Source organism: Phalaenopsis equestris, unplaced genomic scaffold, assembly GCF_001263595.1.
Source record: "Phalaenopsis equestris unplaced genomic scaffold, ASM126359v1 Scaffold000600, whole genome shotgun sequence".
NCBI lineage: Eukaryota > Viridiplantae > Streptophyta > Magnoliopsida > Asparagales > Orchidaceae > Phalaenopsis > Phalaenopsis equestris.
Window position 1 is genome coordinate 2,284,222 of NW_018165040.1, and position 129,802 is coordinate 2,414,023.

At 34.7% G+C, this 129,802-nt stretch overlaps 5 protein-coding genes and 1 pseudogene across 6 annotated transcripts in view; 3 read left to right on the plus strand and 3 right to left on the minus strand.

Annotated features, from left to right (window-relative positions):
* The window catches only part of LOC110029704, a 30,858-nt pseudogene extending 11,192 nt beyond the window's left edge, over positions 1 to 19,666 (plus strand).
* Positions 19,667 to 20,755: 1,089 nt separating this feature from the next.
* Positions 20,756 to 27,235, minus strand: LOC110029769 (DNA repair RAD52-like protein 2, chloroplastic). Its single transcript, XM_020732199.1, has 4 exons — positions 26,734 to 27,235; positions 24,791 to 24,828; positions 23,888 to 23,979; positions 20,756 to 21,086 (listed from the first exon to the last, which is right to left on the minus strand). The coding sequence occupies exons 1-4, from the start codon at positions 27,045 to 27,047 to the stop codon at positions 20,940 to 20,942; spliced, it is 591 nt and encodes a 196-aa protein (XP_020587858.1). The 5' UTR covers positions 27,048 to 27,235; the 3' UTR covers positions 20,756 to 20,939.
* An 8,040-nt stretch (positions 27,236 to 35,275) lies between these two features.
* Positions 35,276 to 40,175, minus strand: LOC110029773 (protein FRIGIDA-like). Its single transcript, XM_020732202.1, has 3 exons — positions 39,139 to 40,175; positions 37,497 to 37,672; positions 35,276 to 35,919 (listed from the first exon to the last, which is right to left on the minus strand). Exons 1-3 carry the CDS (start codon positions 40,127 to 40,129, stop codon positions 35,329 to 35,331), a joined length of 1,758 nt encoding a protein of 585 aa, XP_020587861.1. The 5' UTR covers positions 40,130 to 40,175; the 3' UTR covers positions 35,276 to 35,328.
* A 10,638-nt stretch (positions 40,176 to 50,813) lies between these two features.
* Positions 50,814 to 74,678, plus strand: LOC110029767 (U2 small nuclear ribonucleoprotein A'). 2 transcript variants are annotated; one of them, XM_020732196.1, is made up of 8 exons: positions 50,814 to 51,041; positions 51,129 to 51,169; positions 61,128 to 61,257; positions 61,352 to 61,557; positions 63,455 to 63,628; positions 73,386 to 73,436; positions 73,544 to 73,690; positions 74,479 to 74,678. In XM_020732196.1, exons 1-8 carry the CDS (start codon positions 50,960 to 50,962, stop codon positions 74,482 to 74,484), a joined length of 837 nt encoding a protein of 278 aa, XP_020587855.1. In that variant the 5' UTR covers positions 50,814 to 50,959; the 3' UTR covers positions 74,485 to 74,678. The 2 variants fall into 2 exon arrangements, with proteins under 2 accessions (XP_020587855.1, XP_020587856.1); XM_020732197.1 differs by lacking the exon at positions 50,814 to 51,041 and adding an exon at positions 60,397 to 60,505 and having other exon boundaries at positions 51,150 to 51,169.
* A 1,066-nt stretch (positions 74,679 to 75,744) lies between these two features.
* LOC110029635 lies at positions 75,745 to 107,987 on the minus strand. The gene is made up of 6 exons (XM_020732013.1): positions 107,600 to 107,987; positions 82,408 to 82,565; positions 79,623 to 79,681; positions 78,392 to 78,417; positions 77,670 to 78,057; positions 75,745 to 76,580 (listed from the first exon to the last, which is right to left on the minus strand). The coding sequence occupies exons 1-6, from the start codon at positions 107,763 to 107,765 to the stop codon at positions 76,121 to 76,123; spliced, it is 1,257 nt and encodes a 418-aa protein (XP_020587672.1). The 5' UTR covers positions 107,766 to 107,987; the 3' UTR covers positions 75,745 to 76,120.
* Positions 107,988 to 122,435: 14,448 nt separating this feature from the next.
* Positions 122,436 to 129,802, plus strand: part of LOC110029750 (elongation factor Tu, mitochondrial) — a 25,657-nt gene continuing 18,290 nt past the window's right edge. Inside the window, exon 1 of the mRNA XM_020732177.1 lies at positions 122,436 to 122,872. Within this exon, the coding sequence (XP_020587836.1) occupies positions 122,676 to 122,872 (197 nt within the window). The 5' untranslated portion in view covers positions 122,436 to 122,675. The remainder of the gene's footprint in view (positions 122,873 to 129,802) is intronic.

The window sequence follows — 129,802 nt, forward strand, 5'->3', positions numbered from 1 at the left end:
GGGTCTCATTTCTAAGGTTCTAAGATAGTCGAAGGGAGATTCCTAAGGCTAGATCCTAAACCCTAAGCGGAAGACTAGACCTCACGAAAATTGAGGTCAACAGGGTGGTGATCTGAAAGAGTGGACATGTCGTGGATGTAGCGACTCGAAAAATGGGTGTGTCGTGGAAGGATGAACGTGTAGTGAAGGCAGTGACTCGAAGGATGTGTGTCATGAAGGCAGTTACCCGAAAGGGCGGGCATGCCATGGAAGTAACACCGAAAGAGCGGGCATGCCATAGAAGTAACACCCCAAAGGGCACTTAGGACATGCCAAAAATGGTTAATACCCAGATTTTTCATAATCCCAAGGAGATCTCCCCAAGTCCAAGGAGGGCCTGAAAATTTGGCTCCAGGTTGCACACCTCCCTAGGGCCGCCAGAACAAATTTTGAAACTTGGGCAAGTCGGCATGGTCAGATCAACTCCCTGGCGTAATTACGCCGGGTTCACTGTCACGCTGAAGGCAGTCTTTGCGCAATTGCTGGGAGGTTTAGCGTGGCCACGCCGTAATTACCCCATGGGCTTTGTCTTGTGGCGCAACACGCCTCATTCGGGCGTGACTATGCTGAAGAGAGCCCCCTCAACCCTCATGTGGAGGTGTTAGACGTGGTCACGCTAGACCCTTATGGGTTATTTTTTGCTCCGGGAATGCGTTAAGCGCATTTCGTGACCTAGAAACTCTGAATGATTGGAACGGACACAGGTCTCAGAATGATAGTTCAGCTTGCCCCTAGAACGGGGAAATTGTCACAGATCAATGGTGGTTGCTATCGGGCATGACTAGGGCGGGCAAATCCTAGTCCTGAAACGGGGTGCTCTGGTAATGTCCCAACAGACTCCTCGAGCTACGGAAGGGCACGCTTGAGCGCCGCAAGCTCCCACAGGGGCGTCCGGTATTTGTGACGTCAAAAATCGATGTACACATAGTGACAACTATTTTAGATAATGTTTGAAAATTGGTTGCAATTGTTTTTTTATCCATACAAAAAAAATGTAGAAAATACATCCATTAGACGGGTATTAAATTAGTGTTGAAGGATTACTGTTCAAAATCATTTTTCATGATAGCTTAAAACCAATTTTCTAAATAAATCACAAATAATTGAGCAAATATACATAAGTTCTTCTCTAAGGGGTTGTCTGGTAACATAATTAAATGGGATTTAACTTAAATTTGCCAGACAACAAAAATGGCACTTTTAAATCCGGGATTCCATAAATCTATTTTTTTCTTAGTTTTCTTCTCAGTTTTACCTTAATTCCTGTTTAACAGCAGCATTTAGTAAATACAGATTACAAGATTTACAAGTAGCTAAAGCCGTTAACAAACAACCCCCAAGTATGATATAATTTGTCAAAGGTAAAAGCAGCAGCCCAATGGTATCAAGGTTTGAGTTTTACTGTGATCCTGTTAGCATCCAAGCTAGAGAGAAATGATCTTCTTGCTTGCAAGAACAATGAACTTGCCAACATTTAAAAGATTTAAATAGATCCTTGTATGGATGTGCTCTGTGTAGAGATCCATGGAAACTATGATAAATTTTGGGGAAATTGGGCATTCTTTGTAATAATATGTTTTTTTTTTCTTGTGCATTATTCCAAAACTAACTGGTGACATAGAAAAGTTAGGATTAGTTTTCTTTTTTTGGCCAGTTAAAATATACAATCTGTCTTTGACCAAATTTTTATCTTCATAATTTGTTTATATTTAGGGTGCATGGGTCCTCAGACCAAAACATGGAAGACCAACCTCAATTATTCATTTTGTTGGGGGTGTATTTGTTGGTGCTGCACCTCAGCTTACTTATCGGCTATTTCTAGAGCGACTCTCTGACAAGTAAGCTTCTTCTAGTTAAATTGTATGTTTTTTTCCTCTAGACATTTCTCGAGCTCCGATTCACATAACTTTTATTATTAATATTCGGTATAAATGTATTTTTTTTTCTGGCAATATAGTCCAATCTTTACAAAATCCGGCACACCTGATTGCTCTGTGATAAATTCACGTGCGTATGGCATGCTACCATCATTTAGGGTTTGTTTGTTTGAAGGAATTGTGTGGATATAAATTCATTTTACCTCACAATTTAACTTTTTTTGTTGGTTTTCAATGTAATTTATAAATAATTGGATTTACCTATGAAATGATCACACATACACTTTTTCAATTTCCTTCCCTGTCGTAGTGAAAATGAGAAGAAAGATTTGATGGATCATCATTGCAGAGTACATATCCTCTCATAATAAGAAACAAGCACACAACATCTCATCAACAAACAAGATAAAAAAAAGAAAATCATGCAATTCCTCCCAACCAAGCGAATTGGTGAAAGCTAATTTCAACTCACTTTTCCATTTTATTTCCACTTTTAGTTCGTTTAAACCGCTACATAGCGTTAATAAACATTCTTCAATTAAGTAATTATTTTTGTAGGTTTTGTTGTTATGTCTTCTGTATACAATTTAGGCCGCTTAAAGAATTTTTTTAGCCTATTGATACATTTAACTAAACTAATTGTTTTATTTTTTTTAAGGGTCCTTTCTTCTTCTGGTTTCTTTTTTTTTTCCTAAATTCTTTATGTTTAATATTTAAAACCTCTCCTAAAAACAGAAAAGGGCCTTGTAGCATCCAATATTACTTGATGAAATTATGTTTTCTATATGCGTTTTAGACTAAACTATAGTTTTTTATTTCTTGAATTTATGAAGCCAATTTGTTATTAGCTTTTTCCTATTGATTCCAGAACTTTTTTTTTTTTTTTTGGTGTGCTTCAGGGGAGCTTTGGTGGTGGTGTGCTTCAGGGGAGCTTTTGGTGGTGGCAACACCTTTTTCTAGCGGTTTTGACCACTTCTTTATAGCGGATGAAGTACAGTTCAAATATGATACATGCATTCGATCTTTCAATGGCATAGTGAGTAAGTTTTAGTGAAATTGGTGTATTGCTAACCTTCCGAAATTTGACGCTTAATTCTTTTTTCTCACAGGAAAATGATCTTCCAACGTTTGGTATTGGCCATTCCTTAGGATCTGTAATTCACCTTCTGATTGGTATTGATCAATTATGTTCATTTATTCGCCATATTTTAAATAAAGAATGCCTATTTCAATTATCTATTGTTATTTTCCACATCAGGGTCGAGATATGCAGTGCAAAGAAATGGCAATATTTTGATGGCTTTTAACAATAAGGTAATCGGTTTCTCGTCTTTAAGCCACTTTCTTAGTACATATTGCACATTTGTATGAATCTTTTCCAACTGTCCTCACTCTTGTAATTTTTTTTTTTTAAAATTTTTAGGAGTATTAAAAGTGCCTTTGGGAGCTCCTTTCTTCATCACTAAATTTTAGAAAAGAAAAAATATTTGTTATTTTCATGGATGTGCCCATCAAGGATGAATAAGATGAATGCACAAAGTAATGAAAATTGATATCATGCCACAGAAGTGGACAACAAGATTTACATAACTCAGCTAATATGATGGCTTATGTCCCTAAGAGATGAGAGGTTTTCTAGTCCGTCACAGATAAGGCACACATGCATACAAAATAAATTATATACTTTGGGCTCCAAAAATTCATGTTGGCCTTCCTCGAAGATGAATGATGAGAGAATGAGTTGTACTTTTAGGCTTCGTGTCAAATTTTCAAAAGAGAGATGAGAAGATAATTAAGCACAACTTTGATATTTTTCCCTCATTTTGCGAGGACTTTAAAATTTGAAGTTTGAGGTTTCCCATAGATGTAAGCCTTATGGTTTTTTAACCTTCCCAATAATGGGAGATCACTTTTATTAAGGAGAGTTATTTGGGAGTTTATCATTCAACATATAATAGCAACCAATTTAGTATTTAAAATTGTAAAAAATTGTCATTGTGAAGCTTACGGCTGATAATAGAAGAAATGATAATGAACTCGATCAAGACTTCATAATTTTGTTATCATGGGCTGTCATGATCCCTAATTTACTTAGTAAGATAGGTGACCCAACTTGATATAATGATCTTTGTTGGCGGTCGTAGGTTATTTCGTCTTAAGGGAATCTTGCATACTTAGGATGGATTTTGACAAATCTAAGTTGACATCAACTTATAGAGGACTTTATGCTATATCAAGCATATAATACAACGTGCAGTGATGCATATGCTAATCACTCAAGTATATGTATCGATAAAATAGTATTCAAATTCTGAGTTTGAGTTATAGATCTCACAAGATAATTGTTATTTTTCAAAAGTAATTTAATTAATTATCTACTAATTTTAAATGTAGTGAAAAAGGATTTTGATTTTGAGTTTTGGAAAGAGTCTAAAAATTTGGTTTTGAGTGAAAAGTTAAGTTAAAGTGAATGTGTTTTCTACTTGTTTGAAATCTTCCTTGAATTGATTTAATCAAAATCTAAGTTCCTCAAAATGTTTCTTCCACTATTGTTGACAATCAGAGCCTAATATTTCTTATTCTCTTCCGAGATATAACGAACATTGAATTATCATATTATGTTTAAGTTTTCTTAACCGTACAAACTCTTAGGAATTCACATTCTCTAATAAGATTTCAAAATTTTAATGACAATATTCATATTCCACTAAACACATGTGCTTTAACTTAGTTATGATTCTAGTTTTCTTTTGATAGTTCTAGATTACAACAGAGTTCAACAATTCAAATGACCAATTTGAATCTAACTTATGTATGGAAGGTTAAAACATAAACATAATATTCACATGCTCAAGTATCTAACATGTATTCACCTAGATTTGAAAAACCAAATCTAAAGAAGTAAGATATCAAAGTACTATGCATGATTGAATACATAAGCATGGATTTCATTTGAAATTAAACCAAGCACTACAAGGAAAATGAAATAGAAAAACTTGGGGGTGAATTATTGCTCTCAGGTATTTGATCTCCTTGCTTGATTTTCTCCTTCGCTTGTTTCACACTCCCAATCACTCTTATCACTATGAAATTAAAAGCCTACGCTGTAGAAAATACAACTTTAAAAATTCTCCCCATTCTCTGAAAACATCATTTTTTATACAAAATTTGGCCAAATCATCGTCAAACCTCCCAAAATGACCTATGTCGGTGGGGTGCACCAAGGCACCGTTTGGTAGTGTCGTGGCTCTACTATCGGGGGCGAAAGCATTGGAATTGAGCGCCACCTTTCGTGAAGTCTGAACTTGGAATTATGACTTCGGATGTTGTGGGCGTCAGAGCACTGTTGTATGGGCCCTGGAATGCAGGCTTCTGGCGTCGCAGTGTTTTGCTCTCGGGTTTTTGACTTCAAAGGAGCCTCCTCGTGTGATGAGGCATCACATATATTGCGTTGCAACACTATAATGATCGCTCTTGGGCACTACATTTCGAGTGCTGGGGCGCTAGGCTTTAAGTTGAAAATGTCCTCCATATTTATGTTTTACCTGTATACTGCACATATAGACACAAATGTACCACGAAAAAAAAATATAAAAATGACAATGAAAGAGTAACACCTCATAAAACACAACTTTACATATTTATCAGTATACCCTATGATTTAGATTTATTTTTAAAATTATCTAATTTGATTTGAAGGAGGTTAATTTTAAATAAAATTGCTTTAAAAAATTATATATTTTTAATAAATTTAAATTTTTTTCTTAAAATTATCCAATTTGATTCTTGTTCATATCTCCAAAAAATATTGAAATAAACAAATCTGGACACTAAGTACATAAAAATTGCAAATTTTGATGTTTGAATTTATTTCATGGGTTATAAATGTTGGGAAATAGGCGAAACCTAATTCAATCACCAGGAGAAAACATGAAAAAAATAGAAAAAAAAGAGATCAACACTCAAAAAGACATACATCTTTGTGTACAAATTCACACAATTAATGGTTGCTCTGTTTTTATCGCTGCAGTGATGTGTGGCTAGGTGGCCGAACCAGTTGGTTCAACAAGGATTAGGCCGGCCCTAGGGTTGGGTTAAGGTTGTCGCCCAAGGGAAGGGGCCTCCATCTCTTATTTGTCTACTAAGATATGTGTAGGTTTTCTGTGTTTTCTGTCAGGACAACTATCGGCGTCCCTAGTTTTCCCTCTTAGGGTTGTATCTGAGGACGAGTAGTGCTCCGACTTTATCTCGATATGAGGTGATGATTATCTTCGACTTCTCCACATCCTTCATAACCTTGCCTCCACTGTTTATGCGTTGTAGTCGTCACCGCTGCGGCCATCCACCTCACAAAGGATAACAATCTTGTTCTCTCCAGCAACCCCTAAACCCTCCTGCCATCCCATTCGCAAACCCCTTATATTAACTCAACCAGGAGCCTCCTCTCACCCTTTCCTTCCTATTTCTGCTGCCTCCCGACCCTCCGAAGTTCAACCCTTTCATCCTTGCTCTAGAGAGCCGTTTGTGTTGTGTGTTGTTTTATTCTTGTTTTAAGAGTCTTCATTCTGGTCCCCTTTGAAATTCAACAATAACATCGTGTTTTTGTGTTAACTTCAGTATCATTTGGTATCAAAGCTAACATAACTCTAGTCCTATCCTAATACCCATACATACCCAAGCCACCTCCACCAAAGTTTTTCTTTCCTGCCATCAAATACCCCTTCCATTCTCACAAATCCCAACTCATAACCATGCCACCGAGATGTAGGCCCGAGCTTACCTGGGAAGAGATACAACGAGAGTTTCGTCGGCAAAGACTTGCGGAGATTGTTGATGGAACTCAGGGGGAGATTTCCCTTGATCGTGATATAGAGTGTCAAAGGGGAGAAATGGACGAGGTTCTGAGTCCCGTCCATTGGGATGACTTTTGTGATGAGGAAGACAGAACTCGACGCTGTAAGTTTCATTATCAAAGGAGGCTAAGAGACGAGGCGACATATGGAGGACTCATATTTCAGAATAAAAGTGGATTTACCAGAGTTTGGAGGTATGGATCTATAGAAAATTTCATCAAATGACTACAATTAGTTGAGTGAATTTTCAATAACAAAGAGGTGTCAGGAGACAAAAGGGTAAAGCCTGCAGTCATCACATTGAGAAATATGGAGGACATATGGATTTCATTATCATAGGAGGCTTAGAGAGGAGGTGGCATATGGAGGACTCAGAGATTTCTGAATAAAAGTGGATTTACCAGAGTTTGGAGGTATGGATCTATAGACAATTTCATCAAATGACTACAATTAGTTGAGGGAATCTTCAATTACAAAGAGGTGTTAGGAGACAAAAGGGTGAAGCATGCAACCACCAAATTAAGAAAGTGAAGGCAATGACAAGATTATTAAGTGGGAGAAGATAAGGAAAGAGATGCCAAGAAAATACCTACCCCCTCATTACTGCCATAATATGTTTCTGAGACTCCACCACGTACAACAGAGAGATCTATTAGCAGAGGAGTTCACGATGTAGTTTGACCAGTTATAGATGAAGTGTGCGTTGGTTGAGCCAGAAGAACATACCATAGGTTGTTATTTGGAGGGCTTGAAGCCCACTATCGACAACTTGGTGCAATTGCATCTCTATTGGTCAATGAGAGCTGTTCAGACCTTAGCCCTGAAGGCGGAGAGACAACATAAACAGAGCAAACAACTACCATCATTCAGACAACCTCTCTCAGTTGGAGATATCAGCAAGAGCATGCCTCAAGGAATTAAGAAAACTAATTTGGATAGGGACATAGCCACGCCGAGTGAGAAAAACCCTGAGAATAGTAGCACGTCTACTACAATACCTATCCGAATATGCTTCAAATGCCATGGATTTGGGCACATCGCTTCCAACTGCTCGACGAATTGAGGAGTCTTATATCAGCAAAGTGCAATGGAGGAGGTTAGCAACGAGGAGGCAGTTGAAGAACAGTGTGAGGTGTATTATCTTCCACCGGATGAGGGCAAGATGTTTGTGGTTCGTTGTGTCTTACAAACTGAGGATGTGAGGGATCTATAGTGGTTTCGCCACAATGTATTCTACACCCATTGCACTGTGAACATAAATGTATGTAGTCTCATCATATAGAGGGAGCATAAAAAACGCGCCTTCTACACAGAATGTGGAGAAATTGGGTCTCATGATTCAGAGACATTTCTAGTCATATTCTCTGATGTGGCTGAAGAAGGAAAACATGATCAACAATAACCGGAGGTGCTTAGTGAAGTTTTCAATAAGAAGCCAGTTGCAAGATTAGGCATGGCACGACGGATTCAAAAAGACCTACTCCTTCACCAGAGATGGTAAGCGCATTGTATGTAAGTATGCTGGCATGCATGCATATCCACGCTTTCATCTGCTGTCATATCCTTAAGCCTCCTGTCACCCTTTCCTTCATTTTTCTGCTGTTGCCCAAACCTCCTGCACCCCCACCTGCTGCCGCCAGCCCCTTCCAGCAACCTTACCTGCTGCCGCCAACCCTTCCAGCACCCAATATGCTGCTGACCAACTCTTCCACATCCCCACCTTCTGCTGCCAATCCCTCTCGCACCCCCAACTACTGTCACTAGCCCCTTCTGCACCCCCACGTTGTTTTATTCCTGTTTTAAGAGTTTTTGTTGTGACCCCCTTTGAAATTCAGCAATAACATTTGTGTTTCCGTGTTTTGGATTAACTCTGGCATCATGCAAATTTTATTATAGTTGTTTTTGTTGTAATTGAAACATAAAGAAGACACCTTCCATTTTATTAAGAAAAAAAAGGTAGCCAATAATACAATAAATTATCAAAAATGTATTTAATAAAATAAGCCGCAAATATTGTATGTATTTAGGGCTCCGCCGCTGGACCACACAAAAAGTGGCTCTCCAACCCCAACATCTACCTTACCTCAAAGGTTGACCTGCGGCCAAGTCTTCGTGCCCTTCACTTTTTTATATTGAGTAAATCGCAGGCTCCCTAAGCTAACAATTAAAACAAAGAAGACTAAATGTTGCTATGATAATTTTATTGCTATGATAAATATTAATTGGTATTTAATATTGCTTGCTGGGAATATTTTTGGGGTGGCTGTGGAGATCATTATTGAATAATTTGGAACTTTGAATCTACTTTTTCTGCATGCCGAACATCATGTCGATTCACATTTTCAAACTCTTTTTGCAATTGTGAGAATGACGATTAATCTTTTGGGCCATTTACATACATACCACCCAATTCCTATGTATTTACATATCTGACCCCTATGCTTTACTTTTTACATTTATTCCACCCAAATCTTTCATAACAAATAAAAAAATACCACTATTTTAACTTTAAAAAATTTTAATACCCCTTTTCCTGCATAAAAAAGGTGGAATATATGTAAAATTTACGTGTCTGAAATGTAAATACATAGGAATTGAGTGGTATGTACTTAAATCTTCCTAATTTTTTCTCTGAAGTCGTCTTGTCTGTTCTATGTCTGCTCATAATAGGATAAAGAGTGGAAGTTGGCGACTTGTTTTTTCTCTCATTGATTGCATTTGTAATATAATGTAATAAATGTTTATCAGGAGATATCCAGTTTTTATAGCTTCTGTTGGCGTTATCTACATAATACATTGATTATTGGTTTGGATATTCATGTTAGCGCTTGGTAGAATGTATTTTACGGGAACAAAATGATGCCAGATTTGTGGTTGACCTATGCTCATAGTTCTTACTTTTCTAAAATATGGTGAAAGTTGGGTGATTAAAAAAAAAAAAAAGCCATTTTGGATACTTTTAGCCATTTTGGATACTTTTATTCTTTTATTTGTACTGCAGGAGGCAAGCTTAGCTGTACCATTGTTTTCTCCGGTTATTGCACCAATGGCTCAGAGTTTTGGTCCACTGTTAAACCAGCTCACATCATCTTCAAATATTATTCAAGGGGTGAGGATAAGCCATCTTTATTTCCTTGCTTTTAGCATGTTAAATTTTAAGGGCATTTACATACATGTCACACAAATCGTATGTACTTACATATCTAACCTTTAAAGATTCATATTTACATGCATACCACTCAAATCTTTAACATCACATTAAAAGCACCACCATCAATATCTTTTTAAAAGTGAAATATACATTTTCATGCATAGATTTATGAAAACAAGGTGTTTAGAGTTTTGTTGCGTCTTTTTGAGCTTTTGAAGCAACAACAACAACAACAGGCTTTTATCCCACTAAGTGAGGTCGGCTACTCAAATCCTTTTTCTCCATTGCGTCCTATTGAGTTTCATATTTTCATTTTATTTTAAGAAATTAAGATCATTTTTTATACAATACGCCCAAGTCTTTCTAGGTGTACTCCTGCCTTTCTTAACTAACCGAATCTAAAACATCTATTCTCCTAACCGAATCATGAGACGACCGACATTTAATGTGACCAAACCATCTAAAGACGACTCTCTAATTTTTTCTACAACTGGAGCTACACTAACCCTATCACAAATATATTCATTTCACATTTTGTCTCTAAGTGTATAGCCACAGCCACTCATCCACCTCATCCACCTAAGCATTCTCATCTCAGCAACATAACTTAATTTTATGGTTCTCTTTTAAAAGCCAACATTCTGCATCATAGAGCATTGCAGGTCTCACCACCATCTTATAAAATTTTCCTTTGAGTCAAAGCAGTATTTTTCTGTCACACAATATACAATAAACCCAAAGCATTCCTCCACTTCAACCTACCAACTTGAATTCTACTAATAACATCCCCATCTATGTCACCTTCACTTCGAACAATAGACCTGAGATATCCAAAGCATTCACCCATAGTTACAACTCTGTCACTAGAGCTACTACTACTAATACATTCTATGTATTCAATTTTAGTTCTACTCAAATGAAGACCTTTAGACTCCAAAGTAGACCTCGATAATTCAAGTTTTTCCTGGGCTCTTTCTCGTTTTATCCACAAGAAGGATATCATCAGCGAAAAGCATACACCAAGGTACATCCTCTTATAAATGTCCAATAAGAGCATCCATATTTAAAACAAAAAAGATATGGGCTTTAATGCCGATCCCTGATATAATCCAACTAAAATAGGAAAATATTTGGTCAATCCTCTTTCTGTTTGAACACAAGTAACAACTATAATATATATATCTTGAATGACTTGAATTTAAGTCATGACAACACATTTCTTCTCTAGAACTCTCCAAAGGATATCTCTTGGAACCTTATCGTAAGCTTTTTGTAAATCAACAAAAATCATATGTAAATTTGTTTATTCTCTCTGTACTTTTCCATCAAATCTCTAAATAAATGTATAGCTTCCATAGTATACTTGCCCGACATAAATTCAAACTGATTATAAGAAATATTTGTAATACGTCTTAACCTATATTCAATTACCCTCTCCCACAATTTTAAAGTATGACACATCAACTTATCTCTATAATTTGTACAATCTTGTGTATCCCCTTTTTTCTTAAAAATGGGAACTAAAATACTCTTCCCCCACTCCTCAAACATCTTTTTAGTTTTTAAAATAATATTAAAGAGTTTAGTGAGCCAAGAAATTTACAAATCTCATAAATATTTCCACATTTCAATTGGGATATCATCAGGTCCTACGGACTTTTCACAATTTATTTTCTTTAAAGCCTTTCCAACTTCTTTTTTACTAATGTGACAGTAAAAATAAAAAAATATTATTATTATTATTATTAATGATATTAAGATCACTAAGGTCGATAATGTTTTTAGAAATTTCATTGAAAAGTTTAACAAAATAGCTCACCCACCTATGTTGAATATTTTTTTATAAGACAATCATTTTTTGATTTTCATCTTTAATACACTTTACTTGAGCTAAATCTTTACTTTTCTTTTTTCTTTGTTTGGTTAGTTTGTATATATATTTTTCACCCTCCTTAGTATCTAATCTATCATAATAATCACTAAAAACAGAATTTTTAGCTTCAAGACTCTCTATGGGTCATTTTATATTTTTCTCAGTTTTCTAAGCTTTTACATTTAAATCAATTTTTATAACATAACTTCATATATTTTATCTTTTATATATTTTATCTTTAACTTCATATATTTTATCTTTTCTTGCACATTATTATTCCACCACAAACTATTTTTATTTATAGAATTTATTTTTTTTATTTTTCAAGTATATATTTTGCTACTTGTCTAATAGTTTTTGTAACTTCATCTCATATAGAATTTGCTTCTTCATGAACTTCCCTATTATTAAAATCTTGAAGTTTACTTATAAAAATACTTTTATTAATGTCTTTTAGGTGCCCTCATCTAATTCTATGACAATGATTCCTCATATTCTTTAGTTTGCAACTTTTTATCTTAAAATCCAGAACTAATAATCAATGTTGATTGCATAAATTCTCACTTGGAATGACCTTAATATCTTTACATTCTCGACGACCACTTCTTCTCATAAGAAAATTATCAATTTGTGTTTAATTAGATCCATTCTTATAAGTAATAATATGCTTGTCTCTTTTCTTGAATAAAGTCTTAACAATAATAAATCATATGCTATAGCAAAATACGATGTTGAAGATTTTGTTGTAATGAAAATAATCAGATGGTAGTTTTTGTAAATATATGACATTTGAGTATTACATAAGAAATCAATCCTGTTTTTGCATTTGTTAAATATCTGACGAATGCTTTATTTCAGGCAGAAATAGCCATGAAGCAGTTAGAATCCCTTAGTCCACCAATTATGAGGCAAGTTCTTCCATTGTTGGAGCAACTTCCACCTCTGTACATGGATCTAGTTAACGGAAGAGAAGAATTTATCCCTAAACCAGAGGAAACTAGAAAACTGGTATGGCAATACAGTAAATACTGTGCAGGAGATTGATATCTATGTGGTTGATTAACTAGTTTCTAGTTCATTTTTATCATGCTTAGTAATTTTATAATGGCATGAATGCATTAATGCATATATTTTTCTAATTTTATTAAAGAGAAAGTGTTAAAATAGTCATCTAACTCTTTACAAGGAGCCATTTTAGGCTCTTTAAAAAAAACCAATTTACTCCCTAAACTCTTCTAAAAGGGCTAAAATAATCCTTCACACTACTGTTTCAGCCCATATTAAAAGAGTATGAGGACTAATTTGGCACTTTCATAGACTCTAGGACTAAAATGACCCCATGTAAATAGTCAGGGGACTATTTTGGCACTTCACTCTTTTGTTAAGAAGCATTTAGATACATACCATTCAATTCCTATGTATTTACATGTCTAACTCCTAATTACACTTTGTTTTTTTACAGTTATAGCACCCGAACTTTTGATGTCACATGAAAAATATCATTATTTTAATCTTCAGAAATTGAAATGCACTTTTTCATGCATAGGTAAGGTGGTGTGTATCTAAAAATTGAAGTTTAGGTGTTAGGTATGTAAATACATAGAAATTGAGTGGTATGTATGTACTTCCTTTCATTAAACTTACATGCAGAGTAACTTCATTTTATCAATAAATGCACATCTATTTTTTCTAATGCTGTTTGCTATATCAAAGAAACCGTGCTTAGGTTTTGTTAAGCTTTTTTTGACTTTGCACAATGCTAGATCTAAAATTAGTATTATCGAATGGGAACAGTATGGTATTTTTGTTGAACAATAGGGTTGTGCGTAAACCTAATAAAACAGTCCATTTTGATGGTTTATGCCTATTCTAAAAATTAAGCTTTTGTGTCATTTTTGACGTCTTAGGTTCTAAGATTTTTAAATATAGTTGTATGAGGTGCATAAAATACAATAATTTATTACTTGCTATGAACACTAAAATATAAAAAAATTAAATGCAAATAGCAATTTAATAGTTTAATACAAAGAAATATTGAGTCTTTAAAACCATGAATAGTTAAATTGAATAAAATTAATAATATTGTTCATGGCCAAGAATATTTGATAAAATATTTGACTTCCACACGTAAAAGGGAAATCACTTCCAATTACAATATTGTTCATTGCCAAGAATAGATGAGTTTTGCAGAAGCCAAAGACATCTTATTTATTAAAAAATTGGGAAATTACATACATACCACACAATCCTATGTATACCTGACACCTAAAATTTGATATTTATATTTATAATACTTTAGTGTTATAAACTTATGTGTGAAAAAATGTATTTTACGTTTATAAAGTTAGTAAGAGTGGAGTGATATTTTTGATTTGATGTTAAAAAATTGAGTGTTATGTATTGAATTTCGGAACTATTGATTACTATTTAGTTGCAATAATCATTGAAATCCAATAATAAGGGATGACGACACGAGTTATTGAACTAGGCGCATATATTACATGAGGTTAGCTGTAAATATCACAACTAAGCGTATTAATGCGCAAATGTGGCAAGGTTTACCCTCAAAGAAGCTTGTTGAAACTGCTGGTTGTTGAAATCCTGCAATAGAAGTTGCTAAATCTTGTCGGAAGAGGATAAGCTTAGACTTAGCAGATTTTTTTCACTGCCAGTGAAACCTATTGAATATTTGTAGCAGAAGAGCTTCACATTAATCTACCCGACTTAAGAAAAACTGGGCATTTACATGCATACCGCACAATTCTCATGTATTTATATACATATCTAAGTATCTAACACCTAAACATTCATATTTACATTCATATCGCTCAAATCTATATCATCACGCCCAAAATACCACCATCACAATTTAAAAGTGAAATACACTTTTTCATGCATAGGCTTTTGACACAAAGATTTCCTAAGTGTAAATATCAAACTTTTGGTGTTAGATATGCAAATAAATAAGAATCGTGTGATATGTTAAGTAAATTTCCCTACAAAATGGGATATTTACTTGCATACTATTTTCTATGAATTTACATATCTATTGCCTAAACTTCATTTTTTACACGGGACTTTACCCATACATGAAAAGGTGTATTTCAGTTCTTAAAAGTTGAAATGGTGGTATTTTTTATGTGATATGAAAGATTTGGCTGGTATAAATGTCAAAAGCAAAGTTTAGGTTGATACCAGAGTTACGCAAATTGCAACGGAATGATAATATTATTGTAAAAATTCAATGGGGTGTTTCTAACATAAACACTCAAAAATAGAAAACGACGACACAAACACAAAGACCCCCTAGGGTGCGGTTTGAAGGTGGTGGACTGCGTGTCGAGATAGTGGAGACGGAGAGCTGCTGAGGGTTGTTAAGGGCGGCAGCAAGCGGTGAGTGGATTGGTAGGGGCGGCAGCATGCAACTAGGCTGTTGGAGGGTGTGGGAGCAAGCGGTAAAGTGGATTGGCAGGGGTGGCAGCAAGCAGCAGGCTGTTGGAGGGTGCGGCAGCTTGTAGGGAAGCGGGAGAGGTAGGAATACTAGAGATAATCTCCACTTTGGAGCAGGAAACAGTCGGAGCACCACATGTTCTCAGATACAACCCTAAAAGAGAGAAAGACGCCGACGGCATAGGAAAAACTGACCCAAAATACAGCAAATAGCATATATGTAGACCTTGTGTAAAGAGGAGTGGGCCCCACTCCAAATAGGAGGGAACCATGCACAAGGAAGAACCGCTCCCTACCTGGACCGAGCTGGCTTAGGTGCGCCATTTGCCGCACCCACGCAGGCAGATGTGCTCCTGCATCATAGGTGTTAGATAGGTAAATACATGAGAATTGGTTTCAACAAAGACTGACTAATTATTTATTGGATGTTTGTTAGGCAGATTGGATTTGTTTCTAAAGTATTGTATTTATCGTAAGAAAAATTTATGTATCATCACTGGTAAGTTTGTCTCTCTATAGCAGAAGATACTGATGATATCCATCATCAATTATGGATATGATTTCATCTCTAAATGCAGTTTCAAAAACAAAATTGAAGTAACTTTTTGGAAATTCTTCAGATTATGCATTGCATGTGCAGTTAGGGAAAAAAAAGAATATAATGCATTTTTTTATGGCTTGTTATAAAAATAAGTTTGATGCATTAAAAATTGAATTAATACTAAATATATTTACATATTTTTTTAGTTATATGAATTTTTATAAAATTTAGATCATTTATTATTATATCATCCAATTTGGAGTCTATATATCTCCTATTTGCATTTACATTATACTTTTAATGATCATAATAAGCAGCAAAATTTTTTTGTGTGAATATTTTGGTGTAGAACATGAATATGACTAATGAAGAATGTAATAGGATATAATGTGAAACTATTTGTGTGTTTTCTGATGAGTAAGCTTTAATAAATTTCAAGAAGAAGGGAAGGAAATTTAATATTTAGCAAGTTTTATAATCTTTTTCCTATAATTGGCAAAACACAAATTTGGCGGGTTTGTTATTGGTTTGGCAATGTATTTAGGGGCATTTACATGCATACCACATAATTCTTTTATTTACATATGTAACACCCAAACTTTAATATTTACATGCATAACACTAAAATCTTGAATATCACATAAAAAAAATATCACTATCATCCACTTTTTAGAAGTGAAATATTTCTTTTCATGCATGAGTTTATCATACCAAAGTATCATAAATATAAGTATGGAAGTTTAAGTATTAGATACGTAAATGCATAAGAATTGTGTGGTATTCATGTAAATTCTCAATATTATAATTATATACGCCTACATTGTGTCCTACAAAGAACCATCTTACATAAACTTGACCATGGATCGACTTTGTGTCAAGGTCGCTGTTTGGGTTGATATTTGTGAGCTGTTCATTTTGAATGTTATGAAATTTCACCGTCTATTTCAGCTGTCATGCTTTTTTTGCATCTTAAAATGGGGCTCCGTGTATATTTGACAGATTAGAATTGTTAAATTTCATAATTGTTATCATAGTAAAATCTACAATCGTGGCAACAAAATGTTGTTTTCATCTGTTTGAAGTTTTCTTAATGTGCTATGTGCGCACTTTCATTTTTTTTTTTGGAAGAATGCGAGCTTAAATTGTGAAGATAGAGTATGATGTTCGGGTTATGTTCAGGGTGGATAATTTCCCCTCCAGAATTTATTTTTTTTCTACATAAATAGTAAAATTTAATATATATTTTTTTATGTAGTTTAGGAATATTTGATTGAAGTGAAATTTTGTGTTTGAGAGTTTAATTGAAGTGGAATCTTGAGGCTGAAAATCTGATTGCTGAAGTGGAATTTTGAGAAGTTTGATTGAAATAGAATCCTGAGCCTGAAAGTTTGGTTGAAGTAGAATTTTAAAGTCGAGAGTATGATTGAAGTAGAACCCCAGACTAAGGGAGAAGATATGCTAGAAGGATTTATAAATGGAAGTGCAAATATAACCATGAAATAAACATAGACTCTATAAAGAAGTTAAATGGATAGACTAAACTAAAAATAATTAGACATTTGGTGATTTTCACTTCCTAAAAAATAATGTTGGCTCTGCTGCCTGTAGCTCAAACCTACAATCATTGTTGGAACATTGATTCTTTTGTTGCGATTATATTCTTTCTATTGTCTTTATTTTTGATAATTTGAATTGGATTTTGCGTAATTGTTCGCATAATTTTGCATTTTTTTAATTTCTCCCCGCAGATAAAATCTTATTATGGAATATCAAGAAATCTGCTGATACAGTTTAAGGATGATACGATTGATGAAACTCCAATTCTGTCCAACTTATTAAGCAGCGAATCTGCCATAAGTTCTCAGCTGGACCTCTCAATTCGATCATTGCCTGGAGACCATGTTCTTCCGCTGCAGCAGGTAATTTTCATTTTCTATGATTAATTTTTAAATGGAGCCAATTATTAATGTTCTTACATATCTAGACAAAACTATTAAAATAGTCCCGTGATTATTTTCAAGGAGACTTTTAAGTTCCAAAATGTGCTGAATTAGTCCCCAAACTTTTTTGACTATGTGAAAAAAGTCTGACGACTAATTTGGCACTTTTATATATTTTGGGACTTGAGAACTGTTTTAGGAAAAACTTGAAATTTGGTGGTCTACATTAGAATCTGAAGGCCTTCGTTTAAGTAGATCTAAAACTAAATACATAAATATAATTTTAATAGTAGTAGCTCTAGTGATAAAGTTGTAATTATGGGTGATCAAATTATTAAAAGGTATGAACATTTTAGATATCTCGGTTCTATTCTTTACAGTGATGGTGATGTAGATGAGAATGTTATTAGTAGAATTTAGGTTGGTTGGTTGAAGTGGAGGAATGCATCAGACCTTTTGTGTGATAGACTTTTGTGTGATAGAAAATGTGTGATAGAAAAATTACTGCTCCGACTTTTAATTTAAAAAAAGTGTACCCCTTTTCGTGCATAGATAAGGTGGTATGCATGTAAAAAATTGGAGTTTAGGTGTTAGGTATTTAAATACATAGGAATTGACTGGTATGTATGTAAATCTTCCAATTGTTTGCCGTTATTAGATTTATTTTAAAATGAGCATAATGTATGATAATTTAATCAAAATTTTTATTTTTCTCGTCCTAAAAAAAATTTAATGAGTAAAATAAAAATTTAAATGATACTTGAGATTTCTTGACGCAATTTATTTTAGTATTTATGAAGAGTCTTTTTGTCTGTTTTTTTTACATTCAATTTGTAAAAAAATTTGAAAATTGTTCACAATGATTGAACTAAAATTTCTCTTCAAATTTCAATAAAAAAAAGGGATAATTACATACAAACCACCCCCGAAACATTGATTTTTTCTTTTTTTTTTTTTAACTATCGAATCGGTGTATTTATGTTTGCCACGATTAAACTATTGAGAATTTAATAAAAATGAAAAATATGGGTTGGGCTTTATCATGAATTTTGATATGTGAGTGAGAATTTGAACAATGGATGAAAGAGGGTGGTTGATTTGTAAATAGCAAGTTTCAGGTGGTCTGTATGTAATTTGACCCAATAAAAAAATATATCCATTAATATTTTCAGATAAATTTAATTTCTTATTAGCTATAGCAAAATCAAATACCGAATATATAATTATAAAATAATTTTTTTTTCTGTTTTATTTTTGAGATTTACATTCTTAATGCCACTTGATTCTTATAAATTTACACACCTAACGCCTGAAACTTAATATTTATGTTTATAACACTTGATATTCATGATAAAGTTATATATGCAGTAAAAAAGACTTTTTTATGCAAAATTAAAGATTTCAGGGGCGTGCATGTAAATATGAAAGTTTAGGTATTAGATATATAATTTCATAAAAATTATGTGGTTTTTCTGTAAAAGCCTCTTTCTTTTTTTTTTTTTTTTTTTTTTTTTTTTTTTTGTGTTGAGGCTTTTGCTATATTTTTAGGCGTTTCCTGATGTTCCACCTGCAATGGCTGATGTTGTGAACCGTGGAGGAGAGCTGCTGGCAAATCTAACGGCTGGGACGCCATGGGAATCAGTGGCAAAAGATGTTGGTATCAACATGGGTGGTCCAGATTCAACGATCATTCGAGCACGAAATTCAAAGCAAGTTGATGTTCTAGTAGATGTTATTTCATCATGGATCACCTCCCATTCAAATCCAAAAGTACTTTAGAAGAAATAAGAAGAAATTTTAGCCTGGATATTCCTGGTCCTACTAATTTGAAAGATTTACATTCATTCCCCTCAATTCCTATGTATTTACATATCTACCCTTCTGAACTTTAAGATGTATGTATATGCTATTTTGCTTATGTATGAAAACATGTATTTTTATTTTGCACAAGTTAAAATGACGGTAATTTCCATGTGATATAAAAGACTTGGATGGTATGTATGTAAATGGCCCTTATAGATTTTATAGTTATTAAATTTATTTTAAGATGAGTATAAGATAAATTTTAATTATTTATATATATATTATACTAATTTTAAAATAAATTGAATAATGTTATAAAAAAATTTATTTTTATTAAAATCTAGATTTTCTAAAATATGAAAGAGCAACAAAGGCAACTAGCATATTCAAGGCTTTCAAAAATATTAATCATTTACATAAAAGTTAAGAGTGGATATATATTTATACATCTTTTACTGTAAAGTTCAGATATTATTTAAAGAATTGTGTTAGGAGCATGTCATCACGAATCTCGAGAAGAACTGATGAACTAGAAGACTGAAAAATACATCTGAAAATGGTCTACTTGTGAAAGACCAAATCAGGGCTAGAGGCTGATTAAATGTAGGCCACCTGAACTGATGGCTAAGGTCAATCAAGTTGATCATAAGCATTGATCTACCTATTTTAGCAACCCAATTTAAGGGAAAAATTCAATATTGCCAACACTCGCAAACACCTTTGAGATTTATGATCAAGGTCCAAGGGTTGGCAATATCATCATCCACGAATATCTTGAAGGATCTATCAGATAATGATGATTCACCCTCTATTTAATAGAATGTTCTAGTTTTATCGATAGGAGCTTTTCATCCAAACATCAAAAATAGATAGCCAATTTATAATAGCCGACCGTCAAAATTAATTGAACCGAGTCTTGCCGACCTAAAGACCATCAAAGTTATTTACATATTTAAATATTTATACTTCAATTTTTACATATATGTCACTTTACTTGTATATGAAAAAAATTATATTTTATTTTTTGAAAGTTAAAATAATGATATTTTTTATGTGAGATCAACTATTTGGTTGGCATAAGCATAAAAAAAGCAAAGTTTAGGTTTTAGACATATAACCACATAAGAAATGGTTGGTACAAATGTAAATCCCCCCTTAATTTTTTGTAAAGCTAAATTAACTCCTTGTAATAAAGCTTCCCCTCAAATATTTTTCAAATCTGCCAAAATTAACTTAAAAAATACAGCTCAAGAAAAGTAATTTAATTTATTACAGTACAATAATATTCCCATACTTCAAAACAAAACATAAGTTAGCAATACCATACAACTATCTCTCATCTTTTGGAACAAAATATCATCAGAAATAGGATCTGATGGCTCTCAAACAGATTATCATTATTCTAATATAGCTCAAGCAGCTTCATCTTCATGATAGAGATACAAACCAAAACCAAATCGAGCACAAGCTCTGCAAAATGCAATTTCTTCTGCAGCAGCTACCGGGTCTTCATATCGATTATCGGTCGAAGATGCCGTTCCGGCCGATTCACGGTGAGCCTGCATTAAAATTTTAAAAAATGAAATATATTATATTTTATATATTTACATATTTAAAACCTAAAAATTCATATTTACATGCAGATCACTAAAATCTTTAACATCACATTAAAAATAATACTGCTAACAATCTTTTTAAAAGTGAAATATATATTTTCATGCATAGGACTATTAGTGTAAATATCAAACTTTGGGTGTCAGAGAAGTACATGCATAAGATTTGTATGGTATGTATGTAAATTTCCCATATATATGTATATATATTATGTGTGTGTAATGTAAAAGAGTATTCATATAATAAAACTTCAAACATTTCATCTGGTCAAAATATTATAATGAAATTATATGGTAACAATTTTTTCTATGCCTGTCAAAATTTTATAATGAATTGCGCGGTTTCTCACACAATTCTTATATATTGACATATCTAACACCTAAACCTTGATATATACATGCACACTGCTCAAATCTTTAACATCACATTAAAAATATCACTATTATTAGCTTTTCAAAAGCGAAATACACATTTCATGCATAGATTTGTAATAATAAATTGTTAAAAATGTAAATACCAAACTCTAATTAAGGGCCCGTTTGGGGCAGCTTATTTTGGTGCGGCGGCGTTTTCAAGCGGCGTTTTGAAAACGCCACCGGCTGTTTGGTTAGAACGTTCGGCATTGCGTTAAAACATTATGAGGGTGTTTTCTAAACTCCGTTCCCACCTTTCACTACGGATTGCATGCGAGGTCCCTGTGCGTTCGGCGTTCGCGAGGCTCGAATTCCTCTCGTGCCCCTGCGAGATCTCTCTCGCGCTCTCCCTCGCCATCTCCTTTCCCGATCTTTGCCCTTCTCCTCTCCGATCTCTCTCGTGCCCTTCTGCTCGGCCTCGCCCTTCTTCCCATTTTTCTTCTCGTCCTTCACCTTTTGCTGAGATCGACACGAAGCAGTCAGACATTACGGGACGAAGCTTTTCCTTTGCGGCATTTTTTCCATTGAGTTGACAGAGGAGGAAGACGAATTGATAAAACCTCTCCTTCTCCCTTCACATTTCCAATTTTTAGTTTCCTCTATTTTGCTGTAGATGAAGAAGAAATTGGAGCGCTAAGCTTCAAACTTGGATGAAAATCGGATTTTTTTTTTTTACTTTGGTTTTTTTTTCCTTTGCGGCATTTCTGTTCGAAGGTAGCAGATCGTTGCTTGATCAAAATGCTTTCGATTCTTCATAAAACCGAAAGCATGGATTCCTACACAGCTCTTTCCTACTGATCGATCTCCACACAGAGTTCTCTTCTTCCATTCGGTTCGCAGAAGAGCTCCTTTCTTCCATTTGAATCGCACAGAGGAATTCTTTCCTTCCGATCGATTCGCTCGCGAGAATCTTCAACCAAGCAAGTAGAAACTCTTCTTCCTTTCTTGGTGGTTTCCACTCTTTATTATTTTTCACTGAAATTAGCTAATTAATTGATTCTTTTTTAACGGTGTAAGACAGTTGCCAATCAAGAGCTACTTCTTGAATGTATTTTAATTTTTGTAACTCAATTGTATTAGTTTGAGACTTTTGTTTTATCTACTATTTTCTCCATTTAGTTCTGTTGCAAACAGCAGGGGCAGAATGGTCATTTATCCAACAACAGCTCCCAGTAAACTGTCTTGAATAAGTTGTCTCAAACAACAAGACAACTTATTCTGATAATCTACAGATTATCAGATTATCAGAATAATCTGCTTATCAGCAGATTATAAATAATCAACAACTGTCCCAAACAGACCCTAAGTGTTAGACATGTAAATACATAATAATTGTGGTACGTAAGTAAATTTCCCTATCATTAGATTCATGATACAAGTCCAAAATGGAGTCTTTTAGGTGCAATGTATTGTTTTTCATTCTTCAAAGATCAGTGACTAACATTCAACCCTTGCAAAGAGAAGATCAACTACTTAAATTCAAGTATGATTCAACATAAACTAAATTTAATCCCTAAATATTAAAATAATAATTTCTAATAAATTAAAGGGAAATCAACACCTATAGTTTGATACTTGCATCTTAACACCATGGTATTAAAAGCCTGTGCATAGAAAGATACATTTAACTTTCAAAAAGTTAGTTATAGTGTTGAATATTGATGTGAAGTCGGAATTGAGTGTTATGTAAATATGATAGTATCGGTCATTGATATGTAAATAAATAGGAATTGTGTGGTATGTATGTAAATGCCCCTAAATTAAAATAATACCGAAAATAAACATAAATCTAATTTCTTATGTTGATTCAATTCCATTAGGGATTAGAAGATTCTTTAGCCTAAAGAGTTGTGGAAAGATATAATCTTACATCCTATGAAGATTTACATATATACCACCCAATTCTCCTGTATTCAAATAGCTAACACCAAAACTCTACTTTTTACATTTATACCAACTAAATCTTTTACATCACATAAAAAATAACACTATTTTAAATTTAAAAAAGTGAGATGCACCTTAACATGCATAAGTACGGTGGCATGTATATAATACCACCCAATCTCATGTATTTACATATCTAACACCTAAACTTTACTTTTTACATCAATACCACCCAAATATTTCATATCACATAAAAATAACACTATTTTAACTTTTAAAAGTGAAATACACCTTTTCATGCATGAGTAAGGCGGCAGGCATGCAATCATTAAAGTTTAGGCGTGAGATATGTAAATACATTGGAATTGAGTGGTATGTATGTAAAACTTCCAATATAAATTCTGCAAAATATTTGTAGTTTTAAAATGATAAGAAAGATTCAACTTTACCTCTCCATCCGAGCCACGAATAGTAACCCGATAAACTACCGTCACTCTACCATTGTCTGAGAAGATAACATCACGCACTTCTCCACACCAGCCTTGCAAAAAAGTAATAAAGAAAATTTAATTTACATTCATCTGTATGATTAAAAATCTCACAACCAACCCAAAATAGTGGCTTGAACAAAATTCAATGATGGACAAGATTGCCAAATTAATAAGAAAGCTGTTTTTCTATTAAAAAAAGGTCTATTTAAATGAAAACCACTCAATTCTTATGTTTTTACGTATCTAACTTCTAAACTTCAACTTTTTATATTTATACCATCCAAAACTTTCATATCATATAAAAATATCACTACTTGAACTTTTAAAAAATGAAATACACCTTTTCATGCAAAAGGAAAGTGACATATATATATGTAAAAATTGAAATTTAAGTATTAGATATGTAAATAAATAAGCATTGTGTGGTATGTAAGTAAATCTTCCATTATGTTTTAATTAAAAATGTTAGTTGAGCAATCATCGGCCAGCCGTTAAAGAGCAAATAAAATAAATAATTACAAATTAAATAAAATTTATAAGCAATTTTGAGTGTTGATCTACTACTGAATCCAAGATACTGAAAAAAAAAAAATCAAATATTCAAATATGCATGTTCTTAGTTTTTAGTTTTGCAAGGGGTCATTTTAATATAAGAGTGTAAATTTAGTCCCCAAACTTTTTAATATAAGTTGAAATAGCTTTTAAGAAAGTTTATTTTAGCCATTATTAAATGAGTCTGGAAATTAATTTGATATTTTCATAAACTCGGAGATTGAAATGACCTGTGTAAATAGTCTAGGGATTATTTTAGCATTTTATTCTATTAGCTCCATATATATATATTTAGGATGACAATTTTACCTGGGGCATAGAAGCTCAACATTCTGTTCGCATGATACCTATAGACAAAAAATTGGTATAAGTAATGTCAAATTGTAACTGAAACTATACTTTCACCACGAGAAACTAATATTAGGTCGTATATGACCAGCCATTCCAAATGAACAATGAAATAATCACTTGCCTTAGGATAAAAGTGTAAATGACTCAAGTCGAGCTTAAGCTATCCTCGACTTGAGTTTGATAGCTTGAGCTTGGCCGGCTTATTTATTATGAAAGAGAGAAAATAATATTAATTAAAGCTAGTGTTATAATAAAACAACACATAAAATGAGTAATTAGGAGATAAATAATGAGAAATAACTGATATAAAGTGTAAAATATATTTTTGTTAATATTTTAAATAATTTAAAGATAAAATATTAAATTTTAATATTTTTTTAGTATATTTTATATTAAACTTTTTTTAAAGGGGCCGGCTAATGAGCCAAGTTGGGGCTGGTTCGAGCTTTGCTTGTTAGCTCGTCAAGCTTAGTTCAGGAGCCAAGCCGTGACCGAGCTGGTTCACGAGTCGGCTTAGTGCCGTTACATCCCTGACTTAGAAGGCTAGAAATATTAGACAAATAGCATTGTATCTTGTGAGAATTGTTATAACATTGGAAAAAAATCATCAACAGCCGAGAAACTCCACAATAATCCCTATATAGCAAAAATATGTAGATATATATCATTTTCACTCTTAAACTTTCTAGCATCTATTGTGAATTTGATGCTCACAATTATAACAACAATAACATAGCAGACACATCAAATATGCCAAATCTTCTACATATCACAGCATTTTAGAGTTAATTTAAGCTGAATTCTGCCAAAAAACATAAAATTTCAAACAAAGATGAGAGTAAAGAAATGCAAATTTGAAAAGGAATAACTCTCATTTCCCCAATTGAAGTAAGGCAGGTAAAAGCATAAGAAAGGAAGCCTGCAAGAAGAAACAAAATAGATATCCATGTTAACTCTTTTTGTAATTTATTAAGTTTATAAGGTTATTGAAACAAAAGATTTCTAGTGAAAGCAACTTGTAGAGAGAAATTGAAGCCATGAATTAGATAAAATTTGATCATCTTACACAAAAAGCAAACAATTCATGTTTTTTTGGTTTAATATTTGGGTAAAACCTTTTTTGAAAAGTAAAATCACATTTAAATCAGGCCAAATATCCAAGAACATAAGATTAGCTCCATAATGCCATCTATAAGAACAGTAATCTTAGAAGGAGCATATCATGAAAACTGGCCTTCCTTCATGTCCTAATCTTATGATCCCTTGATGATTCTCCAACATTCACATGTCCTAATGTTCTAAAGAAGCTTCAATGCTTAAATTCATTTCATCCCAATTCAACTAATGGCTGCTGCAGCATCAAATGGAGAAACCAGGCTACAAAATCTCAACAAAATTTATATCTTGGTCTGCCATTACTCTTACCTACTACACAAATGTTACCCTGCACAAATGTTCCGCAATAACTACAGACTTTTCTCCAAAAATTTCTACAACCTTCTTTCACCATCAGGATTTTCACGTCGCCCCCTCAAATATTCAACTCTGCTTGCGCCACATTTAGACAAAAAGTACCTCTGCAGAAGCATGCAGGCGTTACAACCAAGATAGAACAGTTCAAAAACCAGTGACCACATCCGCTTCCTCATCTGACCCGCAAAGTAAAAGTAAAATTTCAATCCCGCTGCCCACTAGCATTTTGCAATTTCTTCAGATTCCTCAATCCTCCCAGTTCAAAGCAGGATAACACTACAAAAAACTTCAATAATCCTCTATCCATTGAAATAAATTCATCTACAAATCACTGATTCGCCCGATCCGCAAGCGATCAAGCCCAACACAAAAAACACAGAAGCCGATCGACGAAATAAGCAGAAAACCGCGAATTCAAAAAAGCGTACCAGGGAATGGAGTTGTCCTCTGGATTGATGATCTTGTCTGGAACCCTCTTATTCAGGTCACGCAAGATCTCGTTAAGAGGCCGAGTTAAACCCGCCGCCGACATGTCGAGCGGCACAACGTAGTTGGAGTTAGGCACGCTAACCTTCTTCCCATTACTTCCGCCTCCAGTTCCCGAACTCTTTTCGATCGAAGCCGTCACCATCCCTTTCCTCCGGCAGCCTCCGAATCCGATCCTCCGCCGCCGAAGAGAAACTCGCGATGCCGCCGGGAGAGCAAAGTTGCCCCTAAAACATACAGCGCTCGCCGTCTCCATGATAAGAAGAAGGAGATATGAGAGAGGTGTTAGCTGAGCTGAAGCTCTGATTTAGCTGATACTTCGTCTCCCTCGCTCTCTCTCCCTCCCTCGCATTTGTGGAATTTTCTTCGCTCAGTAAAGCATTCTCCAACCACCAACCTAAACAAACCTAACCTTACTGTGTAAGAGAAAATATTAGGAGAAAATATTTTATGTCAGAACTGCAATAACAGTCAATGGTAAAGTGATGGGCATTATTTTCACATCTTTAAAAAATATTTAAAATACACCATTCCTCACGACTTGGCCTAAAAGACTGTCTGAATATCTTTTAAAAAAAAAACTTAAGTTGTTCAAACCTAGCTCTAATCATAACTGCCACATAACCTGACACTGTTTATTTTCTTTTTCTGGGGTAGGGTATTTTCCTTCCACTCGGGTTTAGGTAATATTCTTCTGTTACTTTCGAAGAGCACTACATCATAATAGCTTTGAAGATGAATTAAAAAGATTTTAGTGATAACAACGGAATAGATGAGAGTTTCACTGTTTTTAAAATGGTAACAATCTTTTGGATTTGCTCGATCTATTTCAGTTAATAATTTGTTTGTAGTTCACTTAATGCGACTTAATGCAACTTCTGATATAATTTTTTACTGTTCTACCTAAACCTAATTGTTTTAAGCTTTAATTTGTTTCTTTAACGAGATGAGCGATATTTGGTTCATTTATGAGAAAAAAAATATAGATAAAAGATAAATTATGACCATGATACAACAAAAAAGCTATCAGAATAATAGATAAATTATGACGGCGATACCATAGAAATACCATCAGAATATCACATTAATATCATCATAATATACCACAATAATATCACAATAACCACAATAATATAATCAAAATATCACTAGAATACCAAAATGACACTACATAGATTCCACAAAAATAGCATCAGAATAGAACCAGAATACCATTAGAATATCAGTATAATACAACAATAATATCAATATAATGCCACAAGGATATCACTAGAACATCACATAAATAACACAAGAATACAACTAGAGCTACACCAGAATACCACCATAATACCACAATAATTATCAATATAATACTACAATAATATCACTATAATATCGCATAAATACCATCAGAATTACACACGAATACCACTAGAATACCACAACAAGAATACCATTATAATACTATGAGAATATTTAGGTGGCGTTTTGGTGGTATTATAGTGATATTATTGTTGTATTATTGAGATATTATGTTGATATTCTGATATTATTCTTGTAGTATTCTAATTGTATTTTTGTGAAATTTAGGCAGTATTCTGATGGTATTCTTGTGGCATTATGTTTGTATTATTGTGGTATTCTGGTTGTATTATTGTGATATTATGGTGTTATTCAAATTGTTTTCTAATGGTATTATTGTGGTACTCGTGTGATATTTTGGTGATATTCTGATGTTATTCTAGTGTTGTTCTCGTTATATTTTGATTGGTATTATTGAGGTATTTTGGTGTTATAATTGTGGTATTTTGGTTGTTTATTTGTTGTATTTTTTTTGTTTATGGTGTTTTTTTAGTGATATTCGATTTGTTTATTGGTGGTTGTTTGTGCTTATAGTGGTGTTTATTGTTTTATGTTTACGGGTGGTATTGTATGCTTGTTGTTGCTCTTATATTAATTTATGCCTTTTTGATAAAACTTTCTTGAACAATATGTACATATGTTGACCCTCACATATGCTTCATGATTTGAGTCAGTTACATGTGAGGCACATGGTGAATGATAAATGGGAAATTGCAAGATTAAATAAGAAATGTCTTGACGTCAGTTAAAATTGATCCAAACAATGCCCGACGGATCAAAATTATTTATGAAGGGGTCTTCAATGATCGAAACAGATGAGCATGATGAAAACGACCAATCGCCAACGTGACAAATGTTACGTAGGCTAATTTCATCTCGAACATCATTGAAATTTCTTAGAACGACATCCGATCGTAAAACAGATTGTGACATTGCGTCCGGAACGCCTGATTTACCTAGTAGGGACTCCTATATTGATTGGTCTTCGTGCACGAATAATCAACATGTAAATTGAAACATGTAAATTAAAAATAAAATAAACTAAAAAAAATTTTAAACCCTTCAGCACCTTCTCTTGCAAGTCACCACCTAACTCACATTCATGCCCATGCTTCCTACCTTTTTCTCCTCCAATGAGAGCTTTCCACGTCATCTAAAATAGTAAGAAAATAAAACAAAATAAAATTTATAACCTAATATTTAATATCCCATGAAAAATTATTCAATCTGGATAACGCATGTAAAGCTACGTGCAGAAGTCAATTCAAATATATCATGTGTTTTTTTTTTTATCATTATTTTGTTCTAAAGAATTCATAATAAACGATATAAATAACGGCGTGGCCTGACTCGGCCCGTCGTAGGGTATTGGCGCATCATTATAACTTAGAAATAGAAAGCGTCAAAATTTTGAAAGCAAAATAAGAATATTGGATCTTTCAATTTTTAGGGTGTAGGTACAAAAGATTTTTTCTTTGCAGAATATCAGAAAGAAATCGTTATCATTGTCGAAACTCGAGAAGAACCTTGAGGATAGAATACAACAAGATGATGATTGGCTAACTTATAGCTACTTGTACAATCATGGTGTTTTGGTTGTACTGATTTATCTCGGTATAATCAATACAACACGGTTGTATCGAAGGAAACGATCCATTGTTTTTTTTTTTGTATTGGTTTATTTTATCCTGAATTGGCATGACATTATGCCAGAACTTGCAAGTGATGATGTTAATCATAGAAATTATAAACGACAACAACAACAACAACAACAAAGCCTTAATCCCACTACGTGGGGTCGGCTGCATGAATCTTTTTTTCTCCATTGTGTTCTATTTAGTGTCATGTTTTCTTTTAGTTCTAATAAATTAAGATCATTCTTATACAATAAGCCCAAGTCTTCCTAGGTCTACCACTATTTTTTTAACATAAGTTGAATCTAAAACATCTACTCTCCTAATCAGATTATCAGATGGTCGACGCCTAATGTGACCAAACCATCTAAGACGACTCTCTTATTTTGTCTGTCATTGGGACTACACCAACCCTATCACAGATATATTCATTTCACATTTTTGTCTCTAAGTGTAAAGCCAAGCAACCACCTAATCATTCTCATCTCAACAACACTTAACTTAGTATTATGCTTCTCTTTTTAAAGACCAACATACAACGTCATAAATCATTGCAAGTCTCACCACCGTTTTATAAAATTTTCCTTTTAGTCTAAGCAGTACTTTTCTATCACACGAAAGGCCTGAAGCATTCCTCCATGAAGCATTCCTCTTCCTCCACTTCAACCAACCAATTTGAATTCTACTATTAAAATCCTCATCTATATCATCATTGCTTTGAACAACATACCCGAGATATCTAAATCGTTCACTCCTTTTAATAATTTGATCACCTAAAGTTTCACTTCTGTCACTAGAGCTAATACAACTAAAATTATATTCCATGTATTATGTTTTAGTTCTACGCAAATGAAGGCCTTTAGACTCCAATTTGGACCTCCATAATTCAAGTTTTTTTCCTGGACTTTTTCTCTTGTCTTATCCACGAGAAGGATATCATCAGCAAAAAGCATGCACCAAGGTACATCCTCCTGTAAATGTCCAGTGAGACCATCCATAACTAAAGCAAAAAGATATGGGCTTAAAGCCGATCCCTATTGTAATCCAACATAAATATGAAAATATTTTGTCAAGCCTCCGAACGCAAGTAACTTATACATATCTTTAATGACTTGAATAGAAGTCATATCAACACCTTTCTTCTCAAGAACTCTCCAAAGGATATCTCTTGGAACTTTATAATAAGCTTTTTCTAAATCAAGAAAAATCAAATGTAAATTCTCTTTATTATCTCTGAACTTTTCCATTAAACCTTTCAATAAATGTATAGCTTACATAATAGACCTGTCTGGCATAAATTCAAATTGATTATGAGAAATCTTTGTAATACGTCTTAAATTATGTTCAATTACCCTTTCCCATGATTTTAAAGTATGACACATCAACTTAATTCCTTTATATTTTGCACACTCTTGTGTGTCCCCTTTATTCTTAAAAATGAGGTCTAAAATACTTTTCCTCCACTTGTCAGGCATCTTTTTTGTTTTTAAAATAATATTAAAAAGTTTAGTAAGCTGAGAAACTCTAAAATCTCCTAAACATTTCTATACTTTAATTGTGATATCATCAGATTCTACATACTTTCCACCCTTGATTTTTTTAAAGCCTCCTCAACTTCTTTTTTATTAATGTGATGATAAAAAATGAAACGTTTTATTATTATTAACGATATTATGATCACTAAGTTTGATCGTATTTTCAGAAACTTCATTAAAAAGTTTATCAATAAAAATTTCAGAAACTTCATTAAAAAGTTTATCAAAATAACTCACCCACTTATGTTGAATATCTTTTTCTAAAAAAAGCAATTTTTTATTTTCATCTTTAATACACTTTACTTAATTTACTCTTCTTTTCTCTTTGTTTGGCTAGGTTATACATATATTTTTCACCCTCAGTATCTATTCTATTGAAAAGATCATTAAAAGCATAGTTTTTAGCGTCACAGATTGTTTTTTTAGACTTCATTTTCTGCTGGCTATTTGATATTTTTCTCACTTTTCTAAGCTTTTGAATTTAAATCAATTTTTATAACATAACTTCTTATATTTTATCTTTTCTTGCATATTATTATTCAACCACCAACTTTTTATGTAATGAAATTTCTTCTTTTGATTCTCCAAGTACATATTTTGCTACTTATTTAATAGTGTGTTACTTTATCTCACATAGCATTTGTTTCATCGTGAACATCCCAAATTTTAAGATCTTGAATTTTACTCATAAAAATAATTTTATTTGTGTCTTTTAGGTTTTTCCCATCTAATTCTGCGATGATGAGTCCTAGTATTCTTTATTTTACAACTCTTAATCTTAAAATCTATAACGAATAAATGATGTTGGGTACTTAAATCTTCACTTGGAATGACCTTAAAATCTTTACAATCTCGACAATCTCTTCTTCTCATAAGAAAATAATCAATTTTTGTTTTATTAGGTCCATTATTATAAGTAATATGATGCTCATCTATTTTTATGAATAAAGTATTAGTAATAACAAAATCATACACTAAAGCAAAATTTAAAATAACTCTACATTCTTCATTAGTCACTAAAAAGCCATAGCCACCATAAATATATGTTTGAATTATGATGGTATTTTGGTTCTCTTATGGTATTATTGTGGTTCTCTTATGGTGAAATTGAGGTTGTAGTGTGTTAATATTAAAGTTATATTATGGTGTTAATATAACAACATTATGGTGTTTCATGATGGTATAGAGCGGTACTTATAAATAATTTTTACCTTCAGTGTTCTCTGAAGGCTAAGCAAGGATATTTTATGTTTTTCAAATACATTGAATGGTACCAAAATAAAATATATTCATTCAATATTATAAATTCAACAATACATATGATTGTAATGAGTTACTTACAAATGCTACATTGAACAGATAAGCCAAAAAATGTTTTACATTGAACATATGAGTCTGGAAAAAATATTGCATCAAGCTAAATTTTACATTTAATAGATGACCACAAGTGAAAAGCTACACTTCTCGGTTCAATAAAAGATAGATCCTAATCCCCGAATAAATAAAGTCAAATTATTTTCACTGTTTACCTCCTTGGTTTCTTCTTTTCCTCTTTTTTTATTTTTTTCCTCCATTACATCCATTACAGCTAACCTAGAAACCTAAGCATTGTATGTTGAACAAAAAAATTAGTTTAGAAGATTTTACAACCAAAAGTAGTTAGAAACATATTGAAACCTTGTTGGGCGGAATCCTCAGTCCCGGTGTCGAAGTGGTTGTGTTGAAGTGGCGGTGTCGAAATGCCGGTGTCGATGTCAAAATGCTAGTGACGAAGACGTCAGCTTGAAAGTTCAGCGGCGAAGAAGCTAAAAGCACAGCCGCACTAAAACCAGTCTAATTTCAAAAATCCTAAACACTCGGGGTCACTACGAGCAATGAGAGCAAGAGAACCCTAAACCTCAGAAATGCAGATGATAACCCGTAAAAAATAAATATGAATTGACAACGCGTGTTTTTGTTCAAGGTATTTGGGCAGTCTTCGGGTCGGGTTGTGCAGAGAAGCACATTTTTTAAAAATGCGAAAATGGGGCCCGCCACTTTACAGTTGGCCCATTCTTATTGGAGACCGGACGCAAAACTGGCCCGGACTCCGGAAGCAACATTTTCTCCCAATGCAGATGGCTGGCATACGATCTCTTTTTAATATGTGATGAACATTTAAGTGTTTTAATGATATTTGAATTATCTCTACTTATTGGATTCGTCCTATCTTGATGTTAGATCTGACTATACTATTATAAGATTTGGAATGCTTTAACATTCCAATTAACCCACTCATAACTTTTAAAAATAGTTTAGCGGCTTGATCTAATATACAATTGTCTCATAAAAATTAATATAAAGATTTATATTTTACATTTATAAATAACTAAGAATTTAGTGATAAATTGTGTTTAGTAAGAAAATAAGGTACAAAAAAATTAAATTAAGTTTGCTCTTTTTTTGCTCAAACTCGGCGGCTTATAAACTTGTTAAACTTATGAAAGCACCCTTATATATCACATAGTTTTGAAAAATTTATTTGCATACCACACAACTCTCATGTAATTACATATCTCACACCAAAAAATTTATGTTTACGTTTATAACCTTTTAGTGTTCTATAACTTCACTTCTTAAAAATCGAGGAGTGGTATTTTCTTATGTTTAAGGAGTTGAGGGGCACGATCTAAACACCAAATTTTAGATGTTAGGTATGTAAATTTATAAGAATTGTGTGGTATGTATGTAAATGGCTCTATAGTTTTTTCTATACTTACATATAAATCACTTAGATTTTAATATTTATTTATGTAATACTCGAATCTGCCATCTCATATAAAAACATAATATTAATTTAAGAAAAGCATTTTTAATACATATATTTTAACACCATTGTGCTACAAAAATATTGTATAAGAATATTAAATTTTAAATGCTAATTATATAAATTTATAATAGATTAATTAGCACGTGTGCATTCATGGTAATTAAAAAAACAAATTAGAATCAAGGCAATCAGATACTCTAATTATCATGATAATTACAAAAAATAAATTCCTTAAAATTCATTTGACTAATTTTTTTAGATGAGTGATTTTTTTTTATTATTTGATATTTTGTAGAAAATAATTTATTTTTTAAAGGAAAACTTCTGAAAATATTATTTCCAAATTTTCAACTAATTAGAAATGAACGGGCCGCTAACCTGGATAAAAAAGAGGTTAGGTGTGAATCTTGTTGATATAAAGATTTGGGCATGAAATATGTAATATGATTATTTTGAGTTCTATGCACGTAAAAACCTCGAAATATTATATTCAATTCATTATATGCAACCAAAAGAGAATTTAATAAGTTAAATCCAAAACAAAAGCTTGCATGTCATGGAAATGAAAAATTATTATGTTCAAATATTCAGATATACCAAAAATCACCACAACAATTTTATATATATATATTGAAAGATTGATCGCTGATCACCCCAAAGTGACCGAGGGTAGAACTCCTTCCAGACAGGTGTATAAATATATCCTACGTGAGGATCGAACCCCCCGACCCGAGGAGCTTACATTAAAGGCCGCAACCAATGAGCCAGGCAAAAACACATTGTGTTGTTAGTAAGTAATAATATATATATATATATATATATACAAAATAATAAATAATAAAAACTTTTCAATAAAAATATAAACAACACTGATAAAAAAAATAAATAATACCAAACTTTTCAACACAGGAAGTAGACAGACAGCACTACAGATTAAAAAAAAAAAAACTTGATTTGTTTTCCTACTCATAATAAAAAAAATAATCGAATAAAAAAAAATTTACATATTAATCATCCAAAACATTTAATATAACATTTTAACCATTCAAAATCTTCACTCAAAAAACCTTCTTGAGTGGAGGTAAAATAGTGATTTTGATTTATAGAAAAAAAAATTAAAATATAATATTTAATAATTTAGATGATTTATATGCAAAAACCCCTCAAATAAAAGAACCTATAAATCAGACTCACAACAATAGCAACCCGGTTGAATCAGTAGAGACCCAACCCAGCACCACCTGGAGAACTATTACTGCTTCTATAGGATTTACTACGCCGTTCTTCACGTTCAATAAAATTATCAACAAACTGATACACATTTCGACCCGAAATCCCTTTGCCATTTTCATACACAGAAGAAGCCTGTGACTGATAGAACAGTGGAGCTCGAAAATAATTCATGGCCGACGACTCGTAACCCGCCGGCAGGATGGGATATCTTCTTCCCCAATCATAAGAATACTCTCTGCTGTTACTAACTGCTGCTGAAAGCAGTGGATTTTCAGAGTTTGAACCAGGAAATGGAGGCAGCGAAGGAGTTCTACGGGGAGTTCTTGAAGCAGGAGGAGGATGGGATTCTCTGAACCGAGTTTCGGGTTTCTCGTCGGCGATAGAATGCGGAGATTTTCGCTTTAGGATCCTTTTTTCTCTGGATCTCTTTTCATCCTCCTCAATGTACTTTTCTAACTTCGCGATTTCTTTATGAATGTTGACGGAGGAGAGATCATGCGCGTCCAACTTGTGCTCCTCCAGAAACTCAACAACTGATTTCAGGGTTTTTAATTCTCTGGTATTGGCTTCTTTCTGTGAAAGAATAAATGAAGATGTGTTAAAAAACTAGCTTTTTGTTGCATGCATAGCATAAAATTCTAATGAATTTATATATCTCGCACATACCGCTCAAATTTTTAATACCACATTAGAAATAGCACTATTATCATTTTTTTTAAAATGAAATATACATTTTTATGCATAGGTTTAGAGCACCAAAATGCTATGTATTTGAATATTAAATTTTAGGAGTGAGATATTTAGATACAAAGGAAAGATGTGGTGCGTATGTAAATTTCCCAACTTTTTATATGTATCACATAGTTCTTATGGATTTATATATATAGTGCCTAGAGTTTGATATTTACATGTATATCAATTTAGTGTCATAATCACATTAAAGTTCATGCGTAAAAATGTGTATTTTACTTTTAAAAAAGTTCGTGAAAGTAAAATTTTTGATGTGATGTTAATGATTCAAGTTTTAAGAAATAAATATATTTAAGTGTTAAGTCATGTAAATGTATAAGAATTGTGTGGTGTGCATGTAAATCCCCCAATTAGAATTTAGGGCATTTATATACATGCTACATAATTCTTATGGATTTACATATCTAAGACCTAAACATTCATATTTACATGCATACATCACATAAAAAATGTCACCTTTTTTGAAGTAAAACTCACCATTCATTGCATGGACTCGTGACATGAAGATGTTACTAAGTGAATGTAAAAAAGACTGGATGTTCGACATGTAAATAGCTAAGAATTGTGTAGTATGTATGTAAATTTCAATTATAATTTTCAAGCGTAATAACAGATGAAGGAGCAAACTCTGATCTGCACTTAATTCCCTGCTTGCCCGGTTAAGTCAGGGGAAGTATGAAATTAACATTTATGCATAAATTGCTCAAAATTTTTCATTCAAATTTTCATTTTAATAATCAACCGTTTCTACAATGCAATGAGAAATATTATTTAAGATGGTATAAATATCAATATTTTGCGTTACTGCACTTCAAGATGATTGGGTGAACATAATAAGGAATATGAAATTCGTGATATGTTATGTCAACTTATGCAAACTGATAAAAATGCAACGATATTTCATAATTACACACTATAAATTTGATTTGAGCTCGAGCCACCATTGGCTTAGTTTGACCTCTAGTTTAACTCTACAAAGTCGAACCGGCTCACAAGTAGGCTTTTTTATTATGGAAGAAAGAACAATTTTATTTCAAGCTGGTGTTGTAATAAAGTAGCAAATAGATTGATCCATTAAAAGATGAATAATAAGAAAGCGCTCCACATAAACTATTAAACATCAAGCACTTTTAATAATTTAAAGATAAAGACTTCAATTTTAATATATTTTGAGAATATTTCGTATTAATATTTTTTTTTAATCGAGCCGGCTCACGAGCTAACGATACGAGTCAGGGCTACTTTGAGCTTTGACTCGTTAGTTTATCGAGTTCAGCTCCAGAGTCACTTATCGAGCCGAGCCTGGGTCTTGGCTCAATTGTTCCCCTAAATACAATAACAAAATTTGAGAGTATTTTAAATTCGGTGAGTTGGGGATAAAAGAAGATAATGAATCATACCGCTGAGAACGCCGAATCTTGTGATCTTTTTCGCTCAAAGTTTCCAGTATGAATGACTTTTGCCGCGAAGGATGAGAGCAAAGGCAGAGGGGAGAATGTTTCAGTTAGCCCAAAATAACAGGAAAGTTCAGCAACTTCAAAATACATTCTTGCTTTGATTAAATCGTCTAAAACACCTGCAATACATAAAAATCAGCTACATCCACTTGAAAAAAGTTCAATAATATGTGTGTGTGTGTGTGTATAAATATATATATATGGAAGGAAGTTGTTGATGTGGAGATTGTTTCCTCCCAATGTTTCCTTACAAACAGGGGCCATTAAAAAAAAGAGATTGACATGCACACCACTCAATTCTTATTTCTTTACATATCTATAACAATTAGACTGCAATTTTTACATATATGACATCTTATCCATGCATGAGGTGTATTTCACTTTTTAAAGGTTAACATAGGGGTTATTTATGGTGTGATGTGAAAGATTTGGGTGGTATAGAAGTAAAAAAAGAAAAGCTTAGGCAGTAGGTACATAAATACATAAAAATTTGGTGGTATGTATGTAAATGCCCCACAAAAAACATTGAGTTGCAAGAAGTTCAGGCCATCTAGCCTCAATTGTAGAACCCTAAATAGCGATTCATGCCTGCTTATAACTAACTGGAAGCGATAATCCTACTTTACCAAAATCATTTAGAACAACAATTACAGTAGATTTAGACAACTTAGTTTTATTATGGTGGAAAGCTCGAAACATAAGGTAAGGAAGGAAGTAGGGGAAAGAGGGAGGGGAAGAGGAGGACATGTGAAGAGAACAGGCAAGACAATATTTCATTCATTAAAATCTTTTAATACTTTCTCAATCAAGTGCATTCATGCAAAAAATTGAAAAAAAAAGATTATCATGCAAAAAATTGAAAAAAAAGATTATAAGTGTAACTACCAAATTTTGGGTAGTAGATAAGCAAATACATATGAATTGAGTGATAAGTATGTAAATTTACCTATAATATAATGGTCATGGAGGCCGTTGACGATCATTATGAAGGACTGATGGGGTTATCATTGACTACACAATTCGTGAAAATTTTGGAGAATTTGGAGTTGGGCGTTGATACACTTCATAAAATATATTTTTTCAAGTTTAAAAACATTTTTTATGAAAGAAAAAAGGATTTGAAACAAACCCCGACTAATTTAAACAGTCCAATGTTAACTGATCTTAATGATTTCTCTTCAGTTTTATCCATCAATTAGTTTTTTCCATCTTCACTGTCATTTCTAGTTAGCCATCCTACCCCACTTCACCAATAACCTATCGTCACTTAAAAACAGATCCAATCATATGGCCCATTATTTTGTAAAAATGCAATATTGAACTCCCTTCATAGGCCTACTCTCAATCAGCATAAACTTAGATGATATGTAGGAGTTCAACAGATTATTATAATTGTGATTGCAATGTTGTCTACTGGAATATAAAATCTACTTTGCAATAATAGGCATTTGCAATGTTAAATTCTTCATGGCTCTCAATTTACCAAATTGGTGTCATGAACAATCCGGATTTTATATTTCAAACAAAAATATCTATAGGTGGAGAGAGAGAGAGAGAGAGAGAGAGAGAGGATGCCAATGTATACCCGGGATCCTCGCGACTAGGATGTTTGATCTGCGGAAAACATCGATATTCTTCTTCAGATTACTCTTCTTGAAAAGGATGCAGAGATCTTCGGAATCAAAGTTCTTTGGAATGCCAAAGCATGCTAAGTAGAGAACGAGGCCACAGGAATCCTCTGCGGTTGCAGAGTCGATTTTTTCACTAACCAGCCGCTTCCACCAGAGAAGGGCTCCATCCATTGCCTTCTCCTTCACCGAAGAATCTCCGGTGGGGCGGCCTGAGAGGACTAAGAACTCCAACAAAAGAATGCCAGCGCGGCGAATAGAAATAAGTTGCGAGCCGTAATTGTAAGCCCTTCTTCCCTGCGTGTAGAACTTTCCTACGGCAACAAAAACGAGCTCTTCTGGGTTTGGGATGCGGCGAAGCGCCTCAGGTACCTCATCGCGAAGCAGATCAATATCCGATAAATTGGATTCGACGTATCTCCGAAGTGATTTCCCGTCCATATCGTCGCAAATAATCTCGATCCTGCTGCGCTCATCCTTCTCCTTCGCCAGCTCGCTGCGCTCATCCTTCTCCTTCGCCTGCTCGCTGCGCTCATCCTTCTCCTTCGCCTGCTCGCTGCGCTCATCCTTCTCCTTCGCCAGCTCGCTGCGTTCATCCGTCTCCTTCGCCTGCTCGCTGCGCTCATCCTTCTCCTGCTCGGGCGAAAGGGCATCCTGCTGGAAGGATGCGTGTGCATCGATGGCGACATTGATCGACTCAATGGAACCTTTAAGATATTTCCATTCGCGCAGAAATTTAGACAGGGCGCCATGCAGCTTCTCCAGATCGCTCACCGATTGGAGCAAAGAATGAAAATCTGGGGGCGGGGGGAGCGCATCTCCTTCCGATTCTGATTGCTGCTTGGAATTAGCCAATTTCTCTTCCCCCATTACTGGTTCTTGAACAAATTCTTCTTCATCTACTTTGTCTACATTCTGAACATTGACCGCTTCTTCCTTCTGGTTCATCTCCTCCTCCTCCTCCTCCTCTTCCTTCTGGTTCTTCTCCTCCTCCTCCTCCTCCTCCTCCTTCTTGCTCATCTCCTTCTCCTCCTCCTCTTCAAAATATTCCTCATAATCTTCAAACTCTGAGTCATCCTCAACCTCCACTTCATCATATTCCTCGTACTCTTCCTCTTCAACTTCGCAGGAGTTACCCGTTCTCTCTATGAACGCCATCACCGGCTTATCAAAGAGGAAGACAGAACCCTAGGCCGGCCTTCCAAGCTTTCCGATATTTATAATAATTTTCCGGGTTCTAACTGTCGCCGCATAAAATAGAAACATGGCGATTTTTTAGGGTTTTCTTTCGTGGGTTTGACTTAAGATAAATTATGTGGTGGAAGTTAAAAAGGAAAGTTACATACATACCATTTAAGTACTATGTATTTATTCAACTAATATCTGAATTTAAATATCTATTTTTATAACACTTAATTTTTAAATTCACGCCAAAATATCACAAATATTAATTTTCTTAAAAGTAAAATATATCTTTTATGTATTTATTTTGATGTGATTAAAATATTAAGGTTGTGTAAAAGTATTTTTTTAGAGTTTAAATGTTGGGTATGTAAATATATAGCAACTATGTGGAACTTGTATAAATTTCTCATTTATTTACTTTCTTTAGACTATTATTGTGTATTAAGAGTTTGCATTACTTTAATAAAAAAAATAATAATTTCAATATGGCAAGTTTATCCTAATACAATTTATATTGGGATATTTTGAAATAAGTTTTTTCTCTTTTATTATTTTAAATTATTAAAAAATTTGGATATTTTAAAATAGCTATGATTTTCCAAAAAAACAAATAATAACAATTTTAATAATTTATACATATATATATAGATATATATACATATATATATACATATATACATATATATATACATATATACATATATATATACATATACATATATTATATATATATATACTATGATCAAAATCATCAATATTCTTATGATAATATATTGTTTCATATTCATTTTCTTATGATGATATTTCTATGTTCGTTATTTATAAGCATAGAGAAATAAAATTGGAGATATTTTTAACTCTAATTATAATTTAAATAAATATTTATTTCTGGAAGAAATTAAGAAAAATCAAAATTCGATATATCTTATCATTTTTACAATAATTTGTTAACAACAACAAATTATATTTATCCTTGGTTGAGCATGCATGAATATGATAAATTATATTTTTATTAGCTTGTAATATGTATAAGGAAAGTTTCTAAATTTATGTTCTTATGATTGGAGATATTTGGTTTGTGCGAGCATGGCTAATTTCATAAATTTATCTTCCTTGAATGCTAATCAAATTCTGTTCAAATCTTCATTGGATTTAATTTCCGCCTAAATTGAGCGTTGTTCATTATTGGTTCAAATTTTATTTTTATTTCAAAAAAATATTTGAATAATATATAAAGGAGATTTAAATGTGGTACAAATACTGTTGGTATATTGCTTGAATAAAGTTGAAACGCTTTCTGATCAAATTTCAAATAAGGTTTGATTGAAATTCATATAAGGTGCATGAAATGTTTGGTCATTGCTCAAATCTTGCTATTTTTTTTTTGCCCGTTATCTTTTTAAAATTGGCTCTTTGAGTTGTATTATATATGCTAATCTCAATTAAAAGCATATTTATGGAGAGGTATTACACGGCTCAAGTCACTTCGGAGCTTGTGGGGTGTTGAAGATTAAAATTTTATTTTTTTTTAAATAACATTATAACAAAAAAAATATTTGAATATTTCATACTTTATGAGCTAAGTTATATATACATATATATCATGATTAAAGTGTCACACCCGCCAAAATCCCCCCCTTCCCACACAAAGGTCAAAATATACTTAAAAAAATGAACTTTTTGAGGATGGTCGATCGAGCTAAACGATAGGGCTAAGCCGACTAGTCATAAGATGACCAGAGGATGATTAGTTTCTCGAAGATCTTTTAAGGCACCCCGATACGAACCCCACTTACATAGGGGGCAAAAATGTCATAATGTTATCATGACATATTTTCTATAAATATGGAAATCATTTATTGTAAAGGGGACAATTTTTTTACTGGAGATTGACAATGATATGGAGTGCGCATTGGAGTATGTAGCCCAACAAATCTAAGATGTGATGAATTTAATGTTATAAATGATTTGAGGCACGCTGACTAAGGAGAGAGATTAGTTATTTCGATATGGTGCCCAAGTGCTAAATGACAAAGGAGTCCTCGGGCCCATGAAAAGAGAGGAAGAAACCCAATACACTGACAATGATGGGTTGACGTCAACCAATCACAACCAATTTAAGAGTATTGAAGCACCACGTGCCTAGAAAATGCTATGTCTCGGCAAATTTCCGAGTTGAACCCCATAATGATTCAATATTTCGACACTATAATCTTGCAGGGGACGATTAGACTTGGTTGATAATATCACTTATTTTGAGTTGGTTGTATACTTTGTCGAAATCAATGATGTGCTAAAGTGTCAACTCTTTTTCACAACGCTATGAGATTTAACCCTCAGGTAATTCAATGGATTATTATTGAGAGTAATGGTGTTGTTTGCATATTTCAGATGAAAGTTCGTCGCGTAGTTCGTCAACACGCAAAAGCCTAAGAAAAGTTTGCAGGCTCTCTTACAGTTTCACCGAGAGCAAAGTGAGAACCTGAGTGCCTTCATCACCCACTTTTAAAATGAGATGTTGGAAGTTTGGGAGTTAGAACCTACGATTGCCCATACAACCCTCCCTTATGGACTAAAAGAATGACATTATTGTTATGTGTTGTGTTTACAACATTCGAAGATGCTATCCAAGTCATTGGAACTTGCCTGCAATCATATATCGACAGAAGAATATAATCCCACCCCCTCATTTAGAACACAACAAACCAACCGTCACTTACCGAAGATAATCACCCATTGAGAAGGATGAAACCAAGAAACAATGCTCACCATCCGACCCAAACTCGTCTTGAAGACTCACAATCACCCTCAAATAGCCAAACAATTGAAAAAAACTCATTATCAAATAAATCAGGCCTAGTCCCCCGAAAAGGGACTAAACTAATATATGGAGCGACTTTCACCGACCCGTGAGAACCCTAAACTGACTCATTTGAGAGTCATAATTGATGAAATTGTGGAAGTCATTCAATATAAAGACTACTTCAAGAAGGTTATCTTCATGAAAGTCAAAGCTTATCTCTGATATTCAAAGAATAATATGGGTACCACCGCAATCACAGTTACGACAGAAGGAGCGTCGACACCTCCATCACTTGATCAAATATTTGATCATGCCCAAAATTTGAAGGAATTTGTAGCTCTCGAAGCAACCTCCCAAAGACAAGAAAAAGCTCTCGTCGAATAAATTAAATGTGAGTCAGCCTGAGCTCATGCAATCTACACAACAGTCGTAGATCCTGCCATCTTCAAAGAGGATGGAGGAGATTCAACTCACTAAGTCAACCTGAAGAGGCTTTGATCGTCAAAACTATATGCATCCTTTCTACCACCAAGATGCAACTTCCCACTTTTTTTACTTAATAAAAACTTTCCTCCTAAAGGTAACTCATGTAATGATGTTATTGTTTTAACTGTTTTGGTTGTCTATTTCTAGGTCGATAGTACAATTATTGGCACTGGGAGCTTGAGAATTTTGATCTTTAAATTTGTGCATGACAAGAAAAATCTAGGCACCTCGCATCTTCTAGCCATGCATGGGCTACTCCATATGTTCTTTGTCGAGAGGAAAGAAGCCATAAGAATCCTTACTTTGCCAATCCATGGAGAGAAAGTCAAAATCAATTCATCGTCATAGCATATTTCATTGTGGTTGACTCACCACCCACTTATAATGTCATCTTTGATCGCTCTTTATGTAATTCTTTCTAACCCATCCAACTATCAAGTAATAGTGATGCTCCCACGCAACAGAAAGGTAATCCCCCTTTAGGGTAATCTAGCATAATCTCGTGTCTGCTACCTTTGCGCAGTCGATGACATTTGTTAGAAAGCTCTCAAGCTCGACATCCAACGAGAAGGTCTCGAGACCAACGGGACTACCCAAAAGTCCTTGCGATCGAGAACAACACAGGTAAATTTTTCTCATCGAGTGAAGCTTTTGATGCATATTATTGGGATAGACAGATACTTGCTCTCAAAGATCATTAAGACATATTTGTTTGACCAATTGTTGAGATGCATGGAGTACCAATTAGTGTTGTCTGTCATCTAATAAACATCAACAAACTGGCTCATCCCATAAAACAGAAGATGAGGACATCTGAAGTCACACTAGCCAAGCCAATTCGAGAAAAAGCGCAAAATTTGTTGAAGACTCGTTACATTTGGGATGTTCAATGCCAGGAATATAACCAATGTGGTTACGGTCTAAAAATAAATGATAAATGATTAATGTGTTGATTTCACTAACTTGAATGTTTCTTGTCTGAAATATAGTTACCCCTATCAAAGATTGATGTGATCGTGGGTGCAGTGGTTGGTCGCTTAGTCATGAGATTTCCTGTGCTTTATCTGGCTACCATCAAATCAAGATGTACTAAGTCAACTCAAAAGAATAATATGTTTATCATAAATGAGAGAATGTATTGTTATAATATAATGCCCTTTAGACTTTAAAATACTCATGTAACCTATCAACGTGTAATGGATGTAATTGTTGTTAAAAAATAAATAAAAAATATTGAAGTGTATGTTGATGATATATTAGTAAAAAGAAAAGCACCCTGATAACACATAAAATAGACTTTTGAGATCTCAAGAATATTTAACATGCAACTCAATCTACTTAAGTGCTCATTTAGCAAGTCAACATGAAAGTCTTTAGGAAACCTCCCAACCCCCTAATGAATAAAATCCAACCCAAAAATATGAGAGCTAGTTGACATGTCATTTTTTCCAAAACATGAAGGAAATCTAAAGGTTGATGAGCTGAATCAATGGATTATTGTTCGGAGTAATTACATCATTTGCATTTTTTTAATAAATGTTTGTTGTGCAGTTCATCAACACACAAAAACCTAAGAAGAGTTTTCAAGCACTCTCACAGCTTCGCCAAGAGTAAGGTGAGAACCAAAGTCTCTTCATCACCCTCTTTTAAAAGGAGATATTAGATGTTCAAGAGTTAGATCCTATGATTCCCATGCAACACTCACATAGAGTCTAAAATAAGGACATTTTTGCTATGTGTTAGTTTACAGCGTTCAAATATGCTAGCCAAGTTATTTGAGTTTGCCAACAATCACATATCGACAAAGAGAATATTACTCCCCCATCCCCCGTCTCATTCAGACATAATAAACCATTCCTCACCTGCCAAAGAAAATTGTCCACAGTGAAGGATGGAAACCAAGACACAAAGCTCGCTCTTCAACACTAACTCTCCTTGAAGACTCAAAACCTCCCCCCCAAGTAATCGTAAGACAGAAAAAAAACTCATCATAAAATAAATCAAGCACGGTACTCCGAATAGTTTCTTAATTGATACATGGAGCAACTATAAACTACGATGAGAACCCCAAATTAACTCCTTTAAGAGTTTTAATGAATGAAATTGTGGAAGTCATTCAATATAGAGACTAGTTCAAGAAGGAAATCTTGATGAAAACCGAAGCTTATCTCTGAGATTTAAAGAAGTAATATGTGTACCATTGGGATCTCGACGACGATAGGATGACATGTTAACACCTTCATAACTTGATCGAATATTTGATCAAGTCTATAAAATTGAAGGAATTTCTAACCCTTGATGCAACCACCCAACAACAAGGAAAAGCTTCTGCTAGAGAAATAACAAGTGAGCCAGACTGTGCTCATGTAATCTACATGATAGTTGTAGCTTCTGCCAACATCATAGGGATGAAGAAGATTCAACATGCTAAACCAGCTTGAAGAGGCTTTGATAAAAAAAACTATGCGCATCCATCCTACCACTACGATGCAACTTGCACCCCCTTTTTTTACTTATGCAGACTTGCCTCCTAAAGGTAACTTGTACAATGACATTACTGTTGTAACTACTTTGGTTGACAATTTTTAGGTCAATAGCATACTTATCAACATTGGAAGCTTGGTAAACATATTGTTTAAATTGGTGTTCACAAGATAGACCTAGGCATCTCACATCTTTCATGCCCACCTTAGCCGCCCTATAGGTTATTTGGCGAGAGGAAAGAAGCCATAAGAATATTCACTTTGCCAGTCATATGAGGAGAAAATGAGAAGTAATTCATCGTCATAACATATTTAATCATGGCTAGCTCACCATCAACTTATAACATCATCTTTGGCCACCCTATACAAAATTATTTCTAAGTTGTCATTTCTACGTAACATGTAGCAGTGGCTTTCCCATGTGATAGATAGGTGATCGCCCTTTGGAGCAATCTAGTGCAATTGTTCCTGCTACCCTTGCTCAATTGACAACATTCTTTAGGAACCTCTCGAGCTTGACACCCAATGAGGAGATCTTGAGACCAATAAGACTGCCAAAAAAAAAGAGATCAACACCAAGTTCTAAGAAGTAAGTTCTAAGAAGTAAGTCAATTAGAGAAGAGGTACATAAGGTGTTGAAAACTTGTTACATTTGGGAGGTATAATACTCAAAATGGGTAGCCAATGCAGTCAAGTTCTAAGAAGTAAGTGATAAATAACGAATGTGTGTTGATTTCACCAACTTAAATGGTATTTATCCTAAACATAGTTACCCTTGCAAAAGATTGATGCACTCATGGATGTAGTGGTTGATCGATCAACCACGGCTTCCTCTACGCTTTCTTTAGATACCACCAACTCAAGATGCATTGTTTATTACAGGCGAGATAATGTACTATTACAATATAATGATCTTTAGACTTAAAACTACTTGCACAGCTAATGGATGTGATTTTTTATAAATAGAAAGAGAAGATTATTGAAGTTTATCTTAATGATATTTAGTAAAAAGTAAAACACCATAACAATACATAAAAAAGACTTAAGAGAAACTTTTCAAATCGTAAGGAAAACACACAATTCAATCAACTTAAGTGCACATTTTGCATGTTAAAAATAAAAGTTTTTTGAATACCTCCAAACCCCTAATGGAATAAAATCCAACCCAAAAAAGGTCTGGGAATGTACGCCATCACCTTGAAACATGAATGAAATCTAAAGGCTGACAAATAGAATTGCAAGGATAAGCTGTTTCATTTCTCGGTTAGGTGATAAATGCACAGCTTTCTTCAAGTCATTTGACATGCCTTAAAATTAGCTATTTTATATATACATTTCATGCTTATTTTTTATGACATTTTGTTTTAGTGAAAATTATTTTGCATGTTTGTTGTTTCAGGTACAAGAAATGTAGTTTATAAGAAAATTAGTGAAAATTGATGCAAAATGGAGCCATGAAGCTGTGACGCCTAAGCGTCAGATTCCATACGAGATTGGGGCCTAGACGCCACGATTTGGCGCCAGAAACAATTACCCCTTTTATTCTATGACTTTAGACGAATTCTGAAGAGGTGTCTGAAGCAATCCTTTACGATTTTCAAAGCTTTACATATAGGGATGAATTTTAAACAAAATAGAGGAGTGTGAAGTCGTTTTAGAGTGGATTTGACCCTCATTAGAGTAGGCCACCATAGCGAGAAAGCGTTGAGTCTTTGTGATTGTTGAAGTTTTGTAAGTCTTGTAAGAGTCTATTAGAGTCAAGAAAGTCAGCCAACTTCAGAGAATTGCTTTAAGAAGAGTTTGAGATAAGTATTTGTACTTTTGTTTATATTTTGTTTTGTTAACTTGAGTTTTAATATAAATGATGTTTTGTTTTGTTATCCCCATGAATTCTGAGAAGTTTTCCTTTTCTTTCTCTTTGTAATAAGAAGTAATAATGTGAAGGATTTGATTTGTTTAGAACTTCTTTTATTTCCAAAATTATGATAGTATGTTCACCAGTTCTTCATTTACTTTGCAAATTGGTCACTTGTAATGTTAAAATTTGTTGTGAAACATAATGACCCGAGAGAGTTATGATTTCACCCAACTAGTGAGTACCACACTAACCTTACGAAAAGGGCGACCAAAATCTAAGGAGAGTGCAAATAGACAGAGAGATAAGTTTTGATGGGCGTAAAATTGGTGTTTCTAGGGTGACAAATTTGATTCTTTACCAATTTTGTCTAGAGTCGGAACCTGAGTTCCTGGTAGGTCCTATAGAGAGGGTACAATGGGCAATCTGAAAGTGAGATGCTAGAATCTACTCAGCACTACCATACAATCTGAAACTTACTTTAGATTAGCTAATGTTCTTTATGCACTTGAGAGAAGATAAAAAATATGTATGCTCCTATTTATCACAATATATCATTTAAACATTTTGATTCCTACACAAATTATGAACTCATTGCAAGGGAAAATATTCTTTTCATAATTGGAACTTTCTTTTACATTTAGCATAATTTAGAATTTATACATTTACATTTAGTTTTAAACAGAACTTGTAGAAATTTAGTAGTTTTAATTTACACTTGAATTTGGTATTATATTTTCTAGATTAATTTCTACAGTTTAACTAAAAGTTTCACTAAAAGTTTATACAAAGAGTTATCGCATTCCCGTGGGAACGATAATGGAGTTTTTATAGAAAATTCTATATTATTTGAAACGATACATATAGTTGTGTAATATTCATAATGTGAAAACTATTATTCAAAACTTTATAACATTTCATTTTTTCACATTAGTTGCTAAATATAAATTAGGTCAAGTTTTTGCCTATCTTTTGAAATATAAAAATCAGCATAATTGCGAGTTGGATCAACATTGTGGTGGGTGAAGCACTTCACTTGGTCGGATGAATGTGAGTAAACATTCTAGAAGCTAAAGGCTTTATTAACATCATCATCGCCACTCCATAGCCTCAAAGCCAAATGAAAAACTTTCCTTTTACTTTGGGGTTGGACCCATGCATGCCCTCACACGCCCGTTCGCCGTGCTTGCTCCCACACACGATTTGGCTCGTCCCCATGCTTGACATCCCGTCCCGACTTACACTTGTGTTTGCTTATGGAGCCCATAGTCTTTTTAATGCCCAATTCTTTTTTTTTTTTTATATACGAGCACACAAGTGCACTTGCACATTGATGTCCGCACATTCATGCGCCTAACATTACCCTTTAGGCACTACTACCATTGGAGTAACCTTGCCCGGTCGACATCATTGCTTTTAGACTATAGCTATTACCTTCACCCATCAAAACAATGACAAGTTCATCTAAGCTTCACAAAATATAGAGGCTAACCATAAACACTTTAAAGTACAAATTGTTGGATTGTTTATTTTCGGACGATACAAATAATTTTTTTTCAAAAATAGAGAGGCAACTAATGTGTTATCATTGAATTTTTATTAACTTGAATGAATTCTAGACATTTGACGTAGATTTTAATACATCTTTTGAGTGAATTTCGTTCATCATCTACAGGTCTGATTTAACAAATTTACCATTAAAATGATTGCCTCGATGAGACAAACCAAAATATACAAAAATTGAGATAATCTAAATCAAATCAAGCAATTAAACCATACTTGAAGACTTTTGATAGTCGATTGAAGGGTCAGATAAACTGAAATCTTGACATGATAGTCAAATCAATCGCCTCTATAAAAAGGAATCCAATGAGCTTAAGCTATTTTAATTCTAAGGTCATTAAGGCCATTTGATCATAAGAAAAACTTATATGATCAAGTGGAATCAATATGAGTTATTTGATCGGCGATTATGGTTGTTCTTAGTCAAATGACTATAATACCTTCAACAAGGCCTATAAATAGCACCCGCTCTTCACTTGAGTTGGAGGGAAAAAGAAGAAATAATTAGTCAATTTCTAGTGTTGTTCTAGACCGAAGACCTGATAATAACTCTCGGCTTCTATAGCCGTTGACCACCGCTCACCGACTGACATCAACCACCGTTGATCGCCCCCCTGGTTGTCGTAGTTGGTGGACACTATTAATTAGTGAAATATACAAAATACTATGAAATAACGTACATCGAATACGGTGTATTAAATGACTAACAATAACTTCAAGTGACATCCGTTATCAAATATTACATTCACAACATAACAAATCTTTCAGTATACGGTGTACAAACAAGTATTGTACTTGGTGTATCATTGTGATATTTCTTTAGTTGTGGGATAAGAATCTATTTTGTGCTTACAACCTTGCAGTGAATCATTTTGAAAAAATGATGCATCGTGATTTTTTTTTTACTGGTTCTCCACATAAACATTCACGGTGCCTCCTCCTATCCATTTTCTTTATCTAGGTCTATTGTGAGTCTCGCAGACATTAAATTATTATTTAATCAAAGTAATTTTTCTAGCTCCCAAAATAAATAAAATTATTTTTATTGTAGTTCAACTTATGTATTGTGCGGGGGCATCTTCTTCAGGTAATCAATCATGCATGGTTGCATATAATTTTTTGTTATAAAATTATAGATCAAACTAATTTAAAATATTGATATAGAAAATCAAATTGAGTTATATGAGCAATAAAATTAGAATTTAAGCCAAAATTTTGAATGAGTATTTATTTATTTGCGAAGCTGCATATCTTTCAAACCAAATACACAGAAAGCGCACCCTATTCCTCTGGTCTCCACGCGCTGCCTATTCCCTTAGGGTTCTGAAAACGGAGAAGAGTGGCGGGAGAAGGAAGAAGAAGACGCCTCTTCTCGTTCTTCTGCTAGGAGTGCCCAGAGAGCCATGGTCAGGCTGACTGCCGATCTCATTTGGAAGAGCCCCCACTTCTTCAACGCCATTAAAGAGCGTGAGCTCGACCTTCGAGGTTTATTTTCTCCTCCGTTGTTCCCCTGCAGCCTTTATCTGATCATATTCCTCGCGCTCATACTCTGCATCTTGTCGGATTTCTTAGGGAACAAGATCGCGGTGATAGAGAATATTGGGGCAACTGAGGTGAGTTCAGTCATGCTGCTACGTTTGTTTTGTTTTTCTTTGGAGTTTTTTCTCAACTTATTTTTCATCGTCATTTTTTGAGCTTGAAGAGTTGAAGCCATTGGTTCGTTTGCTAGTTGTGCTTTGCATTAGGTTGTCGTTTCACAATGGGGTGGACATGTGGACCCGTATTGGGTGGAGCCAATAGCATGATTTAGTTTTCCCCGTGAACTTAGCTCAACCTTTGAGAAGCCAAATTTCTGTGTTCTTTCAAGTGGTTTTAGTATATTATTGATTGTCAGGGAATCTTCAACATGTTTTCAAACTGCATGGTACCTCCCAGTCATCTTTCTTTCATTTTTAATTTGAAGGGAGGGAGAGGGGGGCTTGTAGACTTATCTTATGCCCCAAAACTTATGATAGGTTTTATTTATTTTTGTTAAAATTTAAAAAATATATATGCTACATCTGAATACTTAATGCTTTGCTATTTCTACGAATGCATCCCTCCTAATTTATCTTTCCAAAAACCACCGTGATGATTGTGTTTATTAATAATTCTATCAATATATGCCAATATTCATGTTTGAAGGCTGAGTGAAACCCACATGCAAAAGTTTAAGTACCCTGGTTTTATTATACTAAAAATCAAATGTGTAGATTATTACATAATTTTTGAAGTTGTAGCTGTGTGGTTAAAGTGGCTCAGGCGTATGATGAGAAAAGTCAATATGATAGAATCAAGATGGTAAATTTTACTAAATTGCAACGGAACCATCCATGCTTCATGCATCTAAGTTCTTGTAGCAATGAAGCCATTAAAAGCTTAGGAGAACACAAGTAGGATTTTAGGTTCTTAAACTAAAATCCTACTTGATTATCTAAACTTATTTTACATGCAAGGAATTAGAGAGAGAGAGAGAGAGGGGGGGGGGGGGGGGAGATAATGAGAGAATGATTTTAGTTTAAGAGAACACAAGTAGGATTTTAGGCTATTTTGGAATAGTGAAGTGAGAGAATTGACTATTTAAAATTAGAAGTTTCGAGTTATAATATATTGTCTTATATGTAAAATACATTTTTAATAGCCTTTTATTTGTTAATATTAGGAGCCTTAATTAATCCTCTTAAATTAAGTTACTATTAAAATTAAAATAAAGCAGAGTTTAGATAATCAAGGAGAAAATGGAGTAACAACGATTTATTGTGCTCACTTGTTCTCTTGCATGGATGTCAATTTTGTATTATTTTATTATAAAATTCAAAACAAAATAATAAATTGACAATTGGTCCCCATTTTGATGCCTTGAAGATGTTGTCCTAATTTAATATTGGGTCTACTGGGGGCTTTTGCAGATTTTGATTTGGTAGTTATGAAGATGTTGTGGGTTAAATAACTTCTTTGAAAGATACTATGAGTATAATAAATATTTTTTCAGGCATAAATCAGTTTTCTCATAGCTGCCATAATTTAGCAGTTTTTATAAAATACAGCTTCTTATCGTAGAGAATCTTTAAAAACTGCAAGAGATTAGTAACCATGCAGAAGTGTTGTCATGATTTGAAAAATAAAACTATGAAAAGTTATTCTTAATAGATCTTTATATTTAATTTGGGCTAATTATAGTGAATCAACATCTAACAATCATTTCAACCAGTTTATGCACGTTGCAATATCTGAACAACTTGAATCATGAATCTTCTATTTGGCTAATTTGTTCTTGCAAATAGCATTAATATTAAGAAATAGATATTGTAGTCAACTCATGATAGGCCTACTCAACCTAGACGATGTTATAGTTGATCCTGCTTATGGTTTGGTCGACTCCTGTGAGATAATTAATCTATGCGGCACACCCAACCAAAGCATTTCATTATTGTTGTTGGATTTGACCTATTGATAATAGTAGACAACTTTGCCGTTGGAATGGACAAAATGTAGCTTATTGCACTCAATCTAATTGTGGGGTTGGCCCAATGCGTTCGATCGATGAGGTTTGGCTAGCCCAAGTTGGCAGTGATGATGTATCTATTTCTGCTTGACTACTTGGGTATTTTCGATCTTACATCAACCTTTTTTTGGGTTCTTTAGTGTACACAAAAATTGATATTGGAAAATATTTTTGGTCTCAACCTTAGTAAGCTCTCATAATATGTGTGATGTAAGTTCAGGGATCAAGGATTTTTTATTGTGGAGCATTCTTATCATGTGGAGCATTCTTATCATTTTAATTTTAAAATCGGAGTTTACATTGTTTAGGTTTAATGATGAAAGCATTTTGGATGTGAATAATATCCATACTTTAATCTTTTCTTTTGGAGCATTCTTATCATTATAATTTTAAAATCGGAGCATACACTGTTTAGGTTTGATGGTGAAAGCATAATGGATGTGTATAATATCCATACTTTATGTGTTTTGAAGAATTGAATTGGATGGTGATCTGTGCATCAATATCCAAGGTTTAATGCAATTTGGTACGCTCAAAAGAACTCCAATCATGAAATAACTTGGCAAAGATGATTCTATTTTTTTTTTAATATTCAAGGCAGTACTATTATTGCATATTTATGCATGGAGTTAAGCTACATTAGGAAGGATTTGACCTTCAATCATTCCTACAATTTTGAATATTCTAGATTTGGAGATACTTATAGATATGAGAAATAAATGTAGAAGAAATCTCCACAAGGGCCTCATTTTCATGGCTGGACCATTTAATTTTGGAGAATTTTATTCACTTTTGCTTGAGAAGAGTTTTATTGGTTCAACTCATTAAGTGATGAGTCGGTTGTGTAAATTTTCTTTGGAGTGCAACATTTGTACCTCATTTTCATGGTTGGACCAATTAATTTTTGGGGAATATCATTCACTTTTGCTTGAGAAAAGTTGTACTGGCTTACCTCATTAAATGATGATTCAGCTGTGTTGATTCTCTTGGGGAGCACAGCATTAGTCCGAATACTTACATAATTAGGACATTCCATATTTAGCTACTCTATGAAAGGTAAAGTTTTATATATAGATTTTGGATTTTCAGCTCCCTGTCATGTTGATGAAGAAATGTTTTCCATTCTTCGCTTGTGTAATTTCTTGAAGCCTTGAAGCAGGGAATTGCTTAGTTATGCCATCTATTGGCTAGTTATTTGATGGTATTTAAGGAGCACTGGACAAGCCTCCGTCCAATTTTTTCTTTCTGTAGTATTGTATACTTCAATGTGTTTGATTTGTTCATGTAGTATAAGATTATGTGAAATATTGATGGTAGATTTACCATTACAGTAGAGTTTTGTAATGCTTTCAGCGCCTTTCACTTATATTTTAAGCTCAATGATTATCTTCATGCAAAGATGTTCACAAAATCCATGAGCCATGGCTCTAAAGTGCACTTGATCTTAAAATCATGTCTTTCTTATTACTTCTTCATGTTTGAAAATTTCCTCTAAAGAAGCTATAATAATATAATGTGGATTTTTTTTTTATAATCAGGCCAACATAATCTTATTTTGTACTAGTCTCAAGGTCAAGCTCTTTTTTTTTTCTAAATAAGACCCCTTTTCTTGGTGCGGCCTTGAGATAGAGTAGACTTCCTTGGATGGTTTACAAGTGTTATTCTTAGCATCATGAATGAAGTGGTTCATTACACTAACAAAATAAGCTAGGATAAGTATGCCGGCCTTCCATTTTATCTATGATATAGACCTGTATAGTGTACCATCATTTTTTTCTTCACCTAATTTATTTTAAGGTTTGATCGGTGTTTGTTTGTTTCTCTCTTACAATATCTAGGCTATTTTTTAAGTTAGAAATAAATTTCTTGAGCCTTCCAAGTCCTTTGATCTTAAGAACTTTGGTAAGCTCATCAGTGAAGTAACAAATTTAGTGCCATGCTCATATTCTTTGATTTGCATATCTTGGAATGGGAGTTCTTTTTCTTGAATATATTTGAAGTGGAGTAGTGCAACTCAGTCCACGTGTACTTTATATTTCAACAGTGAATTTTTGTCCAACTAGGTATTTTAAGAGTAGGTTCACGTTTAGCGTAGATTGTATTATATATGATGCAATTTCTTTGAGGAAGCTCTATCTATTGTAGAGAAGATTTTAATGTGAAAGAATTTCTTATTATCCTTTGATGCCCTATTTTCTTGAATTGAATGACTTTATAAGAAGGGTCCATTTTTAAGGTATGTGACATTCATGGAAGTCAACATTTGTCGGGCAATTACATGATAACACTAACAATCTTTTTGACGGTTGACTGTCCTACAAATATGCTTTTTAGTGCAATTAGATCAAATTTACGAATATTGTGAGCTCAAATATGCACGAAAGATAGTACCAAATACTTTGGGTAATATTTTGCCAGCCCATTAAAATCAGGATGAAAATGAATTAATGAAAAAAAGGAAGTTGTTTTACTTTGGTAATTTGACACTCTAGATTCAATCATATTTATCATGTTTGCGGATGTTATGACAACTTTTTTGAATATGTACTTTAGAACATTATTTTGAGACAATTGAGCATGGGCAAAATTGAGGCGTTGTCTATTTTTCCCACTACAGTTCTGATCTATCGAAGCTTGTCAACACATGATTATTCATAGATGACCCCTTGCTTGAAGCGAATGAAAGGGTCTGATTGAAATACTCTTATAATGTTGGACCTAATAATTTTAGTGAAAAATTCAAAAATTGTTCTTATCATTTTTTTATAGAGGACATACGTTTTATTGTAATCATCAATAAGTGTTGTAAACTTGCTTTAAATTTAAGAATTTTAGACTGGCCACATATGTTAGTATCTATCAAGACAGGGCTTTAAAGGACATTTTATTTTTGGATAGGTTGCACTATATTGTTTGGTATGTTTGTAAGTTTCACAATGGAAACTGCTAATATCATTAGTCGTAATCTATAAAGGAAAATTATATTTAAGCAAATTAAATGGTTGATGTTCAGGGGGTTGATGATGATTGTTAAATCTTTATTGTATTTGGGGAATGATTTTACGATGAACGAGAAAGGGGCAGCATTTTCTCTTTATGTGTACTTACTTTCTCAATCAAGACAGTGGAGCCTATCTTTTTTGGAGAAGAGCCGATCTCTATTTAGCAGATACAATCGTTATCCTTGTAACTTGATCCTCAAAAACATGTGTATGAAAGAAAGTTATTCAGCAATTTAAGTTTTGTTGACTTGGTCATTGATGTAAGATTGGTAGATACCTCTGGAACATCTAAAAAATTCTTGGAAGAAACAGAGGGAGGCAGGATTTTTTTTTTTTGGTCCAACAACTTTTATCCATTCAAACAGAGGGAGGCAGGATTTTTTTTTTTTGTCCAACAACTTTTATCCATTCATTTACAATAATGATTTATTTCTAGGATTTGTTATAAGCATCGAATTTGATTGAATCGTATGTCATATATTTAGTAACACTAGAATTTCTGATTAACGATTTGGAGAATCCAAGACACTGAAAACGTACAGACTATTGTTTTTATCTCATTGAGCTAATGAAAATGTACAACAGGATGTATTATTAAATTATTTTGAAATTTCTATGTTTTTCAAATTGTACCATCTTGACTTCTCCGCTTTCACTGATGCTGAGCTTTTGCTTGAGAGATCTTGCTGGCGTAGTTTTTGAATCTTTTTATCTTCATTTTGGTACGTGTGCTTTCCCATGGAGTTTAACGTAGTTTTCTTTTGTGTGACACAACTGCTTTCAATAAGTTTACCATATGCCTTCTGATTTAAATGGCTTGTTATTCTCAGGTTGTATTTTCCTGGAAAAAAGTTTCCCCTCTAGATCATCCGAGTGACTCGTAGATATCATGGATCTTCTATAGCTTGAGGTTTTAGCATAATTGATCTCCAATTTTACTCAAAGCAAAGTATTGAGGAAGTGTCATTAGGGGATGTAGTGTCTTTTCTCAGCATTGTCTTATCAAACTTTGCATTGAAATTTTTCAATGAATTAGCAACTTCTCTTTCTTTTTTTGTAAGTTTTTTCTGTGTTGCAACATCATCACCGCACTTCATTTTTATATTTTAGTAATGATCCACTTTTAATTAAAAAAAAATTAATATTTTACTAAATTATGGTATTCTGAGTTTAAAACCGTACTGTGCTTAGTTGATGAGATTTAAGTATTGCTTTTGTACATCAGAGCAACATATTGCATCTTGTAGCAGGGTTTACACATTACTCTGCAAATATCTCGAGTGGTGGCTATGAGCATGCAATTTTCATTGATTTTTAACTGTATTGAATTCCAAAGCTAGGAAATAATGGAATGACTTAGCTCAATTGACTTTGCTTTCCTCCTCATTTAGAAGAGTTTTATCAATGTGTAACCGCTGTAGATTACCTTAGAGGCTGATACTCTATATTTCCCAAATTATGGATTCAAAGGCCAAAGTGATCGTACTATATTGATTCTCAGAATTTTTTTACCATTTCAAAAAAGGAAGTAAGGATTCGAAGATGAAAAAGCAGATAATTTACAGCATAAGTCTGTCAGGTTGAACTACTTACTAGTATTGACCAATGAAGGCAGTAGAAGATCAACAATGAGGGCTAAAAGGCTCTGTAGGATTGAACTATGAAGACTGTATTTGTTCAACAATGCAGGCTACTATTCTTGGGGGAAATAATTACATAGATTTGCAATGACTGCCAATAATATTATGGAAAAACAATGAATGGAGAATTCCTTTAGGATTTAGCAGAAAGAATGATGCATACCTGCTCTAACGTTAGATGGGAAAAGATGATTCATTTTTTTATTTTCATATTTAGGACAGCAATAACATCACATATTTATAAATAAAATTGAGCTATATTAAGAAGGATTTGACCCTAAGACTCATAGACAATAATCTCATGCATACCCTATCCCTAGGCCTATTATGGTCTATTTATATTAAATAATAATAAATAACAAAAAAAAAATTGCCCTTAGGCAGGCATCGGCGTAACAACTCCCCTCCCAAAATACACCTTGTCCTTAACATGGGAAAAATTGTCGTTGGATCAAGTTGTTTGGTTCTCATAATTCTTTATCATCTAGCAATCATTTCGATTTAATCAGAAATTAATGGTGACCCTTACGAATTCGAAATGTCATATTGTGCGATTTTTTCAACCGCATACAAATCTGATGGTGTCCTGACTTCGAGTCAATCTTATAGAACATTGCAGTGTCAAACAACTCATCTAATAGCTCATCAATCACCAGAATCTCTATTAACTCCGTATCATGCATCTTTTTCATCATTGTCTTCAATTTTGTTTGCTTCCTTTTGTTCAAGTTCGAATTTGGTCTTTTTGGTTGTTGTTGCTTGTGTCCAATCTCGATGTCGTCGCTCGATCCCGTTGCGGGCGGAGGCATTTAATGTATGAAACACAATGCTTTTCTTGATCTTTTTTTCGAGGGCCGTGAATCTCCACTCGAACTGCCCCTCCATGGACACTTATCCATTATAGAAAAACATTCTTTTATTTTCGATCTGATATGGCTTATGTCCTTCTTTGGTTTCACCTTCAAAGCGTCTACTTTTTTCATTGCCATCGCTCCTTGTACGGTTTCAAAACTTGCGATCTTGTGGTTGGCTTCCCAGCTAGCTTGAACCCCGACATGAGTGCTGCAATTCCGTTGTCGGCTTCCCAGATCATGAGAGGTTTCGTCATTTGGCTACGCCTGATTTGGTTGCTGACTTTTGTGATCTTGGATTACGATTGGACACCGCGATCCCACTACTACATCGTGAGGATTGAGCAAAAGGAGGAAGATCGTCGTTTTGGGTCTTTGTATGCCACAATTCTCACGTGGCCATCTTAGCTAGCTCTAGTTATCGCCAAGACGATGCTGGAATACGAGAAAAATGGAAGTTTTGGGTCTTAGTATGCTGCCAAAGAAGGAAGTTTTGTGTCTCTGTTTGCCGCGAAATAGGTCACAAAGTCGTGCGTCTCTTATCTTGACACTATCGAGATTGGCGATTCCCAGCTAGCAATTGACGACTTCCTCGACTAGCAATCAAGCAATCGACTACTTCCAAGCTAGATTTATTAGATTTCGTCACCTTCCGACTGTTTAGCGACTTGAGGGAGGTTGTAAGTCTACGATCCCAATGCGACCGAAACACTTTAAGGCGGTGATTCCTTCTTTCTGTATCGAAAGCTTTGATGCCAATTGATACATTTTGAGATAGGTTTTCCCACAGAATTTAGGGCAAATACATTTTATTGGAAAAGTATCAAACATGCACTAAAAATACAAAGATAAACACCTACAATTTGAGAGATAGGCGATTTCTCCCAATTCTTACAATTCGAGAAGTAGGAAATCTCTCACAAACCTTAACCCTTAGATTCATAGGGAAATAACTTGTGCATACCCTAACTTTAAGCCTATTATGATCTATTTATACTAAAGAATAATAAACAAGAAAAGACAAAATTGTCTTTAAGCTATGCACCGGCATAACAACTTACTTCCGCGAAGATAATATTGAATCCACATTTGCATTGCAGATTATAAATTCCTTACTTTGCTTGGCTTTTGTTATACTCTTGGTTTCCCTCATTTGATCAAATCTTTTCTTCTCTTTTCTATTCTGTTCTCTCTCATCTCTTTTATTTTATTCTTTAGTCTCTCAATTAGCTTGCATGAGAGAGAATTTTCTACTGTTTGAGTCAGAGAATGCAGTCAGATAAAGAGATAAATGGCATAGGAGAGAATATATGATGAGAGAGAACAGGAGAATTTGATTTTTTCCTAGATTTTATGCCATTAGCATTGTTATGTATTCAAACTTGTGAATGAGTGCTGCGGAAGGTAGAGAGAAAATTCAAATTTTAAAATACATTATAATGGCCTATTTATAAATTATAGGAGTCTTAGCTATTTTACTTAAATCAAGGATTTATGTAAATTAAAAAAATAATAAAAATATCGTTTCTTGATGATCAAGATGCTGATTGAGGCGGGGATTAAGGGAGTGGTTAAGGAGGGATAATGATTTTTTCTGTTCTACTCTTCTTTGGATCTGCATTGTTTTTTTTATTGTTTTAATAATAAAATTATAATTTAGCAAATAATGGCTCCATTTTGATGCCTTGGGTTTTGCATTGATTACGAAGTTTTCTTGTTTCGATGTCTTTTAACCTGATATGATTTTAGATTATCCCAAAATGTGATAAACCAACGTCTGATCAACCAAGTATCTTGGACTAGGTTTATCCCAATACAATGTATGAAGAGTCTCCTAGATCAACAAGAGTGAATGGAGAAGTCAAATTCATTAATCCAACCCCATATCATTGGGATAAGGCTAATTATGGAGGTGAAGTATGCTTTTGCTTGAATGCATGGCTGATTTATGATTGTATTATTGTAGATTTCACATTGTCAAAAATGTTGTTTTAATATATAATTTAGATTCTGGTTGCACCATAGAAAATAATTTTCTTTTAGGACATTTACATACATACCACCCAATTCATATGTATTTTGATATCTAGCACCTAATCTTTATTTTTACATTTATACCACGCAAATGTTTCATATCAATTGAAAATACCACCATTTATCTTTGAAAAATAAAATACACCTTTTCATGCATAGGTAAAGTGGCACACATGTATAAATTGAAGTTATGGTGTTATTTATGTAAATGCATAGGAATTGAGTGGTATGTATGTCAATCCTCCTTTCTTTTAATGTTTTATATGATCTTCAATGTTCATTAGATTGATTTTTTCAAGCGACTTAAGCGGCTGTTATTTTGGTTTTATATTTCATATTTATTTTTTAAATTGTTTCACACCCCCCTTATTACCACACCAAGCAATACGACAGTCTTCTGCTTGCCTTCTCAACAAGCTCTCTGAAGATGCTTTGAAAATTGTAGAACCATCTTCTGATACTAAGTTTATTTCATTTATCCTTCTTTTACTCCTTTGCAGGATCAATTTGACACATTAGATCTCTCTGATAATGAGATTGTTAAGCTTGAAAACTTCCCTTATTTAAATCGGCTCAGCACTTTGCTAATTAATAATAACAGAATCACTCGTATTAATCCTGAAATTGGAGGTAAGATATTTGGTAAATTTTTCTAGATTTTTGTGCATAGATTTAATGCTTCTAAGATTGTCTTTGCTTATATTGATATTTCTTCTATTTACAGAATTCTTGCCAAAGTTACACACTTTGATTCTTACAAATAACCGGCTTGTAAATCTGGTGGAGATCGATCCCCTAGCATCCCTTCCAAAGTTGCAAACTCTTAGTTTACTGGACAATAACATCACAAAGAAACCAAATTACCGCCTTTATGTGATCTTCAAGCTGAAGAAGCTAAGGTTGCTAGATTTCAGGAAAGTTAAACAAAAGGTATATTTCTGTGTAGCATCAGTTTCACCACCAGGGCATTTTCCATGCACCGCTTGATTTCTGATAGTTTACTCTTAAGCACCAAACTGATTTTTTTGTGATAGCACCTTAAGTAAGTCATTTTTTGCACTATGGTATTTTATACAATAGCCTAATGCCTATGGATTTCTTCATAGCACTTACATTACCAGCCCTTATTTTATGGTAACAGAATTAAAGTAATAAAAAAGTTTCTGTGCATTCTGTTTCTTTCAATTTTTTAATGCTGTATACTAAGAGGAGCTACAATCGTTGACGTTGAACTCTGGTTATGGTTAATCAACCATGCAATCACAAACAACCTAACATAATAAAATAATAAGCACACTCGGTAAGTCTATAGGAGATGGAATGTGGCGGTGTAAATCCAAATTTCCCCCGCTTTACCTGACAACAAATAATACAAAGTATTAACATATTGCATAACTTTTGTTTTTATCGAAAGTTGTTTCAATGCAAATTCCTCAGACCATGTAATTTGTTTCCTTGGGATTGTATAATTCAATATTAGTTTTTTTTTATTCCAAGCAAGGTGTCTTTTTTTAACCAATTTAATCTTGATGGCTTGCTTAAATCTTAGATCATCTATCAACAATTTTTTAATTTAGAAGTTACTCATCTTAAAAATGCCACTTGCTAAATGATTGTTTGGTTTTTTACAAGTACAGACAATTTTAGTGACTTAGTCCCTCTTCTTTGAATAGAATCAACAAGCAAACGTGCATACTTCCTAATATTTTAAAAGGACATTTCCATACATACCACCTAATTCCGATATATTTACATATCTGACACCTATTACTCTATATTTTACATTTATACTACCCAACTCTTTCATATCACATAAAAAATATTACCAATTAACTTTTAAAAAGTGAAATACACATTTCATGCACTGGTAAGGGGGTATGTATATGCAAATTGAAATTTCCGTGTTAGATATGTAACTACATAAGAATTGAGTGATTTGTAAAGAAATCTTCTTATTTTAAAATAATGCAATTCTGAAAACATGAAAAATTGAGGGCTTGTATCCTTGACATATGCAGCTTTCTTAAAGGAAAATCATATGCATAAGAGAGTTGAGTATTGAGGGCAAGACATGTATCATGAACTCATATTTTTTAAATTTGTATTACACCATGTATCTTTACTGGACGAAGAAGCCATTATATAAGGTTGAGAAGAGTTCTTTAGGCTCCCTTTGAACTCTTTATCTCTGTAGAGGCTTTTCTTTTCTCCTGCAAATCGATTCTACGCTGCTCACCTTATAGTACCACCTTCCTGAATTGAGATCTTCTTGGTGCTCCAAAAAATCTCTTGACTATCATCGTAAATATCAACCTCAAATTCATAACCATTTTGATCTTCATTCATTTTCCTTAATTCTGCTTTAACTTTGCAGTAAGTTTTTTCAACGATCCTTAGACACTTTTGTTACAAGCAATAGCATTTTCTTTTGTTTAGTAAATTGTTGATCCTCTCCTAAATTGAGTATGCCCTAGCCCAAAAATTAAAAACTCTATTTTTGAGCTTTATAAAATGACAGCTTTTATTTGGAAGCTTTACATACATGCCACTTAATTCCTATGTATTTGCATTTCTAACACCTAAACTTCATTATTTACATAAATGCCACCATAAGATGTATTTCACTTTTTAGAATTTAGAATAATGATATTTTTTTATGTGATATGAAAGATTTGGATGGTCTAACTGTAAAAATTAAATTTTAGGTGCTAAATATGTAATTATATAAGAATTGGTTGGTATGTATGTAAATGCCCCTTTTATTTTTATCTTTACATTCTCTTGATGAGCTATCTGACATTGATTCTGTTGATTTCTTTGATGATAGGAGAGGATTGAAGCTGAAGGGCTTTATGCTTCAAAGGAAGCAGAAGAGGAGGCCAAAAAGATACCTGCTAAGACATTTACTCCTGGCGAGGCTACAAATGCTACTGATTCCTTGAAGGAAGAACAAATTCCTAAAGTTGTTGCCCCTACACCAGAGCAAATTATAGCCATTAAGGTAACTTTCAGAATAAAAATTCTATCTGGAATCATACTTCTTTGCATTGTTGAAGGTTTAACAAAATCCTTTAGATGGATCTTTTAAATCCGTGGAGTGCATTTCATGTTGTTGAACCTTTTTGTTTCTTACATCTGAATTATGTTGCGAGTGTGTGATTCGGAGATATTTATTTTATCTCAATCCTACGAAGCCAAACTGTTTATCTTTATTCTTTACTGCAATGGGTTGTATTCTAGTGTCCACTTACGAATCTATTCATGTATAAAACATGATTGAGTTTGAATCATATGCTAACCATGATTTTTATTCTTTTTAGTAGTAAATTCATGCTTATTGAGTCATTAATCACTCAACTTGCAGCGGTCAATACCATATCATTAAAGATTTAATTCACCTATGGGGTGATTATACTAACGAGATAGAGGTTTGACCAAGTGAAATGGTTTGCCTCCAACGTGACGTAGAATTCAAGGATTCAAATAACTGAAACAACCTCTATATAATTTAGGAGTAAAATTATGCATCAACTCATTCTCATATATCATTGGAAGCTTCATGCATTGTTCATGCTCTTATTTTTGTTGATTAGATGAATATTAAATTGATATATTTTCCCTGTTTGGTTATTTTGCATTACAATCTATGTTAAATTATGCTGTGAACGGGCTATTTAATTCCGTATATTCCCCCTGTGCTAGCTAGAATAACTGTTGCAAGTATTTATAGGTTCATCTCTATTGTTGAGATTTGAAACAGACCAACACAATTTTATTGATGGGAGTGATATTTAAACCCAATTATAAGATACATAATAATGGAAAACAATACAAATAGAATAAAATAATAAGGAAAGAAAATAAAACAGAAGAAATCAAAAGTGAAAAAAATATAACCAGTGAATAAAATCAAATAATAAGTAATAACTATGGAGGGATAGCCATTATAGTCTAATACTCCCCCTCAAGTTAAAACATAAATGTCAGTCATATTCAACTTGGACTTGAAGTCATCGAATAAAGGGCGAGACAGATTCTTGGTGAGGTTGTCCGCTAGTTGATCGCTAGATGACATATATGGAATGCAATTCTTCCTGGACTCAAATCTTTTCTTTAATAAAGTGTCTGTCGATCTTCACATGTTTAGTACGATTATGTCAGACTGGATTGTGAGCAGTGTTGATTGTAGTCTTATTATCACATAATAGATGCAGTGGGATGGGGATTGACATATAGAGTTAACGAAACATGGTGCTTAGCCAGAGAGCTTCACAACTTTTTAAGGTCATAAATCAGAATTCAGTTTCAGCACTGTTTCGGGCAACCGTAGACAGTTTCTTGCTTTTCCAAGTGACAAGATTGCCCCATACAAATGGGCAATATCCCGATGTGGAACGTCGATCATGAACTAATCCGACCCAATCAGCTTTTGTATACACCGCAATAGATTGAGAGATGTGACGGGAGAAAAACAAACCCGAGTTCGGTGTATCTTTTAAATAATGGGGAATTCAATAGATAGCTTAGAGATGGTGCTCATAGGGGTCATGCATGAATTGACTCACTATTCAAACTGCGTGACATATGTCGAGGTGAGTATTTGTGATGTAGATGAGTTTTTCACAAGATACTGGCAACGAGTCTTGTTGACAGACACAATATTGTGAATGTCAGATAATTTTATATTTGGATCCATAGGGACAACAACGCGTTTGTACAAAAGAAGTTTGTGCTCTGTCAAGAGATCAATTACATATTTGTGACGAGATAGACAAATACCCCGAGATGATTGAGCTATTTCTATGCCTACGAAGTATCTGAGGAATTAACAAGAATTTCTTTCAAGGACTCCAATGCTGGGAGATCGTTATTTGTAAGAACAATATCGTCAACATAAACAATAAAGATAGTTGTCTGGCTATTGGAAGAATGCCGAAAAAGAAAGTGATCTGATTGAGCCTGAGTAAAATCATGACCCACAACCACCTTTTTGGATTTGTCGAACCAGGCTCTTTGGGACTGCTTTAGCCCATAGAGGAATTTTCGCAACCTACACACTTGCCCTCTAGAGACAGTAGAGTCAAAGCCAAGAAGGAGAGACATATATACCTTTTCTATAAGCTATCCATTTAAGAATACATTCTTGATATCTAGCTGGAATAAAGGTCAATACAGATTCACCGTAAGGGACAACAGGACTCAAATAGTGTTTAACTTAGCTACTAGAGCAAATTTCTCATCATAATCAACTCCGTAGGTCTTTGAGTATCTTTTTTGTGACCAATCATGCCTTTTTGCGTTCAAATGATCCATTAGAGCCAAACTTGGTGTTGAAAATCCATCGCATCCCACAGTTTTCTTACCCCGAGGAAGATCAATGACGTCTCATGTATGGTTCCGCTGAAAGTCATTCATATCCTCAATTACTGTTGTTTTTCAAGCTAGATCAACAAGAGTAACCTCAATAGTAGCTAAGATCTGGTGGTTCGCCAGGGCAGTAGCAAATGCTCTGTAGGTCGGTGATAATTGCGGAAAGAGATGTATTTTGCTGTAGAATAGAGTGAGCATGTCTGATTGCATACCTTACTCGGAGAACTCACCTCATTCGAAGAAGTGGTCGTGCTGAGGATGTCTCCCAAAGTGGAATCAGGGTATTGTAAGGAGGAAGCTGGCTCTAGAGTAGGAGCATTGGAATGAGTGCGCTGTGTGTAGACCTGGATAGTGGGAGGAGGAGATTGTGCACTCACTGAATAGGGGACTTACCGGATGATGTACTCATCGAAACAGGGGACTCCTTAGTGGCAGGAGCAATGGAGGGAACATTCATAGGAGTAGGATAAGAGACAATGTCTATGAACTCAAGCTGCCTTTTACTTGAGGTTGAGCTAGGAAAATAGAGAACTCTTTCAAAGAAAGAGACATTATCACTCACATAAATTTTGTTAGTGGTAGAATCAAGGCACCGATATCCTTTTTAAGTGGAGTATCCAAGGAAGGTACATTTTATGGATCTGGGATCAAGTTTACCCGGACTGGGGGCAATGTTCCGAACAAAAGTAGTGCACCCAAAATTCTTGAGGTTTAAGGCGGAGAAGACCCGATTGATTGGGAAGCAAGACATCAGGACTGTCAGAGGGGTTCGAAACTTGTGAATTTTAGAAGGGATTCTATCTATGAGATAGGTGGCAGTGAGAATGACATCGTTTCAAAACCGTTTTGGGACATTTGATTGAAACATTTTTCCTCTCGACTACCCCATTTTATTAAGGAGAGTCCGTACAAGACTTATGATGGAGGATGCTCTTGCTCACAAAAAAATTACCTAAAATAGAGTTGAAAAACTCACTACCATTGTTGGTCTGAAGGACCTGAATAGGAGTTTTAAATTGAATTAAAATGAAAGTTTAAAAGTTTTGGAAGGTGCAACAACATCTAATTTGTTTTTTAAAATATAAACTCATTTCATTCGAGTGTGATCATCAATCATAGTCAGGAACCACCACTTATTGATGCAGCTGAGAGTGCGAGATGGTCCCCAAATGTCTTTGTTAATGAGAGAGAAATGAGTGGAAGGTGTTTAAGTGTGGGGTGGGTGATGAACTCGATCATGTTTGGTTAATTGACATGTCTCACAAATAAAATTAGAAAAGTATTTATTAGAAAACATTCAAGGGTATAAATTTTTTAAATATTGGAAACTATGATGACATAAACAACAACACAACAACATAATGAGACATTCAATGACTCGAGATATGCTATAACTCTTGAGAGGTGTGTCCTCACTCTCCATGCTCTTCTCTTGGAAGTAGTAGTCTGACTACACTCTTAGCAGTATCATTCATCCTCCCCGAACGACGATCCTGAAAAACTCAACAATCATAAGAGAAATTAGTTACACAATTAATATCATTCGTCAACTTACTAATAGATAACCGATTACATTGCAACTGTGAAACATGTAAAACAGTCTCCAAAATTAGATCGAACAATCGATGAAATTATAGGAGTCATCGACAATTATGACGGTATCCTTCCCCGAGCACAAATAGTAAGTCGAGAAAACGTGTGAGCATCACAGTCATGTGATCCGTGACACCTGAATCAATAATCCATGGATTAGAGGCAGAATAAACCATGGAAGCCATTGGAAGAGTAGCTTGTTGAATGTGGGGGGTCGACGAACTCGTAAAGACTTGATGGACTCCAAGTAACTTGATCAATTGCTCCATCTGTTTTTTTAGGGATTAAGAGGATTCCGGGATGTTCCAGGTAGGAGTTAGTTGAACCGTGGTAGATTCGGATGTTGCCGTGATGCCCTTGGTAGCAGAGGATTTGGTCGAAGATTTGTATGCTGGTTTACCATAAAGTTTCCAACACTTGTCCTGAGTGTGGTTGAGAGTCCGAGACATAGATGGATTTGTAAGTCACTGGCTGACGGATAACTGGAGGAAAGCTTCAAGAATGTTGTAGGAAAGATGCCGGAACGCTGAAGGCTGTAGGGAGGTTGCAAGAAAGCAGCAGGAAAGATGGTAATCAGACTGCAGGAAAGATGGGAGCCGGACTGCTGGATACCAGGTAATCTGTAGGAAATCTACAAAAAATCTGGGTGGCAGGCGAAAAAGTGATATGGATGCCTTTTATGTTGCTGTGGAGACGTTGAAGAATCCATCTTCGCAGGGAAAGCCTATAGCTGTTGGTGGATTGTCCATGATATCCACTGCAAGTTATGAGGCTCGTAATTTGTTGTTCATGCAGTGATGCTCGGCTTTATTGCTTCTAAATTATATCTAGACCTCAATATAACCTGCAGGAATTACTCTGGTAGCTGCTGAAATCTGTAGGAAGAGTGAACAATTGCAGACAGGAAGAAGCCTGTTATTCGCAGAAACCCGTTGTCTTTCTTTGAACGCAAACTTCTGTAATTCCTTCTGTTCCTAGAGAAACAAGAGCAAACAGGAAGACGACTCCTGGAATTCCTGCTTGTTCGCTGGACTCGACAAGGAGGTTGTCGGCTAGGATGTGGAGGCGGCGACTGCTGAAACTGGTTGAGGAGGCTAGAGACTGTTGGATCTAGGGCTAGGCTCTAATAACACGTTGAGATTTGGAATAGACCAACACAATTTTATTGATAGGAGTGGTATTTAAACCCAATTACAATAGGTATAATAATGGAAAGCAATAAAAACATAATAAAATAATATAAAAAGAAAATAAAATAGAATAAAATAAAAGAGGAAAAATATAATCTGTGAATAAAATCAAATAATAAGTAATAACGGCATAGGGATAGCCGTTATAATCTAATATCTATCATCTCAACTTTAGCTAATTTTTGTATATTTAATATTTACATTAAATTATATTTTATTTGTTTTCTTTAGAAACCTATTTTATTTATGTATCATCTTGGTTCTTCTAACCAAAATGTTATGGAGGTTGAATGTAATTGAAATGTTAAATCTTTAGTGTGTCAGTTTTATAAAGTTTCAATTTTCATTTATTCTTTTTTAGTGCTATTGAAGGTGCAAGTTATTCTTTACAAATCATTTTGAACAACTACTAACTATGTTAACTTTGGCTTGTCTCTTTTCATTTATACTAATTCTATTTACCCTTCTACTCTTTGTTGTAGACATCCAAATCATATTTTAATTCTCTTATCTACAATCTTTCACTCCATTCTTCCTTTAATAAAATAATGGGAGATTTAGGAGCATTCCATTGATTACTTTTCCGATTTATCATTCTTGATTTCTATACATATTCATTTAGTCTCATTTTCAACATGCTCAATTTAACTATTAATGACTTTTTGTTTACCAAACACTTGGATTCATATAAAGTGCCACCGTAATTATAATTTTATAAAATTTGAATGTAAATCTCTGTGACGTTCTCTTGGAGGACATTTTTGCATTTTTAGTCACATATTCTTAACTATAGATCTTATAATTTGTTTATATTTAATTTTTCTGTATAATAGATTCAAGATACTTAAACCTATTACACAGTATAATTTGATCTGTTGGCTATATGGATTGATAGTTATTATTATCTCGCCCACTAGAATCACAAATCATATAAAACTGCCCTTGTTACTCAGATTTAGGAATCGTGTAATTGTGTTATTTTATAGAAGATTTTTTAGACTTATTTCGTGGAAAGTAGATTTTTGGAAAATGTTCTTGAGTATTAAAAACTTTTTTCCTTTAAGAAAAATGGATAATTTTCTTATAATTATCACACAATAATAAATTTGATTATAACAAGTTATTTCAATCACATAAATTTATGAAAGGCAACATGAAAGTTGTGGGGAAAAAGAATTATGGTTGTCTAAAAGCAAATACGAGACAGCTGCCCAAATTGTGTTTTTAATTATTTTCTAAAATAATATTTTCAGCTTTCATAAATGTCTCCATCATTAAAATATGTAATCACCTCATCATTAGCCTTATTCCAACTATGAATTTATGATTTTTATTTGCTCCAAAAGGGTGACATTTTCGGTGTTAAATCTATGCTTCATAAATTATTTTGAAGAACTTGTACTCATATAACTTTAGATAGTCTTCTTTTTCTTCCTAAACTAACACTAATTCTATCATTTATTGTGTATTTCTAAGTCACTTAAGTTTGTTTCGGCCACCTTATTTTCATTAGATGTCTCTCCAATTTTTTTATTTCATTGTAATAATTCTTTAGGTTACTTCTTCAGTTTTGTCATACTTTTATCTGAACATTTTTCAATTTTATTGCACTTAAATTAGATATCAATGACTTTTTAATAACTTAATTTATATATCAATACAATATCATTAACTTAATTATAGTTTTATAAAGTTTACTTTCAATCTTCATGATTTTCTCTTATCACATAAAATTATCGAGGACTTTCTTCAATTTACCTATCCAACCTTGACTCTTGAAGTTATATTCTCATTTATATCTTTATTTCTTATAGCAGGTCAAATAAACTTAAACCTACCAAACATTAGCATCATTTATCTTTTAATAATATTGTATGGTGATTGTTAGTATCATGTGTACTAAAATTATATTTTATATACTAAACATTCTTTATACTAATTTTAAGGGTTGTGCCTTCTAAAAATTTAATTCATTGTTCTAATAATTTAAATTTTTTTCAGCAGATGTATCGCCTATTAAAATGTCACCATCGCATTCATATTAAAATTATCAACCTAATGTTGAATCTTGATGTAAATTTACGATAATTAAAAGCTTTTTGGGTAATCATAAACATTATCTTTTATGCATATTTTTAAGAATTAACTTTACAGTATTTTTTTGGATTAATCTATAATATAACTCATAGTATTGTTCTTGTTTGTTCATTGTCCTCTTCCAAAATAATTTCACACACACACCCAACCCAGTATTTGACTCTTGATGTAGACTTACGATAATTAAAAAATTTTGGGTGATCATAAACATTTTCTTTTGTACATCTTTTTGAGAATTAAGTCCACTTAATTTTTTTGGAATAATCTATAATATAACTCATTATATTGTTCCTGTTTGTTCATTGTCGTCTTTCAAAATAATTTCTTTCATTAAATATCCCATTTGATGATTTCTCAAATTTATAACTTGTTATTTTTTTCTGATGTCTTCATCCTTAACCAGTATTTTATTATCTTCACTTTTAATACATCTACCTTCATCAAAATCCAAGGCTATTTTCTCTTGCCTTCACTATTTTATAGATCTCATCCTCTTCCTCAATACTAAACTTAGTATATAATTCATTAAATTTGTAGTTTTTACTTGAATATTTGTTGCAAAATTTTTACTAAAATTCTCGGAATGCCCGTCATTGCCAACCCCACTTAGGGGGATATAGGCTTGTTGTTTTTGCTGCCTCAAATTGCTCGTCTCATTTGACATTAGGTTTGATCAGGTTTGGTTCAACTACAGAGTGTCAATCTACCTCTCTTGGCAACTTAATTTCACATTATTTTACATCTTATTATTCTTCATTTATAATGCATTTAACCGGATTCATGCATCTTGATCTTTTATCACCTACCGTAACTATTTTATTTTTCTCATTTTCTATAAGCGTATTATATAAATCCTCTAAAGCTGAATATAAAACTTATATACCAATACTAATGAGATGAACCTTAAATGTCAAATCCTCTATTAGCTGGAAATCACCACATGTAGTTTTAGCGGTTAGGGTTCTCTTTTATTTCGTTTTTTTGATTCACCAAATTAGCCCTACATCAATCGCATAATTACTATGGCATTCTTGTTGGGTTTTAGCTCATTTAGAACCAGTAGAACCATATTTAAGTTTCTTAGCTCGTGAAAAATTATTTTACAATAGAAGACTAACTTCTGTTTTTTTTTTTTTTTTTTTTTTTTTTTTTTTTTTTTTTTTTTTTTTTTTTTTTTTGGGAAGCTTTACATACATATCTCTCAATTCTTATGCATTTACATATCTAGCACGTAAATTTTATTTTTTACATAAATGACACTTTATCTATGCATGAAAAGGATTATCTCACTTTTTTAAAGTTGAACTAGTTATGTTTTTGATCTCATGTGAAAGATTTGGGTGGTGTAAAAGTAAAAAAGCAAAGTTTAGGTGTTACATGTATAAACTCTAGACACATAGAAATGGGGTGGGGTGCATGTAAATGCTCCTTTTTTTATTTTACATTCAACTGCAAAAATTGTGCCAAAACTGTATTATGTAAGAGATAATTTATTCATTCTGCATATCTGCTCCAGGATTTATTATGTATTTTTAATGTTGTTTAGAACCTTTTGGCTTTAGTGCTGGCTTGAAGTTTTATTTCTGCCATATTTACTTGCTTTATTTGACCTAGTCATCTTGCCGCAACTCGCTCAAAATTTTGTTAGCTGAATTCATAAACTCGTGTATGATTCTCGCATATTACTTAGATAATTGATATTTTTTGGGGTGCATTTACATACGGAACACCTAATTCCTATGTTTTTACATATGGAACACCTAAATTTTACTTTTTACATTTGTACCATCTATATCTCACAAAAAATACCACCATTTTTAAAATGTGAAATACATCTTTTCATGCATGGATAATGCGGTATTTTTGTATAAATTCAAGTTTAGGGGTTAGATATATAAATACTTACAAGTTAAGTGATATGCATGCAAATCTTTCTATTTTGGGGCATTTACATGCAGACCGCACAATCTTGTGTGTTCACATGTCTAACACCTAAACATTAATATTTGCATGCATACCACTCGAATCTTTAATATGACGATCACTATCTCTTTAAAAGTGAAACACACCTTTTCATGCATATAGATTTATGACACCAAAATGTTGTAAGTGTAAATATCGAACTCTGGGTTTTAAACATGTAAATACATAAGAATTGTGTTGTATGCATGTAAATTTATATTTATCCTTTTGTATCTGATTTGATGTGCCTTTTCTCCCTCTAAGTGCGGGTCTTCAATAATTCCATTCCATATAAGAGAATCTATGATTCATAATTTTTTTCTTTTTTTTTTCCCTTGTGCCTTCATAAACCTGACTTGAAGGTATAATTTCTGGCTATATTTTCTGCTACTACTGCTATAATTGAAAATATGACACTAAATAGGATGCAATGGAGAAAAGGATTCATGTAGCCAACCCCACGTAGTCCAACCCCCCCACGTAGTGGGATTAAGGCTTTGTTGTTGTTGTACTGCTAAAATTGATATTTCCTCATTATATGTGCAGGCTGCAATTGTAAATTCTCAAACACTTGAAGAAGTTGCAAGGCTGGAGCAGGTACCTCCAGCAAATCAAAACATTTCTTTATTATATTTTTTTCTTTTCATTTTAATCCCTGCTTTTTTATATATTTATAACGCAGCTTATTTTGATTGCCATTACAGGCTTTGAGATCTGGGCAAATTCCTGCAGAATTTCAGATTCCAGGAAGAGGTGAAAACGAAGTTGACAAAATGGAGACTGATATTGAGGACGGGACCATTGATGCTTCAATCACAGAAGAGAATAACAATTCCACCACCATTGATCAGGTTAAATTCTACTTTAAATTTAATATTTATTTCCTTTATAGCTTGAGTTTATGTTTACATTTGGGGACTTTCGTGGCATTTACATGTATACCACTTAATTCCTATGTATTTATAACACCAAATTATTACTTTGTACATTAGTGCCATCCAAATTTTTCCTCACATAAAAAATATCACTATTTTGACTTTTATAAAGGGAATTACACCTTTTCATGCATGGTTGAGGTGGCACATATTTAAAAATTGGAATTTAGATGTAGATATGTAAATACATGAATGGAGTGGTATGTATGCAAATCTTCCTTTTATTTTTATATTGTAGTTTATTTGCTAACCCGAAATAAAAATATATATACGATGAAATTCTTGATGTATTTGTATATCAAACACTTAAAAGCCTTTAATGATTACATATATGACAATCGATTTTTTATCATTTGGAAAATACTATTAATACCAACTTTTTTTTTAAAGTGAAATAAGCATTTCCATGCATTTGTTTTGATGTGATTGTAAATATCAATTTGTTATTGGCAGATGTGTAATACATAGTAATTTTGTGGTATGCATGTAAATGCCCAGATAAAAATATATATGGGTGCATACAAGAGAAACTTCTTAAGACTCTATAAATGCATATATTTGAATACTTATAAGACTATTAGGAACTAATTACTCTTGCTAATTAAACTAGTTTAAGTAAACATTTTTTTTTTTATAATTTCTCAATTCACAAACAGCTGTGTGCGGGCTGCAGTTTACTAAAACCAGAATTACATGCCTTGCAGGACTGAAGAGAGTGCCCTGGCCTTGGCTGTCTAATTATGCAGCGATTTGTGCTTCGCTGTGCCATTGAGGTTAGAAATTTTATTTATCCTTTCTACTCTAAAAGGAAGTGTTGTAAGTTAGTAAAATTTGACTGTGTTCCAACTTTCTTGGTTTTCTATTGCTAGAAACCTTGTACAAGTAATTTAGTTTATTTTTAATTTGAGAAATTGGTGATTATTTTGTCTTTTTAAATTTCATAGTCATTCCAATCACTGTGATTTCCAAGTTTTTTTTTTTTTTTATTTAAGATTTACATACATATCACGTAATTCTCATATATTTACATTTTTTATATTTATGTATTAATTTTTATATATAGGTCGGCGTACATGAAAAGGCGTATTTTAATTTTTAGAAGATAAAATGGTGATTTTTTTTTCGTTATATTATAAGAAAGATTTGTGGTATAAATGTAAATACTGGAGTTTAAATTTTAGATATGTAAATACATATGAATTGGGTGGTGTATATGTAACCACTTTTTTAGTTACTATTTTAAGCTTTTTTTTTTCCCATTTTAATTTATTTCATTGGTTCTGTTTTTTAAGGACCTTTACCCTAATTAGATTTTATATTGAATTTGATAATATCAATTATATTTGATGATATCAATAAAAAAATATTAATTACCATATAGCTAACATTTTATAATAGAAACTAAACCCTTTCTGCATGATGAATAAAATAAACTTTTTATTTTCTTATTTTTTCCAACGATTTTTATTTCAATTAAAACGTAAGAAATGCAGATAGTTAAATAAAAAAATATATATATATATATAAATTATAAATACCATATTTGGCTCGCCCTCGGAATTAGAAGTCGATCTAAATTCATTAGAGCTATAATAAACTGGATTTCAATCTTAAATGAAAAGAACAGTTTACATTATAACATATAATCAGCTCTCGTAGTACACCAAAAACAAGTTTCTTGCCATACCTAAAATTGGAATACTCTCATTACATAAGATTTAGGGGCATTTACATACATACCACACAATTCTGATGTACTTACATGTGTAGTCCTAAAACTTAATTCTTATATTTTTAGCACAATCTTCATATAACATCAAAAAATGTCGCTATTACTTCTTGTTTGTAACTGAAATGCAAACAGTTACGACCTACAAGAATCAAAGGGCATAAAAGGCCATCAAACTTTAAATTTAATTCTACAAGTCTATATAACTATCATGTAATAGCATGCATAACGGCTGCAAAAAACTGAGAAAACACATCAAAATTTAAATTTAATTCCAATTTATACATGGAACAGGCAGATCATAAAATAAGCATTCAGTTCCCCTGTCAACCAACTAAATAAATAGCAGGCAAAGCCCTCACAACCCAGCTCTCTGTTCTTCAGAACCAGCAAGAACAAAAAGAAAAGAAAAAAACATAGCTCAAAGAGCTCGCGATACGAAATCAAATTTGATCACATCACATCGGAAAGACTTCGAATTTGATAGATTCGATCGCCGCTCATTGAAAGATAAACGAAATTTTCTCAAAAATCCGCACGCAAAAGTCCATCCATCGGTCCCATATATTCACAAAGAAGAGGAAGAGATGTCAAACCTCCATTAAACTAACTAATCATCACATATAGGGAGGTGGGGGCGGTGGCGGCATCCACGGATGCAACGGAATCCGCTGATAACCATTTTCCGAATGATTTTGTGTAATTCTGTCACCCGAGCTGCCGCCTCTACGAACAAAACTTCCAGTTTGTGGAGGGTGGTTAGGGTTGAAGGGACTCCACCATTGTGATTCGCCTTCAAGTGGAATCCATGGCAGCGGCGTAAAGCTTTCTCTACCCCACCCGTAGTAGCGATCGAAATGCCGATCTGAGTCTTGGTGGCTCCTCGTTGCGGAGTTGGAAACGGAGAACCCGTACAATGCCCCTATATCCGTCGACGACGAGGATGAAATAAGAGCTAATCCTCTTGGTCTCGGCCTCCTCGCAGGGGCAAAGGTGGAGACACGGCTAGACGAAGAAGAAACAGCTTGTGAGTGGCTTCTAGGGTGAGGATTATTTCCATTTCGAACTCCCATGGAGCTGTAGAAAAGATATAGAAGCATAGATGGATCAGGTGATCTACAAAGAAGAATTGGTACATAAACAAGTTTAAAAGGGTTCAGTGCTAATAAAATCAGTACAATTCGTATGTGCTGCATATCTCACGCCTAAACTTTCAAATTTACACAGCAAACCCAAATCTTTGGGTGCAATTTAATGTAAAAAGTAAAATTTAGTAGTTAGATATGTAAACACACAGAAATTGTGCGGTATGTGTAAATGCCTCTAAAATAGAAAAGAAAAAATATGTCAATATTTAGACAAGAAAATAAGATGCTTAAACTAAAGGAAGATTTACATACACGCCATGCAATTCGTATGTAATTACATAATTAACGCCTAAACCACAATTTTTACATGCACGTTACCTTACCTAGGCATGAAAATGTGCACTTCACTTTTTAAAAGCTAAAATGATATGTTTTATGTGATATAAAAGCATTGGGTGGTATGAATGTGAAAAACTAAAATTTAGGTGTTAGATATGTAAATAAATAGAAATTGGGTGCTATGAATGAAAATGCCTCTAAATATTGGGCAGGGAATACTCACCCATGTCAATATTTACTCCATATAAAGAAGAAAATAAGATGCTTAAAACAAAGGAAGATTTACATAGATACCACTCAATTCCTATGTATTACATATTTAACATCAAAATTATAACTTTCTTAGCTGTGCATAAAAAAAATGGTGGATGCTTTGTTTTATGTAAAAGCTGAGTGGTATTATTATAAAAAATAAAATCTTGGGCACACTGTCAAATGATCCGACTCTTCTTTAGGGATCCATTTTAGTCCCGAGTCCATAAAAATGTCAATTTAGTACCTATACCCTATTAATAGATGCTTAAATAACTTTCCGTGAATACTATTTTAGCCTATATTAATAGGGCCTTGAAACTAATATGACACATTTAGAGACTATGACTGAAATGGTTCCATGAAAAGACTCATGAGACTATTTTAGCACTTTTCACGTTGTGTTAATACATGAAAATTGGATGGTATGTATGTAAATGCCCCTAAAATATATAAAAAAAAGAAAATCTTGGTAAAAGAAACTCACCCATGTATAAGTGGATGTGCTTGCACAAAAGATCCAACCCTTGGCTGGTTACTTGTATCATTCCTAGATAATCTACTAAGACCATAAAGAGATGCAGAATGATCAGAATTTCCATTCAAAGAAATAGATGGCGGGGCCGACTGCTGTGGCCAGTTGGAGTTTTGCACCTCAGTTGCGGAAAAACTGTGGGGATTTCGCATTTCGACCGAGGGCTGTGCTCCCATATTCGTCGGATGCCGATGGAACAGAGAATTCTCTGGAACGGATATCGACGTGCTCGAATGAGCCATGTTCATGGCATGATGCAGAGCTAAGTAAGGACAAGCATGTGTGCTCGTAGAAGAACTCGAGAGATCTCCGAATGTACCGTTGCCCAATGCCTCATGATCTGTAGCGGAGAATATAAGCAAAATACAACAAAATTATTAAAATGAGATATACAAAAGGAGGCATTTTGGTACATACCACATTTTTTACATATCTAACACCTAAACTTTCATATTTACATGCATGCCACTCAAACCTTTACGTCACATAAAACATATCACTATCGCTAACTTTTTAAAAGTGACTAAAAGTGATATACACTTTTTTCACGCATGGGTTTATGACGTCAAAGTGTTATGAATGTAAATATCAAACTTAAGGTGTTGGAATGTAAATACATAAGAACTGTGTGGTATATATGTCAAATTTGCTAGTAAGAAAGATGAAGAATTTACATGAATTTGGCTGGGAGTCTCCATCACTGCAAAAAATAAAATGGGTATACATAAATTGTGGGAATAACAATGTGATCCTGATTCAGAAAATAAAGCACTAATTGCAAAATAATAAAACATTAAACCTTCTATGACAGTTTGTGGACATCCTATCCTGACCAGGGGAAAATCGCACTGAGATATATTTACATATCTAACGCCTAAACTTTGCTTTTTTTACATTTATAACCCAAATCTTTTATATCACATTAAAAATAACACCATTTTAACTTTCAAAAGTAAAATACACCTTTTCATGCATGGGAAGTTGATATTATGTAAAAATTGAAGTTTAGAGGTTAGATATGCAAATACATAGGAATTGAGTGATATGTATGTAAATATTCCTTCGGTATATTGATGCTGTAAAGGATCATCAGTTTTAGTACCAAACAACACAAATATTTGTTCAAAATACAATATTAGTTGAAAAGCATATTAAAGCCACCGAGAAAACTATCATGGCAGAACAGCAAGAGACATTTATTTTTAAGTATCTTTCATTTCAATCTAATTTCATTTAAGTTCCCTACATAACCAGTATTTATATTTTTAACACTTATCCAATATAAGTTATTTGCACTATTCCATCAGCTAGCAAAACTGTTCCCTACATAACCATTCATTATGTTTTTTACACTTATCTACCATATTTTAGTCCGCCCAATTAATTTTAAAAAGATTTACATACATACCACTCAATTCTCATGTATGTACATATATAACACCTAATGATCAATTTTTACCTACATACCACCTTAACTATGCATGAAAATGTGTATTTGAAGTATTTTTTATGTGATATAAAGAATTTGGGTGGTATAATGTAAAAAGTAAATGCTCCTCAATTCTCATGTATTTACACTCGCACTTGCGCATGCATCTATATATATATGAATGAAATGTGTATTATAATTTTTTTAGGAAAGATAATAGTGTTATTTTTTACATGATATTAAAGATTTGAGTGATACGTGTGTGAATATCAAAGCTTGTGTGACACATGTAAATACATAATAATTATGTGCTATGTATGTAAATAGCCCTATTTTTTGTATACCTCCATAAAAGTAGAATTCAAGATTACCACGCATAATCATTGTGCAATAACAAGAAAATTGATTACAATCAATCTGTGACTAAAATGTGCGGTAATAGTAATTTCCGACGCAGTGAGGCAAAAGGAACTCACTCTAACAATGCTGTTAGTCGAGTAAACCCGCGGAAAGGGCACCACTGAAAACCAAATGGCTGCAACAGAAAATAACACAATTATCGTCATGAAGCATCAAAATCTTCAATAAACAATTGTAAACAGGAAAATTTACATACATACCACTCAATTCCTATATATATTTACATATCCAATACCTATTTCAATTTTTACATATATACCATTTAACTGTGCATGAAAAGGTGTATTTAAGTTTTCTAAATTCGAAATAACGTTATTTTTTATGTGATATGAAAGATTTGGGTGGTATATATGTTAATACATAGGAATTAGTGGTATGCATTAAGTGCCCCTTGGAAAGAATCAACATTACGTGAGTACTAAACAATATACAACAAAAATATTCATACTGCAAAAGCTCCATGCTACCAAAAATTTGAATTCATGTTTAATGTTATGAAGCCAGATAAGAAAGAAGAAGAGCATTAAGATTTCAAGCGAAATATAAATAAATGCTAAAGTAATATAATCTTAAAATTTCATTAGAATTGCATCACTCATGAACCCTTCGATATGTTACAAAAATGTAAAGAGTACTTGGAAACAAAATATCACCAAAGACTATAATTCAGTTAAACAGACAAGAAAAAATAAGCATACAGCAATCTTCATGATAAACATGTAATGAAACCGCAATATAAAACAGAATTTGTTTGTATACATATTGAATAATCATTAGGGGCATTTACATACATGCCACCTAATTCTTATATATTTACAAATCTAACACCCAAACTTTCATATTTACAAGCATAAGACTCATTAACATCATCTAAAAAAATACCACAATTACTAAGTTCTTAAAAGTTAAATTCATCTTATTGTGCATAGGTTCATGACATCAAGATGGTATGGTGTGATTGTAAATATCAAACTTTAGGTGTTAGACATATAAATACATAAGAATTGTGCCGTATGTACGTAAATTTTACTAATAATTAATCAAGTATACCCACCAAAATAAGCTTCTAAGTATAATATTACTTGTATGTAGCATTTAAAGAACTTAATTTTGTTAAAACTGTCCGGTCATATCAAAGGATAGAGGCTCATTTTTTTAAGAGAAACAAGGAAAATATACAAAGCCTTGACATTTCTTGTAATATTCAGTTCACAAAATTAGAAGTTATAGAATGTAACATTCAATTCATATAATTAGTAGTTATATAAGACAGTAGTACAGTATGGTTTCCAATTTTTCACTCTCATATTCCCAAAAGGTAATATAGCCAGTGTGATGGAGCAAAGATATATATGAAAGTGATGCGTTTTTTTTCCTATGTATTTACATATCAGACACCCAAACTTTGCTTCATATCATATCAAAAACACCACCATTTTAATTTTTAAAAAGTGAAATACACCTTTTAATGCATTGGTAAGGAGCTATTTATGTAAAAATTGAAGTTTAGGTGTTCATTATGTAAATACATAGGAATTGGGTGGTATGTATGTAAATCTTCCTATTTTTATTGATACTATATGTAATCATGATCCGATCGATACATTGACTGACAATTAGTTCCCATGCACATGCAATAATCGCTGTAAAAAAGGATAGTTCCAACTTAATTGATTAAAAACATATGTAAATCACTAAATAGTAGAGGAAAAAAATATCTCTGACTTGTCATCATTTTATGCACGAGATAAGAAATAAATAGTATTTGAAATTTAAGACATCCAAAAATTCAATGACAAATCATAAGTTTAGACAAACAACCAAGTTCATTGACCATGTGTGATAGTAGAAACTCTGTGAAGATGTAATTAGAGAGCCATTAAATTAAGGTTGGTTTAGAATATGTTTGAATTAGAGGAGCTGAGTGCAAAATGTGCTTAATAACTCCAGAATGTGTCTGGATTCATAAAATGAAACGGTGCAACAGGCTATGAAGTTGTCCTTGAATTATGTCTAAATTATTTAAGGATGAGCATACACTCGACATTGTAAATGATGGTTATCTACTAAAGATAAAGATTTCCAGGATAATAAAGAAAGAAAAGGAATATTTACATACATAACACTTAATTCCTATGTATTTGCATATCTAACACCTAAACTTCAATTTTTCCATATACGCCACCTTACCCATGCATGAAAAGGTGTATTTCACATTTTAAAAGTTTGGATATTGGTTTTTTTTATGTGATATGAAATGTTTGGGTGGTATAAATATAAAAAGTAAAGTTTAGGTGTTATATGTGTAAAAAATAAACAATTCACTTTTCATCAAAACAAAAAAAAATAAGAAATTCATATTGTTCTAAAAATGCCTCTTGTGTATGTAAAGAATTATACCAAAATCAATTTTAAACTTTTTTTTTATTCAAAGATCACGCTGGTGATTTTAAAGGCATTTAGGATTTCAACAATGTTATTGTTACGAAGAAATAATGCCATATAGAAATAAAAGCATCTATTTTGGGGCATTTACATACATAGCACACAATTCTTATGTATTTACACATCTCATACCTAAACTTTCATATTTAAACACATAGCAATCAGCTCATTAATGTCACATCAAAAATAGTGCTATTAACACTATTTAAATGTGAAATATACCTTTTCATGCATAGGTTTAACGCGTCAAAGAGATGTAGATATGAAAGTATAGGTGAGAGATGTAAATACAAAAGAATTGTGTGCTGCGTATGTAAATTTCCCTAGAAGTTTAAGATTGCTAATTGTCTAATTGTAGTCCATCTCAAATCAATAACATTGTAATATGGAACTCACCAGTTCTAAATCATAAAAATTCTCAGTGATCCAGCCATCAATATCGAAATCAGTTGACGGACAAATTCCATTTGCATATAACCAGTGGCCTTTCTCAATTTTCCTGCAATTAGGGCATTGCATTGCTCCCTTAGCATTAAAAGCCGAACCAATACAATCTGAACCAATAATAAAGAAAATGGTCAATAAAATAATGAAATTTCAGGAAGAACCGTAAATCAAGACAATGACGGAAATTCATAAAAATAAAATTCATCACCATCATCAGAGTTAATCTTACATGAATATTTATAGATAACTTTATAAATCTTCATTCTCCATTCATTCCAACTGTGCTGGGAGAAGTGCTAAACCTCCTTTCCGCATAATTTTAAACAACTTATGTTTATGTTACCCTCAACCTATTGTTATTCTTCCTTATCCTACATGAGAGATGGATAGCAGGGGGAAGGGGGGTGTGGAGAGAGAGAGAGAGAGAGAGAGAGAGAGAGAGCACCCACCAAAAAGGCTTATGAGATAGGGGAGAAAGAAAGGGAGGTCAAATTTTGGTTTTAAGAGGAAATTAGTTCTCAATCTTGAACAGTAGAAAGGGATAGGATGAGAAAAAGTGTGTTGACCTCATTTTAGGTGAGGTCTTTACTTCTCTCCTTAGAGTCTAGGGTCTAATCTTATGTTTTCTTTGTTTTACCCTTTTAGAGGACTAGCACCGGACCCACACCATTTAGAAAATTCGAGCCACCTAGTCACTCATTTGAGTCTCGCATGGGCGGTCCTAAATCCTCGGCCTTCCGCTGAGTTGATTAGGATCGACACATGAAACTCAAGTCGAACTCCTAAATTAATAGGAGCGGCCCCTAAGGAACCTCTTGCAACCCGAACGCTTGATAACGCTGCATTTTGCGCACGCATCGCACCCCACACAATTTTGGGTTGAATTGACTTGCCCGTCGGCGAACTCGTCCGGACGACCCCAGATGATGAAACGAAACACGGATGCGTCTGGATCGTCGACTTTAGCTAAGAAGAACACTCATATTGTTCGCGTGCAAGCGACTTTCATGGATATCGATGAATGTTTTTTTAATTAACGGTGTGTGGGCCCGGGATCAACCCAGGTTCGACTCGGGTTCAATTCGGATTCGATTCAGGTTGGACTCGGGATGAGCACGAGCTAGGCACCAACTCACCTAAATTCGAAGTTCAAATTTCAAAATTCAAACAAATTATTGAAATTTGTCTTAATTGAATATAATAAGGTGTTAATTTTTTTCCAATTGAACCTCCTCTGCGTATGGAAGTCCTTTAATTCCTCGCCAATTGCTTCGCGTAACGGCCCGATAACTCTCCCTCGATTAATTTGGCCCCGCTGGGCACGATTCGGCTCTGTCGCTCGCCTCTGCACCAAGCTCGCTCGCCAGCTCTCTCTTCCGCTTCCCCTTTTTCCCCGCTCCTTCCTCTCCCCCTCTGCCTCACGCACTAAAACCCTCGCCCGCTCCTCTCTGCGTTAAGCCCCCCCACCTGCTCGTCTCTTCCTCACCAGGGATTCGGATCCCTGCTCTCGACCACACTCCCACTCGCCGCCGCTCCACACCGAAGCCCCGCACCAGAGCCCCCGGCTCGCCTCTTTCTCTCGACAACTAAAGCTCCAGCCGGCAGGACATCCTCCCCTGCCCGAGACGCTCGCTCGCCTCACGGGATCGAAGCTCTAGCCGGCCTCCTTTTAGCCAGCGACCAGCTACCTCACTCTCCCATTCCTTTTTCAAAGAAAGGTAAGGCCAGGTATATTCTTCCAGGTATTGCATCTTATGGCTATCAAATTATTTACATAAATTTGAAATGGAATCCTCTCCACATGCATGCATTCTTGTTGTTGGTCTAGGTTGTTAGGTTGGGCGATCGTATTTACTGCACTATAATTTTGGTGTTCTACCTCACTATGAAGTTGTCGGTACATAAGTTTAATGGACCTTATTGAGGGGCTTAACATACAAATGCAAAGCAGTTTGCTGCCTCTATTGAAGGTGGTGGCCAAAGGTAATTGATAGATGTCTTGCTGCTTGAGTTGTTTGGAAAGGTACATGCATTGACGTTTTGCCACTCACCTGAAACCTACTCTTCATATTAAAACTCACTCGAATACTTGCATATTTGACAAATTAAGTCTTTCGTTGCATAAGATACATTGTTTGGGGAAGGTTTAAATATATCTTCTTGGGGTTGGTTCACCTGTTATTTTGGAAGAGATGCAGGTAGCATTTAGGGGTTTGAAAACTGCTGTGGGGGGGCTTAAAAGTGTTGTTTGGCCTTTATAGTTGTTGTTTGAAGTGATAGGAAGCTTCGTACGCACAGTTTGCCTTTCATAGTTGCTATTTGGAGTGATAGGAAGCTTCGTAAGCGTTGTTTGGCCTTTATAGCTGCTGTTTGGAGTGATAGGAAACTTCGTAAGCATTGTTTGCCTTCTAAAGCTGTTGTTTTTCGTTTATAGCTGTTGTTTGGAGTGATAGGAAACTTCGTAAGCATTGTTTGGCCTTTATAGCTACTGTTGGGAGTGATAGGAGGATTTGTAAGCAATGTTTGGCCTTTATAGCTGCTGTTGGGAGTGATATGAAGATTTGTAAGCAATGTTTGGCCTTCATAGCTGTTGTTTGGAGTGATAGAAAGCTTTGTAATCACTGTTTGACCTTTATAGCAGCTGTTTGGACTGATGAAAAGCTTTGTAACCAATGTTTGGACTTTATAACCATTGTTTGGGTTCGTAGGAGGCCACATAGGTGTTGTCCACCACTGTTTGGATTCGTAGGAGGCCACATAAGTGCTGCCCACCGCTGTTTGGGTTCCTAGGAGGTCACATAGGTGCTGCCCACTGCTATTTGGGTTCGTAGGAGGCCACATAGGTGTTTTCCACCACTGTTTGGATTCGTAGGATGCCACATAGGTGTCGCCCATCGTTGTTTGGGTTCGCATGAAGTCATACAGGTGTTATTTGAGGTTCCTAGTTGTTGTCCGGAGTTGTAGGATCACAATAGACACTTGCTAGTTATTGCTCAGAGTCGTAGGAGGTTGTAGGATCACTGTACTAGCTCGCTAGTTGCAGTCCGAAGTTTTAGAAAACCTTAGGATCACTTGTTTGGAGTTCCTAGCTGTTGTTACGATTTGTTATGTTGCTTACTGTTTTCTTCTTTTCTGTGCAATTTATTAAAATTTCCTGCAAATTATAGTATGTTTGTTGACCTCATTTTTCAGGTCATTACCCTTTCCTAAAAAGACCCTAGAATCTAGTTCTAGGGATTCCTATTGATCATCTTAGAAAATTAGAATTGTGACCCACCCTTTTTAGAAATTTCAGTCATTTCCTATTTTCCTGTGATATCTATCATTAATTGTCTCAAAAACATCGTCTTATGGACGAGCGGTTAAGGGCTATCATGTGGAGACTCAGGAAAATGTTCTCAATAGGATCTCAAACCCTAGGAAAACCTCTTCAAGACTTCATCATCACACACATACACAAAATGCACAAAATTCACTACGTTGCACAAGATCGAACTAAAACTGAGCTTAAATGATGGGTGAAAATACAAACTTCTCCGAACGACTTCCGACGACAAAATGTACTACACCAACGTGTCTGAGACACCAATTTTAGTAAGAAATGACATCCATTTTCGATATACTATGACACACGAATAAAAGGGACAGATCAAATTTTATTTTTCAAAATATTTAGTATTTTTATAATTATATCACTAATTATAATTTAATTTAAACCCTAAACCCTATTTACACCGCTACCCGCACATTTGATCTTTCGTTCGACCCGTCCCGTGGCTCGAACAGCTGTTGCGCTCGACTCGGCTCCCTCTCATCTGTACCCTAGTTCTCGTGGAAGATCCACGCGGCCACCTTCTCCTCTTCCGTCTCTTCCCCTTCTTCACGTAGTCGTTCGATCTTTTGATTCTCCAATTATAGGGGAGCGAGTTGGCCGACCTTTCTCCTTCTCGAGGATGTACGCTCTCCCTTTTTATTATGACGATTTCATCCCTGTTCTATTCGGCAGTGAGGCGGTGGTAGATGGTTGTTCCCCCCTCTCTTCTCTGTCTATAAAAGAGCTTCATAAAACACTTTTCTGGATTGTTGAAAATTTTGAGAGTGAAAGGGAGGTTGTGGTTTCACTGTTTGAAGCTTTTAGGAAAGAATTTTAGGAAAGAAAATTCTGTCAAAATCCTTTTTAAACTACGTTTTCGTGCGTTGGGAGTGGAGCATTCGTTGGTGGCTGTTTCTCGAAGCTTTTAGGAGGAAGGTCCTGTCGAAATTTCTTCTTGGCTAGTTTTTTTTTTTTTTTTGTGCTGGGAGTTTAAAAGATTTGTTGGTTGCTACTTCTTGAAGCTTTTAGGAAGAAGATTTTTTTAGGAGGCATTTTATTGGATCTGTCTTACTTTTTTTTGCTTTAAGTCGGCATTAAGAGGTATTTATCTTCCTTCCTCTAATTTGCAACATTTCGGATGACATATAAAAAAATACTTCTTTGCTCTTTAAAAGCATGTGAAAGCAAGATTTAGGCTTGTTTTGAGATTTAAGCATGGATACTTGCTAGAATTAATAAAAGTGAAGCATAATATGGATATTCTTCTCCTTTTTCTGCTAAAAAATGCATGATAGATGAAATGTTAGAACATTCTAATGGTTGTCATGAGATGATAGCCGTCTATTTGAAACACATGCTAAAAGAAATGTTGGCTCGAGATTTAATTCTTAGGCTTTTTATTATTATTATCCTTGTTCAAATACATGTTGGAAGTTGTTTCGATACTTTGGAATGCTGGTTTTAAATACCTATCTACGCTTCTCTGTTTCCTGTTGCCTGTTCCCGATCGAAGTATATGTATATTGGATGTAAATTTTGGGTTTTAATGTTTTGTGGGATCTGATTCTTAGTGGCTTGGTTTTGGCTCTTTGAAGTTGGATCCTTGCTGGAAATATTCTCTGTTTTCTTTTGGCCCATTTAAAGGCCTCGGTTTTGGCTCTTTGGAGTTGGATTCATGCTGAAAATCTTCTCTGTTTTGGCCCATTTGGTGGAGTTTGGTTTAGCTTCTTCTTGGTGGTTTGGCTTAACCCTTGTTTTGAGTTTAGCTTTTGCCTTTCAATAGTTCAATTTGGCCCTCTTATACTGGGCTCGGTTTTGCTTCCTGCTACTCCCTTTATTCAAACTTAAGTATTGAAAATGTTTAATAATTTGGAAGTCGTTTGGTGGCTTGGTTAATGGTTTGGGTGGTGGCTTGTCCTTGTGGTCATTTGCTGGGTTTGATTTAGCCCTATGAGGGGCTTGGTTTTTTGGCTTGGTTTTTTGGCTTGGTTTGTCCATATGCTAGGCTCGGGTTGGCCCTTTAGTGGGCTTGGTTTGCCCCCTGTGCTGTGATCGGTTTGCCTCTTTCTTGAGCTCAGTTTGGTTCTTTTTGGGATTAAATTATAGCTGGAAACATTCTTTCTGTTTTGCCCCATGTATTAAGCTCGGTTTGGACTCTTTTGAGCTAAATTCATGTTAGCTAGTGTCTTTGCTCTAACCCATGAGTTGGGTTCGGTTTGGGCTTCTTTTGAATCAAATTACAAATGGAATTTTTGGTCATGTTTTGACCCATTTGTTGGGTTCGGTTTTGGTTCTTTTGAGATGAACTATGCTGGAAACTAATCTCCGTTTTTGGCTCATTTGGTGGTCTTGGTTTTGGATCATTTGGAATCGGTAAATGCTCGATATTATTTTCTGGTTTGCCTCTGTGTTGGGCTTGGCTTGCCGTTGTGCTGGGCTTGGTTTGGGCTCCTTTTGGTGATTTATGTTGGTTGAAATCCCTTACTGTTTTGGACCATTCCGTGGGCTCGGTTTGCCCCCGTCTTGGGCTCGGTTTGCCCCCGTCTTGGGCTCGGTTTGGGCACCCTTTAGTGATTTATGTTGGCTTGAATCTCTTACTGCTTGGACTATTCTTTGGGCTCGGTTTGACACTTTTGTTGGGCTGGTTTGGTTGGGGCCTCCTTTTTAATGCCTCCTCCTCTTGAGATTTTTATTGGTAATCAAGTTTGTCGTCCAAAAATTCACGATTTCGATATCTATCTATATGTGGTGATGTTTGGCACAAGTAAATTAACTTATTATCATGCCTTGTGTGATGAAAATGGGTTCGATCTTAATGATCTATAATAGCTTGTCCATTCACTCTCTTATGTATATCAAATACATTGTAATTGTGCTACTTATGGTGATTTCCTTTTCTGTTGCTTTGGCTGTGAGTCTTATTTGATGTTTATGGCCTTTATGGCCTTCCTCTTGTTGTCTTTGCTCGTGAGCCTAAAGGATGAATATCTTCCTCTTGTTGTCCTTTACCCGTGACCCTTACTGTTGTGGTTCATGTTGTATTTAGCTGGAGTTTAATTCGGGTGGGAGTTTTCTCTTGTTGCCCCTTTATCCGTGAGCCTTAATTGATGATTTCTTCATGGATTATTTCAGGTTGGTGTTCCTCCCCTCTACTGATTAATTTTTCCTATCTTTGTGATATGTGAAAGGCTTTTAATAATTTTTTGTTTTGAGAAATTATAAAGCTTATATGAATTAAATTCATGAAGGGATTTGAAGATTTATGACATTGTTATTTGGAGAAGTGTTCGGAAATGAAAAATGAAAGTTTGGATAATATAAATATCACATTGAGGTCCAGGATTGGGCGTGTGACTGTATACAAGGGATGGAGTCATGGATATAGTATCAGTTTTGAGCTCATTTCAATTTATTTGAAACAAGAATTGGAAAGGATACCCTTCCAGCGTTGATCCAATTATAAAATTTGAAAAAATGATATCCTCTGGATTAATTTAAGGATCTTAGGCTCTCTTCTGAGGATTGTTTCACCCTTCTTGTCTTTCGATCTTTTAGGTGGATCAATTTCTCATCTCTCATCCTCATTTTTATTTTTTTTTTCTTGCTTCTTGGTTCGGTTTTTTGTGCTTATGTTCGATACATAAGTGCTCATGTATAGCCTTTTGTTATGTGTGAAACCATCAAGCAAGGTCGCAAGTAGGTCGGTTTTGTTTTGGGGCGTAGGGCGATGATGACAAATGCACGCCGGTGGTAGAGCAGAATGATATCTCATCCTACAACACCAGGACTCAATTATGGGACCTGATGAACTGTAGGATGAAAGTATCATTCACCGACATAAGACTAGAGGGGGACTCGTACCTTCTTAGGTTGTTTGTGATCCTATGTCCGACGGTGTAATCGACTCGTGGACAACTATTCTTTTCTTAAAACTGATAAGAACAAATATAATGTTTTATAAAATATTTTCACTACAAAAATTGATACAACTTTCCTTTTATATGCCTGAAATTCATATGCGTGTCAAAAAAAAAAATTTTAAATATATCTCACAACTTGGTTGTCCACCTGTTTATTACCAATTATGGGCCAAGGTGTACCCTCCTAATTTAGGTTTAGTAGAACATTCTTTTAGTGAAGTATCAAACTTTATACATCCGAGTGACCGAGTAGCCTTCGACGTCCCTCGAATACAAATATATATTTGAGTCTAGCCCCGACCCGAGGAGTGCTTGCGGTCCCCTCTTTTCAGTTCCCTTTTTTTAGAACTTTTTCACATGTTTTTTATGGAATTTTTGGACAAAGCACCCATGGTCTTTTCTCCTGGATTTTCCTTAGATTTTGACAGTTTTATTTAAATTATTACTCGTCGATTTTTCTGAGGCTTTCGTAAGTGGATTTATTTGTCAATTTTCTCGAATTTTTCAAGCAACGTTTCTTTTGTTTATACAGTGAATGCTAGCTAGCTTAAAGAAGCAACAGACCTCTCAAATATATAGGTTTGAACTGTTCTCCTAGCAAGTTAACTGTTCTCCCAGCATGTTATATTGTCATCTTCCTTTTACTGTACATTCTACTGTCTTTTTCCTCTATACTGCATGCTTCATTATCTTGTTACACACCATACCTTAGTATAGAAAAACCTAGTGATTACATAGGATTGACATCAAACCTGGAGGTGCTACGACGAACAGCTTGGAGCAAACAGCGTGGGCAGCACAACAAGGAAATTTAGAAGAGCAACTTCAAGATGGATTATCGACATCAAAATCATTCACATCACCGATCACTTTCTTTAGTTTAAAAAATAACCCATAGGAGTTCGAGGTAGTTTGCTTAGCGCAGCGTAAACCCACACATATCACATTTAAGCTTTTGCACAACCCTGTTGTGCAATTATAAGTCCTAACACTTTAAGATTCTGAGGTTACCGTACGATACGGTGTAAATTCTCCTATCTTTTTAGGCTATTTGCACGATCAGATATCGTGCGAATATAAGTGTGCGAATATAAGTCCTAAATTCTAAAACAAATTACAGGATTAAACATTAAATAACATCATTTCAAAGACATAAAACCAAACAATATGATGGTTAGGAGGTCACCGGGGTTTTCCTTGGATCCGTGATATCCCCTACTTTTCATTCCTTTGATTCCTTAAAATAACTGTTTTTATTTTGAGTCATTCCCACTTGATTTTCCCATGTTCAAAATTGGAAACATAAACTCTAAAATCTGAAAGATAAAACCACTGATCTTAATCGAGAGTTTTTTTAAGTGACTCCGATCATTTAAGATGTAATTAACTATAGGGAGTTGTCTCTATAAGGAACTTGGAACTCAGGTAAAATAAACTTTATCTAATCCTTATATTAGGTAGGAGAACTTGTTAGCCTCATATAAAAATATTTCGCAGACCAAACGGATGTCACAAATTTTTTTGTTTAGGTAATTGAGTCTACTACAAGTGATAAGTTTATTCTTCAGAATAAGTATATTACTTGTGATATCGTGTTTAGTCATCCAAACTATTTAAAATGTGAGACTCATTTGTTCTCATCTATTTTTAAATTAAAATGTTACTTAAAAAAAATCATATTTCCTTTTAAATTATTTTCATATCTTTTCAAAAAAAATAAAACGATCGACAATGCTTTGTGAGCTAAACATACAACAGGTATAACAACAACAGATACATCACGTACACAGATACATTTTATTTGTTGTTGTTTTACCATTGCAATTTACTCGATCTCTAACATATTATGCAGACACTGATTGCAATTTTATTTTCAAAACAAAATGATTTTAAAAAAGTAAACAATATTTTCAAAACCAAAAAAACAAAAACAAAAACATAACACATGCTTTTGAATTTACAGGAGTCCCTTGGAGGAGGTAACTCACGGTTACTAACGAAATCTCTCTGGTTTAAATGGATTTCACAACTCGTTTAAGCTAAGTTTAAAAAAAATAGTGGCACTGGAACGAGGGTATCGCTCTAATCAACTTTAACCCCCATAATGACAACAAAACCAAAACTTGAAACACAACTTGTAAAACATTTTGAACTTTAGACTTTAGGACTGTTACTTCGACGAGGAGATTGGAGCTAGTTTTGTGGGCAACACGGCAAAAAACTTGGATCGAGCAACAAGAGAGTCTTCTTCAAGAATCTCTCTTTAGTCTAAATAACAACTCATAGGATTTCGAAAAAAGTTGCCCAACGCGACGTAAATCCTTACACCCTCTTTAGGCTCCTGTACAACCATGTTGTGCAGCGTAAGTCCTAACTCGCCTTAGGGCTTCGAGGTTGTCGTCCGGTATGTCGTAAGTCATCCTATCTCTGCGGGCAATTTGTATAATAGAGTATTATGCAAATGTAAGTCCCAATAATAAAATTGACAGGATTAAACAGTTAAATAACACCGTCTCCAAAATTCAGCCATACATTAGGATAATTTGGAAAGTCACTGAGATTTCTCCTCATTATCTGTGACATCCTCTACTTTTTCCTTCATTTGAACTCCTTAAAATAACTGTTCCTATTTGAGTCACTCCCACTTGTTTTCCACGTTCTGCCGTAAAAACCTAAAGTTTGAATTCTTGAAAAATAGTACATCTGACCATTATCGAGAATTTTCTCAAATGACCGCCATTATTTGTGATATAATTAACTATAGGGGTTTGCCTCTATAGGAAACTTGGAACTCATGTAAAATAAACTTATCTGATATTTAGATTAGGTAGAGGAATTTGTCGGTCACATATAAAAGATTCACAAACCAAACGGATGTCACAAATCTCTTAGTTTGCAGGATTGGGTCAATCGCCGAGATATACGTTTATCTTTCGGGAAGGTGCAATATTCGCGGTATCGGACACGATTATGCAAACTATTTGACGAAAGAGATTTATTTGGTCTCATTTTTCAAAAATTAAAACACGCTACTTTCAAAACTCAAACTATATACCTCTTATATATTAAATTTACATTTAAAAATAATTTTCAAAAATCCATCCAAAAGTTGAAAGACAATTTCTGACGACTCCGCTGAGAACTAGTTCCTCTCTCCATTTTTAATCAGAAGGTTTTGTCTTCATACATCGATAGTGTGCATATGTCCATCATGGGTCAGACTACCATTCTTCTGTTGGCATACTTCGCTCATTTCTTTCTTGGGCAAGTGTAGTCAACTCGTTTGGGTTCTGAAGCCGTCTGTTTAAACATCCTTAAACATAAGGGTTCTGGAACCTTTAGGGCTTAGTGCGGATTGGACCCCCAATAGGTGTGTGGTATGTTGTGAGTGGTCTATCGAAGAGAATTCGATGCGAAGTCGTCACCCCTTTGACAAACAGATCGGGTCCTACGCTTCATTCATCTTTAGGTTTGGCTTGTTGTGAACAAGCTGAATCGGAATTTCACTTTCACAATCCTTCATTTAAACTAAGCAAAATACAAAATTTGGAACAAAATTCACATGAATAAATTTCAAAGGATGCCCAGTTCATAAGACAAGTGCGTTAACATGAGTACTTTTGCTGAAATTACAAGGCGCGGGACGTTACTGACTTCCGAAAATTCTTGAAATGCCAGAGACAATGTCTTCTCCAAAGTTGATCTTTTATTTCGCCACCGGAATGGAGTTTGCTGTTAGCAAGAGCGAGTTGTCTGACTTGGTTGTCATTAAGTTTGGACAAGGATTTGATGATATTGAAGTCAAATTCGGGAATGTTGTTGTCGCAATGATGAATTCTGAAATAGACAGGACTGTCGAGACTGTTGTCGAGTTTAACTTGAAGTCTGCTAAGTAATTTCCCCCTCTGAAGAGGGTATTGCTTGAAAAGAACTATGTTGTTGCTATAAAGTCTGCTGCCAAAATCGTTAGAACTGCTCTCCAAATTGTTTTTGCTTCTATCATTGGATTCATCGCCTTTGTTCCAGTCACTCCGCTAAACAAAGGAAAGGAGATTATGTATAAACAAGAGTCAGTTGATGATTTTGTCTCTCCGTTTTCTGTATACGAGATTGTCCACTTCAAAGTCCGTGCAACTGGCCAAGACACAGGAAATGAGGCACAACCAGAAAATTCTAAGGATCAAGAAGATGAAAGCCGCAAAGTTGTCTACTACTGACACTGCCCTCCTACTGGATAAGACAAGATTACGTGAGACCTCACCTCTACTCATGGGGAGTTGGTTTCACCAGTTGTCTCCTACCTACGGAGAGGATGGAGTCTATGGGATTGCTATCACAATACTGTTGTCATCTCTCCATAATAGTCCAAAGTCAATGACGACATTCAAAGAGAAATCTAAGAGAGTAACAACGGAGGATAAAAGCAAGCTGTCAATACAAATTCAGGTCGAGCTGCCTCGACAGATCTACCAGCATCCACAACATAGCCAACACTACAATCAGCAACATTTGCAGCAGTACGACCTGCAACATGGCAAACAGTCATCCCAGCAGGGGCCACACCGAATGGATGAAAGACAGGGTCCATTTGCGATCAATCGGTTGAGCAAAGTACATTCTTTCAGAAAAGAAGCAGTAGCGAAGATATTCCTGGATCAAATCAGGATGCCTGAATTCAGATTACCAGAGCTAAGGAAACCAGAGAAAGTCGACAAGAAAGATCCACCTAATTATTGCCCATATCACAGATTGCTTGGGCATACCATAGAAAAGTGCTTCAACTTCAAAGAGTGGCTCGAGCCGAACTTCCAACACGGAAACATAACGATTCCGAAAGAGTATTTGACAGAATTTGAAGAAAGTTCTATCAATATAATTTCAGTTGACCAAATTATTCCAATTGACTTCCACACGACTACACCAATACTCGAGGAAAGAAATGACACTCATAAAAAACCTCCAACTGACCTTAAAGTTATCAAAGGAAAGTTGATCGAGGCTACATTGGAGAGACTCAGAGCTGACATTGCGCAGTTATCCAAAGAACGAAAAAAGTATACAGATGATGAAGACTATGATCTGTCAGATTACATGGAGGAAGAATTCACAGAAATCAACGTTGTTGAGACTAGAGCCACATCATCCTCGCGCGATGCTCCTCTACACACCGAGGGGAACGTCGCGGATGAGTTTCAAAGGGTCAATCAGCAACGTGACGAACAAATTGAACGCCTCGAAAAGAAAGTTGAGAAAATGATGATCGCTATGGCCACTATTCAAGGACAGTCACAGTCACCGCCGATAGCATCTCCAGAGGTGAACCAACCAGAAATCATTCACATTGCGGATGAAAAGAATGAGTCAACCCAAAACATGATATCAGAGAAAGGAATCAAACATATGGTTGAACGACAGGTGAGAGAAGCCCTAACTCAATCAAAGGGAGGAGCATTGATTATGAAGGGTAGACCTTACCCAGAAAAGTTTGATGTTGTACAATACCCAAAGGGTTTCGTACCACCGTTTCAAGACCTTTGATGGGACCGGAAAGCCCCGACAGCATGTCGCACACTTCTAAGCAAGCTGCTGCAACGCGGGGGGTAGTGATGCAATGTTCTTTTGTTAGTTTGTGAGTAGTCTCTCAGGAGTAGCCTTTGATTGGTACGAAGAATTACCTAACGGCTCGGTTAAAACATTCGCAGAATTGGAAGACATGTTCGTTAAACGGTTCGTTGGGGCTCAACACCACATTACCGTAGGTGATCTTGTGGTAGAGAAACAGAAGCCGAACGAAACTTTGGTGGAATCCATTCTGCGATGGAGAAACTTGAGCATGAAGTGCGAACCGCCGCTTCAGGAGCAGCACGCGATCGAGATTCTTCTGAAGAGCATCCACGATTCAGTGGTCTTTATGCTTAAGGGGTTCACAATTCAAACATTTGAAAAACTACTTGCCAAGACCGGAAATCTGCAAGAAGAGGCCAAACAGTCGGGATTTATGGAAAGAACCGATAAGGCCGGTGAAGACATTTGAAAAGAAGTAAGGAACAGTGCCAGCAGTTGATAAAGACAGCCCAATGCACATACATGCCGAAAAGCCTCAGCAACATGGTCAGCAGAGGTCTTACCGTACAAACAAAGGGTTGTCTTTGACAATGACAGAACAGATGAATAAGATATATCCATTCAAGAATGACTCAGTGGGGAAGATGTTCCGCAACTTTAAAAACCAGAATTCAGACTGTCGGTGCCGACCAACCCAGAAGAGGCCAGCAAGAAGGATCATCCTCAGCGCTGCCCGTATCACAGGTTACTCTGCCATACTATAGAAGACTGTTTCGCCTTCAAGAATTTTCTTGAGAGAAACTTTAAGAGTGGGGACATAGCAATCCCAAAAGAGTATTTGATGGAACCTGGAGATGGTTCTATCAATATGATTTCGACTGATCCCAGTGTTTCGCTTGACCCCTACGCAACTGACGAAGCGGGGAACACAGTTCGAGTGGAGCCTTCGAAGAAAATATCAAACCATATTCAAACTTCCAAGGTACAAGCTACCATACAAAGTTCGAAGCCTCTTCCCTATTAAGGGATAGTAGAACCTTTATTTTGATTTTTACTATTGGTATAAAAAAGGAGTTATCATGCAAGATTACTGTCAGTGGGACCCAACCCTCCCCACCATAATAAAACAAGAAAAGAAAAGGAGTTGTCATTATTCTGAGTTTATCAGTATTTCAAACATCATTCAAAACGAGGAATGTTTTGTTGTTCATTTTCTGCAAACAATTTTACATCAAATGAAAAGAAGAAAAAACATTTAACTCAAACGTTCAAAGTTCAATCGAAAAATGGGTGACTCAAAATAAATATTTTGATGTAGTGACAAGATCATGGCTTGAGTGAATAATGAAATTAATGCTCTAATGACCATGTCCTACACTTTAAAGAATTTGGGCTGGGTCCTAAGTGAATTTCAAAATGAAACAGTGTGATTAAAATACAAGTAATCGACTAAGGATATCACAAGTCTTTTAATCTTCTGTCAAGTGACTAGGTCCTGACTTTAGAATGAGCTATAATATCTCATAATTTGTTTTAAGAAATATTTGAAGATTATTGAGCAGGGGAGTTTGGACATTTAAAATCTTTAAAAGAAATATGTTCTACCAGATATAGTAATTCTCTGAAAAACAAAAGGAGCTAAGGAAAATGATACAAAAAAGGAGTATGTGAAAATCTCCCTAAAAAAAAGGAGGAAAAAAAAGGCTTGAGGTGGGCACAAAAGCAAAAAATTGGCGTCTGAGCTTAGACATTTAAAATCATTAAACGTGCTCCACCAGATATAATAACTCCCAGCAAAAAAAAAAAAGAATAGCAAATGAAACATAAAAGACAAGTTATGTGAAAAACTTCTTGAGAAGAAGCTTGAGGTAGACAAAAAATTGGTGTATGGATCCTCCCCTAATCAATAAAGCTTGAAAAGTCCCCTTAAGAAAATTCTTCTGATGTTATACTCTGAAAAGAGTTAAGTGATTATATGTCTTTTGGTTGACTATTAATTGACTCAGAAATATCTTTGGAAAATAAAAAATATTTTGATCACATGAGCAGAAGTTTTGAAATCTGCTTAGACCTAGAAATTTAGGCCCAGAAAGAAAGAACTAAATATTAGCAAATTAATGAAAATTCTACCCTGAAGTAATATCTTTCAACATCAGAAAATTCAACTCCAACCTCAATCAGAAAAATGTCGAGACAATTTTTCAAAGACAATGTGAGCATTCTTTACAAAACCAGTGATAAACAACGACGACTGCTACAACGAAGCTACAAAGTTACAGCCTCTCGAGCTGTAATGTCCTTAAAAATAACACATCTTTATGTGTACTTGATAGTACCTTAAAGAATGAGTTATTCTTATATATTTCTCTGATCAACGGATAATATCTCAAGAAGTATTGCACATCGTGGTGTTTAAACACAATGTTGTCCTTAAAAGCACCGATGTCATACTTGTCTAGAACAGAGTTCAAATCCTAACAACAAGACAACAAAAAGAAAACTCACAAAACATAAACAAAGATCAAACCAAAACACGGCCAAAATAAATATAAACTCAACATCAAATTAAATAAAATAAAATAAAATCAAAAGTTTTTAACATCACTTCAAATTTCGACCTGGTCTGGTTGAGTCCTCTCAACCTATCACTAGTATCACTTCTCTCGGTTCGAAGTTTCCTTCCACAGGAACTCTAGGTCCTCTTTTTCGCATGCGGGGGTTTAGTTAGTTCTACCTACATGGAACTGCACCATTCTCAAATGTTTGTCTCATGTGGATGAGGTTTGACTGGTTTTATTAATATGGAACCAAATCTCTTCCCACATAAACACTCCTTTGATCAGCTCTTGGGTTGGATGTGAGTCCCCTGACATTCCTCCTCAATTTGATTCCTTTCTATATGAATTTTCCACAATCCTCGCAAACTTTGCAATAAAATCAACATCAACACGATAAAACTCAGCATTAACACAATTCATACAACAATTCTCACAATTCTCTACGAACACACATTTCGGGGGGGGATGCAAAGATTTTGATTCCTACACACACTGACATTCCAGGATTGGTGCATGGATTCCGATTCTACATTCACGACATCTCAGGATCGATGTAAGGATTTAGATTTCGACACTCACTCACTACATCCGGGGTCGATGCAAGGATTTTGACTCTCATACACAACATTTTGGCAAGGAATTCGATTCCGACACAAATGACATCTCGGGGTCGATGCAAGGATTTTGATTCCCACACACACTGACATTCCAGGATCGGTGCATGGTTTCTGATTCTACATTCATGACATGCAAAGATTTCGATTCCGACACACATGACATTTTGCGGTCGATGCAAAGATTTCGACTCTCATACATATGACATTCCAGGGTTGATGCAAGGATTTCGATTCTCACATATGTGACATTCCGGAGTTGGTGCAAGGATTCTGACTCCCACAAAATTTCATACACTGCCACATAACTCACTACAGGATTCCTCCACAAACACCCACAAATCTTAATTTTTTTTCCCACCAATCTGCATATTTCTCACAAATTCATATATTTGCAGCATTCATGATATTCCAGGATCGGTGCATAAATTACGATTCTACATTCAGTACATTTTGGGGTCGATACAATGATTTTGATTCCCACACTACATTTTGAGGTCGACGCAATGATTTTGATTCCTACACACATGACATTTTAGAGTCGGTGCAAGGATTTTGTTTCCTTCTACATAATTTTTTCCACATTCCACCCATAAATTTCTCACATTCATGACATTTCAGAATCAGTGCAAGGATTTTGATTCTACATTGACAATTTTTCAGGATCGGTTCAGGATCGGTGCAATGATTCTGATTTTACATTCACAATCTTCCGGAGTCGATGCGACGATTTCAACTCTTTATTCACAATCATTCTAGAATCGGTGCAAGAATTATGATTCTATATTCACAGTCTTCCGAAGTCAGTTCGAGGATTTTGATTCTTCACTCACTACATTTCAGAATCGGTGCAAGGATTCAGATTCTACATTCACAGTCTTCCGGAGTTGATGACGATTTCGACTCTTCATTCATTACATTTCCAGATCGGTGCATGGATTTCGATTATACATCCACAATCATTCTAGAATCGGTGCAAGGATTTTGATTCTACATTCACAATCTTTCGGAGTCAGTTCGAGAATTTCGGTTCTTCATTCAGTACATTTTAGAGGTCAATACAAGGATTCTGATTATATATTCACAATCTTCCAAAGTCAGTTCGAGGATTCTGACTCTTCATTCACTACATGTCTGAATCGATCCATGGATTCTGATTTTTTCCAAAAAACTTCTTGCATCATAAATTTTCACAAACATCTACGCTCGCAGTTCCACGGTGTTCACAACAATATCTGTGAAATCCAACACCCAATGTCACAGATCTTTACACTCACATTTCCACAGGTCTCCACACAACACGAAAACAAACCAAATTGACATGCAAATTTTGAATCTCAAACTCACAATCACAATATGAAAACACACCTACAAATCCCCAGCGGAAACTCTCTATCTCTCTAATGAAAGCCTTCTTGAGCTGGGATTCTCAAGTGGAAACCCCAACTTGAGTTCGATTGCCAGTTTGACATCCAGTCTGCTCCAAGTAGCCATATTTAAGCAAACTCTTTGGTTTTGTTGATCGCTTCGGTTAACACCAATACGTGCAGTGTGCTTGTCTCGCACACCACACCTATTGGGGATCCATTTGTTGACCTCATTTTGAGTGAGGTCTTTACTTCTCTCCTTAGAGCCTAAGGTCTAGACTTAGGTTTTCTTTGTTTGACCCTCATAGAGGACTAGTACCGAACCCACACCATTTAGAAAATTTGAGTCACCTCGTCACTCCTTCGAGTCTCGCATGGGCGGTCCCGAATCCTTGGCATTCCGTTGAGTTGATTAGGATCGATATATGAAACTCGAGCCGAGTTCCTAAATTAATAAGAGCAGTCTCTAGGGAACCACTTGCGACCCGAACACTCGATAACGCTGCATTTTTGCGCACGCATCGCACCCCACATGATTTTGAATTGAATTGACTTGCACGTCAGCGAAATCGTTCGGATGACCCCGGATGACGAGACGGACCACACGGATGCGTCTGGGACATCAACTTTAACTAGGAAGAAACTCATATTATTATGATTTTGCACGCAAGCAACTAACACGGATATCGATGCACATTTTTTTAATTAATTGTGCGCGGGCCCGGGCTCAACCCAAATTGGACTCGGGTTCAATTCGGGTTTGAATCAGGTTGGACTCGGGCTGAGCACGGGCCAAGCACCAACTCACCTAAATTCGAATTTCAAATTTCAAAATTCAAACAAATGATTTAAATGTCTTAATTAAATATATTAGGTGTTAATTTTTTTCCAATTGAACCTCCCCTGCGTATGGAAGTCCTTTAATTCCTTGCCAATTACTTCACGTAACGGCCCGATAACGCTCCCTCGATTAATTTGGCCCCGCTCCTATTCTAATGGGGACACTCGCCTTCTTCCTCCCCGATGGGCACGATTTGGCTCTCCCGCTCGCCTCTGCATTGAGCTCACTCGCCAGCTCTCTCTCCCGCTTCCCCTTTTTCCCTGCTCCTTCCTCGCCCTCTCTGCCTCACGCACCGAAACCCTCGCTTGCATCCCTCTCGCGTTCAATAACACACCAATCGACGCTCTCTCCTCACCCGCTCCTCTCTGCGTCGATCCCCCCACACTCCTCTCTGCGCCGAGCCCCCCCCACCTGCTCGTCTCTTCCTCGCTAGGGATTCAGATCCCTACTCTCGACCAAACTCCCACTCGCCGCCGCTCCACACCGAAGCCCCGCACCAGAGCCCCTCACTCGCCACTTTCTCTCGACAACCGAAGCTCCAGCCAACAGGACATGCTCCCCTACCCGAGACGCTCACTGGCCTCATTGGATCGAAACTCTAGCCGGCTCCTAGCCAGCAACCAGCTACCTCACTCTCCCAATCCTTTGTCAAAGAAAGGTAAGGCCAGGTATATTCTTCCAACTATTGCATCTTATGGCTATCAAATTGTTTACATAAACTTGAAATGGAATCCTCTCCACATGCATGCATTCTTGTTGTTGGTCTAGGTTGTTAGGTTGGACGATCGTATTTACTGCATTATAGTTTTGGTGTTCTACCTCACTATGAAGCTGTCGGTACATAAGTTTAATGGACCTTATTGAGGCTATACATACAAATGCAAAGCAGTTCGCTGCATCTGTTGAAGGTGGTGGCCAAACGTAATTGATAGATGTCTTGTTGCTTGAGTTGTTTGGAAAGCTACATACATTGACGTTTTGCCACTCACCTGAAACCTATTCTTCATATTAAAACTCACTCGAATACTTGCACATTTGAAAATTGAAGTCTTTCTCTACATAATATACATTGTTTGGGGAAGGTTTAAATGCATATTCTTGGGGTTGGTTCACCTGTTGTTTTGGAAGAGATGCAGGTAGCATTTAGTGGTTTGAAAACTGTTGTTTGGAGGGGCTTAAAAGTGTTGTTTGGCCTTTATAGCTGCTGTTTGGAGTGATAGGAAGCTTTGTAAGCATTGTTTGTCTTTCATAACTGTTGTTTGGAGTGATAGAAAGCTTCGTAAGTGTTGTTTGGCCTTTATAGCTGCTGTTTGGAGTAATAGGAAGTTTCACAAGCACTGTTTGTCTTTCATAGCTGTTGTTTGAAGTAATAGGAAGCTTCGTAAGCGTTGTTTGGCCTTTATAGTTGTTGTTTGGAGTGATATGAAGCTTCGTAAGCAATGTTTGGCCTTTATAGCTGTTGTTTGGAGTGATAGGAAGCTTCGTAAGCACTGTTTGGCCTTTATAGCTGTTGTTGGGAGTGATAGGAGGTTTTGTAAGCACTGTTTGGCCTTTTATAGCTGTTGTTGGGGGTGATAGAAGGCTTCGTAAGCACTGTTTGGTCTTTATAGCTGTTGTGGGAGTGATAGGAGGCTTCATAAGTAATGTTTGGCCTTTATAGTTGTTGTTGAGAGTGATAGAAGACTTCGTAATCAATGTTTGGCCTTTATAGCTGTTGTTTTGAGTGATAGGAGACTTCTTAATCAATGTCTGGCCTTTATAGCTGCTGTTTGGAGTGATACGAAGTTTTGTAAACATTATTTGGCCTTTATAGCTGCTGTTTGGAGTGATAGGAAGCTTTGTAAGCACTGTTTAGCCTTTATAGCTGCTGTTTGGAGTGATAAGAAAGTTTGTAAGCAATGTTTGGCCTTTACAACCGTTGTTTGGGTTCGTAGGAGGCCACATAGGTGTTGTCCACCGCTGTTTGGATTCATAGGATGTCGCATAGGTGTTGCCCACCACTATTTGGATTCGTAGGATGTCGCATAGGTGCTGCCCACCGTTGTTTGGGTTCGTAGGAAGCCACATATGTGTTGCCCACCGCTATTTGGATTCGTAGGATGCCACATAGGTGCTGCCCACAGTTGTTTGGATTCATAAGAGACCACATAGGTGCTGCCCCCGCTGTTTGGGTTCGTAGAAGGCCACATAGGTGTTGTCCGTCACTGTTTGGGTTCGTAAGAGGCCACATATGTGTTGCCCGCTGTTGTTTGAGTTCGTAGGAGGCCACATAGGTGTTGCCCACCGTTGTTTGGGTTCGTAGGAGACCACATAGTTGTTGCCCACCATTGTTTGGATTCGTAGGAGGCCACATAGGTGTCGTCAATCGTTGTTTGAGTTCGTAGGAAGTCATACAGGTGTTATTCGAGGTTCTTAGCTGCTGTCCGAAGTCGTAGGATCACCATACACACTTGTTAGTTGTTGCTCAGAGACGTAAGAGATCTTGATCACTATACTAGCTCGCTAATTGCAGTCTGGAGTTGTAGGAAACCTTAGGATCACCTGTTTTGAGTTCCTAACTGTTGTTACGACTTGTTCTGCTACTTATTGTTTTTTTTCTCTACAATTTATTTAAATTCCTTACAAATTATATTATGTTTTGTGAGCTAAACATGCAACAGGGATAGCAACAGCAGATACATCACGTACACATGTACATTTTATTTGTTGTTTTTTTACCATTGCAATTTACTCTTGCTCTAACACATTATGCAGACATTGATTGCAATTTTATTTTCAAAACAAAACATTTTTTTTAATTAAACAACTTTTTCAATTAAACAATATTTTCAAATAAAAAAAATAACGAAAACAAAAACATAACACGTACTTTTGAATTTACGGGAGTCTCTCAGAAGAGGTAACCCACGGTTGCTAACAAGATCTCCCTAGTTTAAATGGGTTTCACAACTCATTCAAGCTAAGTAAGTTCAGAATAAAATAGTGGTACCAGAACGAGGAAACCGTAGGACCCTAACCGGTGTCGCTCTAATCAGTTTTAACACTCTATAATGACAACAAAACCAAAACTTGAAGCACACCTAGTAAAACCTTTTGAGCCTTAGACTTTAGGACTGCTAGTTCGACGAGGAACTTGGAGCCAGCTTTGTGGGTAGAACAGCAAGGAACTTAGATCGAGCAACAAGAGGATCTTCTTCAACAATTTCTCTTTCCTTAGTCTAAATAACAATCCATAGGATTTCGATGTAGCTCGCCCAACGCAACGTAAATCCTTACACCCTCTTTAGGCTCTTGTACAACCATATTGTGCATCGTAAGTCCTAACTCACCTTAGGTTCCGAGGTTATAGTCTGGTACGATGTAAACCCCCTATATCTGCGGGATATTTGCATAATCGAATATTATGCAAATATAAATCTCAAATAATAAAATTAGCAGGATTAAACACTTAAATAACATCGTCCCCAAAACACAATCATACATTATGATAGTTTGAGAAGTCACCGAGGTTTCTCCTCAGGATTTGTGACATCCCCTACATTTTTCTTCATTTGGACTCTTTAAAACAATTATTTCTATTTGAATCACTCTCACTTGCTTTTCCATATCCTACCATGAAAACATAAACTTTAAATTCTTGAAGACAAGTACATCTGATCATTATCGAGAGTTTTCTCAAGTGAAATCCAGGTAAAATAAACCCTATATAATCTTTAAATTAGGTAGGGGAACTTGTCAGTCACATATAAAAAGTTCACAGACCAAACGGATGTCACAAATCTCTTAGTTTGCAGGATTGGGTCCATCGCCGAGATATACACTTCTTTCGGGAAAGTGCAATATTTTCGGTATCAGGCACGATTATGTAAACTTTTGGATGAATGAGATCCATTCGATCTCATTTTCAAAACTTAAAACACACTACTTTCAAAACTCAAACTATGTACCTCTTATATATTAAATTTACATTTAAAAATAATTTTCAAAAATCCATCGAAAAGTTGACCGACAAAGTGGTATGAGATATTTAGGGTTGAAGTGGAATACGACTCGAAGAGGGGAAAGGTGGATGGGATTAGGGTTCATGCAAAAATAGTTGTTGACTAAGGAGAGAATAAAAAGAAAGTGCTTTAAAAGCTTGTCATTCAACAATTCATTCAAAGTGAAATACATGAACATTAAATAATAACTAGGATGCTCTCAAATAAATATGATCATGTAATGATCTTCAATAGCACGTAACGATCCTAGACCAATTGTTCGAGAACAAGTTATTGAAGTCAATTTTTCACTAATTTATCTTCCATATTTTATGCTCCTATCCTCCCCTAAAATAATCATTTCTCAATTTATTCTTTCTAATTTTGCCATATATCCATTTTATCATTTTAATTTTTATCACACTCATCTTAATTATTAATGACTTCGTTACCACCTGACAATCAAGCATAAACAAGATAGCTAGAATAGCTTAAATCTTATAATCTTAAGAGGCACTAAGGCACTTCTCCATAATATCGAATATATTAACAATTTTCTATGCAATAACTTAAGCATAGGTATCTCTTTAACTTTTAGTACTGGTTGATAATTAAAACAAATCCAACAAAAAATACAGTTCAAAAACACCATCTAAGTTTTATTAAGCCTGAGCTCTTCATCTTCTAAATATTTTCATTATTCAAACTTCTAATTTAATTTACCAAATGTCAAAAAAAATCAAAACTATATAATCTAGAAAAAGTGTACATCATGCAACTTCATTTCACAAATTTAATAAAAACACAGATTCAATAGAAGACTATAAATTTGATGTTTAATCAATAATATATTTTAAATGTGACTGGAGTCTATTTGGTCACACTCCACAATTAATCATAATAACGATCAAGCCAATCATACATATCTTTATAAATCTCAACACATATTTTGCATTGACGTTTTCCCCTTAATATGCATCAAATCAATTATCATAATGTTTTATTATATACCTTATCAAAATCCAAAAATTTGATATGATCGTGTTTTTGAGCTTCATATGTTTACATTATTTTCCTTATCATAGATATCATCAACATATGTACCTTCTTAGTTTTGTTCCACTACGCTCTCCTATAAATTCAATAATCGTCCTATAAATTTCATTCTCTTATGATTACCATTAATAATTTGCATATTCTTTGATCCTGAACCCTAGCACCAACATGTTCCTTCTTCAATCAATTGAAACCATGTTAGTCTTTATAAAAGTATGTATTAAAGTTCCTGAATCCTAGCACTAAAATGTCCTTCTTCAATCAATTGAAATCATGTTAGTCTTTATAAAAGTATGTATTAAACAAAGTTCTCCAATATCACCAGTAACCTTCTAGATTTCATTAGGTATTGAAGCTTTACATCTGTACAATTCTAAAAAAGACTTCATTTAATTACTTGATTTCTCTGAGTAATCATAAGCTACACTATCATTCCATTCATTATGCTCATCCAAATATGTTTCTTACTTAAAATTCCTAACTGTACCTTCCGTGCATAAATATGAAAGTGGTACTGCATAGAACTTTCATGACTAATTAATGCATACATGTGTTCAACCACTTAGTCATAAAACGAGTTTGCCAAAAAAGAATGCATATAAATAGAATGATCGTCAATGTGATTTTCCACTTATATTCATTTTTTTCTGAAGAAGTCAATGAAATCATATTAATCATATTTTCCAAATCTCCAATTCAAAAGCTTAAATATCCAGACTTAGCATTCATTACCTTCAAATAATATATATCATTATATTTCCAAAGTGCACTTTTATCACATCAAAATTTCTAGCATCCCACTTTATAGTTTATAGAATTCTTTAGAATGAATAAGAAAATAAAATAAAATGCTCAATTAAAAATAGCAATTAAGTAACATTTTATTTGATTATCAGACAGAAATGATTTCATGGCAACTTCTTAACATTCCGAAGAAGCATTCCAAATGAATATATCTACATGGTTTTTCTATACTCAGATAAACGTAAGAAAATTAACAGTTTGAAAGTTTATGTTTTTTAGCTCATAAATACAATCTTAAAATGTCCAGCAAAGTATCCAACTTAAAATATCAGTATCAACTGCTTAAAAAAACTGATTTTACAGCACAGAAACGAGAACCCTGCGACTCGAAAGAGCATTTGTTTTTTTCAAAAATGCATGCACATAAGAACATAGTGGAAGCTGCATTTTGCCTGGAATTCTATGTGATGTAAGTAACTCAATACAAATTACAAATTTATCTGCTTACATATCTTTTATATGCCACAGCTTGTGATAGTGCATGCATTCTACATAATTTCTCAACAATTTTGCAATATGTTACCACACATCTATTTTGACATTATGTCATGTTCAACTATAAATGACTAGGGCCCAAAAAAAAAAAATTAATAATAATAAGAAAAAACATAACCCCAATTATCCCTTGCTCTATTGAATAACTACATACACAAATTCATACATAGAAGCCCAATAACCCCTCAGACATAGGGCAATATATTGATTTGTTATGCATCGTGATTGGCTCCTTGGCACCCATGAACTAAAGAGAAAAATGGCGTTTCTTCAGTTTTCCAACTGAGCCTCACCAAAATATCACCATGGTTGGATAAATAGAAAGGTATCCCTTTCTTTAAATAGAAGAGAAGCTTATTTTCAGCAAATTGCGCAACCTGATCCATTTACAACCCTAAATAACCAGTGGCCCTAACAAATCCCTAAATATAGGCATGAATGAGCTAAAAAACGAATCTATAAATAAAAGCACGTCTCATAGCAAAAACAGTTGCTTTCAGGTAATCGGAGAAAATAAATTGCAGCTTCGGCATCCTCCGACCAACTCGCGTGCAGATTTCTCAGCAGAAATTAGTCGGAGAAAATATAAATTTCGGAGGTCTATAATAGAGGATGTAAAGCACATCACCTAAATGGAATTCGTGGCCACATTGTAGCTTGGCTATTGATCTCTCTCCTCGATCGAGCACGAATTCAAGGCAGATCGAGCAAGAGGACGAAAAGCTACCTTTGGGGTCCTCCGACTGATTAGGCTTTTCGAGATCCATGTACTCCGCCGCCTGGAAACCGCTCATAAACTCCCAGCAGTTCTGGCTTCTGATCCTTCCCCGCCGATCAGAGCCCTAGGGTGCTTATCATTAACCTCGCTAGTCGCTACTCGAATCCAAGAGACCGATGACAGCGAAAAATTGAAAAATGCAGAGATCGAGGGTTTGACGAAGGAAAGTGGGGGAATGGTCAGAACTGGTAGACTTGCTAGAGACGGTTTCTTCAAGTAACGCTCCAGGCCGTGTACATATAAGTTTTATTTTTATTTTTTCTTTTTCCGAGTCATTCCCAACAAGAGAAATTTAAGTGTAAGAAAATATGAAATTATTGGACAACCATCTCATCCGCTCCTAAGATCAAATATTATTTTATACATAAAAAATATGATTAGAAGAATCTTAGGAAATACAATACATCTCCCTCGTGAACATTGAATGATTTCATCCATAGAGGTAAAAGGTAGAGACAACAAGCGTGATTTCCTTCGGTAGAAACTATAGGCCAACCGAACAAAATCACAACTGAACGAAAGAATGGAAGTCACGTGATCAAAGAGACAGTCATTTGAAGAGAGCTCCCCTAATTGTTTTCGAGATTTCTCACAAATATGTCTAAAAAGCACCCCCATTGAATATATTTTTAATCATCTGAGAATGTTTCTTGTCCAATAAGAGTTACTCATCAGATTACGGTGATACACATTTTGTCTGACGATCTAAGTTCACCCTAAAGACAGGAAGCCCACTGTTGACTGTTGAGTATTCTCTTGAGAAGGTCGACCAAAAGTATTCCAGTTGATTGAAGAGGTTTCAGCCGACCGAATGACTCTTAAAAGATCAAATGAGAACATCGACATTTTATGAGCAGTTATGAATATGGAATGGTATCAACATCAGTTATGAATATTGAAAGGTCTAGGAGGTAGGTACGAATATGAAAACTTGTAATAATGAATTGTGACATCCCTATTAAAATATGGACAAACATGTGACTTTATGGATACCCCTATTATCTATTAATATAGGGTTATTTTTTCAATGAAGAACTATTAAATTTACCCTCTTAGAACTTGGGTTGTTGTGAGCACACACGCACGCACACACTTGCTCTCTCTAAACATTCTACAACTTACTTGTGATCCACGGGACATTTTTTAAGTCAACATAATGCTATTTATTTTAATCTTTAATTAAAATCTTATCATCGGTGACTTTATAAATTTATTGTCATCAAAACTTATATTTTAATAAAAAATCATTTATTCTATCAATTCGAATATCAACAACACATATTTTTTCTTGAAAGTATAACAACACTTGTTTTTGCACACAATATATATTTATTATTATGATGAACTGACTAATTTTAATCAATTTTAGTTCGCATAAAATTTTAGAGTTTAAATTTTTTTTAATCAATAGACACACTTATAGATATGAGTGCTAAATATATATATATATATATATATATATATTGCACATTATTCTATATATATATATATATATATATATATATATATATATATTGTTTAGAAAAATGGCTTAAAGGAAGGAATTGAAATTATAAATTGTTGGCATGTTAGTTTATATTAATTTTCATCACTTTGCATGCAAGATTTATGAAATTAGAAAAATAACCTTTTGTATACCGCCAATCTTTTGTTCTATTTGTTTGGTAAATGACTAATCAAATTGGTAATTTTATTTTCTTTCTTGATCATACAAATGCATGAATGTTAAAACCTTTATTCACATTTACATACATGTTGGTCAGCGTGTAACTTTCATGTTATTCAAACTTCATTAAAATATTATTTAAAAATTATTTGATATTTTATCATGTTCTAAACACTTATTTTGACTACATTTAATTTTTATCATTATTTGAGCCCAACTATGTTTGAATCATATTTAAATTGTGTTTGGACAATTTGAATAAGATATGTCAAGACCTTAGAAGATGTTCAAATACAATTCAATTATCATTCTAATAAGGATCAAACACAATTCAAATGCAACTTTAAATGAAATTTAAAATATATTCTATGATATTATATTTAGTTGTGCAGCAAATCACAATCCAAATGATTGTTTGTTTACTAGTACTTGTTGGTACGTCGCAAGTACTGTGATCTCCGATTGATGTTTTAGTATTGAATTATCCTTTGATTCATTGTTATTCAAAGCCTTGGTTCGCATAATTTCATCTGCCTTTCATGTCGCGTGCACGTAATATTAACAATTTCTACTTGTAATATGAACATGTCGTTGCCCAGATCGAAAAGGGCAAACTGATTGATTTTTTATCATAGTTGTTTGCATAAATGAATCACGATTTATATCTTCTTAGAAGAGAGAGACATACATATGAGAATAAAAAGATGTCATTGAATGGATAATTGCATGTCATTTAAGAAAAAATCTTAACATAAAACCAAGGGAGTTTACTCGACTCATTCTCCAGTCTCCCTCACTGCTCATGTGTGCAACTCCATATGAGGACCTCCTTCCCTTTCTTTTGCTCTGCCCACTCTCCGTGAACACGATTATTTGTTTTATTTATTGATAAACATTCAACCAAATTAGTCACATTTCTTTCATTCTCCTATTTAGAATACATTTTTAACGCTCTCCTATGCATAATACATTAATTTGGATTCTTGATTTACATGTATAAAATCAGACATATTTACACACATATCATCTAATTCTTATATATATGCATATTTAACATCTAAAATTGGCTTTTTTACATTTATATCATTCAAATCTTTTATATCACATAAAAAATGCCATTAATTTAACTTTTAAAAAGTGAAATAAACATTTCCATGTATGGGTTAAGTGTCCATCACAGTTATGATGTCATGCATGTAAAAATTGAAGTTTAGGTGTATATAAATAAACGTATAAGAATTGATTGGTGTGTACATAAATCTTCCATAAGAAAATTGATCAACATATAATTTTGTTCAAATCATATTTTATTCTTATTTGTATGGTACTCTTTTTTTTTTTTCAAAACACTTATTTGGATAACCTTCAAACATATTTTGAAATCATTTGTTGTTTGAGCCACATTCCAATAAGAATGTAATTTATAAGTCACATTATCAAACAAAAAGGTTCAAATAAGGTTTGATAGTGTGTTCGAATTGTTTGAATTGTGTTCAATCATTGTACTAACAACATTCAAGAAAATTTCAAACATAAGTTATAAAATATTTAAAAGATATTTCTTTATATTATATATAGTTACAGTTGGAATAACTTTTTGATGTCACGAGTGTATGATGTCCATTTGCACGACTCGAGATAGTTTATGATTCTTTCATTGTATCTAATTGCTCAAGACACTCACCCAAAACTCTCTAGCACTTGTTTGGGGCATGGACTTAGAGATGGCGGCATTTAGCCTTACCTAAGGGAACTTGCCGTCGGAGGTTATCATTTTGGACATGGGAGATATTCAGTGCATGTCCATATGGAGCCTTCTGTGGCAAAGGGAAGTCATGGAGTCCCCCCATGCAGGTTGCAGGAAAGTTCGGGACACCATACCCACGTTGTGGCTTAGGGTGATCGTTGGTGGCAATTTCCCCAGTGAATAACCGATCAAAATACTCAATTTTGAAGTTGTGGGACTACATTTCACTCATATGAAGTCTCTCGTAACTTACCAATAGAGAAAATCCTCTGTCGGGCGTTCCCAGGTCAGTGTTTTGGGGCTAAACGGAAGCCAATATTGGGTGCCTAGACGCCTAAAATGCCTTACTGCAAGTCTAAAAATTAGCCCCTAGAAGTTTGGCGCAAGATTATGGCATCTAGGTGACAGCCTCAAGCGCCTAAGTGCCCAAAACAGCTAAAAAACAACTATTTTCCCGAGCCCCAAAAAATAATAGGCGTGGGCCTAACGCTATAGCGGCATATTGGGGGAATGTTAAATCTATGACCGTGGTACACAATATTCACACCAATTTGACCCAGTGTACCCCCCATAAGATGAAATTTGCAGAGATCTTCTTGGGTTTGAGGAGATATGCATGGGGGAATGTTAAATCTATGAGTTTAACCTTATTTAGCATATCCTATATGGCCTCCATTAGCCTTTATTGGCATAATTAAAGCGAAAGTTGGAGATTTTGCATGGGGAGACTAGTTTGAGCTCTCAATTCCCCTCTCATTTCAGCTCCTCACTCATTTTCAATATTAGGATTGGTTTGTGAGAGATTGAGAGTGCTAGGGGGCTGCTTCTTCTTTGGTTCTTCCTCTTGGTGGTGCATAGCTAAACTGGAGCTTTGTGGAAAAAAAAATTGATGGGAGCTCAAGAAAAGAAGGGAAAACTTATTCTCCTCCTCCCAAACTCCATCTTCTTCAACTTCTTCTTCCTCGTCTCCTTTATCTTCCTCCATCATTCTTCTTGAGTGCATGAGGAGATCTTCTTGAGGAAGAGCTTGGCTATCAAGAGAGCAAATTGCTTACTCTTCTACACCAAATGAGAGCTTCATCTTAGCTTGAGAAGGATCATCGGTGCACAATTGGATCTTCATTGAAATATTGTCGAGCTTTCCTTGTAAAGGAGAGCTTATTCATTCATTGGAGAAGGAGTACAGTGGACCTCGTTAGAGCTTCATTAAAACGCCGCCATCTCTCCTACCACCTGGTGAGCTTCATCCTACGATAAGAAATGCAACATCAGACGCCAATTTGGTGAAATTCTCACAAATCCTTCATGTTTTCTTTCTTAGCTAGCCCTATGACTAGATTTGGTTAGGAGTTGTTGGTTTGGTCGCCCACATGAAGCAAGTTGGTTGACCGACACTAATAGACATGGTCACACTCCTTTGCATTGACCGTTGATTTCCTAGAGAAGCCCTAAAGGACAAATTCCTATAAATTTTGAGAGTTTCTCTTATGAGCCTTAGATCTATACCTAAGCGAGTTAGAATCCTAATTTTTCCTTATTTTGGCATTTCCAGCCCTTCTTTGAGGTGTTGGGATATTTGGGGTTTTTTTAAGTGATAAAAACTTTGTAGTTAGCTCACTTTACAAAATCATGAGAAGTTGTGGAATGAAAAAAGCTTTGTTTCTAATTCATTCCACAACATTGTGGAAAGTTTTTTTTTCGGAAATTCGAAGGTGAAGCTCCCCACAAGGCTTGCCAAAGCAGTAGGTAGTTATGTCGCATATACATGTGTTAAACCCTAGGTACCTACGTAAGGTCGTTAGGATGACTTTCACATGTCATCGAGCATTTTAGGTTGCATTTCATATTGATCCACCATAAAATTACTTATTTTTAGTGCATATTTTATGATCTTTTTATGCATGCTTTTAAGGATATCGCACTTTAAAGGAATGTATTTTCTATGTTTTTGGTTTTGGGTACTTGGAATGAATATTTAGAGAAAATTAAGGAAAATGAAAATAAATGGTGCACTTTATATGGTGTTATAGCGCTTCCCCCTGGTGCTATAGTGCCACAGACAGGCGTAAAGGGCGCTATAGCGCCCAGATTGGCGTTGTAGCGCCAATAATTACCCTTCTAGAAGATTCAATGAATTTTGCCAAATTTTAAAGGGGTGTTTGAAGCAACCTTTGGTTATTTTCAGAGATCTGTTAAATGAAACAAAAAAGAGAACTTTGGGCAGCATTTGAAGGCTTTAAGTAGTTTTAATTTTGTGTTTAAGTGTGATTTTAAGTGTGTTTTGTGTTTGTAAGAGTAAGAGTTTTGAGAAATCTTTAAGGAGACTCTAAAATTTGTGTTGGGGAAAAGACATGAGATATTTTGTATTTTTGTTTAAGTTTTTGTTTCTAAAACTTTGATTTGAACACAACTTATGTGTTTTTGTTTATTCTCGATGAATTCTGAGTAGTTCCCTTTCTTTCTTTTTGTATTTGAGAATTAATCTTGTGGGATGAGAATGATTTAAATATTTTTTTTACTTTAAAAAATTGTGATTTCATCTTCACCAATTCTTTATTGACTTTATAAATTGACCACTTATGAGGTTAAAATCCGTTGAGAAACATAAAAACCTGAGAGGGTTATGATTTCACCCAACTAGTGAGTGTCACACTACATTCTAGGCAGCTCTGTTGCAGTCACTTAAGGAGAGTGCAAATAGATATGGAGATAAGTTTTGGTGGGCGTAAAATTGATGTTTATAGGGTGACAAACTAGATTCCTTTTATCAAGGTTTAGAGTTTGGATCGTAAGGATCCCTAGTAGGTTTTATAGATAGAGCACAGTGAGTAATCTGGAAGTGAGAGACCAAAATTTAATTAGCACTGCTACACAAGCCGGTGAAAAACTCTAAATTAGTCAACATTCTTTGCTAGTACCGGGAGAGAATAAGAATGCTCATATTTGTCACAATACATAATCTTATTTTTAGTTATTCAAATCCCACATAAATTAATATCTCTTTGCAAGGAGAAAAATCTTTTCATAATATTCAAACTCGTTAAATTTACTTTGTTAAACTGTTAATCTTAGTTGTTTCTTTCTGCTCTAATTTTGTTTTAACCTTTTCAAACATATCGACATTTTTCTGCTTTTATTTTCTTTGCAATTTAGATATAATTTTGCAAGCCCAATTTAAAGAATTCAAATTTCCTTGTGGGATCGACACTATAGTTTTTAAAGAAAATTCTATATTATTTAAAATGATACGTATACTTGCGCAGTACATCTAGTGTGAAGTTTTATTATTTATTTATAAATCATTTCATTTATTCACAATAGCCGCTAAATATAGATTGGGATAATTTTTTTGCAAAATTTTGGAGATTAAAAATACAAGTAATTACTAGTTGGGTCACATATGCGTGTTAATTTGTTGCATTTTGCATGTGAATTATTATGCATATTGTACGTGTAATCGCGTAAGCATTTCAGTTCGATTGATCAACTGATCACTATGGGTATAATCGATCGTCCCAGCCTGATCGACTTATTTTTTGGGCTCGATTAACAGCCTATCCTGATCGCCCGATCTTTTGGGTTTGATCAACCACACCAGTTTGATTGCCCACTTTGAGACTGATCGTTTGTCCTTGCCTATTAACTTATTTTTCGGGTTTGATTGCCCAATCTCTTGGGTTTGATCGACCGCAATGGTTTGAACACCCGTTTTGGATCTAAGTGGCCACCCCAACATGATCAACTTGTTTTTCGGGTTTGATTGGTCGCTCTGGCTCGATCACTTGCTTCTTTGGGTATAATCGGTCATCTTGAGCCGATCACATGACCATTTGAGTTTTAACTACTGCTCCATGTATATCATCTGCTTTGGGTGTGATGGGTTGTCTCAGGTCGATCTTCCAATACTTTGGGTTTGATTGACTGCCACGTGTTGATCACCTGCTTTGGGTTCGATCAGGTCGTCCTGGGTCGATCATCCAATCATTTGTATTCGATCGACCGCTGTGCGTCAATCACCAACTTTGGGTTCAATTGACCGTCTGATTCTATCACCTGCTTTAAGTCTGATCAACAGTTTCAGATCGATCGCCCACTCTTTTGGGTCCGATCAATCATCCTGGATCGATCAACCCTTTTTTTTTTTTTGACCGACCCCGAACAATCACTTGTATGTTTGTATGCTTTCTTACATGTTACATGTTTTCTTTGCATGTGTATAAAAAATCTTTTTGACTATATGTCTATGTTTTATTTCATTACATGTAAAGTAGTTTTGACTTGTATACTTTGCATGCGGCATGTTTGGGGTGTCTCTTGTGGTATCTCCTTGAGCACGCCCACTTGTGACATTTGTAAGTATCTTCTCCACATATGACGCACAAGGATAAAAACTTGGAGTTGGCTCACTTATAATCCATCTATTTCACTCCCTATGACGCCACCTGGAGTGTCGTAGGTATTCTACCTTGTGTTAAACACGAGTCGTGCTTCCTAGCTACTGAACTCGTGTGAGGCACGATGTGTGTCCACTTAAGTATATGATTCTCACTCGTATGAATTATATGAATCAGTATGTTTGACACTTTACATCTTCTTATGTTTGTCATTTGAGTGTCATTTGCATATCATTGGTACACCTAAAAAAGGTTTGATTTTTCATATGCATTTAATGCCTCTATTTGGTGATTTTCAATGATATTGCACTTTAAAGAAAGTTATTTTGAATATTTTTTGTTTCAGATGCAAAAAACGGAGTTTTGGAAAAAAAAAACAAAAATGATGCAATTTGGAGCAAAAACGAGCAAGAAATAAAATTATGTCCTAACATATTTCAATATGTTTTTCTATGCTTAATCTCTTCGACACTTCTCACATATTTTTGAATAAAATTATACTTAAAAAAATGTTGTTTTCATGTTTATTTTATAGGTCTATCTCTTATGAATGAAACAAAACTGAAACAATGTGAAACATAGCTAAAAGGAGCCAAACAAAACAAAATGGTGGAGCTGCGCAGGGTGGGCGCCGACGACGGCCAAAGCACGGCCAAAGCGGTGCCGATACCGCGGCCAAAGCGGTGCCGATACCGCCCGAGACAGTTTGGACGCAATGCTGGGCAAATTTCTAAAAGCTTCAATATATTTGGACGCTTTTTGGAAGGTTACTCGAGACATCTCTTGGGAAATTCGTCCTTACACTAAAATAAAGTGTTTTTATGTCAGAAAAAGTTGTATGTGTGAGTGAAAAAATGTGGAGAATGTTTAGAGATCTTAGAATATGAGTAGAAATGTAGATTTTTCCCCTTTTCGAGAGATTGGTGAGAGAATTTCGAGAGAATCTGTAAGGAAATGTTCTAGCATTGCATGGATCAGTGAGAAACTTTGTGAGAGAGATTTTAATCTTTCTTTTAAGGAGAAAAAACTAAATATTGTGTTCTTCATTATCTTATGATTTTGTAAATACTTATCTAGTGGATTTGTTTTGATTTAATGAAGTTTTTAGTTGTGTTTTCTTTGTGTTTTGTGATGTGTTTTTTTTTTACTCTTCTTCTTTTTTAAAAATAATGACATGAGAAGATTATGCTGTTATTTTCCTTTTACTTTTTTTTTTTGCAATGAGTATGATTCATATTTAGGATATTGGGATGCATTCTAAAAGAAGTTTTAATTACAAATATGATGGTTTTTACTTGTACTTCATTTACATTACAGTAAGGGCCCGTTTTAGTGTTAAAATTGGTTGTAATTGCATTAAGACCCGAGAGGGCGGTGTGATTCTCAACAAAGTGGAGCCACGTTCAAATTCTATGGATGGTGAAGTTCATGGGGGTTGAGTGCAAATAAATAGGGAAATATATATATATATATATATATTGTTGGGCGTAGAATTTGAGATTTTAGGGTGACAGATTAAAATCTCCAATTTAGTCTTAGAGTTTAAAAACTAAAGCGAGCATTAGCCTTCAGGGGAAGGGAAGTGGGAGCTTTGAAGTGAGAGTCAGTATCCTCCCAGCCTAACCATGGATTTAAAGACTAAACCTGAGATTGACCAATGATTTTCTATAACACTGAATCAGGGTAGAGAATTAAAATTGCTCATATTTGACACATACAATATTTAATGTATCTCATTCATTTACATTATCCAATTCACTACATAAGAATAGTAGTTTTTAACATCTTAAAATTCTCCAAATCAATTCATCCAAAAAGAATTATCTTTAGAATTAATATTTACATTTAGGAATAATTACTATCCTTACATTGAACATTCGCATTTAGGAGTAGTTGCTAGATAAAACACCATTTTAATCGACATTCCAAACTAAGGACTATTAGTAGTAGATTGGAATTTGACTAAGGTCTTCTTTCCTCGCTTCCTCATGGGATCGATATTTGGGGCTTAATCTGAAAGTCCTATATTACTTGAAGCGATATGTGCACTTGCATAGAACCCATAGTGTGTGAACTATTTGCTATATTTCATAACATTTTAAATTTCCACATTAACTACTTAATATAAATTGGGTCAAGTTATTTGCCATATTTTTTAAAACTAAATTACTGCATAATTTCAGGACGGGTCAAGTTTTTCGGGTCAAGGTTTTTGGCACTGTACCAGAGATTTAAACTGACATAAAACACACAGAAAAATAGTACATGCTAGGGGCACATCAATCATACACTGGACCTTTCTCATATGCTTGTTACATTTTTGTATGCTTAACTTGTCTAATTTGTCTTGTTGCATGTCTGCATGTGCGTTTGGTGAGTGCCTCCCAGGTAAGGTGTAAATCCTTTTCATAAGTATACTTTGACTTGATGCAAACTCATTCATTGCCGATGTTTGATTGTCTCATGGTTCCCCAAATCCCCCGAGTAGGCATAATTCCTTTCAATGCTAGCTTGTTTTTCTGCACATCTCATTCGTGTGTGACATGTTGCATGTATGCATCTATGCATCATTGCATCCATTTGCATGGTGTGTGTTTTGCCTTTTTGGGCGCTCATTGTGAATCTTTATGCTTCGGTCAAACAATCACAATGTGGTCATTTTGCATGTTTGTTTGCTTGCACATTCCCCTTGATGGCTTGTCCTACTCGTTAGGAGAGTGATCCATTTATTGGTCGTGATACTCAAACAAGCATTGCAGTGAGGATATCTTGGCGAGCAATGCAAGTTTTTGTATCATGACTAACAAATACTATGATTGTGCTAATGATTTAAGAACTCTAAAATATGTCACATGCATCATTAACTCACATTTTATGGTCCACTATTTTAAAGTATTAAAAAATGAATATTTTTGCTACTATAAGTACTATCCACCCACTTTAAAACTATATATGTTAGGCCATATATGAGGCCACCTCTCTTAAATGTCACTACTTTCTTGTAACTTATTTTAGATCCTTTGAATCCTTATGATAGGGCGAGTGTGTGACCCATTCATAGTCATATGCACTTAGATACTAGTTATGACACTTTCGTGTAGGTCGAGTACTTTTTTTTAAATTTTTCTATGTACTTTTTAGAGTCATGCAGCGGAAACAAGATACATGCACGGGTTCCAAGGCATTTTGGGACTAGAATCACCCGGTGGGTGATGAGGAGCAGCGGCTCGTGTCTCATATCTTAATTCTGCATTTGATATTGATATATAGAATTAGGACCGAGCATGCATATGTAGAGTCAAGTTGCTCGTTTTTTTTCTGAGATATGTCGTAGACCCAGCGGCCCTGACCTTTCCTATTATTTTATTTGGCTTGTTTTATTGCATTCACATGCTTGGGTGCTTTGTTATTTCACCCTTGTTCATGTGTGCCTTGTCAGAGAATTTGATGATATAATTCAAACTCTTTAGGATTTAAAATTCTAAATTTGCTACAAAATCTTGATAAAATATTTTAGTTAGGATTAAAATATTTAGGATTTTCAAATTTGCACTTCTAGTTTCCTGTAGGGCTGCAAACGAGCCGAGCTTGAGCGAGCTCAGGCTTGGCTCGTGTTCGGCTCGTTCGAAATAGCTCGTGTTCGAAATCGGCTTGTGAATAGTGTGTGCGTGTTCGACTCGATTTAAATATTGGTGTTCGTGTTCGGCTCGAAATTGGCTTGTTAAATTAAAATTGAGAAAAATAGATGTAAAGTGTGAGAATCGAACCTGAATCAAATCTATACAAAAAAAAATACTAACCACATTGCCACATGAGGTGTTATGATTTAAAATAAATAAATATATTTTTTTTTATTTCGAGTTAAAACGAGCCGAACACGAGCGAACAAAGTGTTGTTAGCGTTCGGCTAGTTTATAATTCGAGCTTTAAAAACTTGTTCGTTTTCGGTTCGTTTACTTAACGAAGGAGCCGAGTTACGCTTAACGAACGAGCTGAACACGAGCTGTTCATGAACAACGAGCCAAATTGACAGCCCTAGTTTCTTGCATGACATTCGGGCCAGGTTTAAAATGGGCTACTTGCAAGACTATAACCCAAGTCATATAATACGACCTTCACTCTTAGGACTGTGGTAGATATCTGCATTCATATTTGCATGTCCCGATGAGAAGACTCCGAGTTTCTCCAACTTGACTGACCCATCATAGATTTCTACTTAGGTGGTTGTCTAGTACGTTTATGGTGTTAGAAGGCTCTCGACCCAGACGAGTGTAAGGTGTTAGGAGGATCTTGGCCCGATCACCCAATATTTTGGCCGCACCGGTTTGATCACTCACTTTGTCTCAAATTAATTATCTCGACCCAATGAACTTATTTTCCAGGCTCGGTTGACCGCCCCGACCCGATCAACCACTTCTTTCGGTGCGATCGACGATCTCGGGCTGATCACATGATCTTTTGGGTTTGATTGACCACCCCATGTAGATCACCTGCTTTGGTGTGTGATCAGCTGTGGCCGATCACCCGATCCTTGCGTTCGATTAACTGCCTCATGTCAATCACTTGTTTTGAGTTCGATCGTTTGTCCTGAGCCGATCATCTGATCCTTTAGGTTCGATCGACCGTTATGCGTCGATCACCTACTTTGGGTTCGATCAACCGCCCAGGTTAGATCACCTCTTTTGGGTTTGATCATCCATCCCGGGCTAATCACCTATTCTTCTGGGTTCAATTGATCATCCCGGATTGATCAACCTATCCTTACGGTCCACAACTCGGTCGACCGATCACTTGTATGCTTGTATGCTTTCTTGCATGTTACATGTTTTCTTTGCATGTGTATGAAAAATCTTTTTAACGTGATGCCTATAATTTATTTCATTCCATGTAAACTATTTTTTCCTTGCATACTTTGCATGTGACATGTTTTGGTGTTTCTTTGAACATCTATATTTGTGGTGTCTCTTTGGAACCCCAACTTGTGGTGCCTCTTTGAGTGTCCATATTTGTAAGTGTCATCCCCACATACAACGTTGTATGCACGGGGATGGACACTTGCACACTTTAAAGTCCTTAGAAGAGTCATGTAGCGAAATAAGATACAGGCTTGGGTTCCAAGATATTTTGATTGAGGATCAAGGACAACAACTCGTATCCCATATCTTAATTTCACATTTGATATTGATGCATAGAATTAGAACCAAATATGTATATACGAAGTTAGATCGTTTTTTTTTTTAGGATATGTAGCCGACCAGCGGCGTCATCTTTTTTATTATTTTTTTGGGCTTGTTTTATTGCTTTTTTTTGCATGCTTGGGTGCTTAGTTGTTTCACCCGTTTTCATGTGTGGGTTGTTTAGGAATTTGACAGTATCATTTAGGTTATTTAGGATTAAAAATTTTAAATTTGCTACAAAATCCTAATAACTTATTCAAAATAATGAAAATTTTAGGATTAAAATATTCAAGACATTAAAATCTACATTTTAGTTTTCTTGCATGACCTTCAGGTTGAATTTAAAATGGACTGCATGCATGTCTATCACCCAAGTCATATAATAGAGTCTCCACACTTTAAATTATAGTAGATAACTATATTGATATTTGCATATCCCGAGGAGAAGCCCACAAAATTTCTCTAACTCGACTGGTCTAACATAGATTTCTACTATGATGGCTGTCTAGTACATTTATGGTGTCAGAAGACTCCCAACTCAAACAGATGTAAGTTATTTTGTTTGGTGTGTTTCCAGCTTTGAAGCTGAACCTCTCGTTCTCTTCATTTTCTACGACATCCGCACCACTTCAGCGGGTATAAATCCCACCTCTTTGAGCTACACATGTAGTCATATAATAGTGTTTCGTTCTTTCCTATGGCATCCGTGCCACTTTGGGACATATTTTTCAAATAAAACAATTAATTGATATACTTCTCTAATTTTAGTTGATATATGCATATAAAGTAAAGTAGAACTAATAAAAAGTAGGGGCATTTTTTTAAATACCATACAATTCTTATCTATACATATGCATACACACACATTTACATTTATAACATAAAAAAAATTAATATCACATTGAAAATCACTATCATTAACATTTAAAAATGAAATGTATATTTTCATCTTCAAAATATAAATATCAAAATTTACGTGTGTTTGATAGGCGAATATCTCTAAAAATAATAACCCTTATTTTCATATATTTATTAGTATGGCATTTATATGATGCCACCCAAGTCCTATAGATTTACATATTTAACACCTCAATTTGGCTTTTTAAATTTAGACCACCCAGGTTTTCATATCCCATAAAAAATAACATCATTTTTACTTTTAAAAAGTATATTTTTTCATAAGCAGATAAAATGACATGCATGAAAAAAATTGAAATTTAGATATTTGATGTGTAAATACATAATAATTAATCAGTATGATGTAAACCTTTCTTTTAATTAAGAGAGTTTTGCATATCAATCATAAAAATATATAATATTACATTTTAACCATTTTGTTAAACGTAAATAAAGTGATATGTAAGCAAAAATTAAACTTAAGGTATTAGATATATAATTACGTAAGAATTAAGTGATATGTATGTGAACCTTCCATATAATGAAAACTTTTTTAATTATAAAAAAATATTTAATATAAATTTAATAGATTAATTTTAAATATAATATTTAAGCACTTTTTTATTATAATCATTCTCTTAAACCCATTTATGACTGAGTGATTTTAGGTGATTAAAACATTTTATTAATTATAAATTTTTAAAATGTTATATTTTAAAATTAACCGATTAAAATGTTATATTAATTTTTTTAGGCGGTGGTTATATAAAAATTACTCTAATTACAGAAGAGAGCCAAACAGCTCAAGAAAACCCTCGCCATCACTCTCACCGGGGCACTCGACCAACATAAATCTCTTATAAACCCTAGCAGGCGACACAGGCCACAGTCGTCATCTTCGTCGACTAAACCGCCTCCATCACCACAGTTCATTCCGACTTCTTGAAAACCCTCTACGGAAACCCCATATCCCGACGGGTTTTCTGTCTTAAGTTGCACGTCTTCCATCTTTCATCCATTCGATTCGCCCTTTTCCATTTTCCAGATGGCTGCATTGGCCGTCATCAGAAACTCCAGTTGCCAGCGAATCAGCCGCTTCTCATCCGCCCATCTGTACCATTCAATTTGCCCGCGCTCTGTACTGGGAGGCCAGGAAGCGCAGATTATTTTGACCGAGAATGTGGGGAGGAATGTCGATGGAGGTTACTGGTGGCGGAGATCGATGGCCACCTTCACCCGGACGTAAGCTATTGTATCGTTGTCATGATTTATTGAATTCGATATCCAGTTTGATCGGGTTCACTTGTTCTTGCTATGTGAAATAGTATACTGAGCGTGCGAAAGGGTTTATCATTAAATCAGGGGCAAAAGTTTTATATATTCTAGTGTAGGAGAAGTTAAGGATAAAGTGGCACATTTTTTACACCCCAACCCCCGCCCCCAAAAATACAAGAAAGAAATTTTCTAGTTTTGCATTTGCGATTAACTAAATTCATTGATGAGAACATGCAATGGAGATTTCATAGGATGTTGCAGTTCTGTTTTCCATTTCTTCACAATGTTGGACCTCAGGAACAATTGCAAGCAGTCAATTATGCATAAATGAATCAATGATCATATGGACTGACCAAAAGTAAAAACTAAATATAATAGAAATGTAATTAGATTAGAGGATGTATTCTTGTAATGTTGTATTAATATTTTCTTTTTATATTCCCCTAAAACAGTCTATAAATTGTAGCAAGCATCTATTGCTGAAAATATTATAATAATAATAGAAAAGGAATTTTTACCTTCTACTCTCCACATCATTTCTCTTCATGGTATCGGAGACTTGACCCAAACTCTCCCTTTCTCATTGTCTTTCGGCCTTACTTTCTTCTGCGCATACCCTATGAGATTTCACTACGTAGTATCAATAATGTCAAGCCACCATTAACCCTAGCTATTGGTCCTAATCCATTATTAGTCCCTTAAAGCTTTGCCCCCTCAACACCACTTTGAAACCTCATTGCCAAATCTAAAGCTTATTTCTTTTCTCTGACCTCATCTTGGAGGTCGATCTCCGCTCAACCCATTATTATCTTTCTCACATGAGGCATGCACTATACTACCACACTCGCTAACAAAACTACTCAACTCATTGTTTTCAATACACAAGAACTCTCAGAACCTCTTGTTACTGACGTGAATTTATTGAACTCACCTCTACCAACTATTCATACTGGAAAATTCAGATAGAAGCTACTCTCATTGGCTACAATCTCTATAAATTCATTAGTGACTTTTAACTTGCTCCTCCATTAAGTTTCTCTGTAGGAAACGTCAGTTGTCCTAAAACAACATGTTAATCATGCATATACTAAGATACATTACTCTTTGATGCATTAATTGATTATTTCAGCTCATCCATCAACCTCTTAACTAAAAACCTTTTATGATGCCCGACATGTTATCATGATCAATCTTGTTGGGAACTCTCGTCGGTACATCAAGTGGATAAAGAAACAACAATCATTCCAACAAGGGCTCAAAAATTGTTTGGAAATTATAAAAACATGTGTTGATGAATTCGCAAACCTCTGCAAACCCAACGAGGATCACATTAAGGGTCTGTTTGGGGTGGCGGTGCGGCATCGCACCGCAGTGTTATATGTTTGGTTAAACTGCGTTTTGAATGTTTTTCAAAAAGTTGCTGCTGAAATTTACGTGTTCCCTCCTACCCTTGCTAGGTGTTGTGGTTGTTTTCTAGTTGCGGTCTGACTTTTTTTTTTTTAAATTGCAATAGCCACCACAGTTTTTTGAACATCAAATTTTTTTTAGCATTTTTACAACTGTTTTTTAATAAGATGCAACTGCCCCAAACAGACCTAAGAAGATCTCGGTGGTTCTGATGAGAATTGAAAGCTTCTTGTGACACTAACCAGCTATGACACAACAATTTCCTTTGATGAAATACATAAGAAGTTGACCAACAAATAACTAATGCTATGTCTTGAACATTCCAATTCATTTCCTCCCCCAATTTTTGCAAATTTGATTAATTCTTAATTCAGTTGAATAAAATTCAACAATTGAAACTAGTATCAACCATGCTTGTTTTCATCCTAACCTCCCAACGGTGTTTTTCTCTCACGATCTTCCAATACCACCATTCAATTTGTTTTGCCCTCAACCTTACTTGGTTTGTTGCAAATGGTGTTGTGTACTCATGTTCAAGGTTGCACTCTTATCGAGTGTCATATGTTTTGTTAGCGTTAGATGAAGTCGATGCAACTTCAAATCAAATTCAATGGGAAAACTACTCATTGTCACCATTGAAATCACAAGAAAAAGCTGACAAAAATCAACACATCCAACTTTTTTAGCTAGCTTCTTGATAGAGGTGGCCCGTGCCATGTTACATAATGACTACATTCGTACTATTTATTATGAAATCAATAGAACAATGATCGGTGAAGGCATGGATTTTCATCACGCAAATTGCTTCAAAATATCTCTACATACTATCTCATGCTTTTTCGGTAAAGAATGTTCTCTGTGTCCCTATCATGAAAGATAATCTCATTTTTATCTCTCATTTTTATTTAACAAATAATATATCCATTGAATTCCTACCTTTCTTCCTTTCTAGGGAAGGGTTCTCATCAAGGGGAAACTCTTTTACCATGAAAAACTAATAATGGCTCTCATGGGAGGCCAACTTCTACAATCAATTTTTATGAAAAATATTCTCATTTTTATCGCTCAATTTAATTTAACAAATAATATCCATTGAATTTCTAGCTTTCTTCCTTCCTTGAGAAGGGTTATCATCAAGTTGAAACTCTTTTACCATGAAAAACTAATGATGTCTCTCATGAGAGGCCAACTTTTACAATCAAATTCATTTGTAACCGTAGTAATTCTTAAGGCTGTTTCTTCATTTGAGTAACATTATTGACTATGGCATCATTCATCTTCCAATTTTTGGCACCTTGTTTCAAACACATCTATATCTATCAAATATTTATGAAATTTAGTTTTAACTTGTGTTAATGCATAAAATGTTACAAGCTTTACCTTTCAACTCTCTCTCGCTGTCTCTCCACTTTGCTTTTTAAAATTATATTTTTTTAATGTGTTGACTTCACTCATGACACGTTTCTAATTTCTAGTATAGTGTTGTTTTTGCTGGCCACTTCACAAACCATGTTTGGATTTCCCAATCATAAAATTTTCTATTCTATGATATCTTTATTTGTTTTAATTCATTTGTGAAAAAACCTTCAGCCATAAAATTATCAATACTGTTTTGGTAAGAATAATATCAAGCCCTCCCTCTATTTTTAGTTAATTTCTTTTATTTTATTTCCCCACCTAAAACACTTGAAAAAATGGGTTTATGAACGCCATCATCATAGAATATGTGATTATCTTCTCTCTTTAGCATATACTGTCTCTAAATTATTGGTTCCATGCATTCACCATTGTTATATGCTCTATCAATCATCTCCAACCCCTCCCTCACCTCACACAACATCTCCTCTCTTCATAAGCCACACTTTTTTGTGTTCCTCTTAATTCCTCCAATCTGTTTAGTTTTAGTTGTCAGTGTTTTCCATTGCTCAAGCCCAATTCCTCTCACAAATTGGAAAATTGTTCCTTACCTCGAGTCTTTCTAGGTTATGTACCCACTCACTGCTTTTGCCTTTGTCTTAAACCCATATCTCTCTATATGCCACAACATATAAATTTGTAGAATTCATTTTTTCTTTACTTCTCCTGTTCATCTCATTCTGTTCGCATACATTAATGTCCTTTTGTTTATCTCTTTCTGTTCACATACATTAATGCCTTTTTTATTCTCATTCCGTTCACATACATATAATCCATGGTATCACCACCTTTACTCCTATCTAGTCCCATCATTGATGCCCCATCTTCATTATAAACAACCCTACTCTACCCTTATCCATACGCCTAGCCTAAATCTTTGCATCACCATGCTTCCTTTCCCCCTACTGACCATGCCAAAAACATTTTCAATTGAAACAAAGCTTCCTCCATTCACCATCGACGCTTCTTCCGTCTATGTTATTTTCGGAAATAATATTCACAAGCAATTACTATGATGTAGCTAAGCACCTAGCTTGCTACATCCATTGACCTTGCCCCAACCTCTATGTCCCAAGCCATCAAATGATCTTAAGTGACATTAGACAATGTCGGAGATGCTTTTGTTTTAGATGAGACATGGGGCTTAGTTTACTTAGACCCAACACAACCTTATTAGTTGCAAGTGATTTTTTGTGCTAATCATTTGCTGAATGAATTTTTTGACAAGTGCAAGTCTTCTCTAAGTGTAGAGTGATTTCAATAGTGTCCTGTATTAATTATTATAATACTTTTAGTTTAGTAGTAAAGCTCACCTTTGCTAGATTCATTTTTATTCTTAATGTTAATATTGTTGGACTCTTGAAAACTAGGTGCCAACAATATTTTTCCCCACGGTACTCTTTTTGAGGATGTATTCATGAGATAACCATGGGGCGTAATTGATTAAGGTTAACTTCTACTTACAAATAGATAATTTACAGTATCATACCTATACTCTTTGGTAGTTATGTAGTGGATGTTCCCATTACGTCTAACTCTCTTTAACCTAACCCCAAGCACTTTGTGCTGTTGTGCCTTTCTCCTCCCTATTGCCTATGTCAAAAAAATTTTCAACTGAAACAAGGATCCTTCTCTTTATCTCTAGTTCCTCTCCTCTTTATGTTATTGTTAGTAGCTATAAGAACAAAATTCTCATTGCCAATTACTAAAATGACCTTAATTTTGAATTTATTATATCTCAATGCTTTGTCTGATTCTTTGCGATTCAATCCATCAAGGATCTTAAGTAGCATTGGACAATGCCAAAGTATGATTATCTTTTCAGAATAATACATGAGATCTAGTTCCCTTAGATGCAATGTAAACTTTATTGGTTGCTAAGTGGATTTTCTACATCAAGCATTTATTCGATGTATCTTTTGGGAGTTACAAGGCTATTCTAGTTGCAAAAGGATTTCATCAGTGCCCTGGAGTTTACTGTTTTGATACTTTTATTTTATTTGTAAAGCCCACCATTCTTATTATCGTTTTCAGTCTTTTTAATTGTCTAGACTCTTCGATAAGTTGATGTCAACAATGTTTTTTTAGGTTTCCCTTTATGAGGATATATTCATGATACAACAATAGAGCTTTATTTATCATGATCATGCTTACATTATATGCAAAATTTACAATGGAATTTATGGTCTTATATTGGTTACTAGAGCTTTTTATCATGAGTTGCATTGGTTTTTTGTCGTCTCTCGTTTCATTAACTCTCAAGCATACATCTCCAACAATAATGATATTATGGGCGACAATTAGGAGGCTTATGTAGAAGGTCATCCAAATTCTTGTCTATCGATTCTCCTTCAGGGATCTTTTGGATCATCGACTCACTACCAAGGCCTATTTATCTCTCAATGTCATACACAAATGATTTGCTCTCCTTACATTCATGAAAGATGCACAACCAATTGTGGTGCTTTGCCTCTGCTACTGTACCTACTCTTTGCTTTGACATAATGCTATTAGTTCTCTCTCTGTATCACACCATTTGTGGTTGGCTTTTTGTATCTACTGTTTATACGATGGCTATATACTAAATAGGGCATATGAATTTATGCATGATTATCACCCCCTCCCCTCAGGTAGGGAAGAAAGATGATTTCATTTTCATCAATGCCTTTGTCATTTACTTTGGCCACAATTATTTTTCCTAAAGCTCTAAGAATTAAAACCTAGTTAATTTTGCTCATCTACCAAGATTGAGTCACAATCACTATAATTGAGCTTTGTTTGATAACTTCTCTTCTTCAGTAACTAGTGATATGTTGTGGTAATTTTGGAACTATGAAATTATATCATAATATGGCCTTTGACTCCCAAATGAGAATGGTTCCTTGAGCTATTTTTCATTCATATGTTGAACAATAAAATACTTATTAAAAATAAAGAATAAAATAAAAAAAAGAACAAAATAAAAAAGAAGCCTATAATTATTCCTGCTCAACTTACTCCTCATCATGAAACAACTGATCCTCTCCCTCGGAGGTCCCCGAAGTTTTTCTCTTTCCTTGTTTGAGCAGAGAAATCGCAATGGAGGTCAAGCCTCCCAACTTCTTCCTCTTGATCGCAAACAATTGCTACAAAACACTCGCTCGATCCTCCCCTCACATGCAACCCATTTGCCAACTCCAAAACTTTGTGAAATCATAGGAAAGCAACATGGTTGAGCCACAACTCGTCTTCCTTCCTGATCGTACGATGAAATTAGTCCCATCGATTGCCCCTTCCACGCTATTCTTCTCCTGGCTGCCCGATCTACTCCTAGTTCGCACGCAGGAGCCGCATCTTGCCTCTCTTTCTTTGTCTCTCTTGCGTTTGGGAAGACAAGAACGTAATTGCGGCGTACAGTGACCTCTAATACTCCAGCCTGTCTCCGCTGCACTTGTTAAGGCAACAAAGGGGTCGTTCGTTTCCAATATAGTTGTTATTAAGGCTGGATGGGAAGACAATGACAAAATCGTGACTTACGAAGACTTCGAAACTCCTATTTTTCCTTTGCGTTGTCTCCAGACCAATGCACTCGCGATAAAATTGTGATTAGAACAATCTAGGAAGGCAATGACAGGATGGCCGGTCTACAAAAACCCGACACTCCCACTTTCTTCTCCTTATGCGCCCGGGAAGACCAACAACAAGATTTTAGTATACTGTAACCTCCGAAACTCCCAATTTCCTAGTTTTTTCTGCGCCTATCTCCTTGATACAGTCATAATTAGATCCATAAGGGAAACAATGCCGGTGTCGCAACATACAAAGGCCTCTGAAGCTTTCATCTTCTCTCTACCTTGCCTCCCTTGAAGCCACGACCGAGGTACTCGATCACCCTCTGCCTTAGCTTACTTCGCTTCTCCAGCAAATCACACACAAGGAATTGTTAAATTAAAGCAAGCTCCCTTTGTCTTCCTTGTTCAAGCCTGACTCGAACCCTTTGCAAGCTTATGTCATTCCATAATTTGAGCCGTAAATTGTGTTGGTGAAGAATCAAACGGAGTATTTCTTTCTTATTTGTGTTTTACATTATATATA

What these genes read in the sequence shown, in the direction of transcription:
- LOC110029635 (XM_020732013.1), bottom strand. Translation starts at nt 107,765, where the DNA reads ATGAGCGGTTTCCAGGCGGCGGAGTACATGGATCTCGAAAAGCCTAAT. An exon ending in CGACTAACAGCATTGTTAGA is followed by an intron (nt 78,418 to 79,622) that starts GTGAGTTCCTTT and finishes TATTTTTTGCAG; the next exon opens with TGATGGAGACTCCCAGCCAA. An exon ending in GCACATCCACTTATACATGG is followed by an intron (nt 76,581 to 77,669) that starts GTGAGTTTCTTT and finishes TCTTTTCTACAG; the next exon opens with CTCCATGGGAGTTCGAAATG.
- LOC110029767 (XM_020732196.1), top strand. Translation starts at nt 50,960, where the DNA reads ATGGTCAGGCTGACTGCCGATCTCATTTGGAAGAGCCCCCACTTCTTC. An exon ending in TATTAATCCTGAAATTGGAG is followed by an intron (nt 61,258 to 61,351) that starts GTAAGATATTTG and finishes TTCTATTTACAG; the next exon opens with AATTCTTGCCAAAGTTACAC. An exon ending in TCAGGAAAGTTAAACAAAAG is followed by an intron (nt 61,558 to 63,454) that starts GTATATTTCTGT and finishes CTTTGATGATAG; the next exon opens with GAGAGGATTGAAGCTGAAGG.
- LOC110029769 (XM_020732199.1), bottom strand. Translation starts at nt 27,047, where the DNA reads ATGGAGACGGCGAGCGCTGTATGTTTTAGGGGCAACTTTGCTCTCCCG. An exon ending in GTTGAGCTTCTATGCCCCAG is followed by an intron (nt 23,980 to 24,790) that starts GTAAAATTGTCA and finishes CTTTTTTGCAAG; the next exon opens with GCTGGTGTGGAGAAGTGCGT. An exon ending in TTCGTGGCTCGGATGGAGAG is followed by an intron (nt 21,087 to 23,887) that starts GTAAAGTTGAAT and finishes ATTTTAATGCAG; the next exon opens with GCTCACCGTGAATCGGCCGG.
- LOC110029773 (XM_020732202.1), bottom strand. Translation starts at nt 40,129, where the DNA reads ATGAACCAGAAGGAAGAAGCGGTCAATGTTCAGAATGTAGACAAAGTA. An exon ending in CCTAGTCGCGAGGATCCCGG is followed by an intron (nt 37,673 to 39,138) that starts GTATACATTGGC and finishes TATGTATTGCAG; the next exon opens with GTGTTTTAGACGATTTAATC. An exon ending in AAGATTCGGCGTTCTCAGCG is followed by an intron (nt 35,920 to 37,496) that starts GTATGATTCATT and finishes ATTCTTTCACAG; the next exon opens with AAAGAAGCCAATACCAGAGA.